The sequence below is a fragment of the Glycine max genome, chromosome 18, assembly GCF_000004515.6.
Source record: "Glycine max cultivar Williams 82 chromosome 18, Glycine_max_v4.0, whole genome shotgun sequence".
Lineage (NCBI taxonomy): Eukaryota > Viridiplantae > Streptophyta > Magnoliopsida > Fabales > Fabaceae > Glycine > Glycine max.
The window spans coordinates 38,942,971-39,087,149 of record NC_038254.2 but is presented as its reverse complement, the minus strand read 5'-3'; the positions used below and the strand labels follow the sequence as shown (position 1 = coordinate 39,087,149).

The 144,179-nt window shown below is 34.0% G+C and overlaps 11 protein-coding genes and 1 long non-coding RNA gene across 34 annotated transcripts; 7 read left to right on the top strand and 5 right to left on the bottom strand.

The window, feature by feature from the left end:
* The first annotated feature begins 4,697 nt into the window (after window positions 1–4,697).
* LOC121173952 (uncharacterized) lies at window positions 4,698–5,441 on the top strand. Its single transcript, XM_041011810.1, has one exon. It carries the CDS (start codon window positions 4,698–4,700, stop codon window positions 5,439–5,441), a length of 744 nt encoding a protein of 247 aa, XP_040867744.1.
* A 1,908-nt stretch (window positions 5,442–7,349) lies between these two features.
* Window positions 7,350–15,659, top strand: LOC121172722 (phosphatidylinositol/phosphatidylcholine transfer protein SFH9). The gene is made up of 4 exons (XM_041011922.1): window positions 7,350–7,552; window positions 14,391–14,773; window positions 14,864–14,938; window positions 15,542–15,659. Exons 1-4 carry the CDS (start codon window positions 7,471–7,473, stop codon window positions 15,590–15,592), a joined length of 591 nt encoding a protein of 196 aa, XP_040867856.1. The 5' UTR covers window positions 7,350–7,470; the 3' UTR covers window positions 15,593–15,659.
* A 6,276-nt stretch (window positions 15,660–21,935) lies between these two features.
* LOC112997633 (F-box/kelch-repeat protein At3g23880) lies at window positions 21,936–22,781 on the top strand. The gene has a single exon (XM_026126880.1). It carries the CDS (start codon window positions 21,936–21,938, stop codon window positions 22,779–22,781), a length of 846 nt encoding a protein of 281 aa, XP_025982665.1.
* A 1,398-nt stretch (window positions 22,782–24,179) lies between these two features.
* LOC112997676 (chromatin modification-related protein EAF1 B) lies at window positions 24,180–32,915 on the top strand. 2 transcript variants are annotated; one of them, XM_026126763.2, is made up of 4 exons: window positions 24,182–24,506; window positions 24,607–24,803; window positions 24,904–24,957; window positions 25,067–26,510. In XM_026126763.2, the coding sequence occupies exons 2-4, from the start codon at window positions 24,720–24,722 to the stop codon at window positions 25,175–25,177; spliced, it is 249 nt and encodes an 82-aa protein (XP_025982548.1). In that variant the 5' UTR covers window positions 24,182–24,506; window positions 24,607–24,719; the 3' UTR covers window positions 25,178–26,510. The 2 variants fall into 2 exon arrangements, 1 of the variants encoding a protein (XP_025982548.1); XR_005889657.1 differs by adding an exon at window positions 32,824–32,915 and having other exon boundaries at window positions 24,180–24,803; window positions 24,904–26,647.
* A 201-nt stretch (window positions 32,916–33,116) lies between these two features.
* LOC102664182 (chromatin modification-related protein EAF1 B-like) lies at window positions 33,117–40,145 on the top strand. 2 transcript variants are annotated; one of them, XM_026126761.2, is made up of 4 exons: window positions 33,117–33,329; window positions 33,422–33,794; window positions 36,923–36,926; window positions 39,540–40,145. In XM_026126761.2, exons 2-4 carry the CDS (start codon window positions 33,595–33,597, stop codon window positions 40,143–40,145), a joined length of 810 nt encoding a protein of 269 aa, XP_025982546.1. In that variant the 5' UTR covers window positions 33,117–33,329; window positions 33,422–33,594. The 2 variants fall into 2 exon arrangements, with proteins under 2 accessions (XP_025982546.1, XP_025982545.1); XM_026126760.2 differs by having other exon boundaries at window positions 39,483–40,145.
* A 3,458-nt stretch (window positions 40,146–43,603) lies between these two features.
* LOC102664047 (F-box/kelch-repeat protein At3g23880) lies at window positions 43,604–44,427 on the bottom strand. Its single transcript, XM_006603398.1, has 2 exons — window positions 44,180–44,427; window positions 43,604–44,063 (listed from the first exon to the last, which is right to left on the bottom strand). Exons 1-2 carry the CDS (start codon window positions 44,425–44,427, stop codon window positions 43,604–43,606), a joined length of 708 nt encoding a protein of 235 aa, XP_006603461.1.
* Window positions 44,428–47,630: 3,203 nt separating this feature from the next.
* Window positions 47,631–55,081, bottom strand: LOC102668792 (F-box/kelch-repeat protein At3g23880). Its single transcript, XM_041011809.1, has 3 exons — window positions 54,022–55,081; window positions 48,156–48,199; window positions 47,631–47,852 (listed from the first exon to the last, which is right to left on the bottom strand). The coding sequence occupies exons 1-3, from the start codon at window positions 55,079–55,081 to the stop codon at window positions 47,631–47,633; spliced, it is 1,326 nt and encodes a 441-aa protein (XP_040867743.1).
* A 1,506-nt stretch (window positions 55,082–56,587) lies between these two features.
* Window positions 56,588–69,070, bottom strand: LOC102661240 (uncharacterized). 18 transcript variants are annotated; one of them, XR_005889617.1, is made up of 10 exons: window positions 68,674–68,939; window positions 66,757–66,938; window positions 65,579–65,695; window positions 63,613–63,717; window positions 63,448–63,520; window positions 63,257–63,352; window positions 62,372–63,155; window positions 60,866–62,231; window positions 60,679–60,765; window positions 58,665–60,278 (listed from the first exon to the last, which is right to left on the bottom strand). It is a non-coding gene; the product is annotated as an uncharacterized lncRNA (long non-coding RNA). The 18 variants fall into 18 exon arrangements; XR_005889616.1 differs by lacking the exons at window positions 65,579–65,695; window positions 66,757–66,938 and adding an exon at window positions 56,588–56,926 and having other exon boundaries at window positions 57,874–60,278; XR_005889619.1 differs by lacking the exons at window positions 65,579–65,695; window positions 66,757–66,938 and adding an exon at window positions 56,589–58,454 and having other exon boundaries at window positions 60,000–60,278.
* Window positions 69,071–77,402: 8,332 nt separating this feature from the next.
* Window positions 77,403–79,486, bottom strand: LOC102663792 (uncharacterized). Its single transcript, XM_006603396.1, has 2 exons — window positions 77,996–79,486; window positions 77,403–77,900 (listed from the first exon to the last, which is right to left on the bottom strand). The coding sequence occupies exons 1-2, from the start codon at window positions 79,484–79,486 to the stop codon at window positions 77,403–77,405; spliced, it is 1,989 nt and encodes a 662-aa protein (XP_006603459.1).
* A 949-nt stretch (window positions 79,487–80,435) lies between these two features.
* Window positions 80,436–86,192, top strand: LOC100796507 (dolichol-phosphate mannose synthase subunit 3). 4 transcript variants are annotated; one of them, XR_001386314.2, is made up of 4 exons: window positions 80,436–80,773; window positions 84,118–84,223; window positions 84,469–84,576; window positions 85,951–86,192. XR_001386314.2 is itself a non-coding variant. In XM_006602446.3 (4 exons), the coding sequence occupies exons 2-4, from the start codon at window positions 84,126–84,128 to the stop codon at window positions 86,008–86,010; spliced, it is 270 nt and encodes an 89-aa protein (XP_006602509.1). In that variant the 5' UTR covers window positions 80,455–80,773; window positions 84,118–84,125; the 3' UTR covers window positions 86,011–86,192. The 4 variants fall into 4 exon arrangements, 1 of the variants encoding a protein (XP_006602509.1); XR_005889659.1 differs by having other exon boundaries at window positions 80,441–80,773; window positions 84,497–84,576; XM_006602446.3 differs by having other exon boundaries at window positions 80,455–80,773; window positions 84,118–84,227.
* Window positions 86,193–97,693: 11,501 nt separating this feature from the next.
* LOC100812315 (uncharacterized) lies at window positions 97,694–103,490 on the bottom strand. The gene is made up of 2 exons (XM_003551353.5): window positions 102,931–103,490; window positions 97,694–99,368 (listed from the first exon to the last, which is right to left on the bottom strand). Exons 1-2 carry the CDS (start codon window positions 103,197–103,199, stop codon window positions 97,985–97,987), a joined length of 1,653 nt encoding a protein of 550 aa, XP_003551401.1. The 5' UTR covers window positions 103,200–103,490; the 3' UTR covers window positions 97,694–97,984.
* An 18,081-nt stretch (window positions 103,491–121,571) lies between these two features.
* LOC100795986 (oleoyl-acyl carrier protein thioesterase 1, chloroplastic) lies at window positions 121,572–128,343 on the top strand. Its single transcript, XM_006602445.4, has 7 exons — window positions 121,572–122,153; window positions 123,002–123,135; window positions 123,210–123,323; window positions 123,945–124,040; window positions 126,134–126,221; window positions 126,382–126,450; window positions 127,674–128,343. The coding sequence occupies exons 1-7, from the start codon at window positions 121,812–121,814 to the stop codon at window positions 127,953–127,955; spliced, it is 1,125 nt and encodes a 374-aa protein (XP_006602508.1). The 5' UTR covers window positions 121,572–121,811; the 3' UTR covers window positions 127,956–128,343.
* Window positions 128,344–144,179: the final 15,836 nt, after the last annotated feature.

Below are 144,179 nucleotides of genomic sequence, written 5' to 3'. Positions count from 1 at the left end.
TGGTTGGAGAGACAACTGGATAACAAAATCTACATAGAAGGGAAGAAGTTGTTTGTCAACAAACCCAAGTTTCAGAGAAGAGGTAAAAGGGAAGTGGGAAGAACAGGGGGTGAAGTGGTTCGAGTAAGGAAGGTATCCATGAATCCTATGGAACCCAAACAAGCCAGAATCAACAGTACGACCTCCACTAGTATGAAATCGTACGCTGAAGCTGTCAAGCACGACCATAAGACGAAAGAGAAGGAGATTACGATGCCTTTGATGGGGAAGAAGGGACCAGAAGTTCCTGATGTTTCCGTAGTTATTCAAACTGGGAAGGACAAAACTAGCTGGTTGGATAATCTCTGGGTGGGCCGTTTAAAAAATAGAGGTATGTTTGAGAAGGCGGTGGATGAGGTTCAGGAGATGGTAGGTATGGATGTGAAGGTATCATACTGGGGGGACGACACCATTATCCTTTAAGATATGGACGAGGCTAAAGCAGACAAACTCAACCGCAGAGAACAATCCAACGGAGAGTCAACCATTTTTTCAATCCAGAAATGGACGCCGGAGATGAAGACTGAATTTAGGCTGATATGGATTCATATCTGGGGTGTTCCCCTGGAGATATAGGACACAGAGCACTTTCAGACCTTGCTTTCGACATTTGGAGAGATTGTTGACCTCGACGAGGAGACAGCGGACCGTTCGAGGCTTGACGTCGCGCGGATTCTGATTCGCACAAAGGAGAAACCAATCTTCTCCAAATCGATGATGGCTATGGTTAATGACAACGAGCATCACTTGTTTCTGAGGGAGGAGGTAGCTCGACCTATCGGAAAACGAGGGTGGCGGCCGGAGTTAGAGACTTTTCCGCCATCATCGTTCACGATGGTAATGGAGGATTCCAACAAAGATTCCATTACTTGCGTCCCTGACGGAGCCTCGTCGGAATACAGGAGGGACGGGCAGCGGCGAAGGTGGACCAACGACATCAATCTATGGTGTGCGGATTCCGAGGTCTCCTCTGATGGAGACGTGTCACCTCACCAGCGGGAGCCGCTTCATGCTATGAGCCTGCTACACTGCGCCACGCAACAGGAGGTCTTCAACGGTCCTCTCACAGAGCCTTTGCATGGAAGCAGAATGGAGGCTCGTAGGATCTCCTCCCTTGCTCAGAAGACATTGCCGATTAAGGAAAAAGAAGACGCTGGCCCCAAGGAAGATGACATAGTCAAAGGCGCTGACCTTAGGGTCCTTCAATATAGCCCAGAGGATATTACTCCAGTCCTATGTCCTGCGGTCAATACAAGTTTAAATTCCCCAACTAAAGTGAGTCACGGTTTGAATAATAGCATTCACAATAGGGGGCCAAAAGGGGTAATGCAGAATTTGGGCCTGAATATTAAAGGCCCAGAATCAATTGGAGAAGTAACTACCCATAACCTCAAGGTGTACTCTAAAAAAAAGGTGGGTGCAGGAAGTAGGTATTCGGGCCACACAAAGATTGCTGAGACCAGTAGGAATGACAATAAGTCATCACCTCTGGACATTGCAGATAGTGGCCTCATCTATAGGGAAGATGATGTGTCAGGGGGGGTCCACCCAGCTGATGTCGTTACACCTCAGACCCAGACCTGTCTCAGCCCTATTTCTTCAACCAGTTTCACCAATGCTCTTGCAGAGGATGAGGAGGTTTTCCACCATGAAGTAGCTAGACACCTGGGTTTGACTTTTGATGGTCACTTTAGCGAGGATGCGGTAGCTTCACCAGCTATGATGGGAAGGAATACTCTTGCCTCATGAATATTTTAACCTTTAATTCTAGAGGCTTGGGTGGGGCTGTTAAAAGGTCAGCCATTAGAAAGCTCACTTTGACTAACAATCTTGATGTTCTTTGCATCCAAGAAACAAAAATGGAGTCTATTGATAGAAAACTATGTCAGTATTTATGGGCTGACTGTGATGTTTCCTCGGAGTTTGCTCCTGCAACTAGTTCTGCTGGTGGCCTCTTATGTATATGGAACAATGACTCTTATATAGTAGACAGAAAGGAAGTAGGGAATGAGTTTATTTTTTTGGAAGGGAAGTGAATTAAGGACAACAAAAGGGTTTCCATAATCAATGTCTATGCACCCTGTGAACTTCAAAGAAAGAGGCAGCAATGGGAAGAGATCCTGCAGTTGAAGACAGCTTCACAAGCAGCCATGTGGTGTGTATTAGGTGACTTCAATTCTATAAGACACCAAGATGAGAGGGTGAGCTCAGCCCAGTCTGTAAGTGTGGATCCTAGCATTTCTGAATTCAATGCTTGGATTTCAGACATGAACTTAGAGGATGTTAGGTCTGTTGGGAGAAGATTCACTTGGTGCAGACCTAATGGCAGTGCTATGAGTAGACTGGACAGGTTCCTTATATCAGATGATTGGCTGCTGCAGTGGCCTGACTCTACACAGTATGTGCTTGACAGAGACTTTTCATACCACTGCCCCATCTTGTTGAAGTCAAAGAACATAGATTGGGGGCCAAAACCTTTCAAGGTTATGGATTGGTGGTTGAAGGACAAGGGCTTTCAGCAACTAGTTCAGCGGCAATGGGGCAATTATCATCCTCCAGGATGGGGAGGATATGTTCTGAATCATAAAATAAAACTCCTCAAATAGTGCATAAAGCAGTGGAGTTTAACAAATGGTGAAGCTAATGCTAGAAAAGTTATTATGATTAAAAAGGAGCTGAATGCTTTGGAGAATGGTATAAATGACAGACCTCTATCCCAAGTGGAAGTCACTCTTAAGAAATCTCTTCAAGTCCAATTGTGGGAGGCAGCTTATGCATATGAATCTATGTTTAGACAAAAGGCTAGAGTTAAGTGGCTAAAATAAGGGGACAGCAACTCTACTTATTTTCACAGATTGATCAACCATAGAAGAAGAAAAAATGCTATACCAGGTATTTTCATGGATGGTGTGTGGATTCATGAACCTTGCAGGGTTAAAAATGCAGCTGTCCTTTGTTTCAAAGACAGATTTCTGGAGGAATGTTCTAACAGGCCAACACTGGATGGTGTTTTCTTCTCCTCTCTAGATCTAAGAGACAAAGAAATCCTATTGTCCAGATTTAATGAATTGGAGATCAAATCTTCAGTTTGGGATTGTGGGGGGACAAAAGCCCTGGCCCGGATGGCTTGAATTTTAATTTCATTAAACACTTTTGGGAGATTTTGAAAACAGACATCATGAGATTCAAGGATGAATTCTATATCAATGGATCCTTTCCAAAAGGAACTAATGCTTCCTTTATAGCCCTCATTCCAAAGATTAATGACCCTCAATCTTTCAATGATTATAGACCCATCTCCCTTATAGGGTGTGTCTATAAAATTCTGGCAAAAGTTTTGGCCAAGAGGTTGGCTGCTGTATTACCTCACCTTATAGATGAAAGGCAAACGACTTTTATGAAGGGGAGACACATTCTTCATGGTGTCTTAATTGCCAATGAGGCTATAGCTGAGGCCAAATCTAGAAGTAAACCTTGCATGGTCTTCAAAGCGGACTTTGAAAAGGCATATGACTCGGTTTCTTGGGGTTTTCTTGACTACATGCTCATGAGGATGGGATTTTGTGAAAGGTGGAGGAAATGGATAAATGGTTGTCTAACTACTGCAACCATATCCATTTTAGTTAATGGGAGTCCATCTAAGGAGTTTACCCCTAAGAGAGGTCTAAGGCAAGGTGATCCTCTTGCACCTTTCCTCTTCAATATTGTAGCAGAAGGTCTCACAGGTTTGATGAGGTCAGTTGTGTCCAAAAATCTGTTCAGAAGCTACATAGTGGGATCCTTAAAAGAAGAAGTGAACATCCTCCAATATGCTGATGATACCCTGTTTTTTGGAGATGCTACTAAGCATAATGTTAGAACCTTAAAATGTGTTCTGAGGTGCTTTGAGGAGGCATCTGGCCTCAAGATAAATTACTCTAAAAGTCACTTTGGTTGTTTGGGTAAATCTGTAAGCTGGTGCAGGGAAGCTGCCCAATTCCTTAACTGCAGTACTATGGATTTTCCTTTTATTTACCTTGGAATTCTAGTTGGGGTGTCCTCTAAGAGCTGGATTGTGTGGCAGCCTATTGTAAGGAATTTTGAAGTCAAACTTGCAAAATGGAAGCAAGGAACTCTATCAATGGGGGGCAGAATCACCCTTATTAATTCTGTCCTCTCAGCCTTACCTATTTGCCTTTTATCCTTCTTTAGGATCCCCAAAAAAGTGGTGCAAAAAATTGTCTCCATCCAGAGAAATTTTCTGTGGGGAGGTCACCAAGAGGCCAACAAGATTCCTTGGGTGAAGTGGGACAAAGTTTGTCTTCCTAAGAACAAAGGGGGTCTAGGGATTAAAGACCTATCTTTATTTAATGAAGCTTTACTTGGCAAATGGGGGTGGCAGTTGGCTAATAATCATGACCAACCTTGGTCTAGAATTTTAATCTCTAAGTATGGTGGGTGGAAGGAGGAACTTCACTTCCCAATGGTGGCAGGATTTGAAGAGCATCTTTCAGCAGCAACACAATGACTGTTTTATTGATAATTTAAAATGGAGGGTGGGAAGGGGGTCCAGTATCAGTTTCTGGAAGGATAAATGGATGGAGGACAACTGTAATCTCTAAGGAAAATATCCCCAATTATATTTAATAAGTAAACAGCAGAATTCATCAATCAATTCTATGGGAGATTTTGTGGAGGGTAGGTGGGAATGGAAGTTATCATGGAGAAGGGACTTTTTTGATCATGAAATTCACTTGGCAGCTGATTTCCTAGCTGAGATCGATTCTACTCACATTCACCAATCCAGCAGAGATTTCCTTTGCTGGAAGCCAGATACTAATGGAATTTTTTCAACAAAATCTGCCTACAAAGTGCTGCAGGAGTCTCACCATAGTGATAGTGAAGACAATGTTCTTAAAAGTATGTGGAAATTGAAAATTCCTCCAAAAGTGAGTGCTTTTTCTTGGAGATTTTTCAAAAATAGACTTCCTACTAGGGACAATCTCAGAAAGAGACAGGTCACAATGTCGTCTTATAGCTGTCCTCTATGTGACCATGAAGAAGAATCGATTTATCATCTTATGTTCAACTATGAAAAGACTAGGAGTCTTTGGTGGGAGACAATGAGATGGGTTAATAGAGTGGGTCCTCATTCCATAGATCCAAAGAATCACTTTTTACAATTCACCCAGTGGAATAGCAAAGCTAGGACAAACAAAAGATGGGAATTTCTGTGGCTAACCCTGTCCTTCTCCATTTGGTATCATAGAAATGCCATGCTTTTCAAGAACCAGCCGTTCACTCCTGAAAAGGTCATGGATGATGCCTTGTTCCACACCTGGTCCTGGCTAAAATGTGTGGAGAAGGACTTCAATATGCATTTTACTTTCTGGTCAACCAATCTAAAGGATGTTTTTTCCTAGAGGGGATGGGTTTGTATTTTTGTGGGCTGCCTTCGGTCTCTCCTAATGGGATGCAGACTGTAATTGTCTTGCTTTTATCTTTGTATCTTCAGTACACCTAGTACTGAATTTCATATATAATATATTGATTTTTGCTGTGCAAAAAAAAACAATTAACCAATGGTATAATTAGTAATATCCTCCATTAGAGACTATGTTAATTGAATTTGGGTTAATATGATGCCAAATTTTGTGCATTTTATTTTTATTTGCATAAATTTTTTTTGTATGCATTCACGATATATATCATATATTTCAGCTGCTATGCGACTTCCTCTAGTTATCCATGATGCTATCTGTTATATGATATAGCAGATTATTGGCTTTCCACCATGTTTGTGATCTGCAGTTGATAACACTGGTATCAAGTAAATTTCCAGTAGAATCCTGTAAATGCTAGTCCATTTTTAAAAATAAAAAAAATTGTACAATTTGAAAATGAAAAATTCAATGTGCATCAAAATGTTGTCTGTGCATTTCAGTAGAGCACTTCATTGCATGTTGAAAATGGACTACTTTTAAATTCAATCAATCTAGAATACAAAGATCATTTTGATTCTTGCTAGTGGTCCTTTGTTGATACTTGAAAGTAGGTCATTTGTAAGTTACACTGTAAATCCTGAGGTTTGTAGCATGTCTCTATATTTACACTTATTTCAAGCTCACCCTCTCTAAATTTACATTCACAACAAATTGAAAAAAATCTAGAATATAGAGCATTCAATATCTCAAAATCCGAAAGAATTGCAAATGTGATTAACAACTACCATGTCTATTTGCCATGAACAAAAATTCACCAGTATTCGTTTCTTACCCATGATTGTAAGGCAAAGGAATGATGTGGTAACCCTTAGCTTATTTTAGTGAAACCAATGAAGACAGAACTGATCCAAATGAAAAGGAATTCTATTACTATAGGTGTAGTGTTATGTATATTTGTACACATGTCATCTTATTATCACACCAAGAATAATTTCATCACAGTGCTACCAAATTATGGTTGTGGATGTCAAAACTGTAGTATGAAGGTATGTATGTGATTTAGGGAACAAAATGGGGGGTGGTTGATGCTACTGTTCATCGGTTTTGAGTTTGTGTAGATACTATTTCATTTTGATATTAGCATGTGAATCTTAATGGTTTGCTTATCCAAAGCTATAGATATCTGTTAAATTCAAGAAAAACAGATTTGTTTTCTTTCTTGTTGAACATTGAGGTTCTGCATCTTACCTTTTGTCTTTCAGTTTCTTTGAATGAAGTTGGTTAGTAAAGCACTTTCTTGGTTCCCACTTCAGCTTAGTCTGTCATTTGGGATAATTTTTATGCCATTTAAAAAAGTTGAGGATAAGTTAAACCAAAAGAAATAGATTTCAAATAAAATAGAAATTAGTAGCTTAAATATTCAATTGGTTATTTTTATATTGGGTTTCTCTGAATAAATTGATGGTTAATAGGCTATTTTCTTGGGCTCCATACCAGTAAAGCCATTTGATAGAGATATGTCTATGTAATACCATAGATGCCAAATTTAAAAATTTTAGGATTTGATTGATTAAACTTTAAACTTAATTGAAATAAACAAAATGATGCAGAACAAAAGTGGAAGTCTATAACATTTACTACTTAAGATGGTTAAGGGAACTCTTAGGTAAACTATTTAATTAAGAACTTATTCTATAAGCTCTGATCAAATTAGTGCTTATTTACAAGTTTAACTTTGGAGTTTACTGAAACAAGTTAAAACGAGTTTATTTGGATTAGGTTCTCCATGAAGCTTATTTTAATAAGCTAAAGAAAACTTACAATAACTAAGGTCACACAAGTCATTTCCATAAATCCATATACGCTTGTATAAATGCTCCCTAGAAGATAAATTTGAGGAACTTGTCTATTTCTCCTTTTGTGTGATTATAGTCTTTTATCTTTGAACTTTTGCTGAACTATAGGTTATCTGCAACTCATATGATATGGAACCATATTTCAGAAAAGGATGAGAGACTCTGCACCTACCGGCAATGTACTTGAGCCTTTAAATGCTGCCAGAGAAGTTGTTGGGGATGTTGATTCAATAAGTATGTGATTCCTTATCACAACTTCTTTTTCTTCTTCTTCTAATTAGGGGTTGATCTCTATTTCATTCTTTTTGCATATATTTATTAGAGGATGAACTTGTTTTATGGCTTATAAATGATGATAATAGAACTTGCGGTGTAACCTGTGAACAATATTGGTTTAGATGCCTGACTTTAGCCATGAGAGCATGAAAGGAGAAACATGTAGTTTAAATTTGTTAGGCAAATTATTTCATTTTGTCCATGCTTAACCAAGTCACACCCACAGAATGAGAGGTCAGGATGGGATGGAAGTTCCTAGGGAAATCTGTGTTTCAAGTACGGGATTGATATTTGTTACTTTGTTTTTCTTAGTGCCAGAGACTTCAATTGAAATCTTAGTGTGTATGTGTGTAGTTTAATATTAGGCTCAAATATGTTTTTTATCCTTCTAAAATTCGTGAAGTTCGGATTTTGTCCCTGCAAAATTTTTTGTCTGTTTTTATCCTCATAAAATTATAAGGCTTAAATATGTTTTTGATCCTTAATAAATATTCGATTTTGGATTTACTCCCTAATAAATTATTGTTTAGCAATGAGTCTTTAATAAAACAATTTTACTTTTGATCCTTGACATTTATTTTTAGCCCCTCATAAATTAGCAAATTTTGTATTTGCTCCATGATAAATATTTCCCATTTGTTGTTAATACAGACTAAAACTAAATTTGCTAATTTATTAGGAAGCAAACACAAGATTTTTTTAATTTATCAGAGACACAAAATATCTAGGATAAAAATAAAAGTGTTATTTTATTAAGGACTCAACACAAAGCAAAAATTTATTAGGAAACAAAAACATAAATCGAGTATTTATTAAGGATAAAAAACATATTTAAGCCAAATTATAATATGACATTTTTTGGCAAAGAGCAATCTAAATCTATGTGTATAACTTTTTTACACTAGTTATATGCATAACTGATGTAGAAAAAGTTACATTTACATTGGTTATATGTATAATCAATGTAAAAAATCATCATCGTAGGTTTGGATACAAGCAAACTTTGCTCCAAGACAAAAAATGGCACATTATAATTTTATGAGGATGAAATCTGATGCAATCCTACCCCGCAAGGGAATTGGATAGAAAAACTCCAAGTAGATTGGGCCAGAGATACAAGAGAAGGCCCTAGGGTTCTTATGAGCCTTAGGGTAGATTTCGGGCTCATGGGCTAAGTACGAGCCCGCTTATCTTTGTAAATATTAGATTAAGGTTTCATTATTTTTGGGCCTTGTATTTAGGGCTCCATAATGTAGGTAGGGTACCCTAGAAATATAGGATTTTTCAGCCCTTGAATTTTAGGGCACTTAGACTAGTTTTTGTATTAGGGGTAGTTTTGTAATTTCACATGCACTAAGTGGATATTTGATATGTGTGGTTGGAAATAAATTTAATTGAATTGGTAGAAGCCCAATCCAATTAAATTTTAGAGGGGGAGGTGAGCATTTGCTTACTACACCCCATTGCCACATCATATAGTCACACTCTGTGCATGTCTTTCATGTTTTTCATGCCTCATGACACCTAAGCACACTTAGTGGAGAATCTTGGAATTGATCTTGGATTAGTGGGCTGAACCATAACTAAAATTCACTAATCATAATTAGTGAAATTTTGGCTCCAAAGTTTGGCTCCACAAATTCAATTTCAAATTCAAGTGAAATTTGAATTTCCCTCCAATTTTGTGTGACACTTAGGCTATAAATAGAGGTCATGTGTGTGCATTTTTTTCAACTTTGATGATTTGAATATTAAACTTCAGATTTCAAAGCTCATTTAGAGCACAAAATTTCGTACTCTTCTCTCCCTCTCCCTTCATTCATCTCCTTCTTCCTCCAAGCTCTTATCCATGGCCTCCTATGGTGATGAGCTTCTTCTAGACTCACTTCTCCTTGGAGTGGCGTCTCCTCTCTCTCTCCCTTTCTCCATTTCGCTGCCATTCATCTTCCAAGAAGCAAAGGAATCCATTGATGAAGAAGATCCTAGGCCTACAAGCTCCAATGGAGCTTGCATCATGTGGTATCAAGAGCATCTTCATCTAGGTGATGTTCTTTTGCTTCCTCTATCTTTTTGTTCGGTGAATTCTCTTTAATTCCTTGTTCTTCATCTTATTCTCCATGTATATCCTCCATTGTCTTGTGGTTTGGTTCTGTTTAGAGTATATTAAAAAAAAAAATAAACCGATTAAATCTTAGATCTACACTTGTTCTTGCATTTCTATGGTTCAAATTTTGTAGATCTACTCTTGAATCTTGTTTTTGTGTTGATTTTAGGTTCTATCATTTTTCATTCATAATATTCATGTGCTGAACCTTAGATCTAAATTTTCTTCCAAAATATTGATTAGAAAAAAAAACACAAAAATCTAAGTGTAAATCACTTAATCCATTTTGTCTTAGAGTCATGTTTAGTCATAGTAATTGTCACATTATGTTCTAAGTTTGTGTTGAATTTTTATTTTTTTGATTGAATTCTAGATACATTTGTTCATGTATTCTTGTCATTCTTAGCCTATCTTTTGAATTTTGAGTCTAATTCATGCATGTTATTTAGTTCATAACATGTTCTAAATCAATTCCTAGAAGTAGTCTTGTTGTTGAACTCTTTTTTGTTTTCTAAGATTCCTACATGATGCCTATGATGAAGTTGAGTTGTGGTGCTGAGTTGTGGCTGGATTTGTGAATAAAATAAGTCTTAAGCTCTCTTGAATTGTGTTATTCAAGATAATTGAGCATAAGCAAACACAAATTGTAACTATCCAAGCCTTAAGCAACATAAACACTACTCTTGATTTCTAGGTTGAAATCGCTGGTGCTGGCAACTTGAACATACGAACTTGTATAAATTACTGGGAATTGGTCACTACGTTTTTTGAGCTGAAACTTTTACTAAATTTTCTAGACATCTGGACCAAAATTATAAAAAAAGAACCAAGCGATTTGGATTAAAGGAAAAAATAATAAAAATCTCACAAGTTGGCAGAAAAATTAGTGTCCAGGAAAAAAAAAGAAAAGTGAAAGGAAAGTGTGCTTGTTGTTTTGGCTCAAAATTTGTTCTATAATTGGTGCCTATTTTATACAATCCTAGTTCTGAAATTTCAATTGAAAATTATTGTGAAAACAAGTGCCAAAACTAGAGGTTTCTTGAGTCTTTTTTTTTAGAGTTTTTCTACTCTACTCTAGAGCCATTCTAGGTTTCTCTTTGAGTCCTAGCTTACTTTTTTGTGCTTTTCATTGCTTTAATTGTTGAATAATCCTTGGAAATTTGTCTTGTTAAAACTCTATTGGTTTAGCTTTCATTTCATTTTTTTTTGTCTTTGGTTATTGCTTGTCTCTTTGTTTCCTTGCTTGTGAGTTGCCATATAGGGAATTGGAAAGGAGGATTGGTGCCATATCTTGAAGAATTTGAGTCAAGAAGCAAGGGGCCAACCACCTTAAGAGCTATTGGACTAAGAAGCACTCCAAATTGAGTGAAACACTAAAGAGAGAATAGCCACCACAATTGAGGACTTTTTTCTTTGTAATTTTGTAATTGGCAATTTGCTTTGCTTTCAAATTTTGTAACAAAAAGGTCTTTCATTGGAAGTAAGTTGGGAGCCTCCGCTAGGTCACCCTACTTCCATTTGTGTGTAATAATTTTAGGCAATTTCCCCTTAGGATAGTGAGTGTTTTGTTGGGAACCTTAAATGAGGTCATCCAAACACTCCTAGGATCCGCCTAGTTTGCATTTCTTGCACTTTAATTTCTTGCTTATTTTCATAGCTTATTTCCTTTACCCTCCATTGTCAAACCGCCTAGATAACTTACCTTTTACCAATTAGTTTTTACCTTATCTTTCACACCTCTTTTAGTGTTTATTTTGGCTAGTTTCAACCATAGTTTATTTTACCTTTTGTTTTCAAACCCCCAATAAGAAAGAACCATAACTTAGGAACCAACATGAGTCTTCATTCTTCATCTAGTGTTAATGGTGAGGGTTCTACTCATAAGGACCCCTTGTATAAGATATTAGATGAGTTGAGATCCCTTAAGTTGTGGAAAGAAAAACAAGAGAGAAAAGAAAAAGGTAAAAAAAGAGTGGAAGAAATAAGTCAAGATGAAAGAGAGAAAATAAGAGAGGAAGAAAGAAGAAAAATAAGGAAAGAAATGAAAAGAGAAAAACATGTCTCCTATAGTAGTCATAACTCTTGCAAGAGCCTAAGTGAAGAACTTCGTGACTATTATGAAGGAAGGCATAGGTCACATCTTAGACCTCACTCCCATAGGAGAGAAAATGAAAGAAAGCCTCAAGAGGTTAACATTAAACTCTCATACTTCCATGGGAAGGAAAATGTAGAGGCTAATTTAGATTAGGAAATAAGGGTAGAGCAACAACTTAAAAGGAAGTCTACTTCAAAATCTTATGGCTCTCACTCTTATCCAAAGAAAAACCAAGGTCAAGGAATCTTAAGGGTGAGACCTTCTAAGCCCAAAGATGATAAAGGGAAGACAATAGAAAAGCAACCCCTTAAGGCTAGTATGCAAGAGAAGACTAGCTCCATGAAGTGCTTTAAATGTCTTGGAAGAGGACACATTACTTCTCAATGCCCCACCAAGAAAACCATGATTATGAGGGGCCAAGACATTTATAGTAGCCAAGATGAGACTACTACTTCACCTTCCTCTAGTAAAAGTGAAGAAGCAAAAGGGGAAGAATCTAGTGAAGAGATCTACCCCCAAGAAGAAGGACAACCTTTAATGGTTAAGGAGGAGTGTAAGGAGGTAAATGTCTCCTCCAAGAGGTTAGCTAAGAAGGAAAGACATTTTGAAATAAAGACAAATATTAAAGAAATTTCCCTTCTTAGACAACCTCCACATTTTCTCCTTTGTAAAAAGACACTTGTTAGCATTGCCACATCTCTTAGGCTTGAGTTTATTCCTCAAGTAAAGGAGTTGTTGGATGAGGGTTTGGTTCGCAAGAGATTAAATCCTTGTGCTTTGTTGGTGCCCAAAATAGGTATTATTAGGCACCAAATCCCTAAAATAGGTGGTGTGATGAATGCTTTGGGTGGTGCAACACTCTTTTGTAAAATCACTCATGCATCCAACATCTTCATGATTTGTGTATATAGGGACTCATTAGGTAGGTTTGTTCTTATTTTTAGTTTCAATACAAACTTAGGCACTCATATGGGACACCTTAGGTTTGTCATACTTTTTGGTAGGAATAATCAACATGAAAATACAGAAAAAGGTATGTTTTATTGCTTTACTTTTCTTAATTTTTTAAATTGTGATCAAGGGGTTCCCATGAACCCTAAGAGAATAAAGGTCATTCCTGAGTGGCTCGCTCCACCAAGTGTAAGAAAAATTTGGGGCTTCCAAATCTTAACAAACTTTTACAAAAGGTTTGCCCCATATTTGTCTATTCTTGTAGCACCACTCATTGAGTTGGTGAGGAACCATGTTCCTTCATGGAAAGATGCCCAGGAAATGAGTTTTCAGACCTTACCTTACTTCAACATACTAAACACCAATAATACATATGTTTTTGTTCTTTATACAGGTGTTGAGGAAAAAAGTCCAGTTTCAAGAACCTCGGGATTTGAGGTCAAATCCTTTTCAAGGGGGAGGGAATGATACAATCCTACCCCGCAAGGGCATTGGATAGAAAAACTCCAAAGTAGATTGGGCCACAGATGCAAGAGAAGGCCCTAGCGTTCTTATGAGCCTTAGGGTAGATTGCGAGCCCATGGGCTAAGTACGAGCCCGCTTATCTTTGAAAATATTAGATTAAGGTTTCATTATTTTTGGGTTTTGTTTTTAGGACTCCATAATGTAGGTAGGGTACCCTAGAAATATAGGATTTTTCAGCCCTTGTATTTTAGGGCACCTAGACTAGTTCTTGTATTAGGGGTAGTTTTGTAATTTCACATGCACTAAGTGGATATTTGATGTTTGCGGTTGAAAATAAATTTAATTGAATTGGTAGAAGCCCAATCCAATTAAATTTTAGAGGGGGAGGTGAACATTTGTTTACTACATCTCATTGCCACATCATATAGTCACACTTTGTGCATGTCCTTCATGTTTTTCATGCCTCATGACACATAAGCACACTTAGTGGAGAATCTTGGAATTGATCTTGAATTAGTGGGCTGAACCATAACTAAAATTCACTAATCATAATTAGTGAAATTTTGGCTCCAAAGTTTGGCTCCACAAATTCAATTTCAAATTCAAGTGAAATTTGAATTTCCCTCCAATTTTGTATGATAGTTAGGCTATAAATAGAGGTCATGTGTGTGCATTTTTTTCAACTTTGATGATTTAAATATTAAACTTCAGATTTCAAAGCTCATTTAGAGCACAAAATTTCGTGCTCTTCTCTCCCTCTCCCTTCATTCATCTCCTTCTTCCTCCAAGCTCTTATCCATGGCCTCCTATGGTGGTGAGCTTCTTCTAGACTTATCTTCTCCTTGAAGTGGCGTCTCCTCTCTCTCTCCCTTTCTTCATTCTGCTGCCATTCATCTTCTAAGAAGCAAAGGAATCCATTGATGAAGAAGATCCTAAGCCTACAAGCTCCAATGGAGCTTGCATAAAAAACGGATGAAATTTTTTGTAGGGACGAAATCCAAACTTTAATAATTTTATAAGGACAAAAAACATATTTTATCCTTCATATTATTTGTTGCTGAAAGTTGTATCTCACAACTTTATCACTAGTTTGAGGCATTTGGAATCTTCATTTTGTTTCCTTTTCTAGTAAGGAGAATTTTGTATTCTATACTAAATGTAAAAATTGGTGAATCTGATAGGTGATTCAAACAACAATTATCTCAGAAGACTACAGGAGAAGCCAATTCCATATATTATAAGTATTTTGGCTCAAATCGCAGTCAAATTGTTAACTTGTATTTATGTAGTATTTGCGGCATTGGGGAAATGTTTTGTGGTTCGCTCTGTAGACAACCAACCAAGAAGCCATGAGAAAACCAAATCGGCTCAATCCAATTCCGAGGAACAATTAATGACTCCGGCGATAAAAGAGCCACTTTGGCAAAGAATTCAGAATTTAGAGGCAGTGGTAACTGAGATGGCTAATAAACCTAATACAATTCCTCCTGAAAAAGAGGATATTCTTCAAGAGTCATTGAGTCGCATAAAATGTATAGAATATGACTTGCAAAAAACAAAGAAGGTAGTGCCAATCTACCACAATTGTTCACTTTGGGTTTCATGTTTAGAGATTTTACAGTATTGTGTTGATTGAGTTTTCTGCTCATGTTAGGCCCTGCTAGCCACTGCTTCAAAGCAAGTTGAGCTTGCCGAGTCATTGGAAAGCTTAAAGGAGAGTAAATTTGACGTAAGTTGCTGTTGCCCCCCAGTTTCGGTTTGAAAAAATATATAAATTTAATGGACTGTCTTATAATGCTGCTTTGATCCAAGTGCATACCTTTCTATTCATCTGATGAAAAACAATGAATTACGTTTATTTCTACTGAGTGAGTGTTAAAATCTTTTGCCAGAGATTTCTCTTTAGAGTACACACACAATAACTCCTTTTTATATCCTATCCTTCTGGTAAAAATTGCAGAAGTCCTTCTCACATAGTTGAGCTTTCAGTATTAAGGACACATAAATGCTAATTTGTATAGGAAACTCTTCCAAGTGGATTACGATTGTAAGGATCCAAAAGTAAAGCTACATCCACCACCACCATCATATTCTCCTCACTATACCTTAAATTGAGGTCCTTGATCAATTTGAGTTGTGCACATCTCTGCATTACATTTTACTAATATATTACTCAGTTTGAGTTGTGCACACATCTTATTGTATTGTTTTAACGTGTTATTCTCAGAAGATGAGGTCGTAAATGGGTTTTGGTGATAAGCTTTTCTATTTATTTGAATGCTTGTATATAGTATATACAGATGATAAATTGATAACTTTTCCTAAAAAACAGGGAAGAAATTCATGTTGGCCTAAAAATAGAAGTTATGCCCCAGGAAGATGAGCCCGTTTTTCAGCATCAGTTTGCAGTCCATTGTTTTTGATACTTTACAGCTGAATTACTACCAGAGCTAAACTTCTATTGGCTTATATAAAAGAATTACTCTCATTATCATATAGGTGGCTTTCCTTCTATTTATATAAACACAATTTTATACTCTCTGACTCCCTGAAAGAAACACTGGTATCTTGTAATATTCATTTCTTTTCAGGCTTGAGGAATGTGGGCTATGGGGAGTGCATAGCCCCAATGTATAGAAGGCAACAAGAATTTTTTATGAAGATTCTGGACTTCAAATACTCCTTTTAAATGTATAACTGAGTGTGTTAACCACATTTATTTTCTTATTGGCTTTTCTGTACAGAGGACATATACACAAAGTATGCTACTCAAATTCAGATGTATTTTAATACCCGATGCATATATGCACAAAAGAAATATTTTCTGTAATACATTGTAACAAATAGCGAGCGCTTAACAGTAAATCTTGGATTTTACTAGAGGATGTGCTTTCCCCGGAAATTTTTAGTTTTGGATTATCTTTGTTACTCTAGTTTTTAGAGAAATTACTTTTCATGGACTTTATAATGGGTCATTTTGTTTAAAACTTAAAATAAGTAATTTTAGAATAAGTTTTTTTTTCTTTCTTTCAAAAAATGCTTATTTAATAAGTAAATAGGATTTGCTTATCCAAATAAGCAGAAAAATGTTTATTTTAAGTAAAAAGTAATTTAGACAAACACATTAAAAATAAAATAAAATAATTACTTATTTTATTAAGTTTTTCTTCAACAAATAAGTTTAAATCAATTGACACATTACGAAGTGTCAACGGGCATGTTATTAAGCCACTATATCTTTTGGTTTGCTTGTAATTACTCCCCTTCTCATGAGAACAATGCTATTGAATTTGGTAGAATTCAACTGAACTCAAGAATAAGAGTGAAATGTGGTTTGTGACTCTTAATTAATCCTGATAAAAGGATTGATCAAGTAACTGTGAGAGTAATTCTAGAAGAGTCACTCTCTATCCTCATCCTTCATATTTTAGTATAATAGTTATATATAAGTTACTTATTATAAATGAAGAATGATAATGAAAGAAAACTCTTTAAAGATTATTCTTTATAATGATAAAAACTATTGGAAATCAGCTCACTTGAACCTTTTAAAATAAATAACGGTCTTAGTTATGTGTAGCTTGGGAGTATTGGCGTTACAGGGACGAATCCAGCTCTCTTGAAAATTTTCATCGATATAAATATATTTTTTTAAAGTTAATTAGTATAAAATTATATAAAATTAGTTTTGTATGTTGTTACTCTAATACTAGTTAATGTTAATTAGTATAAAATTGTGTAAAATTAATTGTGTGCTTGTTATTATAATAACAATTAAGGTTATCATCATCTAATAAAAAAATTTAATTTCAATTTTGTATAAAAATAATTTTGTTTATAAAAATTATTATTTATTAAAAGTTAGACATATAAACAATTATAAAATTATAAAGAAAGAAAAAAAATTAATTGACATTAAGAACTTTAATTTTTATTTCCTTAATCTAAAGGTATTAACTGACATTTGCCTATAGTTTGAAACTTCTATATACACTGAAAAGACTGAAAAATTCACTTTTAAATTTTAATAAAACAAAAAATTGGCAATTAAATCCAAATTTGTAAACATTCAACTGATTCAATCTAGTTTAACTAAACATAACGTTCAAATTATGGATTTATAATTACGTTAAATATTAGATATTAGAGGAGAAATTGTGTCACACATAATAATCTTATCTAACTTAAATATGATTATAATGAAAAATATACTTGTGGTTTATAAAAAAAAATTAATCTAATTTTTATGTTAAAACTGATTTTGATTGACTTTGGGATAGTCAAAAAGAATTCAACATGTGATTTCTTTATTTAATTAATTTTATTAAATTACTTTTTCCAGGATTGATCGGACCTGATTGCCTTAACCCGTGGATTGAAAATTAGTGTTGAGAAGTCTAGAGCTTTTGCTTCTCGGAGATTGTCTGGGGACATCAGAACGGATATTTCAGATATTACTCAAATTGGTTTCGCAAACAATTTGGGAAAATGTTTGGGATTCAAAATGTTCCATGGAAGGTGGACTCTCTTGGCTGGATGGAAATGAAGGTTCCTCGCCGATGCAAACTCAGTTTTGGCAGCACTCTTGGCCCATGGAATGCACATTGTTGGAATAGTATTAAAAAAAAATTCAAGTGTCACATCAACAAAAATTAATGTGCCAAAATCACATCTTAAGTGGGGGCATGATACCCAACCAAAGAAATATGGGGGCTTTGATGTTCGTATAGCAAGACACCAAAGCTGTCATATTGGATTGAATTTGGAAGACTAAAATTCCAGCTAGCTGTATGCATTTTTTTAATGGCAGATATGCCATGTTGCTCTTCCAACTAGCTACATCAATTCTCTATCACAAGACGGGTTACTGATTCTAGCACGTGTTTGGGTTGCATTAGTGCTGCGGAGGAAACCAAAATGCTCGTGATGTTTGGAGAAATATGAAGCCGAATATAACTCCCCTGGTTGCATGAACAAGTCATGAAATATGGCTTGATCTTTATGCAACCCCGTTGGCTCTTTTTGCATTAAACATTGATGGTAGCGTGATACGCAAGGAGCATTGTGCTGGGTTCGACGGGATCATTCGTGATCATGAAAGGAAGTTTTATTGCTGGCTTCAATGGTAGTTGTGGTGCTACAGATATCTTGCATGCTGAAATCCTGGCTCTTTATCATGGGATTCACAGTTGTAATTGGAATAATTTAGAGATACCAGAGGGTGATTTGTTTTTTTTTTTTAAATAGCTGGTGCCACCTCTTAATCTCCCCAACATGGTCAATCATGATTATCCTCATGACCTTTTTTTTTACCATTAAGATAAAAAAACTAATTAACAAATTAATATTTTTCGATAGAAAAAAGAAATCATGGCCAGATCGTGAAATTTCAGTATCCAACACACGTTGCGAGAGGAAAATATGTGTGCAGAGATCTTTTGACTAAGCTTGGTACTTCTACTGAAGCTGAGTTTCTACCCTCCTCCTGTCCTGACATAGAATCTCTAGTGCAGCTGAAGGATGCTATAGGGTTCTTGATCCTTCAGATTCAGTCTTTGTTTCTTGTTTGTTCTTTTTCTTGGATTTATCTCTCATTAAAAAAATATCAATGAAAAATATGATGGATTAACTGGTTTTCCTTTTTCTGGTATCGGAGAAAAGATAATGATTTTCATTGGTCTCATTATTCAGTATTTGGATTTGTACATTTTTTATTGGTTATTATCTATTCATTCATTATATTAGTAAATTTTAGTTTTTTTTAAATAACAATATTTGATGCAAAAATAAAATAAAATGATTAGAACTAAAGGTATTAATTAATAATTATTATTTCATTTATCATTTATAATTATTTGTAGTGTACATGTATTATAATGTTTTAATATTTATTAATATGTAATTTTCGCTAATACCATATACAATACACGTCTTCTATAATAATAAAAAATTGTATAGAAGATTTCATTACATTCATGAATTATATGTAAAAAAGATGGTATGACAATTAATCAATTAAAATTGTTAATTATATAAAACATAATAGTACAATATATTTTTTATATAATTGTTGAAATTTTTAATATACAATTATCATTATTCTTCAAATAATAGTATTTGAAACTGTGCAGTTAATTAAAAAAAAAAAACACAATGAGTGGGGTTTGGAAATTAAATTTAAAATATAAACTAAAAGGTGGAGGGTATTGTATTAGAGACTTGTTCATTGTCTTATAATTTCTCTGTCTCAAAGCTGCTGCGCTTTGGTTGGCACATGGCAAGGGGAGTTGATAAATAGATTATGCCTAAGGTTGATGCTCAAGTGCCAGACTGGGTGCAACAACATACGTGGATTCATGGGATTCAAATTCCCATCACGCTGTGGGTTATTTGGAGGGCTAGGAATAAAAGCATTTTGAGGAGGAGATGGGGACAACTACTCAGTGACATGCGCAAGTGTAGTCTCTTGTGCATTATACTAAAAGTTGTGTGTTGGGGAACATGTTAATTTGCATGAGCAAAGCAGATGGATTTGCTGGGTGAGACCTCCTTTAAGGGCGGTGACATTGAAGGTAAATGGTAGCATGATGGGTAGCCCTCCTAGGGCAGGGTTTGGAGGACTTTGTAGGGTTCACCATGGAAGCTTTCTTGTGGGCTTATATGGTCATGTTGGAGGGCAAGAGATCTTATATGCTGAGATTTAAGCATTGTTGTGCTTGCACAGGTTTAAATTACAGTTTGCAACCACAATGCAATGCAATGATTTTTCGACTCACCACAATACGATCGCAACTGCAATTTAAAACCATGGTTGCGTTGTTTGAATATTTACTGGGACTCACCATAATACAACCGCAACCGCAACCACAATTTTTCGACTCACCCTCATTCATTTGAGTAATAATATGCCTTTGTGTTATAACATGCATAGCAATGAGATTGGGCTTATCAAGAAGTTGATGCCTTTGTGTGCGGTGCAGCACACTCTAGCTCCATGAGGGAAATCAGTGCGCAGACGTGTTAGCAAAACTGGGAGCTAATTCTTTGAGTCCTCTTGATGCTTTGCATGATCCCCCAGTTGCAGGCAGATGCACTGAGGGTTGTCTTCCCAAGGCTGTAATTCACTTTTAGTTTGTGCTTCCCCCTTTAACAATTAGAATTCCTATCTATGTGTTTGCATGATTGATTTTTTTTTTCTTTTCTGGAATCTGCTTTTGAGTGGATATGTCCGGTTTCAGGTATTTTTGAAAGAATACTATATCAAAGTACATATAGCATGAGTGAAATGTTGTCAAAATGTTAAACAACTAAGAAGCAAAGTGATTTAGACCTCAAATTTGCAAACGAAAGATTCGAAAGAATTGTAAGTTTTGAAGAGGCCATATGCAGCATTACCAGCAGTAATTGTTATCAGGTTTTGTTTATTTGATTTTGGTAATAAAGATAGCTACCAGGATAGGCAGGATTTTATTACAAAATATTTATCTTTTGAAGTTTTATTTATTTTTATATAAATAATTTAATTATATAAAATAATTACGCATCCACTTTCTTGTTTATTATTATTATAATAATTTTAAAACGAAACTTTTTCCTTATAGTCAGTCTCTTCTCACCTAACTAAAGATTTATTGAAGTTTTTTTTATCTATTTGTTAATAGTTTTTTTTTTTTTACTTCACTGTCATAATAGTTTAAAAACCTTTTAAAGTTTTATTTTACTGAAAAATTTCTTATTGTAAAACTTTTACTTAATTATTCATTCATTGATCATTGTTATATATTTTACTTTTATGTAATTTAGTAAAAAAAATGCGAAATTTCCTCACAGTTACCCCATTATTTCCCATTTACTCTATTAATTCCATTTTCAAACTATTTTTACGTAGTAATTATAAAATATAGCATATTCTTAAATTATTATATACTCCAATAATAGTTTTTAGTAATTATAAAAAATTATTTGTAGTTATTAAAATGGACTATGATTGGGAGAAACATATCTAATTTTTCTTTTTTCTTTTTCTTAAATATATGTCATAAAATTTTAAAATATGTCGAAGAATCTGATGATAAAAACTGTGAGAAACATATCTAATCTTTCTTCTCTTTCTTAACCCAAATGGACAAAAAATGTTATGTGTATTTAAATCAGGATTTATTGCACTAAATTTGTTAAGAAATTGTTTTTAGCTCCTGCATCTTTCGCCTGATTTATTTCCAATTTTATTACAGCAATTATTAAAAGATTAAAAACATTTGTCTCTGAAATAAAATATATTCATTTATCGAAGGGTTAAACCCTAGAAACATTGGGACATATATATATATGCACTGTTCACGAAGGTCCATGTCTTGATAGGTACAGAATTTGGATTCAGAGTGTTTAGGCGCTTCGCTGAAAGCCACAGAAACATGCGACCAGAGAAGAAACCATGGTCGTCACTCCTCTGTAACGAAATCATTGAGGAAATCTTGTCTTATCTTCCCATGAAACCTTTGATCTGATTCAAGTGTGTGCGCAAGGAATGGAACTCCTTGATGTCAGAACCCTATTTTATCAAATTGCACCTTTGCAAATCTGCTGCGAAGGACGATTTGGAACACCTTCAATTGATAAAAAATGTCTGCCTCGAATCCATCCCTGAAATCCACATGGAATCGTGTGATGTAAGTTCGTTATTCCATTTCCTACAAATTCAAACGTCCTTGTTCAATTTCGCAAACATGCCAGGTTACCATCTGGTCGGTTCATGTAATGGGTTGCACTGTGGGGTTAGCGAAATACCAGAAGGATACCATGTTTGTTTCTGGAACAAGGCGACAAGGGTGATATCCAGAGAATCGTCAGCGCTGTCTTTTTCCCCGGGCATCGGTCGTAGAACAATGTTTGGGTTTGGCAATGATCCGTCAAGTGACAAATACAAGGTTGTAGCAATTGCGTTGACTATGCTCTCACTTGATGTATCTGAAAAGACTGAGATGAAAGTTTTTGGCGTGGGTGACAATAGTTGGAGAAACCTTAAAGGTTTTCCTGTTCTTTGGACTTTACCTGAAGTTGGTGGAGTGTATCTGAGTGGAACCATTAATTGGGTTGTTATTAAGGGAAAAGAAACCATTCATTCTGAAATCGTAATTATTTCTGTTGACCTGGAGAAGGAGACTTGCAGATCACTGTTTCTTCCGGACGATTTTTGCTTTTTTGATACAAATATTGGAGTTTTTAGAGACTCGCTGTGTGTTTGGCAAGATAGCAACACTCATCTTTGCTTGTGGCAGATGAGGAAGTTTGGAGATGACAAGTCTTGGATTCAATTAATAAATTTTAGTTATTTACATCTTAATATTTGTCCTTATGAAGAAAAATCAATGATTTTACCATTGTGCATGTCTAACAATGGAGACTTCTTCATGCTGAAATTCACTAGAAATGCTGATGATGAATACCAAACAATTCTGTATAACCAGAGGGATTGTAAGTCTCAAGTTTCTGTCGCTCCCTCAGGTAGTTTCAGAACTTTGTTGTGGCGCAACCACAAGCTTTTTACCAAAAGTTTGGTCATACCTTATTGAAATTCTACAGATGTGAGTTCTTGATTACCCTATTTAATTGGCATCATCTAATTTCTGTCTTTTCAATTATATAATGATAATCTCGAACGCTTTGTCAGATGTTTAATTCTTTGTCACTTAATTATGTGAGATCTAATCTATATCATGTAGATTCCTCTTCAAATACTCTTTGCTCTGTCTGTAAAGGGACTTGGTAGCTTTGCTCCATTGATGTTTTTCTGCTGCTTTACTTTGCATTTTCTTTTGCTAAGGGAGATCAATTATCCTTCATATTCCTCATCTCCTTGTACTTTTCTTTCCATCATGATGAATTTTGTTACCCCTCTGAAATCTGATATGAAGAGGAATGGAAAGAAGGAAATTAATATAGAACTGAAAATGCAGCACTAAATGCGGAAAGAATTGATAAGCATTCTAATTCATTGTCTCCTTCCAGTTTGTAATTTATAATGGAAATTAATACTAGCCAATTTCAAAGTTCAGTGTCTGTGTGTGTGTGTGTGTATAATTTTGAGGACAACCTCATTAGTATTTGATAGATGTAAATCTTGGTTGAAAACTGAAAGCTTCCTTGTTCTCTAATATAATATGGGGATGACCGAGCAATTGCCAACAATTCTGAATTGTGATTTCATTGAGGTAAACTGAAATTGGGGGTAATGATACCTATGCTGTTTTAGATTTAGTCTCTGTTTGGATTGGTGGAAGAGGTTGGGATGGAATATAATGTTATTATGTTTCATTATTTGGATTTGATAAAATGAGGATTAAATATAATGGAAACTAGTGAAACCTATCCCAATTTGGGGGGATGAGAGGAGCTAAAGGTCTAACTTTGTATAAATTATGAAGTTATGGTTCTATTCTTACCCTCTGATTATCAATGAATGAATTGTTTCAGCAGCACATTTCTTCTATGCTCTTTACTGCTACGTTTTTTACACTTCTCACCTTGCCTGCACCATGCTGTAGTTGTCTTTTCTCTATTATTTCAATCACACAAATCAGGTAATTAAAATAAAAAATGAATATTAGACTATTAGTCCATGACTCCATGACCCTTTAGTTCTTTATATTTTGATATTTTGTTAAAATTATTTTCCTTTTCAATATAAATAAAATATTGGTATTTTTAAAGTAAAGGTAATATGGGAATAAAAAAAGTTATCACTTATTTCATCCGATCACTTTCCAAACAGTTGATCAAGAACTTTCTTCCATTCCATTATAAAATATCTAAACAATGAAATAGAACTTTTATTCTATTATGTTTTGTTTCTCTCCAATTTGTTCCATTTCATTTCCTTCCACCAATTCAAATAAAACCTTAGAGACTCTTTCTACTGTAAAAACTAGTTGAATGTTGCTTAGTTGTGGGATAAAGTGTGTTTGGTTTGTAGATGGCACAACTTTCAAGACACCTCAATGGAAAAGCTTGTGTGTTGTTGCTTTGGGTCAAACCTCAGTTTGAGCATTTGAAACATGAAAACAAACACACCTATAGAAGTCAATAATGTTTAGATGGGATATGGAGTTTTGAACTTATAATGTTTTATGTTGTTTTGAAGTAGACATTGGAGAACTTTACTTTTATGCTTTTCCTTTTCTTAGTTGTTCACAATATTTTCTTCAGCGCTTATCCTATGGTGTTTTTATGTATTTAACAGAGGGATCATGCCAAAAAGAGATTGGATAGTCATCACTTTGAACCTAATGGAAGTAGCGGTAAACTGCCCTGTTATCTGATAATATATTTAGAAAACTTTTCTGTAGTCAGTATTATATTTTTTTCATGCTTGATGTTTTTAACTGTCGTGTTTTGAAGGTTTGTATGGCCAGCATAGTGTGAAGAAGCTGAAGCCAACAAAACAATCCCTTGATAATTTTGACAATGTTGCTCCAATAGCTAATTCTATTCCCTCCCCTGCTGCTTCGCAAATGAGTAACATGTCCAGTCCAAGTAAATTTATTAGAATCATTAGTGGTGGACGAGATAGGGGGAGGAAAGCCAAAGCACTTAAGGTAATTTTGCTGGGAACTTAGATGGTTGTGTGGTAGCAAAGTGTCTGTTGTCACCGTACTGATCTTTTTATTTGCATTTTTGGTTTAATAATTCTTGTAGGTTTCTGTGGGACAGCCTGGTTCTGGAAGTCCTTGGTCACTATTTGAAGAGCAGGTTGTTTGTTGTTCGATAGTTATCTCAACTTAACTCTTGTCATGTTTTGGAGTAAATATTTGAACTTAGTGACTTGCATAAAGTTGTTATCTATTATCCAATGTTGCAGGCTCTTGTTGTCCTGGTGCATGATATGGGTCCAAACTGGGAGCTTGTTAGTGATGCTATCAACAGTACTAGAGAAGGGTTTAGGTCGTATGACTTGACCCGTATGACATGACCCATAGGCCCACAACGTTTAAAAACCCTTGGAAAAAAGAAAGGTTGAGTTTGGACCATGATCTGACCAGACCCAAAGCCCAAAATGTTTGAAAAACCCTTATAAAAGTATTGTATTCTCGAGATATAAAATTGTGACCAATTACTAAACTAAACACTGCACCCCAACAATACTGAGGTACTCTTCCAGTGACCCTGCAACAACCATCACTGGCAGCTGTGATCATCTCTGGTGGCGATGACCGTCTCCAACAAACTTGTCTCCTTTATTTCACTCTTTTTAGTTTTTGTCTATATTTTTTTTTTTTGTCCACCATTGCTTCTGCCATAGGTCCACCATATGTATATGGCAGATTTTTGGCTTACAGCCATAAGCTGTCATCCACTATTGATAACCTTGGTGTTTTTAAGAATTATGTTAATGACTTTATGTGATGAGATTTTGAGACTTTGATAATTGTTATGACATTGTTTTTTTTTTAGATTTATGATATTTACTTGAATTTTAGTTTATTATTATACTTTTTTTTTTAGATTTGTGATTTGGAAAATTGGCCTTCCGATTCTTGATTTGTATCCCGATTCAATTACCATGCTTCTGCCATAGGCCATCATGCCATCTGCCGTATGTGTATTGCGGATTTGTGGATTTTTAGCTCACCGCCATAGGCTGTTATTTGCTATTGATAAATCTTGATTGGGAAACTCAGCAGTTGTAGAAGGGGAAATCCTTGGAAGGAGTATTCTCCCTTTTCTGTTTTCCACTCAGTCAATCATGACAGAACTGTTCTTTCTTTTCTCCTTTATTTCTCAGCTATCTTTCTCATGGATCTGTAATTGAAGGAATACAATTTTGCAATATTTCCAGTGTATCTTTCGGAAACCAAAAGAGTGCAAGGAGCGTCACAAAATTTTAATGGATAGAACTTCTGGGGATGGTGCAGATAGCGCGAAAGACCCAGGGTCTTCTCAATCTTATCTGTCTACACTACCTGGAATTCCAAAGGCATGAATACTTTTATTATTTGGTTTAATTACTCATTTGGTCCCTATAGTTTCAAAAACTTTCCCTTTTTGTCCCTACACACATTTTTTAATCTTTTTTATTTCCTACACATATCCTTTTGATCCCTTTAAGTCCTGTTTGGACTAACAGAGATTAAAAATGGTATGTGTAGGGACTAAAAGGGGATGCTTTGAAGCATTGGGACTAAAAGGGAAAGTTTTTGTAACTATAGAGAGACCAAATGATTAATTAAACCTTATTATTTCTTAATTTTTATTATGCGTTCACACATACATATTAGTAGATCCTCATTGTTTGATTGGTTTTACATTTTTGTATCTTTAGCAGGGTAGTGCCCGACAGTTGTTTCAACGTTTGCAAGGACCAATGGAGGAGGATACTCTGAAGTCTCATTTTGATAAAATTATCAAGATTGGGTAGAAGCAACGTTACCACAGGAATCAGGTTTTAATCAAAATCTTATATTAGGTGGATTCTAATATACAATTGCAGTGACATTTAAAAATGGTATTTATTATATGTCAATCACTTTTATGACGAGTTAAATATGATGATGAGTTAATTCAAATATCCGACAAACTTAATTTATATACAGTTGAAACTTGAATTTAGTGATGCTTGTAGTTGTATGAATGCCATTTTAAGATTAGATCTGCTTGTATTACAATGGCCTGATTGTATTACATTGTGCGTGAAAGAGTGTATTGGTAAAAACCCAAGTCCCACATCGGCTAGAGATAAGACCAAGATAAAATATATAAGTGGGGGGCAACCCTCAGTCAATGACTTTTAGTTAGGCCCATAACCCACATTCTAAGACTAAAGAACAGAACAAAGAAGAGAGAACTCTCCTCCAAGGGTTTTCCCTTCACACGATTTCTCTTTTCACCAAAAACTAGTTGTCAACTTACAAATGTTGACAGACCTGAATGAATTCCCTCTCATTCAGTCGTATTTATTTGTCACTTACTCTAACTAGTATTCTTAACTTTTGGAATTTTGGCTTAAGACCTAACTCAACTCCCACAAAATCAGCTTGTAAGGTGAGGATTGTCCAAGGTTTATGAGCTCTATTTAAGCCATATCTCTAGTTGATGCGGGACTGAAGCACCACCCTTAGGGCTACAGTTAAGGCAACCCCCAAAGAAGCTGCAACTAAGGCAGGTTGGGGATAACTGTAATTAAGGTGGCTTTCCAACCAGTGTTTTCAAATAGAGCGCATCATGATGCTATAAAGCTATCACGCTGCGGTTTTCAGGGAAAACACAATTGCGATGGTGTCGTGTTGCATAAGCCGCAAAAAAAGGCAATCGTGGCTGCTTTGCTCCTCTCGGCTGTCATGCGTGTTGCGGATCTTGCGAAGGGGAGAAGTTTCTCCGTCCACAATCGTGGAGGCAGTTTCAAATTAGGGTTATGAAGGAGATGTTTGGTTTGGGCTTGCGGGTCAAATGGAAATTGGGCTCACTGCTTTGTTAAACTGAGTAGGTTGGGCTCACGTGCCTTTTTAAAACATAATATAAGGATTCAGATTTGCTTTTGTTTTATTCATACTACTACTAAAACTCAAGTGCCTTAACTTGGGCTCAAGTTCCTTTTGAGTTTTTATTTCTATTGCATTAAATCCTTCCTTCCTCCCAAAACTTCTCTACGTTAACCCTTCCTCCCAAAACTAAGAATCGCCAAGCCTTCATCTCAAATCCAGTCTCCAGTCTTCCCAGAACATTTCTTCACTCCTCAATAGCTTGTGCAGCCTGTGTTTCAACTCTGAAACCTTGCAAGAATATAAAAGATTGTATTTTGTTGGTTTTGAGGAGGAAATTATAAAAAACAAAGGAGAGAAGAGAGACAATACGTATGCAGAGGAAATAGAATTATTCTATTCTAATTCAAATTGTTCTCAGCAGCGATACAATAAATAGTAAAAGATAAACTAATTAGATAACAAGATATTAGCAAAACAGAATATTAAAACTAACTTGCTCCTTAAAGATAAGAGGAACCACTTATTAACTAGGCTAATCCATTAAAACTGACTTATTCCTAAAATATAGGAAATCAACTTATTTACTAAATCCTATTTTAAAAACTGAAAAATAAAATATTATGCAGTTACAAAAGTATATCTCCAACACTCCTCCTTGCTTTTGGAACTGCAAACTCCAATTCTTTGAGTTCAAGTTTGTTGATAGGTAGTGACTTTGTAAACATGTCAGCCAGTTGATCTTTAGACTTACAATAAATTAAGTTCACTTCACCACTTTGTTGCATCTTTATCAAATAATAGAACTTGTTGTTGAAATGTTTAGTCTTCCCATGACACACGAGATTGTTTGCAATAGCAATGACTACTTGATTGTCAATAAAAATTCCAGTTTTGTTCTTTTGAGCAAATAGAATGTTTGGCCTTGTTGTATTTTTAATTCAAATATTAATTAAAAGTATTTTTAAAAAAAATTTAAATACAAGCTTTTCAAATGGGTAAAAGGCTCACATTCACTTTCTTCTACATCATATTCAAACTTGTCCAAATAAATAATAAAGTCATCTCGACTCAAAGTAGGTCATCTAAGTTTCATACAATTAATATAGAACCTATATCCTAATGTCACATCCTATCAGAGCGTGGTGTTCCTGTGTCCTCTAGCATGAGGTTCTTCATAGTCATCCACATATTCATCTGCTCCCCCGAACACAAAGTTCAATATCATCACAGGATCCAAACACAAATAGCAAACCGGGAGTGAGTTATCACATTTCTAACTACTAAAGAGAAACAACACAACATATAGTAGCCAAATACAATTTACTTAGCATATCTCACATTATTTCATCACTTTGCCATTCATCAATCACACTTTTCATCCATCAATCACACCTTTCAATCATCAATCACAATACACAGGAATCACACACTCCGATCAAGACATAATAACACATCAATTTCATAATAAACAATTAGCAAGTGTATGCAACAGTTATGCTAAGACTCAAGCTTATATGCAATGTGGTACCATGTCAGTGAAAAACCTCGTCGGGCGCCTAGGAGTACTTGACAAGACAAATCACACAATAGTAAGTCAAGTCACTCTTACTAGGTAATATCATAGGGAGACTAGTCAGGGTCATAGTGTTTTGCGAGAATGCTCCAACCATATGGGATCAACATAGGCTTAAAGGAGCACTCAAACCGTGTGACCCCCAAGGCCTACACTCCGAAGAGTCCGTCAGAGCCTCTCCCTCCTGATTCAGGTCCAACCCAGAAAATATTTTAGCACACAGACTCTATCTATGAACTGTACAAAACACATGACTCCTCAATTGTTCTCAAAATAATTTTAACTCGTCGCCCTTTAAGGGTCTTATCATTAACTCGTCGCCCTTAAAGGGACTTAACATTAACTCGTCGCCCTAAAAGGGACTTAACATCAACTCGTCGCCCTAAAAGGGACTTAACATCAACTCGTCGCCCTAAAAGGGACTTAGCATTAATTCGTCGCCCTTGAAGGGACTTATGATCGTGTGATTGTACAATTCATAGTTCACAACTCAATGCACATATATATATCTCAATCATATACATACTCAATTTATCACATACACTTAATCTCAATCACAATGGTATAATCTCAATTTAACATGTTATCACACCTCATGAATCATATACACTTTACCTATGAACTATGCAATACACACATCTACTCAATTGTTTTCAAAATCATTTTAACTCGTCGGGTTCCCAGAGTGGATCCCATCACAATACTCGTCGCCCTTAAAGGGTCTCATAATTGTGTGATTGCACAGTTCATAATTCACAACTCAATACACACATCTCATCTCAATACACATGTATTTCATTATCCGTCACATGTTCAATTTTTCACATACTCACAGTTTGAATCATCATTTCATAACCTCAACGTAACAATTTATACAAAAGATTTTATCACAACATGGAATGTAAAACCTCAAAAATTGTTCCTCACAATTGTATCAAAATCAATTAATCAAAATCATGGGTTAACACAAAGACATCAAGATCACTCAAGTTTATCAATCAATTCTCATCAGGACATCAACTGGTACATAGAACACAATAATATTGTATTCATAATCATAAAGAAAAATTATAATTCAATAAACATCCCAAAATAAACCCAAATTTAGTTCTCTAAAGATCCCTACACATGTTCATTCTAACCCCCAATTGCGATAAACTCATCCCTTACCTCTGAGCGGACTCATGTGTCTTCAGCTAGCGATAGTAACATTTCTAGCGGTTCCTTGAGATTCCTTCACTAATTCCTCTGACTGCTCCGATAGAATTCCCAAACGTCAGAGAGACGGAGAAGAGATTGAAACCTCCACTTGTACTGTCTTCATGCGATTCCTTTTTCTCCCTCCACGAATATTAACTCGAAAGTCCCAACGGTGGAAGTGTGCGCAATTGACTTTCGAACAACATATCCAAATTTCATGTAAATCCAACGGTTAACGAATTCGGGATCATAGTTTTACCGAGACATTTTTGGGTTTCTGTAGGAAAATAAAAGGCTACAATGCGAAGGGTTTTCCTCTCAGCTCAGACATAATATCGAAATTCCCAACGGTGAGAATGCTCATAATTGGGTTGCGAACGTGGTGTTCAAATTTCACAATGATCCAACGGTGAATGAGCCCGAGATCGTTGTTTTTCTAAGACAGGTTTGGTGGGCTACAGGAAAAAGAAAGGGTTTTGAGAGGAGAATAGGAAAAACGAAAATGAGGCCAAAAAGAGGCATCTGACTTAACATAACTATTTATACCTATATATTTATTTATTTATTTATTTTATAAAAACAAACTCTATTTTATTTTCTATCAAACAAATAAATGAAATACCCTTTTTATTTTCTCTCAAATCATTATTTTAATTAATAATTATATCTTCTTATTTATTTATTTATAAAATCTCATCATTTTTCCAAAACTTTATTTATTTATAAATAACAATCCATTTTTAATCTAGATTACAAAAATTGAGATGTTACAAAGCACATTCGACAACACAATCTTGCCTCATCAACCTTCGCTGCTCTTGAGCTTGTAGGGCATGTAGCACTTCTGTCAATGTGATTTTTGACAGATCCTTTGTGTTCTCCAATGAAGCTATATATGCTTCATACCTCTCCGGCACCGTTACCAAAATTTTCTCTACAATTCTCGAATCAGCAAAATCACTTCCCAACAACTTTATCTTGTTAGCAATACCCAATAATTTGTTTGAGTATTCTTTGATTGTCTCTGACTCTTGCATCCTTTGAAGCTCAAATTCCCTCCTTAAATTCAGCACTTGCATGCTTCGTATTCTATCATCTCCAGCGTATTCCTCTTTCAGATAATCCCAAATTGCTTTGGGTGATTTAAGAGTCATGATTCTGATGAATATCATTTGTGAAACACCAGTGAACAAACATGACCTCGCCTTTGCCTTCTTCATCTTTCTTTCCTTGTGATTTTTAATTTGGGTCATGGTGGGATTTTCAGGCAGCGGATATATTTCATAATCCTCTTCCACAACATCCCACAAATCCAAAGACTCCATGTAGGATTGCATTTTCACTTCCCAAAGATCATAATTCTCTCCATCAAAGATTGGAAGAGTTATGTGGGTAAAACTTGCTTCACCTTCCATGATACAGGATCCCGTAAGAATAAGGCTCTCGATACCAATTGTTGGTTTTGAGGAGGAAAGTATAAAAAACAGAGGAGAGAAGAGAGACAATACGTATGCAAAGGAAATAGAATTATTCTATTCTAATTCAAATTGTTCTCAGCAGCGATACAATAAATAGTAAAAGATAAACTAATTAGATAACAAGATATTAGCAAAACAGAATATTAAAACTAACTTGCTCCTTAAAGATAAGGGGAACCACTTATTGACTAGACTAATCCATTAAAACTGACTTATTCCTAAAATATAGGAAATCAACTTATATACTAAATCGTATTTTAAAAATTGAAAAATAAAATATTATGCAGTTAAAAAAGTATATCTCCAACATATTTCTTGATTGATGGGAAAAGAACAGAACAAAGTCCTCCAAAGGTTTCTCCCTCACGAAGGATTTTTCCTTCACAGCAAACAAATGTTCAATTTACGAATGGTAACTGGCAGATCTGAATGAATTTCCTTACCTTAAGTCTTCCTATTTTTTTGTCACTAACTAACTCTAAAACTAATATTCTAATTATCCTTAATTAACTCCCCCTTCCTGCGGTCCTAATGGTAACCTTTTTAGAATTGGACTTTTCTGTATCTATTGGTTTATTTCCTGGTTGATTTCTAGAGTGCAGTTACCTCTGGAGAAGTCGGACATTTAATCATAATTTTTGTCATTTTTTTAATTCTGATTTTAATGTGATTATGCAGCAAACAGCATAACTTTTTTATATCCTGTTGGCACTTTTCCTGCTGATTTTGTATGGTAATATCTTACCGATATGGGACATACACTGCTGGTTGGTTTAATTATTTTTGAAGAATATTATTGATGTGTATCTATGAGCAGGGTGGTAGCTGTAAGAATTTTAAAACCTTTTAATAACAGCTGATTTGAAATTCTTTTGTTTAAATGCAGAATGATAACCAACCATTAGTACCTGTCCATAATTCACACGGGATTGCTCTTTCCCAAATCTGCCCGAACAACTTGAATGGAAATGTTTTGACATAAGTTCTATTTGATTTGATTTGATTTTTTTGTTGGGTGGTGGTGGTGGTTAGCATTGAAGTTTTAAAGTTATGAATACTATTGTATTATTGTCTATGCCACAACTAGGGTTACCTTGAATTTTTCACATTCTGGTTGTACATTATTGTTTTGTTTGGCACAATCACAAGTATCTTAACCATTTTTGAGTTCTGGTGAAGGCCACTTGATCTTTGTGATACAAATCAAACAAGCCCAGATGTCCTGTCTCTTGGGTATCAAGGCTCTCTTGCTGGTGGTTTACCAATGTCAAATCATAGTTCTGTTTCATCTGTGCATCCTTCAGCTGGGCTAAATTCATCACTTCCATCATCTTCTGGTATTGGTCTTAGCAATAACTTAACATCATCTGGTCCATTGGCAGCCCCTGCCAGGTTAGCACATTTTATAACTGGAGATTCTTGCCATGCAATTATTAAATACACATAATTAGTTATTCAATGCTAGGGACTGCATGTGTTTTCAGGGATAGTAGATATGGAGTTTCACGAACTCCACCTTTATCAGTTGACGAACAGAAGAGAATACAACAATATAATCAGATGATATCTAGCAGAAACATGCCGCAATCTACCATGTCTGTTCCTGGATCTCTTTCAGGAAGTGATCTTGGTGGTGTGCGAATGTTGCCTGGTGGAAATGGTATGGGCATGTTGGGGTGGGATTAACAGAAGCATTAGACCAGGGTTTCAGAGAGTGCCATCATCATCTATGCTTAGTTCTGGAGGCATGCCTTCTTCTAGTATGGTGGGGATTCCAAGCCCTGTAAATATGCATGCTGGAGTTGGTGCTGGACAAGGAAACTCAATGCTGAGACCTCGGGAGACTGTACATATGATGTTGGACATTTTAGTGTAATTGATCTCTTTATTGTGTTAAAATAAGAGTGCACGCTTGTTTTAATGTAATAACGAGATGTTCGGTTTAGGCAAAGGTTGGAAGTTACATGGAAGTTATTAAAACTTCCATCAACGGTTGGAAGTTACATGGAAGTTACTAAAACTTCCATCAACGGCAATTTTTAAAAATAAATAACTTCCATCAACCGCCAATAACCACCTGTTCTTTGATTATAAATAATCATCCTGGTTCAGAAAGCATAACATGTGAAAAACTCACAAGACCAAAACAAAACTCTTGAATTATAATCTTCTGATTTTATCCGATTGAACAATTTTGGTTGAACCCCGAAATTTGATTCAATCTGAAAGTGTTTATACACGACTTCAGATTTATCCAAGTATTATCTCGATTTTCAAATTAACCAACAAAAGATTGAATCAAATCTTTCGAGATGACGAACGATAGTTCGAAGATGACAAGCAAGTTTGCGAAGTTGGACAAGTTTGAAGGGCAGGATTTCAGAAGATGGCAGAAGAAGATGCACTTTCTCTTGACAACATTGAATGTGGTGTATGTGCTGAGTACACCGATGCCGGTGTATATGGAAGGCGAAACTCTGGATCAAACAAGGAAGCGTTCGAAATGGGAGAACGACGATTACATTTGTCGTGGACACATTCTGAACGGTATGTCTGACTCTCTCTTTGATATTTATCAAAATGTTGAGTCTGCTAAGGAATTATGGGACTCTCTTGAATCCAAGTATATGGCAGAAGATGCCTCAAGTAACAAATTCTTAGTTAGTAATTTCTTTAATTACAAAATGATTGATTCGAGGCCTGTTATGGAGCAATATAATGAACTGCTGCGGATTTTGGGTCAGTTTACTCAACATGATTTGAAAATGGATGAATCCATTGCAGTTTCATCTATAATTGATAAACTGCCTTCTTCTTGGAAAGACTTCAAGCATACCTTGAAACATATGAAGGAAGAGTTGACTCTGGTTCAACTCGGCAGTCATTTCATGATTGAGGAGTCGCTGAGGGCTCAGGAAATTGACAAAGTCAATGATAAAACCGTAGCAGGTTCCTTTTCCGTTAATATGGTAGAGGAAAGTGGAACAGTTAAGCAAAATTACAATGCTAAAGGTAACAAACGAAAATTTCAAGGAAATAAGAACAAAGGTCCAAACAAACAGACAAAATTATCATGTTGGAAGTGTGGGAAACCTGGTCATTTAAAGATGGATTGCCGGGTGTTCAAAGGAAAGAACAAGGCTGGTCCAAGTGGGTCTAATGATCCTGAAAAGCAACAAGGTCAGATTGTAGTGAATAATTTTAATTCGAATACGAATTCGAATTATGTATCACTAATATCTGATGCATTCTATGTGCAGGATGATGACGTTGCTTGGTGGTTTGATTCGGGAGCAACAAGCCATGTGTGCAAAGATCGTCGTTGGTTCAAGGAATTTAGACCAATCGATGATGGCTCTATTGTGAAGATGGGCAATGTTGCAACTGAACCAATCCTAGGATTAGGTTGTGTTAATTTAGTTTTTACTTCCGGAAAAAGTTTGTATTTGGATAATGTCTTATTTGTACCTGGTATTCGTAAGAACTTATTGTCTGGTATGGTTTTAAATAATTGTGGTTTCAAGCAAGTACTTGAAAGTGACAAGTACATCTTGTCAAGACATGGTTCGTTTGTTGGATTTGGTTATCGTTGTAATGGAATGTTTAAATTAAACATTGATGTTCCTTTTGTTCATGAATCTGTTTGTATGGCCTCGTGTAGTTCTATAACTAATATGACAAAATCAGAAATTTGGCATCCTAGATTAGGACATGTTCATTACAAAAGATTAAAAGATATGTCAAAAACAAGTATGATTCCTCCTTTTGATATGAACATTGAAAAATGCAAAACTTGCATGTTGACCAAGATCACTAGGAAACCTTTTAAGGATGTTAAAAGTGAGACTAAAGTCTTAGACCTTATTCATAGTGATTTGTGTGATTTGCATGCTACTCCATCATTAGGTCATAAAAAATATCTTGTTACTTTTATTGATGATGCATCAAGGTATTGTTATGTATATTTATTAAATACAAAAGATGAAGCTCTTGATAAATTTAAAATTTATAAGAAAGAGGTAGAACTTCATCAAAATGGGCTAATCAAAACTCTTCGTACGGATAGGGGAGGTGAGTATTATGATCCGGTTTATTTTCAATCTACTGGAATAATACATCAAACTACAGCTCCCTATACACCACAACAAAATGGTGTAGCCGAAAGGAAGAATAGAACCTTGAAAGAAATGGTGAATTCCATGTTATCCTATTCGGGTTTAAGTGAAGGATTTTGGGGTGAGGCTATGTTGACAGCCTGTTACTTGTTGAACCGAATTCCTAACAAAAGGAATAAGGTTACCCCATATGAACTTTGGCACAAAAAGACACCAAATTTGAGTTATCTCAAAATTTGGGGATGTAGGGCTGTAGTCAGGCTTACAGAACCTAAAAGGAAAACCATAGGTGAAAGAGGTATAGATTGCATATTTATTGGATATGCTGAACATTCTAAAGCATATAGATTCTATGTGCTAGAATCTAATGATTATGTTGCTGTGAACTCGGTTATAGAGTCACGAGATGCTATCTTTGATGAACAAAGGTTTACATCTATACCTAGGCCAAAGGACATGAATTCCATGTCGAAAGTCTCAGTTAATATTGAGGATATACCTTCAACTAGTACTGAAACTAGAAAGAGTACGAGAGTAAGAAAGGCTAAGTCATTTGGTGATGACTTTCAACTCTATTTGGTTGAAGGGTCAAGGAATGATATTGAATTTCAATATCAATATTGCCTTAATGTTGAGGAAGACCCAAAGACTTTTAGTGAAGCAATGGCTTCAAGGGATGCTGTATTCTGGAAAGAAGCAATCCAAAGTGAGATGGATTCCATCATGCAAAATAATACCTGGAAATTGGTTGACTTACCTCCTGGATGTAAGCCATTAGGATGTAAGATGATCTTTAGGAGAAAGATGAAAGTGGATGGTACTGTTGACAAGTACAAAGCCAGATTGGTTATCCAAGGCTTTAGGCAAAAGGAGGGTATTGATTTTTTCGATACATATGCTCCTGTTGCTAGGATATCCACTATTAGACTGTTGTTAGCACTTGCTGCTATCCACAATCTGATGATTCACCAAATGGATGTGAAAACTGCATTCTTAAATGGTGAATTGGATGAAGAGATATACATGAAACAACCTGAAGGGTTTGTTATGCCAGGAAATGAAAATAAGGTGTGTAAACTGATGAAATCTCTTTATGGCTTGAAACAAGCGCCTAAGCAATGGCATCAAAAATTTGATGAGGTTGTGTTGTCTAGTGGTTTTGTTATAAACCAAGCAGATAAATGTCTATACAGCAAGTTTGATACTCATGGCAAAGGAGTTATCATTTGTCTGTATGTAGACGACATGTTGATCTTTGGTACCGACCAAGATCAAGTTGATGAAACTAAGGCATTTTTGTCTTCTAAGTTTGATATGAAAGATATGGGGGAGGCGGATGTGATCTTAGGAATAAAGATCAAACGTGGAAATAATGGTATTTCCATCTCTCAATCACATTATATTGAGAAGATATTGGAGAAATTTAATTTTAAAGATTGTTCTCCGGTAAGTACTCCCATTGATCCTAACCTGAAGCTATTACCTAATAAAGGTGTAGCAGTGTCTCAACTTGAATACTCAAGGGCGATAGGATCACTCATGTATGCAATGATTAGTACTAGGCCTGATATAGCTTATGCTGTTGCTAAACTCAGTAGGTTTACAAGTAATCCTAGTTCTCATCATTGGCAAGCTATGAATAGAGTATTCAAATACTTAAAGGGAACCATTGATTATGGTTTGACATATACTGGATTTCCTTCGGTTATTGAAGGTTACTCTGATGCAAGTTGGATAACCAATATGGAGGATTATTCATCCACAAGTGGTTGGGTATTCCTCCTTGGAGGAGGTGCTATCTCTTGGGCATCCAAGAAACAGACCTGCATTACAAATTCAACAATGGAATCTGAATTTGTAGCTTTAGCAGCAGCTGGTAAAGAAGCTGAGTGGCTAAGAAATCTAATCTATGAGATTCCATTGTGGCCCAAACCTATACCTCCCATGTCTATCAGGTGTGATAGTCAGGCAACTTTGGCTAAGGCATATAGTCAAGTGTATAATGGGAAGTCTAGACACTTGGGTGTTAGACACAACATGGTTCGGGAGTTAATCATGCATGGTGTGATATCAGTGGAGTTTGTGAGAACTCAACATAATTTGGCCGATCATTTAACCAAAGGGTTAAGTAGAGATCTCGTAAAAAGGTCGGCTGTGGGATTAGGATTAAAGTCCATCTGAAATCTCTTATGTTAAGATACCCAATTCCCATCTAATATGACATTAGGTGCTGAATTCAATGTGGAAAGCTTAACATGTAGAGATTGGAACACATCATCGAAAGTATCCCAAAAGGTATGTGTTCGGTTCTGCAAGTTAAGGAGGTTGAAGTATAACTTCTTAATGGTTCTTTTGAAAAATTGCATTTGCAGGTGCAAGAAAGAAAAGGACTACCTATATAAGCATGAAGTTTAGCCGCTTCAAGAAGCTGGGACTTGGCTTTGATATGCTTATGAAGGATAGGGACACAGGCTAGTAAAACTAGTGTCGAGCAAGAGTAATGTTATAAACTATTGTGCAGATTATCTTCATGTATTCATTATGAATAGAAAGGGTTCAATCCTTAGTGACACCCTGATATTCAAATATTTGAAACGTATAATTTGCTAAGATGAAATTCAATCGTCACGATATTTCATCTATGCAGTAGTTTGTGGTATGTTATGACTTTGGTGATTTGATCGGTAATTACACTAAAATGGGGGAGGTTTGTTGGACATTTTAGTGTAATTGATCTCTTTATTGTGTTAAAATAAGAGTGCACGCTTGTTTTAATGTAATAACGAGATGTTCGGTTTAGGCAAAGGTTGGAAGTTACATGGAAGTTATTAAAACTTCCATCAACGGTTGGAAGTTACATGGAAGTTACTAAAACTTCCATCAACGGCAATTTTTAAAAATAAATAACTTCCATCAACCGCCAATAACCACCTGTTCTTTGATTATAAATAATCATCCTGGTTCAGAAAGCATAACATGTGAAAAACTCACAAGACCAAAACAAAACTCTTGAATTATAATCTTCTGATTTTATCCGATTGAACAATTTTGGTTGAACCCCAAAATTTGATTCAATCTGAAAGTGTTTATACACGACTTCAGATTTATCCAAGTATTATCTCGATTTTCAAATTAACCAACATATGATGAGGGTGAGAAGTGCTCTGGTTCTCTCTTCGAATTTAATTGGTTCTATTGGTGATAATTAACATTTTGGGGTTGGAATTTCTGCTTTTGGCTATGAAACTTAATATCCATCCAATTTAGCATCCCAGTTATTACAATGTTTCCAATAGTTTCTCAACTTGGTTGGGCAATAAGTTCATAGCAAGTCAGTTCTATTTTGATTGATCTTGCCTTTGTGCATCAATTAACATTTATGGTGATCCTGTTTATTTTAACCAATGATTTTTCTTCTCATTTTCTTTAGCCTGGCCATAACCAAGAACACCAAAGACAAATGATGGTTCCCGAACTTCCGATGCAGGTCACACAAGGGAACAGCCAAGGCATTCCTGCTTTTAGTGGGATGAGTTCTTCCTTTAATAATCAGACAACACCACCTGTTCAGTCAAACCCAGGACATGCCCAGCAGCCACATCAACTATCTCAACAACAGTCCCATCTCAGCAATCCCCATTCTCTTCAAGGTCCAAATCATGCTACTAATTCACAACAGGCCTATGCAATTCGATTGGCAAAGGAACGGCACCTGCAGCACCAACAGCAGCGATATCTGCAGCACCAACAACAGCAACAGCTTGCTGCATCGAGTTCTTTGAGTCCACATGCTCAGCCACAGTCCCAGCTTCCTGTATCATCACCTCTGCAAAATAGTTCACAAGCACAACCTCAAAATTCATCGCAGCAAGTATCTCTTTCCCCTGTAACACCAACATCCCCATTGACTCCCATGTCTTCTCAGCACCAACAGCAAAAACATCACCTACTACATGGTTTCAGCAGGAATCCTGGTGCTAGTGTGTTGCCTAATCAGACAGCAAAACAACGGCAGCGACAGTATCCACAGCCTGGTAGCAGCATCCTAATCAGCCACAGCATGCACGGTCTCAACAGCAGGCAAAACTTCTGAAAGGACTAGGACGAGGAAACATGTTGATCCATCAGAACAACTCTGTGGATCCATCTCATCTAAATGGATTATCTGTATCTCCAGGAAGCCAAACTGTTGAGAAAGTGGACCAAATCATGCCCGTGATGCAAGGTCAAAATTTATATCCTGGATCTGGTAATCGAAATCAACCATCCAAGCCATTGGTTCCTGCCCATTCTTCAAATCATTCCCAGTTGCAGCAAAAGCTACATTCTGGACCAGCAAACACTACATTGAAACAACCTCAGCCAGTGGTATCTCCTTCTGATAATAGCATTGAAGGACATGTTTTGTCTGTTACTGCAGGCCATATGGCATCACCTCCACAGCCAGCTGTTGCTTCTAATCATCATCAACTGCCGCTACAATCTCAGCCACCATATAAGCAAAGTAATCAGACTCAATCAAATGTTCAGAGAATGCTGCAACAAAACTGTCAGGTGCAGTCTGAGTCGTCAAGCATGTCTCAATCTGATTCACCTAAAGTTGATCAACATCCTGCAAACCGTGCTTCACAAGTCAGTACAAACACTGCAATGTCTCCTGTTTGTATGGATGCAGCTAGTGTAACTGTTGTTCCTCCCAGTGGAAAACGTCAGAATCACCATTTGATTCCAATGTGCCCAATCCAGTTACTCAAGCGAGCTCTCTGGGGAGCACACCTGTTGGAAATTCTGCTGGAAATGAGCTACCAACTATTACTCAAGAGCTGGGCCCACAACAGTTATCAACTAGCTTACCTTCTCATGCACATAATTCTGGGGGGCAGTGGCAGCAGCAGCAGTCACCGACTCTTCAAAAACAAACTTCATCTCAACCCATCCAATCTCAACAATCATGTCAGCCTTCAGAACATCAGCAGCAGCAACAGGAGCAGGAGCAACATTCTCCCACAGATTTAGCTGTGCAACATCAATCACAGCAACAAGTGCAACATATGCAACCAGGGCAGAGCAGTTTGCTTATCCATCCACCCAATTCTAAAGTGGAATGATGACTTGTAATGGATGAAGCAGCTGAGTGTGCTTGGTTCTGTCAGGGTTGGAATCTGTATGCCCTGTTGTCACCATTGTACAGGTATTTTTATGTTCTATGGCCTTGTTTCAAAAGTTTAGTCATTATTGAAGTACATATTTTATTAAATCTTTTTCATTGAGGGGTGGGGTCAAATTGTGAGCTTTTCACTAGTGGTATATGAAACATTTTGTACTTTGAAATTTCTTGATCGGTGTTGATTTTTGTGAAAAGCTTTTTCCTCAATGGTAATCTCAGTAGTATATATTAACTTGGTATTGCGATAGAAACCTGGTATTTTATTAAAACAAATAGGGAAAATTTCCTGTGAATACCTGTTAAATAAATAGGGGATGGCTTCAGATTCGGGTATTTAGTCCCCTGTCCCCCGCCCGCATATGCCGTGTTATACATATACATATATTTATGATCATTAGTTTAATTGTTTAGTTAAAATTTGTATATAATATTATTATTATATATATTATATATAAATATTAAAATTTGATTATGTAATTATGTTCATACTTTATTTTTATAATTATTCAAAATATAAATGGATTATTTTTAATAGTTAAATAAATAATTTTTAATAATAATAAAAAATTTAAAATTATACATTTAACTTAAATTATAATTCAATTCTTAAATATTTTTTAAGTTCTTTATTTTTTATTAAATTATATATACTTAATTTATATATAAAATTTTAAATGACAATTAAGGAAAAATTATAAACTATATTCATTTTGGCACTTTAAATTCAAATGTTAGAGAAATAGTATTTGTTACTAATAATTTTCTTATATTTTCAGTACGGAGTTTTCTTATATTTTTAACGTAAACAAAATATTATAATTGTATCATATTTTAAAAGATGCCATGGTACATATTGTAAACAGATAGCATAAGTGATTAAAAATTTAAAGAACTAGCGACATAAATACTACAGTATATTAGCCATAGTGCTAATAATTGTCACAGTTACAACAACGCATCAGTATCTGTTTCTCAATGATGATATTCCAATTTAAAGAACTAGCGACATAAATACTACAGTATAATGTACCATTCTTTCTGTCTCCGTACCTGCAAAAAAAAAACTTTGTTAGTTGAAAGTCTTAGAAAGTTGGTTAAGCAAAGTTTAACAGATGTAGCATGCCGATGCAAGAAATATATATCAGAAAGTATAAAACCTGTGACCAATGATCTGTAGAATGAAATTGTAGAAGTAAGAATCAATGAAATATGAAATGACCAAGGATCTGTAGAATGATCTAACTTCTATTTCACTAAAATCCTGTAATTACGATTCAAAACTTACAAAGCAATGAAAGAGGTGAATGACCGAGAATAAATCACAAAAAAGATTGCTTTGATCGAATGCCTATGCAAAATGGAAACCGACATATATATCAAAAAGTATAAAACCTGTGATTATAGGTTGAAATCGTTCAAAGCTAAAGTCATACAGTAAAAATAGCACAAATATTCAGATCTAGTGTCGCAGAGATTGATGAAGCTCGCATTTGGAGAAAGAGAGGGAGCGAAAACATGTCAAAGAAAGACAGAGAGAGAGAGCATAGGTCGGAGAGATCAGACAAAGAAAGCACAAATTAAGATTGAGATGCTGATGAATGAATCCTTGAATTCACAAGCAGTGGTTTCATTACTTCTTTTCTTAAATTTTCTTATAAATGAAATTAATATCTAATTTTATCTAAGAATGTAATATGATGCCCAACACAGCTGTATCAGCTTACTAATTTGATAATGGTAGTGATAACAAAAGAGAAGCAGGCAACAGTAACAATTTATAGTATAAATGTTAACAAATGACATTTTATTAGAATCCACAATATTTCTTTACATGCTAATAAATTGGTTACCAGATGCTACATTTCTAGTAGTAATTCACAACCCAAGAGAAGAATATATGTTAATACATGATATAGATTAGATCTCACATAATTAAGTGAAAGAATTAAACATCTGACAAAGCGTTCGAGATTATCATTATATAATTGAAAAGACAAAAATTAGATGATGCCAATTAAATAGGGTAATCAAGAACTTACATCTGTAGAATTTCAATAAGGTATGACCAAACTTTTGGTAAAAATCTTGAGGTTGCACCACAACAACGTTCTGAAACTATCTGAGGAAATGACAGAAACTTGAGACTTACCATCCCCCTGGTTATACAGAATTGTTTGGTATTCATCATTAGCATTTCTAGTGAATTTCTGCATGAAGAAGTCTCCGTTGTTAGACATGCACAATGGTAAAATCATGGATTTTTCTTCATAAGGACGAATATTAAGATGTAAATAACTAAAATTTATTAATTGAATCCAAGACTTGTCATCTCCAAACTTCCTCATCTGCCACAAGCCAAGATGGGTGTTGCTATCTTGCCAAACTCACAGCGAGTCTCTAAAAACTCCAATATTTGTATCAACAAAGCAAAAATCGTCGGGAAGAAACAGTGATCTGCAAGTCTCCTTCTCCAGGTCAACAGAAATAATTACGATTTCCGAATGAATGGTTTCTTTTCCCTTAATAACAACGCAATTAAGGGTTCCACTCAGATACACTCCACCAACTTTAGGTAAAGTCCAAAGAACAGGAAAACCTTTAAGGTTTCTCCAACTACTGTCACCCGCACTATAAACTTTCATCTCGGTCTTTTGAGATACGTCAAGTGAAAGCATAGTCAATGCAATTGCTACAACCTTGTATTTGTCACTTGACGGATCATAGCCAAACCCAAGCATTGTTCTACGACCAATGCCCGGGGAAAAAGACAGCGTTGGCAATTGTCTGGATATCACCCTTGTCTCCTTGTTCCAGAAACAAACACGGTATCCTTCTGGTATTTCGCTAACCCCACAGTGCAACCCATTACATGAACCGACCAGATGGTAACTTGGTATATTTGCGAAATTGAACAAGGACGTTTTAATTGTAGGGAATGGAATAATGAACTTACATCACACGATTCCATGTGGATTTCAGGGATGGATCCGAGGCAGACATTTTTCATCAGTTGAAGGTGTTCCAAATCGTCCTTCGTAGCAGATTTGTTAAGGTGCAATTTGATGAAATAGGGATCTGACATCAGGGAGTTCCATCCCTTGTACACACACTTGAATTGGATCAAAGTTTTCACGGGAAGACGAGACAAGATTTCCTTGATGAGTTCGTCATAGAGGAGTGGCGAACATGATTTCTTCTCTGATCGCATGTTTCTGTGGTTTTCAGTGAACAGTCCACATATATATGTCCCAATGTTGCTAGGGTTTAACATTTTTTTGTCCATTAGGATTAATAAAAATAAGAAAAATTAGATATGTTTCTTACAATTTTTGTCATCAGACTCTTCAACAAATTTTAAAATTTTACAAGATATATTTAAGAAAAAGAAAAAAGAAAAGTTAGATATGTTTCTCAATATTTATGTGCCTGTGCTCTGCACAGTATTTAGTTTGGGAAAATAATTATATTTATTTTATATCATATCCATTTTAATAACTAAAGAATAATGTTTTTTTATAATTACTGAAAACTATTATTTGAGTATATAATAATTTAAGAATATAATATATTTTATAATTACTACGTAAAAATGGTTTTGTAAATTGAATTAATAGAGTAGATGGAAAAAATTGTGTAACTCTGAGGAAATTTTGCAATTTTTTTACTAAATTACATAAAAGTTTTACAATAAGAAATTTTTCAGTAAAAAAAAATTATGAAGTTTTTAAACTATTATGCCAATGAAGTAAAAAAACTATAAACAAATAATAAATAAAATGCTCTCCAAATTTAATTGGAATGAAAAAAATAGAAACAAGAATTTAAATTTGCTGATAAAAAAATCTTCAATAAATCTTTGGTTAGGCGAGAAGAGACAGAGTTAGGGAAAAATTTTCATATTAAAATTATTATGATAATAAACTAGAGAAAGGTTCGACAATTAAAATGAAATATATATATATATATATATATATATATATATATATATATATATATATATATATATATATATATCTTAGCAATTCAAATATCAATATACTTTAACGCAAAAAGTTCATACATGTGTACATGTTTAACAATTCAGATGTTAATATGTTTTCTCATAACAATACTGCTATATGGTATGAAATTCTAAAGTACGAAAAACAAGAAAGATGATGCGTAATTATTTTATATAAATTAAATTATTTATAGAAAAATAAATAAAACTTCAATAGATAAATCTTTTGTAATAAAATCCTGCTTATCCTTGTAGCTATCTATATTACCCAAATCAAATAAACAAAAGCTAATAACAATTACTGCTGGTAAATGCTAAATTTTTCTTGTTTTGGTAGTGCCGCATATTGCCTCTTCAAAACTTTCAATTCTTTCGAATCTTTCTTTTGCAAATTTGAGGTCTGAGTCTAACTTTAATTTGCTTCTTAGTTGTTTAACATTTTGACAACATTTCACAAATGAAAGTTAGAACAATAATGATTTGATTCATTTTAGAATTTAAAGCTTTCTCTAGTTTATTATCATAAGACCCCACAAGAAAGCTTCCATGGTGATCCCTACAAATTTCTCTAAACCCTGCCTAAGATGGTTTTTCCAAAAGTCGACTTAGAATCTATAGAATTTAAGATAATTTTTCTAATTACAATCTTAGAATTTAAAAAAAATTAAAAAAACCTACAGTACTATTTTTAAAAACTCACCATAATTGACTATAGAATTTACAAATCATATTTGATAAAAATTGTCTCTCTTCCCAACATGATGATATTTTGTTACTCAATAAAATTAATTTTAAATTCATGATTGATTTGGTGAAAAAAATCTTAAAACTTAAAAGAAAGTCACATTTTTTCCCTAATTATACCATGCAATAATATTAAAAAATTCAAATGAAATTTTAAATTAAATTATATATGAAGATTATTTTAATTTCTGATGATACGCTAATCTTAATTATTTTACTTTACCAGAACTTCTTAATATCAAATATAGATAATATTTCTATAAAAAAAAATTAACATCGAATAAATATATATACATATAAGCTTAATTTATCAACTTACGTTGCATGTAAATATAAAAACAATTATCAAAATTTAAATATTACTTTAACTATATGCACAAAAAATTGGTGAACAAAAATCATTCAAAATTATTATATATGTACTTGTCATAATTGAGAAAGAATTGTAATAAATGCATAGAAAGAAAAAAGAGCTTTTAATTTCATTTAGACATAGTTTGCAAGAAGGCGGAAAATAAATGATGCAAACTTAAGGATATTCATCATTTAGTTACTGGCTTTTCTTGTATAAAATCCAACCTTGGAAAAGAATACCATACATTACACGCATAGGAATTTAATTAATACAGTACAAAATGAACATAACAACATAATAAATTGACATGCTAACAAGAAAACTATGAAAATATTGGTGGCAACAGTATATAAGTATGACATACTACATATAAGACCTTCTATTTTATAGTTAAGCCTTATCCCTAAACATAGATACTAACCATTTATTTAAGTTTTAAAAATTGCAAGTATTCACTATTAATTTTTTGAAAATCAACACAAACATTCCACCAATCACCAAATATAAAATACAGCACGTACAGTTACCTTCTAAATGAGCACCAAGACCCTCCAAAACAGTAAGATTAGCCCTTCAAATTAATACAATTTTAATTTTCTTATCTATCAGTAGAACCACACTTCAAAAGTATATATATACAATAAGTATATTCTTTAAAGAAATCTTGTGGAGGAAACTTCAACTTATCCTTCATGAAGGAATATATTCTTCAGTTTTTATTATTGAAAACCTGAATTTAGTGTGTCTTATATAGTAAAGGAAAGAAAACAAAAATGAAAAGAGAAAAAAAAATCACATAAGTGAGGTTAATTAGGAATTAAAAAACAATAAAATGGTTTTTAAATTAACAAATCATTATTTTTAATCATAAGGAATCAGCGTAAATATAACAATTACTTGTTAGACAAGAAATAAGGAACAAGTATTCATTCAAGGGTATTTTGAGGATAAAAAAATTGTTAGAGCAGCGGGACTAGTGGGAGTGCCAAGAGGCACACCCATAAAGCACTAGTGTATTTACAAAATGGAACGGAATATTTGATTTATTACTTGTTTTATTATCGTTGAATATCACACATAACAGATTTATACTTTTCTTTAATTTCCCACCATAAAACAAGATCAATGAATTCTAAAATAAGATATTCCAAAGTCCACACCTAAAAATAAAAAAATAAAAACTGAAATTAACCAATTTTGGTCACAAGTCATTAAACCAGGAGTCTGATAACCAGAGCCTGTATGAACTACAAATCATCAATCAGAGTATTTGAGAATAATTATAGTTCAATAGTGTGACAAATCCAAAAATTCAAGCAGACAAGTAACTTGGTCCAAGCATCATCCACATATCTGCAATGGCATTGACATATTTAATGGCCAAAATAGAGCATTTTCCATGGTTTACCTCAACATGTGGCTGTCCAGCAAGAAGGTTTGCTACTGCAGTACCTACTACAGCATGACTAGCTTCATGCCGTGCAACTAGAGCCTTCTCACTTCCTTTCAACTTGGCAGTCTTCTCTTCTATTCCCTGAAGCAAGTAACTTGGTACATTTATCCATAATAGATAAACTAGACTCAAATTTACATAACTAAAATTTTCAATTTAACATTTGTGATCGACACTCCAAAGCTACACCTACCTTTAAGCAAGGCCTGGTCATAATTTTTAAGACATTTCCCCCAACATAAGGTGTTGGCAGTATTTTTCCATAATGTACACATACAAGCATGCAGTATTTTTATATACAGACTTCATCATGAACCATGAGGACTTAGCATGTAATGATAATGATATGAGTATGACCACTAAAATCAGGTTTTGAGTAATAACCTGTAAGCTGATCAAGGATCGAGCATAAGGGCAATCAATATCATCTGGAGTCACACAAAATGTAATGGAAAGATCAGGCCCCTTACATATTTTTTACGTAGCTCTTCAAATTGTTTCTGCCAAGAAACATAAGATGAAAACATCAATGTGAGTATAAAACAGCACAAGCCATCATTTCACTCACAGCAACTGATGAGCAAAACATCAAAGGTCCAGTATGAACAAAATTGTGAAACTCTAGCATGCAAATGACACCAAAGTGGAATTTTTCCACGGGATAAGATATATCTGATGAAGAAAGGGGATAAAACAAGGTACTTGCATATCATGCTACCATCAATGTTTAATGCAAAAAGAGCCAACGGGGTTGCCATAAAGATCAAGCCATATTTCATGACTTGCTAATGCTACCAGGAAGCTATATATTAGAATCAGAGAGGAGGAGTTATATTCAGCTTAATATTTCTCCAAACATCACGGGCATTTTGGTTTCCTCCGTAGCATTAATGCAACCCAAACAAGTGCTAGAATCAATAACCTGTCTGTCATAGAGAATTGATCTAGCTAGTTGGAAGAACAACATGGCATATCTGCCATAAAAAAAAATGCATACAGCTAGCTGGCATTTTAGTCTTCCAAATCCAATCCAATATGACAGCTTTGGTGTGTTGCTATACGAACACCAAAGCCGCCATATTTCTCTGGTTGGGTAACATGCCCCTCTTAGGATTTGATTTTGACACACTATCTTTTATTAATGTGAGACTTGAATTTTTTTTAATACTATTCCAACAATGTGCATTCCATGGGCAAGGAGAAAACTGAGTTTGCAATGGCGAGTCCACCTTATCAATGATCTCCAAATAATCGTCTCTTCTCGGCCTTCCTTGGAACATTTTGAATCCCAAACATTTTCCCAAATTGTTTGTGAAACCAATTTGAGTAATATCCGAAATATCCTTTCTGATGTTCCCAGACAATCTCCGGGAAGCAAAAGCTCTAGAATTCTCAACACTAATTTTCAATCCACGGGTTAAGGGAATCAAGTCCGAATTTAGCATCCCTACAACTCCCTAGCCTCCAATATTCTACGTTAATAAAGTTGAATCCTCACCACCACATACCTTTGCCAAATCTCTCCACCAAAGGGAGACTTTCTTCACAACATCTGAATTTCCGAATCCCCTTCAACCCCATACTTTGATTCAACAACATTGCACCAAAGACTCCTGTCATGATTTTTAATTGCGGTTGTGGTTTTACATTGCGAGCAATAGCAAAAAAATGCGATTGATGTGGCCCCAATTAGGGTTGTTGACCTCTATTTAAAACCATGACTCCCGTCATCCTTAATTATTTTCCTTATTTTCATTTTGCAAGCAATTTATGCCATGAGCAATGCAACATCCTTTACTCCTAGCCCTCCCTTCTCTTTCTCAAGACAATTTCTTTTTTTCCCAATTGATCCAAGAGATATGCTTTTCCCCCTCCACACCTTTCCGCAGAAACAAATTTCAAAAGTTGATAGGTTAAAAGTGCCCAGTAGCTTTCAACTAAGAGAAGTAACTCCAAGGACATGAATACGAGTGATTAACAACTATTTTGAAACTTACATACAAATTGGATTAAAATTAAACAGCTGTGAAAAGAGAGAACAAATTTTTAAATTTGTCATTAATTAGCACATATATTTATAAATTTTTATAATTTTCATTTTTTATTGAAGAAAATATGAGATGCAATTTTACTAAAATAGAGACTAAAACAAGGAAGGAAAATTGATTTTACAAAAATGCCCGCACATGTACTTTATATATACAAAGATATTCACATGAAGCCAATATTTGTACTGATAAAAATGTTGAAAGATTTGATCATCTACTGGATATTAATTTCATTGTCAACAATGGCTTGAAGACTTTGTAAAATGTTAAAGCCAACTCTGCTCCAGTGAACCCAGTGAATCAAAGATAATGAAGTTCTCTAGCAACAAATGGTTCAACTGTTTACAATGAACTTTTTTATTCAAGTTACATTCTAGGACTCTGATCTGATCCTCAAAGATCAAAAGTTTTAAAAATGCTTGAAGCTTTCAAATAAACGAAGTGTCTCCAAGGATGTGAATACAAGTTATTAGAGCCTTCTTTTAGGAAATTACACGACATAAGAAATACCTCCATTATTATGAATTAACGGTACAAAAGAGTCTTCAAGTCAAGTGCACATGCAGTGCATACAATAATCAAAATCAAGCCAAGCATAAAACATGCAAAAAGTGCACAAGCATATACAATGAGAAACAAGAACATTAAAAAACCCAAAAATAGCCTGTACCGCGAACAGGTGTTCTCGCTCTCCCAACCTCAAAACAACTATTCAAGCAGGCAATTGATTGGTATTGGCGGACGAACTTGATTGGGCTAAGAATGGCTATGCGGAACATGTTGAGTTAAATTTGGTTGGACTTGCAAAGCCTGCTTTGCCTGAGCATAACAAACCTGAATTGTTGTTTGCCTTACTTGAATTATATGGGCTGAACCATCCAAGGAGGTCCTGCTTGCACTGAATTCGGCTGAATTAATTGAACTGCCTTCAGCAGAAATAACAGACCCGAATTCAGTTGAATTAACTGAATTGAAATCGATTGAACTAGCTTAACTGAATTTAGCTAAACTGGTTGACCTGAATTCGGCTGAACTAGTGGAATCAATCTTGCCTGAATTGAATTTGACAGGCTAGGTTGTACCAAATCTGCCAAAAAGCCAATTGGTTGAAACTGTGGTAAAGATCATGCCTGAGTGTTTGCTGATACCTATGAGTTTCCTACCAAAATCATTTGGCCTTGGTTTAGTAGGTCTGTATACCCATGCAAGTACTGATTAACTACCAGAATTTTCTCCAAATTTCCCACGTCTAGCTATTCTCAAATTCTTTAACATGCTGAAATTCGTTGTGAACCATATGATTAATGATATATGCCAATTGTTTAGGCAGCTGAGACATGAGATCGTCTATCACGATGTTGATATGCTATTTTTCAAAGGAGGTCGTCATGGCAACATTTTGTCTATTAGTGGTTCATTTGCCATGACAAAAGAAATTGCCAAGTAAGCATGGTAATTCACTCGGTCTATTAGTGGTTCATTTGCCATGACAAAAGAAATTGCCAAGTAAGCATGGTAATTCACTCGGTCTCCATATGAGAGTCACTTTTCTTTTGACCAGATTCTAGCGATGTTTGTGAATCCATTCAATCCAATGAAAATAAAAATAATCGATCCCCAAACAAAAAACAGAGAAAACATAAAACCAAATGGATAAAAATCTTGAAAAACTGAATTTTTTTATTGGATTGAATTTCCAATTTAATTTTTCAAACCTATCCAATCCCAATCAAACTTGTACATATGAATATATTTTTATTTCTTATATATTTATAAAATTATCATATTACTTACTATTTGAGTTAAGATGCATAAATATAGTTATATAAATAAAATATTTATTATTTTAAATTAATTTTTATTATATATATTACATTAATATTTAATATTTTCTAATAAAAATAATAGTACGATTAAAAAAGAAAATCAATTCAATCCAAATCGCATCAAATTAGATCCAATTATATCCAATTAAAGTTTTGAACAAAACTGGCTAGATGATAAAGTAAAAATCTAAAGCGAATAAATTAGATGATTTTTCCTTCAAAAATGATCAAATCAAATCCACGAACACCCCAAATAGATTCCATGTTTTTTCCGTCAAATTTCTGAACTTGTTCAGCTATTTGGTCTCACGGGGCATGCAAATTTTGTTGACACACGAATCTGTCAATTGGATCAACCAAAGGCTTCAGCACGGTTCCAAAATAATGTCAAGCAGATTGTCTTGAGAAGGGAAATTTTACACTGATTTAGATAATTTTGGAAGCCATTTCCGCAGACAGCAACTGAAATTTGGTTGACAACAACTAAAATTTGCCTGACCGGTGAAAATTGTAACTGCTTCTATAACTGGATCGGATCAAGATTTAAAATACTGGAAATTACTATTTACATCATTTTAGCAAATGAGATTCATCAGAAAACTTCTTATATATAGGCTTGAGTAATCTTGAATCCATTTCATTCAGCATGCTTTTATGAAAGTTGCTAGTGTATAATTGTATTGTACTGGTGTCACATAAATTCCAATCTTTTCAATATATTTAGTAGCATTGCTCTAATAAAAAAGATAATATACTAATTAGTATATCATATGAGTAAAGTAAAATTTAATAGAAAATATTTGATATATTAGAAAATTAAATAACCCTAACAATACATCGATGTGTATAACCACCTGCAAAGTGTGTGGAGAATTTCAGCTTAATTGGTATTGAGACATTGTGTCAACTATCAGTTTTTGATACAACCTCTAAGAAACTCGAGGTTGCACTCGACAAGCAAGATCACATTGCATCTAAGGGATTCAGCTATAACAGAAATCTCTTAAGAGTTTAGACTATGTGTATTATAGCCAGGTATCGTTTCCAAGGAACAGTTGCAACCTGATAAATTGACAACTGAATTGAACATATATATAAAGTCAATTATGTCTGAAACATATTAGCCATAGTGCTGATATAATTGTCACAGTTACAACAACACATCAGTATGTATTCTCAATGATGATATACTTATTTAAAGAACTAATGACATAAATACTACAGTTTAATGTACCATTCTTGTTCTGTCCTCGTACCTGCAAAAAAAAATTGATGTTAATTGAAAGTCTGAGAACGTTGGTTAAGCAAAGTATAACAAAATGTAGCATACTGATGCAAGACAAAAACAACCATAACATTGATAAAATTATTAAAATTGAAGTAGCACCATGAATCAATAAAATTGTAGAATTAAGAATCAATGAAATATGAAATGACCAAGGATTTGTAGAATGATCTAACTTCTATTTCACTTAATTCCAGTAATCACGATTCAAAATTTGCAAAGCAATGAAAGAGGTGAATGACCGAGAATGAATCACAAAAAAGATTGGTTAGACCGAATGCCTATGCAAAATGGAAACCGACGTATATATCAAAAAGTATAAAACCTGTGATTATAGGTTGAAATCGTTCAAAGCTACAGTCATATAGTAAAAAAAGCACTAATATATATTCAGATCTACTGTTGCAGAAATTGATGAAGCTCGCATTCGGAGAGAGGGAGGGAGAGAAAACATGTCAACGAAAGACAGAGAGGGAGAGCATAGGTTGGAGAGATCAGACAAAGATAGCACAGATTAAGATTGAGATGCTGATGAATGAATCCTTGAATTCACATGCAGTGGTTTCATTACTTCTTTTCTTAGATTTAATTATAAATGAAATTAATATCTAATTTTATCTAGGAATGTAATATGATGCCCAACACAGATATATCAGCTTACTAATTTGATAATGGTAGTGATAACAAAAGACAAGCAGGCAATAGTAACAATTTGTAGTATAAATGTTAACAAATGACATTTTATTAGAATCCACAATATTTCTATACATGCTAATAAAATAAATTGGTTACCAGATGCTACATTTCTAGTAGTAATTCACAACCCAAGAGAAGAATATATGTTAATACATGATATAGATTAGATCTCACATAATTAAGTGACAGAATTAAACATCTCACAAAGCGTTCGAGATTATCATTATATAATTGAAAAGACAGAAATTAGATGATGCCAATTAAATAGGGTAATCAAGAACTCACATCTGTAGAATTTCAATAAGGTATGACCAAACTTTTGGTAAAAATCTTGAGGTTGCGCCACAACAAAGTTATGAAACTACCTGAGGGAACGACAGAAACTTGAGACTTACCATCCCCCTGGTTATACAGAATTGTTTGGTATTCATCATCAGCATTTCTAGTGAATTTCAGCATGAAGAAGTCTCCATTGTTAGACATGCACAATGGTAAAATCATCGATTTTTCTTCATTAGGACGAATATTAAGATGTAAATAACTAAAATTTATTAATTGAATCCAAGACTTGTCATTTCCAAACTTCCTCATCTGCCACAAGCCAAGATGGGTGTTGCTATCTTGCCAAACGCACAGCGAGTCTCTAAAAACTCCAATATTTGTATCAAAAAAGCAAAAATCATCGGGAAGAAACAGTGATCTGCAAGTCTCCTTCTCCAGGTCAACAGAAATAACTACGATTTCAGAATGAATGGTTTCTTTTCCCTTAATAACTACCCAATTAAGGGTTCCACTCAGATACACTCCACCAACTTTAGGTAAAGTCCAAAGAACAGGAAAACCTTTAAGGTTTCTCCAACTACTGTCACCCGCGCCATAAACTTTCATCTCAGTCTTTTCAGATACGTCAAGTGAGAGCATAGTCAATGCAATTGCTACAACCTTGTATTTGTCACTTGACGGATCATAGCCAAACCCAAACATTGTTCTACGACCAATGCCCGGGGAAAAAGACAGCGTTGGCGATTCTCTGGATATCACCCTTGTCGCCTTGTTCCAGAAACAAACACGGTATCCTTCTGGTATTTCGCTAACCCCACAGTGCAACCCATTACATGAACCGACCAGATGGTAACCTGGCATGTTTGCGAAATTGAACAAGAACGTTTCAATTTGTAGGGAATGGAATAACGAACTTACATCACACGATTCCATGTGGATTTCAGGGATGGATCCGAGGCAGACATTTTTCATCAGTTGAAGGTGTTCCAAATCGTCCTTCGCAGCAAATTTGCTAAGGTGCAATTTGATGAAATAGGGATCTGACATCAGGGAGTTCCATCCCTTGCACACACACTTGAATTGGATCAAAGGTTTCACGGGAAGACGAGACAAGATTTTCTCGATGAGTTCGTCACAGAGGAGTGGCGACCATGGTTTCTTCTCTGATCGCATGTTTCTGTGGTTTTCAGTGAAGAGTCCACATATATATGTCCCAATGTTGCTAGGGTTTAACCCTTCAATAAATGAATATATTTTATTTCAGAGATAAATTTATTTAATCTTTTAATAAAAGCTATAATAAAATTGGAAATAAATCAGGCGAAAGATGCAGGAGATAAAAACAACGCAGATTTCTGGACAAATTTAGTGGAATAAATCCTGTGTTAAATACACATAACATTTTTTTGTCCATTTGGATTAAGAAAAATAAGATAAATTAGATATGTTTCTTACAATTTTTGTCATCAGACTCTTCAACATATTTTAAAATTTTACGAGATATATTTAAGAAAAAGAAAAAAGAAAAGTTAGATATGTTTCTCACTATTTATGGGCCTGTGCTCTGCACAGTATTTAGTTTGGGAAAATAATTATATTTATTTTATATCATATCCATTTTAATAACTAAAGAATAATGTTTTTTTATAATTTTTAAAAACTATTATTTGAGTATATAATAATTTAAGAATATAATATATTTTATAATTACTACGTAAAAATAGTTTTGTAAATTGATTTAATAGAGTAGATGGAAAAAATTGTGTAACAGTGAGGAAATTTTGCAATTTTTTTACTAAATTACATAAAAGTTTTACAATAAGAAATTTTTCAGTAAAAAAAAATTACAAAGTTTTTAAACTATTATGACAATGAAGTAAAAAAACTATAAACAAATAATAAATAAAATGCTCTCCAAATTTAATTAGAATGAAAAAAATAGAAACAAGAATTTAAATTTGCTGATAAAAAAATGTTCAATAAATCTTTAGTTAGGCGAGAAGAGACACAATATAGGGAAACCTTTTCATATTAAAATTATTATGATAATAAACTAGAGAAAGGTTTGACAATTAAAATGAAATATATATATATAGGGGCATGCAAATTTTGTTGACACATGAATCTGTCAATTGGATCAACTAAATGCTTCATCACGCTTTGAAAATAATGTCAAGAAAATTGTCTTCAGAAGGGAAATTTTACACTGATTTAGCTAATTTTGGAAGCCATTTCAGCAGACAGCAACTGAAATTTGGCTGACAACAACTAAAATTTGCCTGACCGGTGAAAATTGTAACTGCTTCTATAACTGGATCGGATCAGGATTTAAAATACTGGAAATTACTATTTACATCATTTTAGCAAATGAGATTCATTAGAAAACTTCTTATATATAGGCTTGAGTCTTCTTGAATCCATTTCATTCAGCATGCTTTTATGAAAATCGCTAGTGTATAATTGTATTCTAGTGGTGTCACATAAATTCCAATCTTTTCAATATATTTAGTAGCATTGCTCTAATAAAAAAGTAATATACTAATTAATATATAATATGAGTAAAGTAAAATTTAATAGAAAATTAAATAACCCTAACAATACATCTATGTGTATAACCACAAAGTGTGTGGAGAATTTCAGCTTAATTGGTATTGAGGCATTGTGTCAAGTATCAGTTTTTGATACAACCTCTAAGAAACTTGAGGTTGCACTCGACAAGCAAGATCACATTGCATCTAAGGGATTCAGCTATAACAGAAATCTCTTAAGAGTTTAGACTATGTGTATTATAGCCAGGTAGCGTTTCCAAGGAACAGTTGCAACATGATAAATTGACAACTGACTTGAACATATATATAAAGTCAATTATGCCTGAAACATATTAGCCATAGTGCTGATATAATTGTCACAGTTACAACAACACATCAGTATGTATTTCTCAATGATGATATACTAATTTAAAGAACTAATGACATAAATACTACAGTTTAATGTACCATTCTTGTTCTGTCCTCGTGTCTGCAAAAAAAAAAAAATTGATGTTAATTGGAAGTCTGAGAAGTTGGTTAAGCAAAGTATAACACAATGTAGCATGCTGATGCAAGACAAAAACAACCATAACATTGAGAAAATTATTAAAATTGTAGTAGCATCATGAATCAATAAAATTGTAGAATTAAGAATCAATGAAATATGAAATGACCAAGGATATGTAGAATGATCTAACTTCTATTTCACTTAATTCCAGTAATCACGATTCAATGCCTATGCAAAATGGAAACCGACGTATATATCAAAAAGTATAAAAAAACCTGTGATTATAAGTTGAAATCGTTCAAAGCTACAGTCATACAGTAAAAAAAGCACAAATATTCAGATCTAGTGTTGCAGAAATTGATGAAGCTCGCATTCGGAGAGAGGGAGGGAGAGAAAAAATTTCAAAGAAAGACAAAGAGGGAGAGCATAGTTTGAAGAGATCAGACAAAGATAACACAGACTAAGATTGAGATGCTGATGAATGAATCCTTGAATTCACATGCAGTGGTTTCATTACTTCTTTTCTTTGATTTTCTTATAAATGATATTAATATCTAATTTTATCAAGGAATGCAATATGATGCCCAACACAGATATATCAGCTTACTAATTTGATAATGGTAGTGATAACAAAAGACAAGCAGGCAACAATAACAATTTGTAGCATAAATGTTAACAAATGACATTTTATTAGAATCCACAATATTTCTATACATGCTAATAAAATAAATTGGTTACCAGATTCTACATTTCTAGTAGTAATTCACAACCCAAGAGAAGAATATATGTTAATACATGATATAGATTAGATCTCACATAATTAAGTGACAAAGAATTAAACATCTGACAAAGCGTTCGAGATTATCAATATATAATTGAAAAGACAGAAATTAGATGATATCAATTAAATAGGGTAATCAAGAACTCACATCTGTAGAATTTCAATAAGGTATGACCAAACTTTTGGTAAAAATCTTGAGGTTGCGCCACAACAAAGTTCTGAAACTACCTGAGGGAACGACAAAAACTTGAGACTTACCATCCCTCTGGTTATACAGAATTGTTTGGTATTCATCATCAGCATTTCTAGTGAATTTCAGCATGAAGAAGTCTCCATTGTTAGACATGCACAATGGTAAAATCATGGATTTTTCTTCATAAGGATGAATATTAAGATGTAAATAACTAAAATTTATTAATTGAATCCAAGACTTGTCATCTCCAAACTTCCTCATCTGCCACAAGCCAAGATGGGTGTTGCTATCTTGCCAAACGCACAGCGAGTCTCTAAAAACTCCAATATTTGTATCAAAAAAGCAAAAATCGTCGGGAAGAAATAGTGATCTGCAAGTCTCCTTCTCCAGGTGAACAGAAATAATTACGATTTCAGAATGAATGATTCCTTCTCCTTCAGTTTTTCCTCCAACTGCTCTGATAGAGTTCCCAAAAGGCATAAGTTAATAACTTTTACCTATAGTTGGAGGTTGTAGGTACAAGTTAATGTCTTTACCTACATTTAGAAGTTATAGATATAAGTGACTAACTTTTACCTACGCACATTATGAATTGTAGGAATCATGTATACTGACAATCAAATGTAATTATATATGAAAGTAAATTTGTAAGTAAAACCTCTACTGTAAAACTATAATTCATTACTGTACTCTCACACCAATCAATGAAATGGTAAGCACAAATCAGGATTGTTAAGTTTGGTTAGATGAAGCACTACTACAAAAGTAGCATTCTAAGTCAGTTATAAACGGTTTTCTACGTCGATTAACAACCGTCATCGTCTCCAACGTAGTGAAAAGTACTAATGATTTCAACGACGGTCATGAGGAACCGTCGTAGACGTCCTCGAATTCTAAGATGGGTAGTTGGACAAGCCCGTCTTAGACTGTACCAAAGACTACGACGATGACCGGGACAGCACCATCATAGAGTTCATCGTATTCTACGACGAGCCTGTCTAGGTGCCCGTCTTAGACATTGGTGAATTTTACAACGGTCTACTCCCCACGACCGTCATAGACAACCCTTTCTTCTATGACGGTGTCGTCCAAACGACCGTCGTTGACTACGATAAATTTACGACGGTCTCGTCCTGATAACCGTGGTAGGAATTGGTGGATTCTACGACGGGCCTGCCTAGGTGATCGTCGTAGAGTTGGCTGAATTTTACGACGGTCTCGTCCCATGACCGTCATTGACAAGGCTGAATGCTACTATGGTCTCGTCCAATGATCATCGTAGTCAAGTGTTTATTCTACGACGGTCGTGTCATCAGAACCGTCGTAAAATGGTTTTTTTTTAACATCATTTTAGGTAATACAAAGGACTATATTTTCTATCCAAGCCTTGTTGATGGCTGTTGAAGGACTAAGTGCACATTTGTCCTTGAGTAATGAACATGACCCTAAAAATGGGAAGAAATACACATTAGTCAAATTTAATCATAAGATTGCATAAGTTGAAAGCATGACAACCTAATTTTGTAAGTCAAACAATATAACTAAGGCAGCAGTGTATAAAGATTAATTAATCACAAATCAGAAAATCATGATAAACCTAATGCTTTGTCCCAATTTTTTATTTTCTGGATGAATTGCACATTCTCAATGTCATCATGATCTTTAGGGACATTAGTAATTAACTTTCCCTGACCAATAAAATGAAACACTTTCTGAGTTGTATCCCAAAAAAAAAAATTGGTCTCTTGACATACAAATCAACATTTTATCTATAACAACTGGACAAAATAGTAGTTGAAAATTGAAATGATCAATTTTCCCTACCTACAAATGATTTTGCATGAAATTTGGGAATTTAAAAGGGGCAATGTGTCAAATGAGAAAAAGTAACCAGGAAGACAAAGTTCTCGGATTATATATATAACAAACAATGGATATTGCAACTAGCAAGAAGATCAAGGTTCCAAAAATACCGTTAAATTTATTGTTTATTATACTAATCACCAAAGACTCGAGCAAATTACCCTTGAATTTGGAGCTATTCATAAGCTAGGTAAAAAGGATTATTATAATTTACCAACCTCTATTGCATCTATGTTTTTCTACTTAATGTCAGCAAGAGAATGCAGGGAGGTAAACTTTGCTAATGAAGTCACAAAGGCATCTCTAGCTGTGAGTCTTCATGGACATTACAGAAGTAACATGAATAGCATAAGGGAAGCCTTTTTGGACACAATGCTATTACAATTTCATCATCACTTTGAGCAAGAGGAACATTGAAGGCAGCTAACATTGGTGCGCAGCACACCTCAATCATGAATCAGAGGATTACAACATCAGTTGTTGCATAATAGACTGACCTACAAATTGCATGAGAATAAATATCAACAACACACTTAAGAACATTCCACCCAAAATGTTTGAAAAAAACCAGTAAGAAAAAGAAGTATAAAAAGACGAATTAATCAACTTCAAAATTTAGCATAAGTGATCTAATTGGCATAATAGATCCAAAAGAAAACATAAAAACACCCAATCACCCGTATGGCATAATAGATCCAAAAGAAAACATAAAAACACCCAATCTCCCATATTTAATGTTCACACTTGAATTCAACATGGACCATGTAAAGCAACAAATATATAGTAGTAAAACTGGTATGTGATTATGTTAGAAGGATTCAAAAGCAAAGAAACTAGTGGTTCCAACAATTACATTAGTTCAGCAATAACTAATAAGGATCAAAACACAATGCATACCTCATGATTATTCTGATATATGTCAGCTTTATTCAAGACAAAAACTGCTTTCTTTTTCCACTGTTGAGAATAACGAAGAAAAGCAATCTGAAAACAGCATAAAACATGTCATAGCCCTGCCTGGCCAATGATAACCAATACAAATCAAAACAAGAGAGTATGCCCCATCCACAATGACTGACCATACCTCACTTCCAGTTAAAGGGCGATCAACAAAAATGACAAAAAGAAGTAAATCTGCACGGGGTACAAATTCCTCTGTAAGACGTTGCTGCCTCTAAAGAATCACATTAGTTCCAGGTGTATCAACAATGGTCATTTGTTTTCAGAAGAACAAAAAAACTGCTGAGAGCATTCTAATTACGAATAGAAAATGGTAGTTAGAGGGGATAACATATAAAACTGAGTCTTGAATCTTGATACACATAAAGGACAGGAAGGAACCATAAGGAATTGACTTACCTCCTTAAGAATTGGAGCAGGAATGTAGCAAATATATTGACCATCTGGATGCCTTTCACAATGTTGTTGTTCAATATCTAAGTCAGTATATCGTAAAAATGTGATCTCTTTGAGATATCTTTCTCCAAGAAGCGCATTAATCACAGTAGATTTACCAGAGTTGAATTCCCCCTAGTAATATCAAGATTTAATTTAAAATAAAAAGGATAAAAGGCATGATATCATGTCAATTAACTTCAGCACTTTGGCATTTGTATGAAGTCTATATAGAAAGCAGGTGATTTTGGAATTTCACCCAATTAATTCCCTATTTGAGTTAGAATTGAAATGTTAGAATAAAAATTAAAGGGGAGCAGGAGATACAGAAAAAACCAACATATAGCATTGTTCCAAGTAGAATAATAAGAACAAAGAACATAGACCACATACTATATGAAAAAAGACTATTGAGGACAATAGAGTTTCTGAAGTTTGTAAAGACAGAAGAAATAACTAGTCCCTATAAGTAAACCATGGTTCAACACTATAGAAATGCTTACATATGGAGGTAATCAGACGTTCAGGTGAATTAAAAGCAGAAATTTTTTACGACAAATATCACTTATTAGTTAAGTAGTTTCTAACTAAAAGAAGATTTGTTTTTGAAATTTAGAGCTAATACCAATGTATATTCCAGGAACCAGAATTTGTTGAGATTCAACACACAATTACCACTATAACCAGTAAGAATGGCTCATCAATTTGAGAAACCGCATCATTAAGAAGTGAAACCTCCTCCAATATCTTTTAAAATGAATCCCAATTCAACACAGAGTAAAAAATATGCTGGTCAAAAAACAAAATAACAAAATAAAGAATTACTTCAAATACCAAATATTTTAATTAAAAGATCACCAGAGGTGCAGCCCTCTTCATAACTTCAATAGCTTCATTCAACACTGGAGGGAAAGGTGACAGAGAGCAAAGAATCTTCCCTCAACCTGCACTTATAAGTTAGAAGTAATGCATGGTTCTAAATGTATACTCACAATGTCATAAGATTGGTCCAGTTCCCAATAAAACTGGTATTGGTCCACATAAACTGCTTCCATCTATCCTACGGCAGATAATGCAATGAATAATTTTACAATTTAACAGAGATATAAAATAAAAGAAAAGAAAATAAAAACTGAAAGGAACATTTGCATTAGTTTATGTCAGTCACAAGTCAATGAGATACCTCATTGGTTACCTGAAGTTTATGTGACTCACAACTCAGTTTATGTCAGTCTTGTTCAACCCAGATGCATCTTTAAGGAAAGTAGTTATTTCCTCTGGTGAATTACCCACTTTGCTACCATTGATGAGGAATTGAATTCCTTTCTTTGCCTTCCTGTATTTAGTCATATACATTGCTTCCATAAACTTAGCATTAGCTTCCTACATGTCAAACAGTTGAACAAATAACAGAGATGTGGTTGCAATTCCAAAATTTCTGCACTTGGTTACCTGAAGTTTGAGTTGATAATGTCAGTGTTGTTCAATACTTGAAACATGACATACCTTATTGGACATTCCAGAATGAGTGTCTTCTCCTTCACTGCAGTGACCATATGCATTGTATCTGTAAAAAGCATAAGTAGACTACAGGAACATTTGTATACCCATTGGTTAGTTGTTCGTGGAGTGAATTGAAATGCAGGTTACATAGAGCCACTGAGTAGGTTAAAAATGAATTTGGATATAGAAATAAAATAAACACTGAAACAATGTATTGTTCAAGGAACACGCCCACAACGAAGGGCTGGATTGAAAATCAGTTCCATCATCTGAATTGAACTTTAATCATAAAATACATATGAAAAAGGAAGATGTCAAAATCAGTTTAAAAAAATGTCTTCCTTTAACGAAAAATGTTCCTAAGTTTTCTAAATTTTTCTAAGTTCTGATTTCTTCATTTGGAGAAAATATGTCGCCCATTTATGCTGGAGTGTGGTCATGGTCTCTTTTGTTACCGCTGTTCCATCAGAAAATCACTGCACATATGTAAATATGAATTTAGTAAATGACATTCAAGGAGGTCAAAACTAGTGAGGTCTAATTACATTAACAACTAAATGAATAATAACAAACATACGCTAATCCATTCATCCTTCAATCTGGCACTTACGATGCACCATATCCAGTGCATAACATAGTATCCACACTCGTAGTTTCCTGTTTGAACATGACTCTACAGGCAACATGTGTACACAAAAGGTTTTTAATTCAGTCAATGCAACCACACATGACATTCACATGGCATTTGGAATTTAAAAAAAGACGTACCTTTACTTCAATCCACTGAGGCCCATGTTAGGGTGGCTTTCCCTCTGCATTTTTGCTTACTGATTTCATTGCACTATTTTAAATATAGAAACAAAGCATTACGATCATTGGTGGTGTGATGTACGATTGCATTATGTCCTTAAATATGCCAAAGGCAACACTAACCTATTTACTGCATTCTTGATAGCAGCATCAGGCTTCTTCCGCAAAGGACAAAACCAAACCACTAGATTGTCACCTGGGCACAAAATGAGCAGCTGCCAATGGGCACTGAACAGATAAAGGAACTTCATTCAGTCAATATGTGCAACCTAATACACATGTGGAACAACAATAACTCAACTTACTGATTTAAATAAGGTGCTATGTAAATTTGTTTTCCTACTTCCTTTAACCATCTTCCAATGTAATTTTCACACTCTTGACGTCTGGTGTTTGCATTGTGGATACACTGAGGTTCAAGGATACACTCCTGTTTTATAATCAATTAGATATGCTTTAACTATTAAAATTTTATAAATACCCCTATGTGTTTTCTTTATGAGAAACTCTTGATTCGTTCAGTTTTTTAGGAAAAAAAACATTTAAAGAGAGTCTTCTAAAAGAATAACACTACAAATAGTCTGAAGATTGACGTTAATCAAAGAATCATTTATTTTACATTCATGAATTGATCATCTTGTGAAGAAATATTGAAGATTAAAGATCTACACATTTCAAGTGTATTCAATCCTTTATCTTTTATTCTTTTAGATTGTGATTCTTAGTTACGGTTACTAAGGATGTTAAAGAATTGATGGAGCTTTAATTCTAGATCTTTTCTCATAGGGTTTAAGAGAAATATTTGATTTCAATTAGAAAATTATGTGTGCATAGTGTTTGTACTTATGTTCTCTATATAGTAGAAGTTCTAAGAGGACTAAGAACAACTAGATGTAGGTCCAGATTAGACTAAACCAGTATAAACTCCTGTGTGTTTCTCATATTCTTTATAACTCTAAGTATTGTAATCATCTTGGTAGTCAAATTGATCTCAAGAGCCATCATAATAGATTATGCTTTTATACATGTTTTAATCACTGAAGTTTCTGTTTTCTAAATATCTTTTGAAAAAAACTTTGATTGATTTAAAGGAGTTTTTTAATCAGTGTTAAGAACGAATTCATAAAGATTTTGAAAGAATTTATTCACCCCCCCCCCCCTTCTAGATTCTTGGCTTGATCCAGCAATCCTCACTTTTATGGATGGCCATTCTAGTTATAATCAAATTTTTATGGTTGTTAAAAATGTACACAAAACAGTACTCAGATGTCCTAGAGCTCTGGGGATATATGAATGGCTAGTAATGTCATTTGGATTGAAGAATGCAGGTTCTACATACCAAAGGGCAATGAACCTCATCTTTCATGACTCCATCGGCAAGAGCATGGAAGTATACATTGATGATGTGGTGCTCAAGTCAATCGATGTGGGTCAACATTTGGCCGATTTAGAACAAGCCTTGTAGAAAATGAGGTTTCATGGGTTAAAAATGAATCTAGTCAAATATGCATTTGGGGTATCAACTAGGAATTCCTTTGGATTCTTAGTACCCCAGAAGAGGATTGAATTTGATAAGAATAAAGCTAAAGTAGTATTGGAGGTTGGACCACCTCAAAATAAGAAAGAGCTACATAACTTATTTGGTAAGATTAATTTCTTACATAGATTCATAGCCAATTCGGCTCATAAAATGAAGGATTTATCACCCTTGCTAAAAGTGAAGGATAAAGAAGAATTCATTTGGGGTGACGAACAACGACAAACATTTGAGCAAATTTAGCAAGTGTTAGCCAAACCACTAATGCTAGTGTCACCTATACCAGGGAAGCCTTTGAAGTTGTACATATCAACTGCAAATAAATCTATCAAATGCCTTCTAGCACAAAATGCAGAAGATGGAATCAAAAAAGCAATTTATTATCTTAGCCAATTATTAAACAATGTTGAATGTAATTACACTTCTGTTGTGAAATTATATTTATCATTATTTTACCCATCATCCATGTATTAGTTGAGTTTGTCACCCAACATCCATGTATACAAATAGATGAGGTGTCCAAACTGACCAGCAATTACGTTAGCCTCTAACCTTGGATTTTGAGTTTTGATGGTTCACGAACACAAGAAGGGGTAGGAATTGGAGTAACCACCATTAGCCCAACAAGAAGAGTATGGAGATATTCTAGGCCAATTGATCTTGAATATTCTAACAATCAAGCAGAGTATAAAGCATTAATATGGGGTGTATAGCTATTATTACAAAAGGATATGAAATGCACACAGATTTATGGGCATTCCCAATTGGTGATTCAACATATGAAGGGAGACTATAAATCTAACCCAATCGCCTTAGCAGAGTTCTATAATCGGCTAAACGATTACTTAATTGTTTTGTGGATATAACCATAGAACATGTTTCTGGAGGGGAAAATGATGAGGCTAATCATCTAGCCTAACACGCCTCTAGATACAAGAAGCTAAAAGATGGGGCATTTGAATCAACCATTAACGAATATTGCACAATGGAAATTGGATCAGTAGACCTATGGCATCAGGAAATGATGGACTATTTACAAAATCCATCTAACAAAGATGAGTTCAAATTGAAGTAGAAAGCTTTGAAATACACCATGATAAGAGATGAGTTGTATAGGAGAAGTTTCAATGGGGTCTTGCTGAAATGCGTAAACTAAGTGGAATCAATGTGATTGATGGGAGAAGTTCCAATGGGGTCTTGCTGAATTACGTAAACTAAGTGGAATCAATGTGATTGATGGGAGAAATGCATGAAGGATTATGTAGGGCTCATAGACCAGGACTTGTAATGAATTGGTTGATGGTTCGACATGGATATTATTGGCAAACAATTATGACTGATTGTAATCAATATGCCAAGGGGTGTGAGGAGTTCCAAAGGTTTGGGCCTTTACAAAAGATTCCATTAGAATAAATGCATGCAGTAGTTAAGCCTTGGCCACTCAGAGGATGGGCTATGGATGCTATCAGCAAGATACACCCAGCCTCATCCAAAAGACATAGCTTTATTCTGGTAGCAACTAATTATTTTACAAAATGGGTTGAAGTTGAACCATTGGTCAGTGTAACTCAGGAAGCCATAATCAAGTTCACTAAACAAAATATCATTTACAGATTTGGCATACCTGAGTCAATCACTACTGACCAAGGAACTATGTTCACTGGAGACAAAGTAAGCTTGTTCATACGACAATTTGACATTAAGATGATACATTAAACACCATACTATACCCAAGCAAATGAACAAGCGGAAGCCACTAACAAGATCTTGGTAGATCTTCAAGAAGAGTTTAGAGAAAAATCTGAAAAGATGGCACAAAACATTGCAAGAAGCATTGTGGGTTTGCCGAAATACTCCAACCAAAGCTACTAGTTGTACACCATTTCAGCTGACTTATGGACATGATGCAATCCTGCCATTAGAAATTAATGTGTGATCATTAGGACTAGTAAAAAAGTACATGCTAAGTTAAGTTTGGATGAGTATCAATAAGCCATGCTTGATGAATTGGACGAGTTAAACGAAGACCGGCTCGTGGCATTTGATTAGGTTCAGCTTAACAAGAGAAGAGTAGAAAGGACATATAATAAGCATGTTAGACTGAAGAGGTTTAGTGAAGGAGATATCATTTGGAAGTCAATTTTGCCTCTAGGGGAAAAAGACTTAGAACTTGGCAAGTGGTCCTTAAACTGGGAATGGCCATTTATAATTAGTCATACCTTGCAAAATAAAGCATATCAACTAGTTAATTCAGATGGAAAAGAGTTGGAACGAAGTCTAAATGCTAAGTACTTGAAAAAATTATATCCTTCCATATGGGAATAAGGACAAAAGCAAAAAACAAATTGTCAATGGAAACTACAAGTCGGTTACCTAGCTAGTCTAAAAGGGTGCTTGAAATCAAACTTATTCAAAGCAAGAAAGGCATAAGGTCAAAAGGACAGTCAAGGATTTGCAACTGAATCAGTTACCATATCAGTTGGCTCAATTAAAGAGGTGTCGACATTGCCTCCATCTCCTTTAGCTTGGTCTAAAGGCCCAACATTTGTAGTTGGGGTAGCAATAGAAGCATTTTTAGCAACAACGATGACAGGAGCGCTAAACACTTTGACAACAAGTTCTGCTATGCGATCCATAATGCCTACTAAAGGAATGGGTATAGATGGGGCAACCAAAGTGGATGGAACTGAAGGTAGGACAAATAAAGTTTGTTTGGCTTGCTCAAATTTGTCATAAATAATCCCATATCCTACGATCCTTAGCAATACCTGTTTCACATGTGCTCGGATATTTCTCCAAGCCATCTTTTTTATGTAGCAAATGAAGGATGTTGGGGTCAAGTGAATTGGCCAAGATGTAAAGCTGAACACGCTAGTCAGAATTGCCCTTAAGCTTGGCATTTAGAAGAGTGATATTGGGATTTAATTCAACCAATTCTTTCTTGATTCTCCCAAGTTCAGTAGTTAGGTTGACAATCCTCTTATTGAGACGCTCTTATTCTACCAAATCACTTGTCATTTTCCTTCGATAGTTTGAAAATTGGCAGTATGAGTAGATTTTTGAGTTTCCATTTGCCTTAGTTGTTCCAAGTCAGCTACAGCAGAACAATAACAAAATTGATGCATATTGTGATTAAAGATTAAATCATCAATTGCCATGTTGTTATGGTTGAGGAGTTGGCAACTAGCATAAAAAATTGTAGGAGCCTTGACCAATTTTGAAAAAGAGAACTGAATTGACTTCAACATAGCTGGATTAGAAGGGATGTCCCCTTAGATAAATTGCTTTACATGAGAAAAGTGATCAGCAATTGGGGACCCATCCGACATCGCTGGAATAAAGGAAGCTGAGGATTTGAGGTATTCAGTTAAAGCTTCTATGGCAGTGAAATAGGGCAATCGTTGGAGCAGTGGGTATAAGGAATGGATATTAATACCTAAGCCAAAGGAGGGTTAAGAATAACCGATTTTTGAGCAGCAACAAACCTAGTAGTCCTTTTGAAAATCAAAGGGGGGCAGAGTATAAAGTGGTGGCCTCCTTCATATTTTCCAAATCAATGGTTTCAATTTTTTGTTTGGATGTAATAGGAAAATTTTAGTCGAATAAATAGAAAAGAGAAACTAAATGGAAAAGATGCAAAATAGTACCTTTTTGCGGAGCTGCTCAAGGATTAATGGTGGTTCTTGTCAATGAGCTCTTTTTCATCTTAGCCTAAATAGAAACTTGATGAGGAAAAGGATAGGGTTGGCTTGGAGTTTGAGCAATGTGATCTGGTTGAACACGATCATTGGCTTGCAAAAGGTAAAAAGGAAAACCTTTTGAAAAAAAAGGCATCTTTCACAACAGGTCACCAATTAAGAAAACTAGTTGTTTTCTACTCCAGCTCCCGCAAGGTTGCAGATTCTAAACTACTTCCCCTATACTCAATCGCTTGGACATACCGACACAAGCAATCAACATTAATGGACGAGAATCAGCGAGGCTTAACCAAGATTATTCTATCCCTAGAGATAATCTCAATTAAGTACTTGATTCATGTTCAGGTTTCAACAAGGCTCGCTAAAGCGCAAGTCAATTCCTGAATTCCTCTATATGATGGTCAATCAAATAAAAGCATTAATTATAGAAAAAAAATAAAGAATTCAAGATGAATTATTGAATTGATAGAATTAAAGCGAAAAAAGGTTCATCTTTTCCTTTCCTAGGTGGAAGAAATTACACTCATAAAAATAATATAATGAAAACTAGAGTGTCTAATGGAATTATGAAAGTGTATAGTAGGTGGAAGTCTAAAATATAATTCTAAGAACTGCTCAGGACTTCTACACCATTACAACGAATGTCTAGCCTCCTATTTATTGAATTGTAGTTGGGTTTAATTAAGGAGATAATCACAAGAAATTACAAATAAATAATATCTCTAATTAATTCAAGTAATCATCTTCTTCTTTAGTTGATTTATCCTTGAAAAATATCTTACTCTTGATTTCCCTAGTTTTTATCTTCAATTTCCACAATTTCTTCTTCTAGAACCTTCTGCTGATTTTGGGTCTCTAGAGCTTTTGCCAGAATGATCTGTTTTGGCTGGAAAACTATCAAAAATTCATTAAAATAACTAAAACATAAAATTCTACCTTATACAAGATAAAAAATGAATTTAAAGCTAATTTGATTCAAAACAAGGCCTAAAGTTAACTAAAATGTCAAATAAACGTCACAAAATGCACATGAAAAATCAGTAAATTTGACGTTTATCACACCCACGTCATCCAGGAAGCCAAAGATAGCTTCTATGAAGAAGTGAGCCAAACCAGAGGTGGTGGACTTGATCTAAAAAAACTAACTTAGAGTAGGATCTTTGGCATAATGATATAGTGTTTTAGTCGATTGTTGTTGTTTGGTCACAAACATTGGGAAATACATAGTAATCCAAAGTTGTAGGAACCAAAGAGGACTAGAGGCACTAGATATATTCTATTTTGTTTTCATCCTCTTCAAAAGTAGAAAGATATTTGTACAGGGAGGACAAGAACAAAACTTCTATTGTCGTAGGCTTATTTGATTTGAGAAAAGAAACGTGGTGGGCATGTTCAGAGACAATGGTTTTTGAAGAAGAACGGATAAAATACTTACAAAACCAAAACAAGAGAAAGCATTGTGTTTTGCGTCAAAAGCAATATTTGTTTTCTTCATGTGAGCCATGATGAAGTGAAGGTATCCGTTGGTGGATATATCAAAAAACACCTAGGTCTATAAAGGGTTGGTTGAATAAGGAAGGAATCTCATCACTGACGATGGGAGACCCAAGACAGCAGCTACATCTTGCAGTGTGATGGTCATGAAGCCACAAAGGAACACAAAAGTGTTTGTTGTAGTGGATCAAAAGCTTAAGAAGCTAAAGATCAAGGGGTAATTTAGCTCCACATCGTGGCAGGTTAGATTGATGGAATCAGATGCCCTATAGTTTTCATTCATCTTATTTTGTAGTGTTGGACAAGTGGCCTCAATAATTTAAGAGATGGGTGAATTAAGTTTCAAAATTTCCCACTAATAAACTTTTAACCCCCTTCTAAATGATAGACTCATAATGCAGAAGAAGAAGCAACAATCAATTTAATAATGTTCTTTAAACATGCAAGACAAAATTGATTGCAATAACATAACTGAGATAAGGGAAGAGAAAAATGCAAACTCAATTTATACCGGTTCGACCACTTTTCGTGCCTACGTCCAGTCCTCAAGCAACCCACTTGAGATTTTTCACTATCTCTGTAAATCCTTTACATACTTTGAACACACCTTAGGATCCCTCACCCTTGTGTTCAAAGATTCTCCAAGAGACAACCCGTCTCTTGATTACAATTCTCACAATCCAAGAGATAACCAGTCTCTTGATTACAACTGACTTTCTGAGATGAAAAGAAAGATTTTTCTCCTTTAGAGTGGATGATACAAATTAAAGTTCCTAGAGGAATTTCTCTCTTTTAGAGATGATAATACAATTTGAAGTTCCTGGATGAATTCTCAATAGATTTATAAGTGCTTTCCCAAGAGTTGTTGAGAGAGCATTTGACAATTAAGTTCTCTTAGAATATCTTTTTCTTGCTTTTCGAAGTCAGACACTCATATATATAGGCCCATTGTGTCTTTTCAAAATGGTTTGAAGAGATGTGTCTTTTCAAAAAACTTTTCTGAAATTTTCTCACTGGTAATCGATTAGAAGTTTCCGATAATTGATTACACAATTATATTTTGAAGGGTCATGACTTTTCAAAGTGTTTTCTGAAGTGTCGTTGTGGGTAATTGATTTCAAACATCTGGTAATCGATTACATGATTCAAAATTCAAATTCAAAACCCTTTTAAAAAGCTGATTTTCAAAATTATCTTCTGGTAATCGATTATACTGCCTGGTAATCGATTACAAGAGCCTTTGCTCTCTTGGAAACATTTTGTTTTAAGGCAAAAATAATCAACCAGTGAGATTGTTTGAGGCCTTATCTTTTTCTTGATCTTGTTAGCTTGACCTTGAATTAATCTTGAAGCAATGATTAACCTTTGAATGTTTGTTAAAGCAATGCTTAACTGTTGAATGTTTGTTAAAGCAACCTTGTTTGATTCTACTTTGGCATCATCAAAATCATGTATTCATACATTCACATGTAGTAGTGACTTTTTTGAGCCACCTATAGTAACGGTCAAAACCCCTAGGCCAAGTTCCTAAATTAGAGGGAATAGAACTTATCCAACTAAGAAGTGATGGGAATCAGATAGGTATCATGATAAAGGTAATGCTCGAGGAAGGTAACAACATTGGTTACATAATCAATACAAGGGCAAAGGTAGAAGTATCCTTCGTGGGCCTTGAGAGGATTGACAGAGCCACTAGGGGCTATGGGTTGTTCTTGATCCTCTTGACTGCTCAAAAAGCTAGACGAGGAATATGATGACTCATCATTAGAGCCATCACCATATTCGTAGGGCCTAGATTGAGAGTTGTTGATGGTAGACATGGTGAAATCGAAAGTGAAATTACCAGAGATGAAGAAAGAAGAAAACAAATAATAAGTTAAATCAGATGGTTAGCAACAATGAGGAAAGGTTATTTAAATAAGACTTACACATACATAACAACTAGAGATATTAAATGCAAAGCCAGTTACAAAGATTAAAAGAAGAGGGAAAGATTGAAACAAATATATCTTAACCCTTCATGTGACCAATCAGTGTTAAGATATAGGGAGGCATTTGTTACCAGGCAAAATATTTTCAGTTAGCCGAGTGAATCAAGATGGAAACTTAGCCAAAAAGAGTTTGTTGTGATTTCAGATAAAGTGGTGAGATTCAATTGTTATAGAAGATAATTTAGCTAATATTTTGAAAATTTAGATAAAGCTCAAAAGATAAGCACATCAGATTTTGAGTTGTGGCTAAAATCATGAGATTCTAGATAAAATCAGTTGAAAACGTGAAAATCCCATGATTTAGGAAATGATTCCTAAAAATTCGGAATAAGGGGAACACACCTTGTTGTCGTCTATCCGAAATCAATTGAAAATGAAGGAATCATGTGCGAACATGGGTAAACACGATTTAGGTTTACTTAAGTTAGATTTTACAATATAAATAGTTGTTTATGAAACGTTTGTAAGAACCTTCAATAAAAAACAAGCAATCAATGCAATTAATTTCTAGTTGTCTTTTAAGTCTATTGTTATTCTTTCAAATTCAATCTTTATATTATTTCATTCGTATTTCTGTTCAAAATCACCCAAGTCAAGTACTATTTGTAGTAACTTAAGAGCCCACAGAAGCTTAAGGGACAAATGTATCCTCCTCTTGACAACCAAATCATTTGAGTCATTATTTAAATTTTGGAATCGTGTTGAAGTAGTTATAACCAAATTCATTTCGGTTAATTGTTAAGTTTTATCGCGAACAGAAAAATATGTTCTTTTATCATATTAGTTCTTTCTCCCTTACATAATGCTTGTGTGTTTTGTTTGTTTGATGGGTGGTTTTAGTTATTCTATTATGCTTTTGTCTTCATGACCTTATGAGACCATATTTATGTTTTTTTTTTGTACCATAGACCATATCTATGTTATGTTAACTCAAGGGATGTGTCTCTGCATATTTTTAATAAATAAAAAAGGGAAAAAAGATATAGAAGTTAAAAAATAAAAAAATAACTAATATAAGAGTAGTGAATAATTATTAAAATAGAGTAATAAAATTTTAAAAATTAAAAAATGATAAAAATTGTCTAAAACTTGAGGGAAAAAAATATTCATTTTATTAGTAGTATAGATAATAACATCAGTTAGTGTTATTTAACTTCACGTTTAAACTAATAAGTATTTTGTTCATACATGTGTATCTAAATTAAGAGAAACTGAAAAAAATACTTAAAAGACAATATTATTTACGCAAAGATATTTATTATGAATGGGAAATGCATAATTAATTCAAGTAAAATATAAAAACAATAGATTAAATAAGAAAATATTTAAAAATCTCTTAAGAGGCAAAACCTGCAGCAAAAATGTTGATATGCATTGGAAATTAAAAGAATAAAACCTCTATACGTTTTTTTTTATAAGAAATATGAATTTATATTATAATGAAGGGAGCACTAGGAGTACTCCAACCCATTACAAGAATGTCTCAGATGAGATAGTTTCAAACTTTACTACATAGAAAAGGTGAATTCCACCAATCTAAAATATTCGATTCACCTACCCCTCCTACCTTTCCCATGAACCAGGCCCAACATATGTGCTTAATTTGATTGATAGTCTTGGGAATGTCTTTTTCCTCCTCCTTGAAGATGCTATTATTGTGCACCTGCCAAATGATCCACAAAGTAGCCAACCAAAACATAAAGGGCACCTTGTTTCTGCTAGTGTTGTATTTGAGGAGCCTATCATATTCCCAAAAATGTTGAACTCCCCCCACTGCTATAACATTGACAATCCCAATCCAGCTCAAAATTTCTTTCCAAATACATTTAGAAAAATCACAGTGAAAGAATAAGTGTACAACATTTTCATCACAAGAATCACATAGAGAGCACCTACTATTATTAATGACCACATTCCTTCTAATTAAATTATCCTTGGTTGGCAATCGATCCAATAGTAACCGCCAACAAAACAAAGCTACTTTGGATGGCACAGGAACTTTCCAAACTATAGATAGTATATCCAGTATATCGCTATTCATTTGTGTTTGATTTACCAAAGACATGGCAAAAGAATAGCAAGAACTTACAGTGAATAATTTGGAGTTGTGTAAGGACCACTTCCACCTGTCATGAGATTCTGCCACTAGATGCACATCAACCAGAATGGTCTCCAAAGAGTGAAGTGACTCTTCCTCCTTCGGATTTAACTGTCTCTTCCAAGTCAAGCCCCACGTCCATTGGTCTCTCCTCCATGAACCTGCGTTTCCTATAGACACCAACTGCTGAGATGAAATTGCAAATAGCTCCGGAAAAGCATCCTTCAACGGCTCAGACCCTAACCATTTATTATACCAAAATAGAATTGATTGTCCATCTCCTACATCACAACTCACTGCTCTTTGAAAGAAATTCTAGTTTTGTGACAAATCTTTCTCCAACAACATCAAATCCCGCCACCATATTGAATCTTTTGTGCCCCATGATCGATCAAGACTACAAGTTTGCTTTGCTATTAAATTACCATATCTAAAAGCTAGCAAATCCCTCCAAAGTGCTTTATGATCATGAATACACCTCCACTTCCATTTAGCCAGCAAAGATATGTTGAAAACCTCTAAATTCTTCACACCCAACCCTCCCTCTTTCTTCGGTTTGCAAATGTCTTCCCATGACACCCAACAAATCTTCCTTTCCTCCTCATGTGATCCCCACAAAAAATCTCTTTGAATTTGTGTTAGTTCCTTAATAACCACTTTAGGAGCTTTGAAAAAGGAGAAAAAATATAGAGGTAAACTCGAGAGAACTGAATTAATAAGTGTTACCTTTCCTCCGATGGATAGATTACGTCCCCTCCAACAAGACAATTTAGCCCTCATAGAATCCACCACCGGTTTCCAAGTCGATCTTCGCCGCGGGTTGGCACCAATTGGAACACCCAAGAACTTAAAAGGTATTAAAGTCATACAACAAGAGAGAAAGATTGATGCTGACTCTAGAAAACCTTCATTGATATTCAAACCAATCAACTTACTTTTGTGGAAATTGACCCGAAGACCAGATACTAACTCAAAGCTTCTGAAAGTAGTTTTGATGCTCCACAAATTCTTCCAAGACCCCTTACCCAATAAAATTGTGTCATCAGCAAATTGTAATAGAGACAAGTTCAAACCATCTGCCACCTGATAACCATCAAAATTTCCAACCTGACTTGCCTTTTGTACCAAACCAGAAAGTCCCTGTGCCACAATGAGAAATAAAAATGGAGATAGTGGATCTCCTTGTCTTAAACCTTTATGAGCTGTGAATTCATCCGTGGGGCTCCCATTAACCAAGACTGACATAGAACTAGAAAAAACACACGCCTGTATCCACCCAATCCATCTCTTATCAAAACCCATTCTGTTCAACATGTAAGTCAAAAAACTCCAGGAAACCGAGTCATATGCCTTCTCAAAGTCTACCTTAAACAACAAACATTCATCCTTTCTACGTTTGGAAAGATCAACTACCTCATTAATCATCAAGACACCATCTAAAATTTGTCTTCCTGAAATGAAAGCTGACTGACAAGGAGATATAAGTTAGCTATTACCTTCTTTAATCTAGACGCCAACACCTTGGAGAGAATTTTATATAGGCACCCAATCAGACAAATGGGCCTATATTCCTTTAGATCCTGGGGATTATTTACCTTTGGAATCAAAGCCAAGAAGGAAGCCGTAATAGCTTTAGGAAGCACACCTGTGATATGAAATTCTTGTAAAAATTCAACAATATCATCCTTGACAAACTCCCAACATTCTTTTATAAAGCGCAAGTTGAAACCATCCGGACCAGGGCATTTATTACCATCACAACTCCACACTACATCCTTTATCTCCTCCTCTGAAAATGGTGCCACTAAGAAAGAATTTTCTTCCGACCCCAAAGTCTAAAACTCTATCCCCCCCCAACACCGGTCTAGAAAAAGAAGCTTCCTTGAATCCTTCCTCAAAAAATCGACGCACTTCCATCTTCACTTCCCCAACCTGTTCCACACAACGCCCCTCCACTTGTAAGGATAAAATTTGATTCTTTCTCCTCCTATCTTGAAGACAAGAATGAAAGAATTTTGTGTTAGAATCTCCTTCTTTAATCCAATGCAACCTAGATTTCTGTTTCAACAAGCTCTCCTTCATCATTAGTTGTTGCCAAAATAATGCATTTGCTTCTTTCTTCTTCACCACCACATTAAGATTACACCCCTCCTCTATGCCTCTGTCCAACTCATTCATATCAGCCACTATATTTTCTATATTAAGGTCTAGCCACCCAAACACCTCCTTATTCCACTTTTTCAAACTCTCTCTAATAATTTTCAGCTTCTCCTTTATGACATATGCCTTTCTTCCAGTAATCTGAATCTTCTTCCACTCCTCAACAATAAAAGACTTGAAACCATCATGTTCAAGCCAGCAGTTATTAAAACGAAAAGGCTTAGGACCCCAATTGGGATTAGAACATTCCAACCATATGGGGCAATGATCAGAAATGTCTCGTTTACCAACCCTCTGCCCCTTTACTTGCCATAGATTCATGATGCCATCTGAAACAAGAAACCTGTCCAATCTACTAGCAGCAATACCATCAGAGCAAAAATAAGTAAATTTATTCCCATGCAAAGGAGGATCAATAAGATTCATTTCATTCACAAAAGCATTAAAATCCACCATATCAATATGCCCCCAATTTTCGCTTCTGCCTGTCCTTTCCTCCCTATTAGATACCGCATTGAAATCCCCCACCAGACACCACTCTCCCGCAGAGCTACCATATTTGAGATTATATAAAGTCTCCCACAATAATCTTCTACCAGCAGTATTACATGGAGCATAAACATTAACGAAGAAGAATAATTTCGACTTAAACTCAACACAAACACCTATGAAGCCATGACCAGAAAAATTAGACTTAACCACCCATAATCCCCTTTTCCACATCATTAACAAACCACCCGACAAACCAGACGAAGGCAAAGCTATCCAATCAATTAACTGGTTACCCCACATATTTTCAATAACATAATCTTCAATAAATTCTCTCTTAGTTTCTTGGAGACAAACAAGATCAAAATTACCTGAATTGATAATTTTGGCCAACCTCCTTCTCTTTGAATTGTCTCCCAACCCTCTCATGTTCAAAGACATAATATTCATGAGACACCATTGTTGTTCACCCTCTGCTGCTTTGCAACTGCATCTCTGCTCTCACATAAATTAATCTGCTGAATGTACACCTCGTCCTTCTCCGTGCCTTCCACCCCTATGTGACGTGCCTCTTCCCAAACCCTCTGCGCCACTGATTTGCTCTGTAAAACCCAGAACTTGTTGTTACATAAACGCATATCAGCGCTTGACAACGACCCACCGCACAAGACCGAGCCACCAGAGAAATGCGTTGAGGCTTGCTCTATTGCTGTGCACGACTTTACAGGAGCTTCGTTCATGGAGGATTGCTGAGAAATTGATTTCAAATCATGATTGACCTTGTTGGAACGTGATGCCCAACCCGGTTTTGAGAGCAAGCCACGTTTGGAAAGTTTTCTCTGTTTCACGCGTGGGATCTGAGAAGAGAGATTGTTTCTTTGGATTGAAGAGAGTCTTTCCAATAATGGGCCTGAGTTATTATTAAAAACTGGACCCAAATGATTCTGAGACACAATTGGGCCAAACGAACTTAATGAATTTCCTGGGCTTTCTTCACAAAACCCTCTTTACACCCCCCTGATCCACGTGTTGCACTCACATGCGAATTTGCTGAATATTCCCCCACTTGTTGACTCTCTAATCGTTTCATAAAATCTCCAGCAGAGTTCCAACACAATGAATTATCCTTTGAGTGGTCTTTTATCTCCTCCACGTAATCCTCCCCTAATTCCTGATTACCACTTTTACTTACCAACTCATTATTGCCTACATTTGAATTTGAAATTGATATTCCAATTAATGCCTCATTTAATGTTGAATTATTTCCATAACTGCCAGCTTCATCATCCTCCTCCACCAAATCATCTTCCGGCGAACTCTCCGGCCACACTTCATCGTCACTAGAAGAATTTTCATCATTATATAACTCGCGCTTACTTTGATCCTGTAAACTACTCCATTGTATTGGACCAAACCAATCCTCCACCATCTTAATGGAAAAAGAGACGCCATTGATACACACCTTGCGGATCATATTAATTGCCTCTTTTTTGACTGTGCGCACCATTAATCGAGCTACATCCATTGTCTTTCTCTTCATGGTGTTGTCATCAGAATGTACAAAAACGCCAATATCCTTCGTTAAAAAAGAGAAGAAATCGGAGTCCCATACGTGGCTTGGAACCCCGTAACATCTCACCCAAACCAATCTCTCCTCGTCTACGATCGACGCATTCCACGGCTTGATTTCTTTGAACCATTGTTGTAGCCACCCTTTCGCTTCCTCTATGTAGCCTTGGAAGTCCTCGTCATCTACACTACCTTCTAAGAGAACCATGTTAGCTCCTAAGGGAGTAACTAAAATTGTAGACACCCCTTGCATAGCAAAATGTTCTTGTATAAGATAAGATTGGCCCGGATGTATCACAACGCCGACCATAGCTTTACTTAGACGCTTCATATCATCCACCTTTGCCTCATACTTCAGCTCGCCACCCATTTGGTCATGCATGGATCCGTTTGTAATTTTACAAGCTTGGCCAATGACTTTCGGTTTCCACACCTGAGTTGACTTCCGTACCACCGGCTCACTCTCCTTAGATATTGGCCCCCCGGGCATCTTCTTCGCTTGATCTCTTTGATATCGAGGAAGATTTGCAAAAAGCTTATCCCTTCCAATGAAAATATTGTCTAGCTTCATGGCGAATCGTTCCGGCTCTTGAATCCGGCAAAAACGAGCAAAACCGAATCTTTTACCCATCCTATTTCTCCTTGTCGGAATCACCACCTCTTGCAAGTCACCATAGCTCCTGAGACTGTTGAACAAGTGCTTCGCATTCATCTCCTCCGCAAAATTGGTAATGTAAATCGTTGTTGATTGTAGTTGCTCCTTACTCCTTTGGTCCCTGGATTGATAAATATCTGGTTTGGTATAACCAGAGCCTCTCCCACCATCCCACCTCTTACGATATTGCACAAGATTCCACCCATCATCATATTGCACCTTTGTGTGAAAAGCACCACCTCCATTCTCCCACCGCCAAGAATCCCCTCTCCCACCGTCCACTCCCCTTCTCGCCCCACCTCTCATTGAGTATACATACCTATTAATAGTGAATACACGTACACAGACCCACCATGAGTACGTAATCTTTGCAAGTCCACCTCTATACGTTTGATTATTATTGAATTGTTAGTGAACTGTCCAAATAAATTATTGGACTGTTATTTGGTGCTTTCCTGATTCAATTCTGTGTTCAATTTTCAATTCTGTGTTCAATTTTCTGTTATGACTTGAAGTGGTTTTATATAAAATATGTTTGATCCTAGTTCTATGTAATGTCGCATTGAAATCAAGTAGTGTCTCTGTCCCATAATAATCATTTAGTAAGAAAGAAAATTTTATCTTAAAATAATTATTATTTTCAATTTTTAATATATCATTAATTATTTATATTCTTCGAATATTATATGAGTTACAAAAATAAATAAATTAATAATAAGATTAATTTTATAAAATTATTATTCTTTTTTATTTATTTATTGGTTTTTTTCAATCTTTATAAAATAATCTAGGAGGATAGTTATAATACGAAGGAAGAAATACATGTTTGCATGATTATCAAAATGGTGAGCCAACTCCTATAACTCCATAGGCATCATAAGGATTAACTCATAAATATACACGTTTTTGGATAAATTGGCAGCAAATTTGGTGGACTCAAGAGTAAATTTTAAACTGCCAGAAATTATTTTTAAAAAAATATGAGAGGATTTTTTTTTTTTACAAATTACATACTATTAACTTATGATACTGTTAACACGATGAAAAAAAGACAAAAAATAATTTTTCAAAAATTTAAATAATTGATAAAAATAAGATTTAATTATTCATTTAATTCTTATAGATTTTAACTTTATTCATTTTAGTCTTATAGTTAATAAATGAAAACTATAGGATGAATAATTAAACCTATAAATAATTATTCAAATTTGAATTACTAAAAGATATATAAGCACCCAAGGATCTCGGTCGTTGAATCGTTGGTTTTAATAAACGATCTGGATTTCCTCAACTAGACTCTCGAGGATGGATCCGTGTCTCAAAAACGCACGTTTAGTGGCGAACTGAACAAACAAACCCTTGATCCGTCATTGTATTTGTAACCTCGAATCGAAGGAGAAGACGTCCCTTTTGTTTCTGCGACTACTCTCCAAGTCCGGTTTTGGTCTTCTCTCCTCTCCTATCTCACTCGCGATTGCGTTTATTCTTGTTTGGTGGAGGATTTCGCCCACTGTTCTGGTGAAGGGGAAGACCTCGCTCACTTGGACTTAAACGGTGCCTGGATCCTCAGAGTTCAGAATACGTTTTCAAGCTGTAACAGTTCTTAGTCCTATCCTTTCTTTATGTTCCAATTTGGTTTAGAATATCAGGATTTCTATATATTGTTTTTCTTTTATTGTTGCCATTTTAGTTGGCTGTGGATTGTGGTTGATTTTTTATTATTTTTAATCGTTGACATCTTGCTTTATTTTTTTGCTTTATTATGTTGTCGAAATGTTGAATTGGTTTATTATTTATAGGTATTTTTAGTAGACTCTTACGAGTTTACAGGGCTCCCACGAGTCTAGGCTGACTCTCGAGTTTTTGATAACCTTGCATGCTTGAAATGAGTTTTAGGATATGCTGTCATAACCATCAAAAATGCTTTCTTTGTTTAGAAATTGGTGTCATTCTGAATATGATGCAAATTGGAAACCCCTGTTTTGAATTGATTCATTTGATGTGCTATGACTTTTGTGTTCTTGCCTTCTTGGTTTCCATCATTTTGTGTCATGGGTTTTTAGTTGATAGGGTTTGTACCTGATACTTCCAAGTGATGCTGGGAGATTGCGCATGGGCTTTGAGTTGCATTAAACTATGAAATGAATTTCATGGAGATCCCACCTGATGGAAGTGGCAAATAGCTTTTAATTCAATAACCATCATAAATGCTTTCTTTGTTTAGGAATTGGTGCCATTCTGAATATAATGGAAACCTCTGTTTTGAATTGATTCATTTGATGTGTGATGATTTTTGTGTTCTTGGTTTCCTTGATTTAGTGACACGGGTTTTTAGTTGATAGGGTTTGTATCCGATACTTCCAAGTGATGCTGGGAGATTGCGCATGGGCTTTGAGTTGCATTAAACTATGACATGAATTTCATGGAGATCCCACCTGATGGAAGTGGCAAATAGCTTTTAATTCAATAACCATCATAAATGCTTTCTTTGTTTAGGAATTGGTGCCATTCTGAATATAATGGAAATCTCTGTTTTGAATTGATTCATTTGATGTGTGATGATTTTTGTGTTCTTGGTTTCCTTGATTTAGTGACACGGGTTTTTAGTTGATAGGGTTTGTATCTGATACTTCCAAGTGATGCTGGGAGATTGCGCAAGGGCTTTGAGTTGCATTAAACTATGAAATGATTTTCATGGAGATCCCATCTGATGGAAGTGGAAAATAGTTTTTAATTCAATTAAGTAGTCATGGAGAATTTGGTTTCTTCATGAATGCGGTTCCAGTTGATTATTTATTTTGATCCTTCCCTGGAGGTAGGAAATGATTTGAAATTCTGTATGTACTTACGTTTTTAGCAGTGGTTGCATTGATATTGATATAATGGTTGTTAATTAGTTTTAACTTTTAAGGCTATATTAGCATTTTGAAAACATTTGATGTGTGATGGTTGAATGTAATGAATTGAATTCCTTCATCTAATTCAATGAGTTTGTCTGTTTTCTTTTGATATTTGTTTTTCCATTTAGGTCTGGACTTGTTGGTCTTGATTTTTAGGAAGTTTCTTCGTTTCTTTTGGTCCAGTAATACAATGCCTTTTTAATATGTTTTTTTATTCTTGGAATCAAAGCAGGTTCAGATGTAAAATCTTCTACATCTTTGATTACTCTTGTACTTCTTGGATTAGTTGAGAAATATGAATTTAACTGGCCGGAATTTCTTCTTGTAACTGCCAAATGATGCTGGGAGATTGTGCAAGGGCTTTGAGTCATTTAACTATCATATTTGTTGTTAACAATGAAATGAATTTCATGGAAATCCCATCTGATGGCTGTAGCTACACAAGTTTTTTACTATGTAATAGTTTGTTCAAGGGTTGGGTTCCTTTGATCTTAATTCTCTTACTCTTTGGTTCATTGATGAAGGTACGAAAGATTTGTGAGATATTATTAAATTTTGAGAGTATTAAAAATATATAAGAAATTCCCGAATGTATAACATGCAGACAATTCCTCTTAAATCATGTTTAAAGCTATATGAGCATTCTGAATATGTCTGATGTATTTGAAACTACTATATTATCACTAAGAATCTAGACATCTGTGATAATGCTCAATGGGTTTGCCTGTTTGAGATATTTTTCTTATGTCTAAGTGTTTGAGTGTACCTTTTAAGGTCCTGATTGTTTAAAGCTCTATTTTAAATATTATGTTTGAATATTTTATGCATATAGCTATGTGGATTTAATTGGTGGGGGTTTTCATCCACTTCTTCCTAATGATGCTGGATGATTGAGCAATGGCTTTATTTTTTACTGGACTTCCATTTTTTCATGGGTAACTTGTTGGTGGTAGTGGCAGCAATTATAGTTTTCTTAATTTAAGGAGTCAAGGAGGATTCTTGTACTAGTAGATTTGTATTACGGTTATTGTGTCTTGTACTCTTGTCTGAAGGTTTGAAAGAATTAGGCTAAAATTTTAACAGTAATTGCATGCTGTAAACATACCAGGATGTTGTACAATAATTCAACACTATTGCTACCTATGAAGCACAAACTTATACATAGGAACACACACTAAATTTTATAAATTGTGAACATGCGTATGTGTTTAACAATTAAGATTCATAATTCATGATATCATTCTTCAAGATTTATAATATCTTGACATATGCCATGTGCCAAAATGAAATGAAAAAACTGGGAGAGTTAAAGTGGTATGCTACAAAAGCATTGCTGTCGTATTTTCTGTTATTAAAAATTGCATAAAAAATTAAATAGACCTAGCCACTTTGTGTGTGTATTTGGAATTTTAAATGATTATATCCATGCTGTTCGTGGTATGTATTAGTCATTTTGGAGCCCTTTTCTTGGGGGGATTGGATGCATGTGTTGTATCAATGCTTTATATAGATTGCAACTATTTTTATAGCAAGCATGAATAGATGTTTTACATTCTTTTCCTATCGTGTCTCTCATACTAATTATAGGCTTAATGCCGTCACCTTCAAACTTTAAAGTGATTCATGAGTCATGCTCATGACACTGGGGTTGTGGTTGTATTTTGATTTCTGATATTTTGTTAGGGAAGGGAGTTTCTAAACAGAACTCTTATTGCTCAAATTTTTTTGCATCTTTAGATAGTTAAGGTGCACTTCACATCAAGAATTATTAACATAGATCTTACTTTCTCATAAATATTAGTGAAAATTATTGGGTTTTTTTTGGCAATTTGCTTCAACTTTCGAGACTTGTCTTGTCTTTGTTTCTTTCCTTTATCATTTTCTTCTGATTCGTCACCCTCCCCACTTTTTTATTCACATGCATACACCCATACCAATGTATGTTGTTTTGTCATGAAGCATTTACAATTGTAAGTTGTAACCACTTTTTGTTTTAATGAATTTATACACACATTTATATAATTGATCTAATTTCAGATTGATAAATGAAGCATATTGTGAAGATTTTGACATTGGTAATGGCCATTACTGCATTATGGGTTGGCCTTCTACAAACTTCTATGATTCCACGCAGCCATACTTGGTTGGTAGTCTTAATGTTATTAATGCTTGGTTTTTATTTTTTATTTGTTTTTGGTACAAAATAGTTTTTGGGAAGGGTTGCTTTCTCTTTCCAAGGCTAGGGCATGCAACAGGCCTCAATGAGTACTGGCAGCTGGATTCAAACCTAAGCCTTCTTTTCCACCTGAATCAATCCTGTTGTAACTCTATTTTGTTGGATTTTATTCTGCATAATGCTGACTATGCCTTGTTCTGTACCCTGTGCAGTTACCCATATATTTTGTTGTGTCTTTAGGATGTTATGGTCTTTTAATGGTTGGAATTGGTTTGATGAATTTTCCAACCTGTCCTCAAGAAGCTCTATTGTTGCAGAAGGTATTCTTCTACACCTTCTGTTCATTAGATATGGTAGTGTTAGCCAATTAAATCCATGGTTTGTGCTTTTATAGTGCCTTTGAAATATGGATGTTACTAGATGTGCATGCATTTGTAGTTTACTCTCATTTCACAATTGTGTAAATATACGTATAAATTATAAATGATTTCTGGACTGAAAAGATGATTATGTTTAATTTCCACATACTTATTTTGGATGGAAAATTAGCTATTATTGAGATTCATCAAAATTAGATGTTGTTGAGGTTAAAAAAAGTTATTAGGATAAGATGTCCTCTTATAATATTACAAAGGAGAAGTAAAAAAAAAAATGAATAGTCTTAAAGATGAAGACCACAAAAAACAAGCCAGTCACAACTCACAAGTCTCATAAAAGCATACTTGTTTTTCCCCCTGCCACCTACTATTTGGCCCTTTATAATTCAGTGGTTTCTAACTGGTATGAATATTTAAACATATAAAGACTCCACTCTTTAGTTTAATGCATGGGGTGCATGTCTCAGTTGTTCTAATTACGTAGGGAGTTAATTAATGACTGTGTCATTTACCACTGGAGTTGGTTGGATTATATCACCAAGATCCTTCCCTCATATTTATCATTTTGATTGGGAAAAAAATGTAGGTGCAGAAGCTGGACTGGACATAGAACTGATAGAAGGATAATTTTGTAAATCCAATGTAATCACAAGGATATTTTAATATTTCATATCTGACATACTGCAGGCCTAGATTATGATTCATATTCCTCTTGCTTTGTTGTATAACAATGTCCATCATGCTGTAATGGATCATCCTCACTGAACATATAGTATGCCACTTGTTCCATGTCAAGCTCCAATTATTCTATTAGGTAGATTTAAATGAATGTTTTTGTATCTCCAACACATACTTTCATCAATGAAGGTTCTTTTCTTGTTCTCATACGTTTGTGAATTTTAGTTGGTCCTCTTTCCATATGCTGGCGGAAAGTAAATTCCATCAGCTAAATAGAAACCTAATTTTGCCAACATTAGGAATCTCAACACCAATTTGAGTGCTTTACTGCTCTAACTCTTCCAAAATTGCACTGCATCTACTATAAGAAAATGATTTTGCTCCCCCAAATCTTAACTCTGTTCAAATAGTTCAATTGTTATGGTTATTATGCACTTACTAGTTTTATCCTCCTAATTTTCCTTTAAGCAATTCAGTAGAGCTGATCATTATGACCAGATTATAATGGAGATTATAATGGACTAGTGCTGGATTCATGATGTGGCAAAATTGAAGCCATTTTTCTTAGATAGAACTCAAATATGGTTTGCTGATTGTGGCATGTCGCCAAAGAAAGTTGCTTATTTTGGTTCTTTTCAGGACATTGTTGAGGCCAAGGAATATCTGCAACAAAAAGGAGTTGATGTTAGTTCCAGCTGATGCGGTCTCAAATCTCGCATGATGTTCTGAATTAGCTTATGACAATTACCTGATTGGGAGTTGCGAAAGATTTTTGGCTTTTAACTTCATACACAAAATACTGATATGGGAATTGCTTTCGATTTTGGCTTAATGTACATGAACTCTTTACTATAATCAATGGATAACTTTTTCTGTTGGTAGTTATTTTTTATTTTTTATTCATTTTTAAAATTTTGATTGCAAATTTGTAGTCTTAGAGTACACTGGAACCGGATATTAAACTATGATAACTCAGCCACTAGGATTGGATTAGTGGAAAGGGGGTCTGGGTAGTTTGGATGAAGTCATAAATTCAAATTTCATTGTCACCATCGTATCAAGGAAAAGATGATAGCTCAATTTGGTTAGATAGGCATGTTGGATTGAATGGTTTCAACAGAACAAACTCAAGTTGTTCACATATAGTGCGTTTTGGAAATGATTTGAGGATGCAATTTTTCACGTCCAACAAAAAGCAGCTTCAGGAAAAACGTGATTTTTCACGTCAAATATGTCCCACGAATAGTTTCCATAGTATGATGTCGAATATTACACTTTAGTTTAAGATAAGAATGAGTTTTAAATTTCTCACATTCAATCGACACAAACAAATTCACAATTCTAATTTTGGCAGTAACTGTTTCTTCACAAACAAATATATTTAACATTCAATTCATATTTCTTTTTTCCAAAATAAATGTTATTTCATTGTGATTTCTTTCAATTAGGAAACAATTAGTCATGACTTATTCATGGTAGTGACTGAGGTATCTGATGTTGATTCTGACAAGGGTTCGAGTTTGATTCCGGAATGTTAAATTATTAGCATTTTTTTTATTTCTGTTTTATAATTTATATATATATATATATATATATATATATATATATATATATATATATATATATATATATATATATATTTGTTAGTTAATAATGGATTAATGGATTATTTGTTTAATTAGGTATAATGGTATATATTGTGGACATTAAAATTTATAACAATAAAATTCATTTAATAATTTTTTTGTTTTATAATGGTATATATATATATATATATATATATATATATATATATATATATATATATATATTTCTGTTTTATAATTTTTTTTATTTCTGTTTTATATATGTTGTGGATTATTGATTTAATTAGGTATAATGGTATAATATTAAATGATTTAGGTAACTTAAATGTATAATGGTACAAAAATGTTTTATTAGTTGTTTATTATAGTGATAAGTTTAGTTTAAGTAAATAATGTAGTTATAAATTTAGAATATATTTGTATTAGTTGTTAGTTAATAAGTAGTCAATTTATCGATGTGGTTATATGATAATTTTAATATAGTCGTGTATGATGCATATGTGCTATTAATATGTTTGTTATTTAAGGTGTAGTAAATTTTTGGATGTGGTTATATGATAATTTGAATGTACTTGTGTATGATGCATATGTCCTTAAGATGGACGAAGATCAATGGAGGTATGACTTTGCAATGTCACAAGAAGTTCATATGGATTATGATTATGATAATCAAGACGAATGTGGAGTGAATGAACCACATGTCGATTGTTCAAATGCTTTTAATACATCTCAGGTAATCATAGATAATTTGAGTCATTGGTTGAATTGATGGTTTGTATGAAAATTAATATGTTAGGGTTGCGTTGTAGGTATTCGCTACTCGAGATGATGTTTTGCAATGGGCTCGAACAGTTGCCCATGAAAATGGATTTGTTGCAGTGATTATGAGATCTGACACAGAGACCGGTAGCAGAGGAAGAAGTTCATTTGTGTTAATTGGGTGTGAAAGGAGTGGTACGTACAAGTGTAGAAATAAAGAATTCGTTAGAAAAGACACCGGGAGTAGGAAATGTGGTTGTCCCTTCAGGCTTCGTGGGAAACCAGTGCGTGGAGGGGAAGGTTGTATGGTGAAGTTGATCTGTGGGATTCATAATCATGAATTGGCGAAGTCCTTAGTTGGACATCCATACGCCGGGCGATTGACTAAGGAAGAAAAGAAAATTATTGTTGATATGACAAAGTCGATGGTGAAACCGAAAAACATCTTGCTAACGTTGAAGGAACACAATGTCGACAGTTACACCACGATAAAGCAAATTTACAATGCAAGAAGTGCATATCGTTCTTCAATAAGAGGAGCTGATACCGAAATACAGCATCTGATGAAGCTTCTCGAACGTGATCAATACATTCATTGGCATAGATTGAAAGATGAAGTTGTGGTGCGTGATCTGTTTTGGTGTCACCCAGATGCAGTAAAGTTATGCAATGCATGTCATCTGGTGTTTTTTATAGACAGTACCTACAAAACAAACAGGTACAGACTCCCACTACTTGACTTTGTTGGAGTGACACCAACGGCGATGACATTCTCTGCTGGGTTTGCATATCTGGAGGCTGAGCGTGTTAATAATATTGTATGGGCTTTGGAACGATTTCGAGGCCTATTTTTAAGACACGATCGCCTCCCTCTTGTTATTGTCACTGACAGAGACCTAGCACTGATGAATGCAGTGAAAACTGTGTTTCCCGAGTCTACTAATTTGTTGTGCAGGTTTCATATCGATAAGAATGTGAAGGCGAAGTGCAAATCTTTAATCGGGGAAAAAAATGTGTGGGACTATGTAATGGATAGCTGGGGTACTTTGGTTGATTGTCTGTCCGAATACGAGTTCCATGAGTCACATCAGAAGTTTCAAGTTGCTTGTTCGCCTTGGCCGATGTTCGTTGACTATGTTAATGACACATGGATTATCCCCCACAAGGAAAAATTTATTACAGCATGGACGAATAAGGTCATGCACCTAGGCAACACAACAACAAACAGGTATTAACAACTGATTTTATTTGTTAGTAACGATTAATATTAAATGGTATTTAATTGTTGTATATTTTCATGTTTGTTGTGTATTTTAAATGTAGGGTTGAATCAGCTCATTGGGCTCTCAAAAGAGTACTACAAAATAGCGTTGGAGACCTATGTAGTGTTTGGGATGCCATGAACAACATGATCACGCTGCAACACGTCGAAATTAAAGCATCCTTTGAAACCAGTACGCATGTGGTTGGCCATGTATATAAAAAAACCTTATACAAGAGGCTTCTTGGGATGGTTTCGAGGGATGCTTTAAATCAGATTGCTTCTGAGATTGACCGTCTACGTTATCTTGGCAATAATCTCTCTTCTTGTGGTTGTGTGATGAGAAGCACGCACGGGCTTCCTTGTGCATGTGAGCTTTTTAGGTATACTGCTAGCAGCATCCCATTGGAGTCAGTCCATCTTTTTTGGAGGAGACTTTGCTTTTCAGACCAAGGGTTATGTGAGACGGAAGTCACCATCAAGGAAGAAATAGAGGTCATATCTAAAAGGTTTGATGAACTTGATGTGGCTGGCAAAGTAAATCTGAAGAGTAAACTTCGAGAAATCGCATACCCTGATCATAACTCTATAAGCCCTCCTCCGTCAAAGGTGAACACTAAAGGTGCACCGAAGAAACCGATGAAAAGAAGTCAAACATCCACAAAGCGTGATCCGTCTTACTGGGAGTATGTTGATGCTTTTCATTTTGTTCAAAGCAGCAACTCTCCAGTGAAACGAAGTGCATCATGTTCTCAACCGCGTCAGCCAACAAGGATCATCCCGATGTTGGATCAATTTGCGTCATTCTTTCAAGGTTTCATTCGTGACGTTGTGGATGTGAAAGCGGATGGTAACTGTGGATATCGGTCCATTGGCGCTTTATTAGGTATGGGGGAAGATTCGTGGCCGTTAGTGCGTAATGAATTGCTTAAAGAACTTGGCAGGTGGTCGCATGAGTACATGAACCTCTTCGGTGGCACAGAGAGATTTGAACAATTAAAGTTGTCCCTACTTGTTGATGGCTTTTCAAAGGTATGTTTTTAGGTTAATTTTTTTTAATAACAATGTTTAAATTACTTACATGTGTATGTTTGGTTCATTCAGGTTAGTGTGAACAAGTGGATGGATATAACAGACATGGGATATGTGATTGCTTCACGGTATAACGTAATCCTTGTATCGTTGTCCCAACAACAAAGCATGACATTTTTCCCTCTTAAAAGTCAACCACCACCTGACTCTTCTGGCCACCGCATCATATGTGTCGGTCACGTGTTTGGAAATCATTTTGTTCAGGTACATTGAATATAGTTAGTGTAACAATTATGCAATGACTTCGCTGGTTCGTTTGGCACGGTCAGTGCATGATATAATGTTTGTTCATGTACAACAGGTTTATTTGAAAGACCATTGTCCGTTACCGCCTCCAGCGCTGTTGTGGTCAACCAATTGTTATTCTCAGGCAAAGCAATGGGCAATTCCATATATTAGTAGAATGCAGCAATACACAAGCTTGATGTCATTCAAAACACACTATGTAGACCTAAATGAAGACTAAACATGCATTGTTTATTTAATTGTATTCATTATGCGATATAATTTGTTGTAACCCGTTACTAACCAATTAATATTATCAACTACTCGTTTGGTTAAGCAAGGAAATTGTTGGTCCAACAAAAATCATTTACGCGTGCAGCATACATCATTGTCATAATTGACAACACATAATGACATGCATGCGTATTACAGTTTGAGCGTGACAACACATTGGCTGACTTCAGTACACATTTTGAAACTAGCAGTCGCTCGACAACACATTGGTTGACTTGACTACACATTAGCGACAACACATTGGCTGACTTGACTACACATTTATGCGTGTCTATTTTTTTGTAAACAAAGTTAAACAAAGGCTCGGTCACAACCATCTATATATATGGCAGACTATGCTACTAAATCACACATTATCTTGCTTTCAAATAATCTCCCAACTGATACACAAACTATGGCATTTCTAGGAGAAACTAGCAGTCAGACGATTGTTAACTAAAGGTTGGCTTTCATTTATCCAAATGGATCGATTATTCACAATGATACTGGGGTTTACTTCCAAACTTCAACTCCGGTGCCCATTCAAGTACCAAATAGGTGTGATTTTGCAAGCCTAAAAACCAGAATACACAATACCCTTCAGCTATCCGACAAACAATTTTTGGATGAAATTCACTACCGAAAGCCATTCACCGATACAGGTAACCAAATTCGCTTTGAGTGTATCAAATTGATAAATGATGACGATGTCAACACAATGTTAATGTGTAATGATCAATTTTCTTGTGTTGGTCCGATTGAGTTATTATGCACCGTTGGAAGAACACCAGATGGAATAATAAACTTACTTGAACGCACTATGTCTCGTATTCATGACGCGATCCTGTATTACAACGACAAATGGAACATGCCACCGCAGAACAAATTTGTTGGATGCGCGTTCACAGGAAAAAATCCTAAGAAATTTCAAATTCCTTCAACATGTACCATCGATGAACTGAAGAATTTAATCAAGCAAGTTGCACCTAAAGGGATTCCCCCTCTTGGAATTCACGAATCACAAACGGTAAGACGATTGTTTTTCCGCCAACCAGCTCGGTTTGAGTATTCAGATACGGTTATAAAATATGAAATAAATGAGCTGATCACCAACGAAGAACTGCTGAAGGTGTTAGTACAATCTAACTACTGGAAAAAATATGGACCAATAGAAATTTTAGCTGTCTTTACTAAATATGTTGAAGACGAGGTTAGTGGGACGTCGCTAAACAACTGAATGTGATGTTTAATTTTTTGTTTTTTCGTTGATGTAACCTTTATATGTTTACGGCGTGTTTAATTCCCATAATAAAGTTGAATGTGTTGTTTCAGTGGTCCAAAAAATTAATTGTTAAAAGGGTTCATTTCGTATTTTTTTGGATTTTGAGGCTTTGTTTTGACGTGTTAGTTGACGGAACCGGGGAACAGGACTATTTTTTTTGGGTTCTTTGACGTCCAAACATGAGAAATGGCCGCCCTCCATTGTCTCAGGGCACAGGCACACCCACGCAAAAAAATCCCAAACATGGGTACTTGAACATGGAAAAAGGGTTCATTTCGTATTTTTTTGGATTTTGAGGCTTTGTTTTGACGTGTTAGTTGACGGAACCGGGGAACAAGACTATTTTTTTTGGGTTCTTTGACGTCCAAACATGAGAAATGGCCGCCCTCCATTGTCTCAGGGCACTGGCACACCCACGCAAAAAAATCTCAAACATAGGTACTTGAACATGGAAAAAGGGTTCATTTCGTATTTTTTTGGATTTTGAGGCTTTGTTTTGACGTGTTAGTTGACGGAACCGGGGAACGGGACTATTTTTTTTGGGTTCTTTGACGTCCAAACATGAGAAATGGCCGCCCTCCATTGTCTCAGGGCACAGGCACACCCACGCAAAAAAATCCCAAACATGGGTACTTGAACATGGAAAAAGGGTTCATTTATGTAATTCTTACAAACAAAACTCATGATTCTAAAAACTTATGTTTTTTATGTAATTCTTACAAACATGGAAAAATGGTTCATTTATGTAATTCTTACAAACATGGGTACTTGAACATGGAAAAAGGGTTCACTTATGAATTATTAATCATTTTAAAAACTTTTATTTTTTATGTAATTCTTACAAACAAAATTCATGATTCTAGGTTCCCTTTTTTCAAAAATAAATTTAAAACAACCGTAAACTTCGCTTAAGGACCACAAACAATCGGAATAACAAACTATATTATAAAATAATAAACTGTGCAAAACACGTCAACTATATTAAACAAAAACTGTAATAATTACAAATATTCATGTCAACTACAACATAACAAAATAAATACAATGATCAATGGTCCGTGCGGCGTCTCTGACGAGCCCTGACCGTCCCATCAGCACTGGGTCCCCCTCTCGCGATCGTCAGGCATTCCTGCATAATGTCATATAACTCTGTGCCTGCAGTGACTATCCTAAGGTTGAGCACACGCTCCAACCTCTGTGCAATCGCCTCATATCCCTCGTAATCATCTTGTCAAAGTCAGTAAAAACATTTATTATGAAAATCAAAATAAACAACAACTCATAAAACATTAAACGCGCAAATAATCTTACCACATATGGAGGGGGGTCAAATGCCACTGGAACCTGGGGGCTGGGCGGCTGTATGTAGTCCTCAGGGTCTGCAGCTGGTGCATCCCTCTGCTGGTCAGCTGCCTGGGTCGGTGTCATGAAAGGGTGAGATATGCGGAAAAACCACTCAATGTAATTCGCAGATACCTGCCCAGGCACTAGACAAGGCTGATCCGCAGGTAGTAAGTGATCCGCAAACTCCATCCACCTGTCATCTATCTGATCGTGTGACAATCGTGCACTAACAGGCGGCGGAGGGATGCTCTGGATGTAATCGAACTGGCGTACCACCCTCTCCGGTCGAACTGTGACGATCATAGGACCCCATCTTAGCTGACCCTGGAACGATGAAATCTCCTGAAACGCCCTAACACCCCGATGCTCCGTGTACGGCAACCAGGACACATCTGTGACGGTCAAACCATCACAACGTGCCCTGTAGGGTGCTCCTATGATGCCCTTCATGTGCGCCTTCGACGTCAACCACCGGGAAGCACGTGGGGACGTCTCCTGGTATGTATCGTCAGTCACGCACTGATGCACATTAGGGAAGTGCTCATAGATCCAGCACTACACAATAATTGAGGTTAACATAACATAAAAACATGTTTAAATCATAATCGAACCTAAAATATTAATAAACACAAAATTTACCTGAAGTAGCGTCAAGTACCCCGCAAGCTGTCGGGTGGTGGTCCTACAAGCCTCATCTAACTGGTCATACATATGAACCAGCGCGGCAACCTCCCAAGCGTAACCACCACTATGAGCGAGGTCCTGGAAAGCGTCAAGGTGGACCACATGCACGTATGTTGCACTCTTATTAGCAAAAAGAGTGCAACCGACAAGGTGCAGCAGATAAGCGCGAGCTGCGACAATCCACCGCCGGGCCTGACATCTGGTCTCATAAATGTCACGAACCCATCCTAATCGTACATATGCTCCACGTGTGAGTGCTGTCTCGGCTCTGGCCTCCTCCGCAGACACTTCCAGCAACTCCGTAAGCAAGAATCTGGCCTCCTCCGTAGAAAGAGCGTGGAAACTGTGAAAGGCGCCAGTGATGGGCAAATGTAGGATGGACGACACATCATCCAATGTGATCGTCAGCTCTCCTACAGGAAGGTGGAAGGTGCTAGTCTCACTGTGCCACCTCTCCACAAATGCGGATATAAGTCCAGGATCGCCAGTAATAACTGAACAATCTATCAGTGGACTTAATCCTGTGGCAGCCACCATGCCTTCAATCTCAGGCACTGGCCTCCCAATCAGTGTCACCTTCCTCCCATGTGACACTAACTTCAAATCAGGACGTTCCTGATTTGAAGTACAAATTATACAATTATTAAAAAAAATTAATCATAAACAAATAAATAAACAATGACAAATAATTAACAAATTAAAATACCTGTCCACTCCACACAGCATGTGCAACATGCTTGGCAAATGATGTCAGCACTGACGGGTCACGTGGACCACCAGGGAATCCCTCTGCAGCATCATCACCATCTGACCCCTCACCACTATCAGCACCCTGTGCGTCCGCACGCATCTCAGGTGCCTCCGTAGGCTGCTCAGGGACATCATCAGTCATGTCAGCAATGTCTTCAGCCATATCACGTCCCTCCGTAGTCATCTGATGAACGCGTAGCCTACGGGCTGAGGCAGTAGGCCTACGTCTCTCGGGAACATCGCCAGCATCCTCGTCAGCAGCTCTATCTCTGCCTACAACTCTACCTATGGCACGACCTAAACCTCGTGTTCTGGCCATGATCTGTAAATCATGTCGAACACGTATTTTTTTCGGTCAAAATATACACAATTTTCTTTATAAAAAATCAACTTTATTTATAAACAAATAAGACTAACTTAAATCAAATTATTTTCACACATACACAACCTAATTTTAAAAAAAAAATTAAACAACTTCATTTATATAAAAAAAACAACTAATGTAAAAAAATTTATTAATAAACATGCACAACTTAATTTTTAAAAAAAAATTAAACAACTTCATTTATATAAAAAAAAAACAACTAATGTAAAAAAAATTTATTAATAAACATGCACAACTTAATTTTAAAAAAAAAAATTAAACAACTTCATTTATAAAAAAAAAACACAACTAATATAAAAATAATTCATTACTAAACATCCACAACTTAATTTTTAAAAAAAAATTAAACAACTTCATTTATAAAAAAAAAAAACACAACTAATGTAAAAAAAATTAATTAGTAAACATCCAACTCTTAATTTAAAAAAAAATAAGAAACTTCATTTCTAAAAAAAACACAACTAAATTACTTAGTAAACATCCACAAGTTAATTTTTTTAAAAAAAAAAATAAGCAACTTCATTTATAAAAACAAAACACAACTAATATAAAAATAATTCATTACTAAACATCCACAACTTAATTTTAAAAAAAAATTAAACAACTAATGTAAAAAAAATTATTTAGTAAACATCCACAATTTTTTTAGAAAATAAAATACTTCATTTATAATAAAAAAAACTAATTAATTATAAAAAATTAGTATTTTTATAAAACTTCCAAAACACACAACTTTAATTATAAAAATAGACAACTTCATTTTTAAAGAAAAAACACTAATTTAAAAAAATAAACAATAAACAAAAACAAACACAACTACTTTTATAAAAAAAATAATTTACAAATTAATATTTAGTAAAAATACACAATATAAATTATAAAAAAAAACATGACATCAAAAACCCAAACTTCATTTTTCATAAAATCTAAAAAACAAAATAACCAAAATAAATAAAATAATTCATTTAAAAAAAAACAAAACAATTTCTGTTTAAAAAAATTTTAAAAAAAAAAAACAAAAAAACCACTTCCGGAAGAAGTGGTTCTTCCGGAAACATTCCGGAAGAAGGGGTTCTTCCGGAAAGGTCTTCCGGAAATTTGAAAGTTCTTCCGGAAGAGCGCGTCTTCCGGAATTCTTCCGGATGAACCACTTCTTCCGAAAAGTTCCCGGAAGAGGTTTTCCGGGAATCTTCCGGAAGAAGTGTTCTTCCGGAAGACGTTTGGTTACTTCCGGAAGAACACTTCTTCCGGAAACTTTCCGGAAAATGTTCTTCCGGAACTTCCGGAAGAATCCCTAACGGGTCTTCCGGAAGACTTCTCCGTCAGCCTTTTCCGCCATTTTTTCCGGCGTACTCTCGTCTTCTCCCCTCTCGTCTTCTACCCTAAGGTTACTATCCTAAGGTTCCATTGCTATGCTAAGGTTCCATTGCTATCCTAACAGTGATGCACATTACAAGATAAGGGGAAGGGGAAGGGGAACTAACCTGTTCGCGGAAAAGAAGAAGAAAGCCTTGGCGCGCCTCGCGGAGAAGAAGCTTCACGGAGAAGAGAAGAAGAAGTAGGTTCCGGAAGAAGAAGAAGCTGTTCCGGGAGAGAAGAAGAAGCTGTTCCGGGAGAGAAGAAGAAGCTGTTCGAAAAAAAGTCTTCCAGAAATTACATTCGCGCTTTTTATAATTTTATTTTAAAGGGCAAAATGGTAGTTTCAATAAATTGCTGGGTGCACCAGCAATATTGCTGGGTGCACCTAGCAACTCCCTTAAATCTAGTGTTTTAGATGGATTGGATCACTTAGCATAGAGTCCAAGGTCTTGAGGAGTAATATTAGTCTGTTTCAGAGTAGAACACTGGCAATTTACACTTTTTTTTTTATGCTTACATTATCAATTTACTCTGAGTCAAGGTGAGTTCTTCTGTACTTGGGTGCAGAGAAGCAATCTGTGTTTGGGTTGTACTGTGGTTGACTTGGGTCTATACTTCAGTTATTAGTTTAGGCCGAGGATGGCATCTAGGTTGGAGTAGTCCGTTTTAACATATTGGGCTTGTAGAGCTCGGTTCAGAACAATTCACAGGGTACATTGTACCTTTCATAAATATTAAATATGAAAAAAAAAATCATTTGATTTTTAAAAGCTCGTTTAAAAAATAAATTTCTTTAAAATAAAACTAAACTTACACCAACATTATGCTGGTTTGAGTAGAATTAGACTTAGATTTCTTAAATAAAGTTTCGAATTGAAACCTTATAAATATAAAAAAAAAAAATGATTGAAAAAAGATTTTTTTTTTTAAAGATGTTTTCTTAAATTCCTCGCTAGAAATTAGTCACTCATAAAATAGGTAAATCTTTATACCAAAATTAGAAGAAAAGAAAATATACTCACGTGTCATGGGAGATGTGATTGAGTCAAATCTTAATGCATTTTTTTGGATGCGCCACAAATACATTAAAGACACAACGCACAGGTGATAACCTTCAACACAAATAGTACGTGTTTGGAAAAAAAATTAATCTTATATTTTTGTTTATTTGATTGCAACTGTTAATGAGGATTGACTAAATTGAGTTGAATAATCAAATATTTAAATTTAAATTCATCCGTAACTTAAAAACAGCTCTTAGTAGTATAAAATATTCTTGGTTACAGCACGGATAGATAGAGCACTATTTTTTTAATATTAATTTCGATTTATAATTACATACCCAAGAACGTGTGAACTTAAGTGAAGTAAGGAGTTTTCAATTCAAGGCTTTCTGTTGACTTCAATAACTAGATAATCCATGGTGAAATACTGTACTCAACATGGAACTATAGTAATCACCTTCAGTCATTTTGAAAGAAATCTACATCTTGGCTTAAATTTCTTATTCACCATAACTAGTCTTTGCACATGTTCCATAAAAAATAAAGAGCATATAAATATGGAGAACAAAAAAAATATAAACATAAAGCCACTATACTCTTTTTCTTTAATTTTTTTTTTTTTAATTTTACTTTATGAAGTAGAAACATCATATATAAAGTATCAATCAATCAAAACATCCATCTGGGTGAAGGAGAATGAACAGCACTCTGCCGGGGTGGTGGCTTGCTTGAACTGCTGTTACGTTTCATGATTGAGGAGACAGTGGGGCTGAAATAGTCATTGCTTCTCTGAGAAGTTGTTGCACCTTGTGAATACATTCTCTTCACATGCATGAAGCTTCTCTGATTTTCCACCATCATCCCACGTGCAACTTGGCTTCTTGGTGCAGCACCCCACCTATTGTAACTCACACAACTCTGGCTCCTTCCCACTTGTTGAAACTTCAACTCTCTAGGGCTTGTGTAGTTGCGAGACTCTGCGGTTTCTGCTGAGTACATGGTCTCGCCTTCGCTGCTGTATCCATTTTGCATCTCGTGTACTTCCACGGGAGACGAACTAGACTGAACCTCGCTTTGAGCTGCTCCATTGACAGAACCTGTTGAGGAAACATCTGGAATAGGAGTTGTTGGCCTTGTGTGCTTGTTTTGTTCTCCTTCTACTTGGTTTTCGGGCAAAGGTTCTTTGGCAAGATTTTCAGCACACTTTGGTTTGGATAATTGTGGAAAAACTGCATGTTTGGCAGTCCTTGGAGGAAAATTGATGTCCAAAAGCTGCAATGGTATGTTTTCTTTCCTTCTGAGTGGGCCAGCGGTTACTCTAGGCGATTCATATATTTCTGGAGTGGGAATTCCCTGTACATGTGCAGCATTGGGATTAGTGATCAAGCTTTCTTCTTCAACTGTGTTGGTAGCAGCAGAAGAGCTTGGTCCCTGATCCCTTGCCTTCAAGGCGTTGTTTGATGAAGAAGGGGTGCCATCATCATCACCCTCAGTTGACTTGAAAACTTGCCTCAGGGTGAAGGAAGCACATGAATGGTCGCTCTTTTGGCCGGTAGACATCAATCGCATGATTGGTAATTTTGGCTTGTTAAGCTCATCAAGGTTGCCTTCCCAATGCTGGTTTAACCAATCACATATGACAGAAATTGGTATGCCAAATTGCATGGGGTGGTCTTTCTTCCAAGAGGATGATGATGATGAAGTTGAAGTTGAAGAAGATTTGGTATTAGGTGATGTGGCTAATTTCATAGGATCGCATATCATAAAAGCTAGATTGCCGTGCACATCAAAACCTGCAGAACCAGGACTCCATTGAATTCCATCAGTTGACAGTTTTATGAGATTGTCAGTGGCTATGACCACCTTTCCTTCACCAACAGTGAGCTCCTGTTTCTCTGTGTAGCCTAAAAGGTACACTGCACTTCCCAGATCCAGATTGGCTTTACAACTGGTCTTCAAGTAGTGAGGGCACTGACCCTGTGCATTTGAGTCTCCATCCCCGTCATCTAAACCCACAATCGTAAGATCTAATACAGAACTTGTAATGAAAAACCTGAAACCAAGTAAAAAAATGATGCACTGGTTTACAAGTAATCACTCTAAGGACTGCTGTAAGTGGTGATTTTCATAATAAGATAATAAATTAATTGGAGAAGACAATGAGATATATCCTCTAAAAGTAGCTACCCACCCCCAAAATAAAAAATAAAAACGAATAGCTGAGTAGAAAACACTAAAGTTCTCTTTGAATGTTCCCAAAAGGAACTTTTTTGAAGGAGTGATCTCAATGAGGCAAGAAGCAATATGAGATTTGAAAAACCCAAATTCACATTCTTTTTTTTTTAAAAAAAAGAGAGAGAAATAATATATATGAATAACATCATCATTAAGAAATGTAAGACCACAATGTAAATTAAGTCATTAAACGCAACAGTATACAAGCATAATCTAATTCAATATATGTTCACAAAGTAAACAGAAACATTAAATTTCAAAATCTGCATAATTGAATGAAAAACAACATAAGATAAATGGTGCTGCTCTACAAAATAAAACGTCATTTGTATCTACATGCCAAAAGGAGTACTAGGAGAAACTTCAAACATACTACTAGAAAGTGTTGACTGAAGTTTCAGAATGCAGAGTCTGAATTGAGATGCTAAAGTATTGGATACATAATGCCAGAAAAAATGTACTCAAACTAAAGCAAACTTCTATTGCACGTTGACATATTCTGGTCTTCATCAGAATCAGTTACTGCAGAACCATGTTTTCTATTATGAATTTCAGCTAAAAGAGTAATATGAAATAGAGAAATACTAAAATAAAATCAGCAGAAACTTGCTTGAAAGGAAGAATAGTAAATAAAGTTACTCAAGTATATTAATAAGATGCCGATAAATCCATAAGATTCTCAGTTTAAGGATGCAAGATTCAAACTTAGTGGGGAGATTAGACATATTAAAATGTATGACTGTATAATAAACGAGCCCAAACTCTTTTTGGGTTCATTTTATATGAAGGTCTTACTAAGGAAAAGTGTGTTCTATGTCTACTTTTCTTTTGGAACATGTCAAAAAGTGAGTATAGGCCTAACTCAACCAACTTGTAAGGTGTGGTTGCAACCCACTTATATCCTCGATCTCAGCACTATATCTAGTCAATGTGGGACTTCAGCATACCCCCTTTTATCCACGACTACCCACCACAATGTGGGACTTCAACACAACCTTCTTTGTCCACAGCTACCTAAGGGTGATCACAATTAAGGTGGCTTTCCAACAATTTCCTATGAAGAAAACTCTACCAAAGTAATAAGAATTATATTATTAATTAGACAAAATGCTAAAACATCAAAACCAAAATTTTGACATTCAATTTGTTTTAGATTGATTTGATTCCATTCCATGTATCATGAATTGTTCGTTTGTTAAATATTATGCATAAAATTTAGATGACTTTTTCACATTTCAGATAACAGTGCATCTTCTATATGCAACCACTCAACATTTTCCATTATAATCAACTAAAAGTTTACATCTTGAAATACCTTTTCCAGCTTTTAGAATTTGGGCTTAGGGCCCAACTCAACCCCATGAAACCAGTTAGTCTATGCAGGACTAAACACCCCCCCGCCCCCTCCGAGGCTGCAATTAAGGCAGCCTCCAAAGGAACCGCAACTAAAGTGGGCTAGGTGTGACCACAATTATGATAACTTTCCAAAAAAAAAGATTATACACCAGTTTCTATATATTCAAGGTGTGTTAAGTTAATAATGACAATAATTTCTGAAATGTGAGGCAAATTATGTAAATGCCAAGCACATAGTCATATATACGAACTGAATGAGAAGGGAAAAAACTATTTAGTGTGTGTTTGTTTTCTTGTTTCACCATGTGGCACACATTCCAAAGCTCAGTTTTGTGAGAAGCTACAAATTCCAGCTTCTGGCTGAACATCCGTTTGAGGGTTTTAAACAGAAAAACATACTATTAATGTTCAATGGTATTAAGGAAAAATTGAAAATGAGATAGCCTTTCTAAAAGATTCTCAAACCTTCTGTTTATATATTTTTGCCTTTGCTGAATAAAAGATAAGACTGTAATTTGATTTCTTGGTATTTAACTCTTACTATTCCATATACACGAGTTCATAAGAGATATAAAGTACTTTTAAAGAACAAGACTGGAACTACCATACACTACTGAATACCTCACATGAAAATGCTAACAACTAGTTACCGACTATAGAATCATACCAGTCTGTAGTTTGATGAATGCGTGCCAGAACGTCATGAATTATATATAAGGAGAATAAATTTTGGCATCTTGAAGGAATACATATTCACACATTTACATAATTGATTCTACGAAGGATCATAATTAGTCTAGAACCAACTATAATAACTATTGGGTTATTGACATCAATGCACACAACACAAGCCAACATTTACAGTTATCTTTAATTACTATTTTGGTCTGCTATGCCTAGAAATAGCTAGCTCTGACCATAAATTAAATAAATTCATTGGTTCAAAATAAATGAGACTTCATACTTTGCAGTTGGTAGTTCTTTCTATCTGCTAGTAGGCCAAGTTGGTAAGGATTGGCCAGACAGTCATGAAAACTAAGTAGTTAAGCTGAAAGATATGTGAATAAGCAACAACAATGTCATCTACATCAACACATGAAATCGTATCACATGATACTGGTTAATACGTGCAGAAGTTACCTTTCTAAAAGTAATTAACTAATTTTTTAATAAGCAAGCAATTAACTAAATTAGCAACCACCATTATTTTTCTACATGAATATCCTTGATAAAGCGAACTAATGTTAGGTACAACTGCTATAAAAAGAAACAAGCAGCAAAAAATTTCAAACTTTACAAAATTGCAGGTATACAGAAAGTCAAGGAAAAATAAATCATCAAATGAAACGTAAAAAATAGAGACAAGAAGGATGTGCGGTGGAATGTGTCACTGTGTTGTACAGTGATACAGTCAGCAAGAAGTATATTGGGCATCCAGAAATAGTTCAAAAAAAGAATAAGATGCGCTAATATTTCATTTCAAATGTTTGCTGGTCCCAGTCTCAAAGAGTTTGGTTCCCCTCAAGCAATGTATTAAGTTCAAGTCTTGTAAATAGAAAAATCAAGCAACGGGAGCTTTTGCCTCCACAAGGGAATCTACCCGATCCAACCCGAAGTAGCTTTCAAATACTAGGATCTCTAACAAAAAAAACAAACTGAACTCTTCTCAATTCTAACAATAATGTGTTTCCAACATTTAGAACTGAATTCCTATCCAACTTGACCACATTAACTGCATTGGTAACCATCTTCTAGAAACAAATCTCAACTCAAAAGCCAACCACCCTCAATCCCAATAATCCTATACTTGCATACCTATCTCCCTCTCCTACCTAGCAAACACACAAAATCTCAAGCACCACCACCACCACCCCAAAAAAAAAAAATCTTAAAAAAAGAAAAACTAACCAGAAGAAAAAGATAATGACAGTTTGGCAACATTTTCTTCCAATTTTGACAAACACACGACACCAACTACAGCAAGCAAAACGAAATCACAGCATTATCCTCAAATGGGGGGTTACCTCTGAGGAGCAAGAGTGGCAGCCACCCCATTGTGCAGCCGGATCTCGGCGGTGTCAGCGGCGACCACCGACGGAAGATTGGCGTGAGTGGTCAATAGAAGGTTCCTGTGGATCAAAAACCCGGTGCCGGAAGCCCCATTAGGCGCGGCGGTGGCGGCGATTGTGGCCATGGCCTGAGCCTTCCCTGTAAAAATAGCAGCTTTCATTCTCTCAGACTTACTCACCCCTTTGCAGAAACACCATGATTCCCTCAGACTCACACCCCCCATAATGGGTGTCTCCAAACAAAGACTCCAACTTGAGATCTAATGTTGTTATTGTTGTTGTTGTTAATCAATGTGGCATCTCGTCACAGTTCCAAGATCATGGGTAGGGTAGCAAGCAACAATGTAGAACAGACACACACAAACAAGTAGTAATAATAATAATGTGAAAACAAGAAAGTGCAAGAGATTGGAGTTCTTAACTTATCCTAGGACTTTGTTTTTGGATGTTGGAAAATGCTGGTGTGTGTGTGGATTGTGTCAAGACACAAAGTACATTGCTGCTGATGAAATGTAACAAACAACACCCCTTACCATAGCTTTATTAAAGCTTGATAAAAAAATAAAAAATAAAATTATGCCAGAATATTGGTTCACAGTCACCACAAGGATAGCTAAGCCAAAAGTTGCACAAATTATAATTATGGCTTAAATTATTTGTTTTTATTATTTTAGGAAGTTTACTTTTGTTCCGTCAAATTTAAAATGTGATTTTTTCGTAAATTAAAAATAATTCAATTTTGATGCTTATCAGAGACTTAAAAATTACAAATTGGGAATCGAAAGTGGATTATTTTTAAATTACGAGACTAAATTTTTTAAAGAAAATTTAAGGAACTAAAGCAAATTTGAGTCAAATTTAAGGGAAAATATTATTATTATTTTTCGATAACTTTATTATTATTATTATTATGTAATGTTGTTTTGCTTTTTTTAGTAGAAACGACTAACGAGTAAGGAATGAGAAATGGATAATAAAATAAAACGAAATGTTGAAAGTGAAACCGACGGACTCTTGATTTAATTTCATTGACTTTTATAGCTTTATTCTGTGTAATCATATATTGCCCGTAGGATTCCACCTCAAAAATAATTATTTGAAAAGGTTAAAGTTACATTCTTTTAATAATTATAATTCGGTTCAGTCAATTTACTCAGGTTGAAATTATACTGTCAGTGATTGATAATAATTGGTTGGTTGATGATACTTTTCACTTCATAACAAGTTTAAATTCATCAGGCAACTTAACCAAACTACTTTCAAGGGTTGGTAAATGAAATTTTATATATTTTTATACTTTTATAAAACCGCATTATTTTTAAATAATGTAATCGATTTTTTTTATTCTAATCAAATAATTTAAGAAAATTTTAAAATATACATGATTCATTTACACACTTTATTAGAAGATTATCATTATTTGTGAGATTGCTTTATAAGAATATAATATAATTAAAAAATCATAGGACCCATTAAAAGTAAAAATGATGGAATTATTATTTCCTTATTTATTGTCGAATATATATATATATATATATATATATATAGACTCCAATATTCTGAAATTGTTATTAGAGTTACTTTAGTATTTAATGGTCTATCACGATTTTATCTTTTATTAAATGACACTTTGATTAATTAAGAAAAAATTGATATTTATAAATTTTTTTTTTTTACTCTTAAGTAATGTGAGATTTTTTACATACCTAAAAAGGTCTCCTAATTGAGATTAAAGGACAAGAATGACTTAAACCCTTCTTCTAATACCAATGTTGTGAGTTTAAGTTTATTATAATCGAGGTGGTGTTCACTTTATTCCATGAGTCAATTTTACTTATTTTTATTATAAATAGAAAAGTGGAAGTCTCAATGGGTTTTTTTTTTGTTCAACTAGATAGTTGCCCGTGCCGATTCACGGGCTAATAAAAATATTTGAGATTTGATAAATGTCAAATATTACTACATGTATTCAGTTCTATAATCTTGTTAATTGGGATGATAATAATGATGAAGTATCGATAGAATCAAAACATTAAATACAATATGAATATGAAACTAACCTCATGCAATTGTAGTTAGTTTAGGATGGTATTGTTGTGATTATCATGAGATACATCTTGTTGTAGTGAATGAGAGTCTGTACAATCAACATAAATGAATCTATTGATTTGCATATATAGTTAAGATTGTTGAAAATCTAAAAATCCCAAATAGGATGTTGCTAATATATACAGTACTAACCTAAAAAGGGGTAAATTGATATGAAAATGCTTGAGTGGTTGTGACCTAATAACAAATTTGGCAACATTTCCCTCTTTTTTCTTCCCCTACAACATAAAGAAATAAAGCTAATATAACAAATTTATTTGAGATTTGATGATAATCAAATTGCAAAAGAGTGTGCATGTTGAAACCTATATAAGTACTGGTAAAGTTAAATACGTAGTGTATTGTAATACTCTGATTATAAATTGATATGTTGAAAATCAAGTCAATCAACAATGTTGTAGGTAGGAAACGTAGGATGTGTTACTGTATAGTTTGATAGAAAATGAATTTGATTAATCATAATACATATGTAACAATAAGAATTTGGGAAGCATACCTTGTTTATAAGTTTGCAAATAATTTTTTGTATACTACATTAATAGTAGTATTTTTTGGAGTGTCTTGTTTATCATGAATAAGAATATGCAGTCCTTTTTTACTTTGCACTCGTGAAAGTGCAACATATAGCTGGCCATGGGAAAATACTGGATTTGGTAAATACAATCTTACATGTCCTAAGGACTGTCCCTAAGACTTGTTTATGGTCATTGCAAACGAAACCATGAATGGAAATTGCCTTCTAATTAGTTTGAATGGTCATGGAGAATTAGAAAGAGACATATGCATTCTTGATATGTATGTCCTATGACCTATATTGGATCCAGTAATAATCTTTGCTTCAACCACATTTGAACTAAGTCTTGTGACAATAAGCCTAGTTCCATTGCATAACCCATTTGTCTGGTCCAAATTTCGTAATAATATGATGGGAGTGCCAACCTTGATTTTTAACTTGTGATTAGGTATTCCTGATGTTTTCAATGAGTTCAGAAATTCAAGTGTTAGAACTCCAAATGCAGGATTGAGTAGTTCATCAGATTTATCAATACTATCAGCACTACAATACTTTTTCTCCTCACTGGGTATCAAAGATAGGACATAGTCATTTATGAATAACTTGTTTGAGGTCATCACTGTTGGTATGGGCAGCATGATTGGTTTGCAAACACATGTTTTTTGTCAATTTAAGAATTTGACAATGATCCCAAATGTATGATGCATTTAGAGTTGCATGGACAATATCAGAGTGATTACCACTTGGCACAGCAGGTAGTATTTGACGGAAATTACGACCAAAAACAATGATCTTTCCTCTAAAAGGTCTATAGTTGTGCATGATGTCTTTTAAGCTTTTATCAAGTGCTTCAAAATTGAACTTGTGACACATTGGAGCTTCATCCCAAATTATTAGTTTTGTCATCTATAGCAATTCAGCCTAGTCACTCCCTTGATGAATATTGCATGTTGAATTTTGTGTTGCAAGCATTGGTATAGCAAACTTAGAATGTGTTGTTCTACCTCCGGGCAGTAGTAATGAAGCAATCCCACTTGAAGTTATTGTTAAAACAATTTCTCCATTAGACTGTATAGCAGATGATAAAGCTTTCCAGATAAATGTCTTCCTAGTGCCACCATATCCATAGAGAAAATAAATTCCACCTGATTGAGTTGCAACAACATGCATAATCTTATAAAAAAAATAGAAGTATGCTCATCTGCATTTAGTAGTGTATCCAAGATGAATTAGTAGTATGGATTGTTGGCAATGAATATTGTATTAAGAAAAACTGAAATATGTTGTGCATACCTGTTAGTGAGTGATAGCATTTGTTGAACTCAACGTACAAAATTTCATTATCATAAGCCATTTCATTGTAGACGAGTTATTTCCATGTGGGTTGGCAGCATATCCTATTGGGTATGGCATTAAAGGAATATCTCGTAGACTTTTCCTGTTGGCTTGCATCAGATTTTCAATTTCAGTCAAACAAAGATGCATTGTTTCTTTGTCAGTTAGTTGAATGCCTATGAACAGTACAAAAATTAGTTCGTTAGTATTTGACTTGTTTCATATGAATGATATGCAATTATTTAGGTTGTTTGAAATTACCTTATCTTCTATGATTAAATAGAATATCATCTGTCATACATTGTCATGTTTGTTCCCACACATATTATGGTCTATCCATGGTATTCATAAATAACACTTCACAAATAAATTTCTAAGGAATTGTGCAGATCCCCAAGTGTTAGCTTCTCGTAAAGCACCAACAAATTCTTGATCATTTCCTAAAAAAACCTTTTGCAAAGCATGTTTCTCTAAATGTATTGCAGACCACATTTCCTACTGTTCTAATATCTTTGTGAGATTGTGACCCTTTAGCAGAAGTTAGCATCATCCTTATGTAGAACAACTCTCTACTTGAAGGGGTACCCATATGAGCCTGCCAATTGTATATCCTTGTTTTCTTGGTTGCCAGCATCTTTTGTGTACAACATAAATGAATTTTGACAAATATTCAACATAAGTAAGATCCCGGCCATGAGGGTATATTTTATTAGAATCCATCCAAGCTGTAAACATTGATTCTTTGATTGTACTCTTAGATAATACGGAACTTATTTGTTGACTATCTTTCCAGTAAACAGACTATTGATTTTTAAGGTGGAAATATAGACGTTCAACTGCTGATGCACGTCCATGCATTGGGAATGCAAAAATCTTCCAACATGCCTTAGGGGGTGACACATACCTGGTGAATGAAATAATAAAGCATATACACATAATATGTAATAAATGAATATAAACAAGAAGGGTGATTTGTGTATAGATATTATGCATTTAATGCTCAGATGATTGACACATACCGACAATCAAGATGAACCTTAGTTTGTGTGTCATCCTGGTTTTGCACATTAACAATAGCTACTGTAATCCGATCGAATCCTTTGCTGATGTACTTAAACAGGTATTTGATTGATGCATTATGATTGCACCATTCCACATTTAGGTGTGATCTATATTTAAGTAGGAGATGTGGACTATATGGTACAACAAATCGATTATCAAGTTCAATATCATTCTTTTGAATCGTATGCCCGTTGTTTCTTCTTCTATAAACTGGAAATCCATCTTGGTCAACAATTGTTGCTTGGTGAAACTTCTTAGGGAAAAATCTAATACACTTCCCATCAACCATACATGGTGCCCTCGTATTTGGTAGTCCACATGGTCCATGAATCATATTGTTGGTGACTATTTCGTACAATTCTGGATGTGTATCCTTATTTGGTATCTCGAAAAAAATGATGTTATCAATGTCTTATGGATTTGGATACTTGTTTGAAGGATATAGAAATATTAAAATATGAGCATGAGGCAATCCTCTTTTTTGCCACTCAATGGTGTAAACAACTGCAGTCCAATTGAAAAATTAGTAGCATGATTAATAATGTATATTTGAAAATATAATTGTAAATTTAAAGTGTAGAAAATGATTGGTAGAGGTGGTAATTACTTACATCCAACAATGGCACCAAAGACATGTCCACTTGTGAGGTCATTCATCAATTGATTTAGCTTCATTTTGAATATCCGTGAGACAACATCAGGGCAATCATGAGGTCTAAGATTGCATTTCCTAACTTTTCATTGAATTTCTAACCATGTTGGATTACATGTTAATGTCAAGAATAGGTCTGAAAATCCAATATGGCCACAAATTGTCATACCATCAAAATATAGTTGTTCCATATACTTTTGACTACCAACAAAGGAGCTCGGTAGTATAATTCTCTTACCTTTTTTATTGCCAAGTGTTCGGGACTCATTATTATAGGCATTCAAATTCATGTAATTGTCAACTCTGAGTTTCTGTTGATGTTGTCTAACATAGTTTAGTTTTTGAGACTCAATCATACTGTAGCCATCTACAATCCATTATTGAAATAATCTCCTTGAATGTAGTATAGTTTGAGCTTCATTGTCCCTTGATTGCATTCTGAAACAAAAATATTCACACATGGTAACTTTTTTCCTCTTTGCAACATGGATATTTGGATGATCCTTATGAAGAATATTTGGTCTATAGTCATCTTCTCCTTTTGGGTACAAAAGGGGATATTGCAAAGGCAAATATGCATGATGTAGTTCATTTATTCTTTTTGAGCACTCCTATTTGCTTTTCAATGATGATATCTCTTTTATTGTCTATATGCTCGTCACCAACAATCAAAATAACAACTTTAGTAGTATTTGGCAAGTTATATAATCTTTCATATGATTGCCTATCACTAATAAGTTTTAGTTTGAGGTCATAAACAGCTAAAGATTGTAGTTTGTCCCTTGCCATTTTGAACTTATGTGCATATCGATTGTGCTTATCAGCATATTCTTGATTCCAATGATAATGTCTTCATCAATAATATTTTTGTTCCTAAACATTGTTGAAGGTGCATAACCAAGTGTTCATGGTATACATTATTAAAAAGACATTTATAAAACTATAATGTAACATGCAATTTGTCGAATGTTAACCCTTACGGGTTTTGGGCAAGCCTGTTCTTAACTTCATTGTTTATATCATAAATATATAGCTGTGCAAATTTGGATGAGTTATTAGCCATAGGTAGGAGATGCGAAATGTAGGAGGACCTCTTCCAGTATTATAGGTTATGTCAACTTTGGTACCAGGTGATGTGAATGCAAACATTAGATTATATGAACGAATGTTTTGCTGGAAGTTCTTAGCTTGGGTACTGTTGGTGTCAAATAGTAGTTGCCTCAATAGTTATGGAGCATGTTGTAGTAAAGGTAGTTGTATTTTTTCATCACCACAACATAATGCAAACCTTGAGTTTTTCAACTGCTTGTCTTTGTTAATCCTTTCATCATACCACATCATAGCATTACAGTGCTTGCATTGCCAAACTGGATCTCCAATATCATTGTAAGTTGGACCTACACATTAATTTGGAAGTTTAGATTCTCCCGACGTGCAAAAGAAATGAAAAGACAGCAAAATGTAAGTTGAAAGTTGAACGTCAATACCAGTATTTTGATAACCATATGGTGTATCTTGATTGCTATAATGATCAGTATCAGCATCATCCTCCATTGGTGGGTCGTCAAATGAATATTCTACATGACACAAATTTGTGTAATCTAAAATGAGGTGTTTTGTATTTAATTAAGTAAGTCAGATACGTAGGAAGTTAAATATACATGGTGATCAATTTGACATGATGTAATTATTATCCACATGGATATAGTCATTTTAGATGTAATAACAATAACCACATATTACATGTATCAATGTTTGTCTGGTTTATATTGATTTCCTCATCACTATCATCTGAGATGTGCGATATTAGTATTGATTTTTGTATTGTATATCTACCTGAATGTATATGTTGAGACGTGCTGGCAGATTGAATTGGAGTAGCACCTATGGTTGTATGTTCTGTAGAAGTTGATGGTCGTTTGAGGTTTAATGAAGTTAAATTTACTTTCCCAAACTTGTACAACAAATTTTTCTGGATTGAAGAAGCGTTAATGGTACGTACATTGACTGTATGCTTCGATCGAATTTGAAATTCCCCAATATAATGTTGCTGACACTGATTCGAAGACGAAGTGATGCTTGACAAAGGTGTGCACTGTGTATGTAGTGTAGGACTGTCATCAATAAAGTGTGGGTCGCATGCTGAGATACGCTTACGCTTTTCAACAATAACAGTGATTATATCTGAATTAGTATTTATAAAATATGTGCAACTCAATTGGAGGTTTGTGGTCATTGTTACCATTAGCTAAATGTTGATTTGGAGTGTCAGAACCTTGTATTGTTTCTTGCAAAATGTGTTTTCTATTTTTCCTTCATTGGGCAAAATTTTTCATTTGAACTTTCAGTTGTCAAAGTATTCTGCAGCATTGTGTAATACTTTGAAAATCATAATTTAGGTTCAACATATAATCGAGCAACATGTAGTATTATTCCCGTATATATAGCAATGTACGAATAGTAGTGACTTAATATTGTTTAACAATAAATAATGTACATGAATGGGTGTTAGAATATTGAGTATAACATATAATAAATTGTATAAAGATAGAAACTTTACTTCAGAGTTAGGAGTAAAAGATATATCTTTTGTTGTTCATGATGGAGGTAAGTTGTGATGTTGTGGAAATATTGTTTTTCGGCTTCCCATTTTGTTCATCATTTATCATCATCTGTCTTTTACTTGATGTTGAATGTGAATTAATGTTGATGAAGTTGGGTGAAGAACATTTTGATATTGTTCACCATTAATATTCATCAGAAGCTAGTAAAGAAAAAAGAAGAAGGGCCCCTTGTGCATTCCCTCGCATTTTTGTTTTCCCACCAAGTCTATGATTAGACATTTCTATGGATTAGCCTAAGACTTCTATCAAAGCTAATAAATATATTATTTGATATATTTTATCGAATTTGTGATTGATTGAAATATATGGTTAAATATTTGGAACCTTCCCCTCCTCATTATTTCACAAAAAGCTATTTTCAATTTATTAGTCTGATTTGTGTTAAAAAGGTATTATTAAAAATCTTTTTTAATTTGAAAATACAAAGTTTTATAAACACTGTCTATAGCAAAATCTTCTTATGTATTAGATTTCAAACTTTTTGGATAGCATGTATATATGTAATAACCATTGACAGGGTTCAGTGTCCTTCCAAGTCTTCACAAATTTATACTATATACCAATATATGAATATATAAAAAAAGCAAGTTATATATTTCATCAAATATGATAAAAGCATGTAGTTCTGTAACGTTGTTCAGATAGACGTAAATCCCAAAAGGAAACATTATCGAGTAGCAGTAGGTAATTAAATTACAACATAAAACTACTTAACCATAGATACATAAAAATTTCAACAACAAACATTTCTAAAATAGGGTACTGCACTGCCATCTTCAATTAGAGTCATCGTCATTCCATGTCAACTGCTTTCTGAATATGAGCTCCCATACTTGTTAATTAGGCCTGAAATAGAATCCTACCTCATCTCCGACGCTCAAGTCATTTTCTCTCAAGTATTGGTACCATGGTTCAGCAACACATTATAGGCCATCATGCATGATCAACTTCCATAGCAAAGGATGGTCATCATTACCTAGAACAATGATATTTTTTGTTGTGTCATCAACAAACTTGAGAACATCCGTTGCCAGTACCTACATTAGAACTTGGAAGTGAGTAAATATTTTAAGGTCAACAATAAAGACAACAGTGGTTAAATATATGAATGCAATCCTACCAATGGATGAGCGGCTAAGATCATAGGTTGGGTAAGATCTATAGTCCACACATGAGTTCTTGAGGTTGCAGGTGACCTTCCACATGTTTATTTATCCAGTGGTGGCATGAAGTGAAGATTGAATATCCAATCTTTCTCAGGAGCAGAAAAAGTGATCGTCACACCTTCATGAATGTCCAAAGCTTTTCTGAACTCCTTCAAGCCATTAGCAAAATAGTATCTGCTGTAATATTTTCTAACCTTTATATTGTGGATACATTCATTGTATCAGAACAACACATTTGGTGGATAGTGTGGAGTCCATTGTCTATGATAGATTGATGGTATCTCAATCAAGTTCTATAAGTACAACATTTAAACATATCAAATATATATGTTGAATCATTTGATAAGTACAGTAAACATCATTGGTTTTGGATGAACAGAAATCAATAAAATTGTATAGGTGGGGAAGTACTTACTCTATCAGTATGCAATGTCGTTACAAATTGGTATGTCAGTGTACATCCCAATAAGTTAGGTGGGTCCTATATGACAATAATTTATGTAATTAGTCACTTTTAATTTGTACCCATTTCATAAAGAAAAAATATGTACACGCATCATGGGGAAGTGGTGGGGAAGTGGGAAACACATAATGTGGAACGGGCACTAATGATATGTTATGGGGCCCAAAAAAATTATTTGAATGTGTTATACAATCGACATTGTATGCGAAAAAAAAACAAAATAAGCAACAAAAATAGTTGAGTGTATTGCAATCAAATATGGTAATCAACAACTTTTTTTATTATTAACATAAAAGTTGTGATTTATTGTTCATTTACATGCAAAGGTCAATTTACGCATGCGTGAAGTATGCAGATGTTATTATGCTAGTCAAATGCATAGTAGTATTTCAAAGGGAATGAGTTGGAAAATTATCATCTTCAATATTAGACTATTTATTGACGAAAATCCAGTAAGTGAAGTAAATCATTATCGTATATTTCTACTGACATAATACATTACTATTATCAAACAACAAAGTAATTAGATGCACAATATGGTCCTAAAAAGAATGACAAGCATGAGGACATATGAGGAAACTATAACGAACATATACACATTGGAAGCAAAAGAGGAAGGATTGTAAAGTGAAAGAAACTTACAACATTGGAAGCTGTTGATGACTGTGTACTCATGGTGATAACGCTTGACAGATGTTGTTGGGCAGAATGAGTTGATACTTGGTGAAAATTTTTGCTTTTGGTTTCCACGGACAAATAGAACAATGAAGGTTTTCCTAATTAGTTATTCCAATGTGTATAATACCAATGTGTATAATTAGATGGTTTTTACACAGTGAATAAAATGTGCATGATGTAACTGTCATAGCAATTAATGCGTATTGGAAAACTGTTTTTCATGGCATGTTTATTCGAATAATGTAATATTTTGATAACTTAATAGCAATTCATGATGACTATAATAATTGCATGCCTATTAGACTTCTGATAATTTAGAATCATAATTGCATGGCTTATAGACTCCCAAAAATTTAATTAATTATCATATCCTATATTATGTATATTAATTACATGGATTTTAGTGCCCAATAATAATTGCATTATGTATAATAATTGCATGACTTTTACACAGGTTAATTTTTCTTATTGAATATTTATTAATTTATATTCATTAACAATAATAATTGCATGTCTATCAAACTTTTGATAATTTGAATTCATAATTGCATGGCGTTTAGACTCCCGATAATTAATTAATTAATTAACATCTACTACATTAATTAATATATAGTAATCTTACTTCGTAATAATAAATACATTATGTTTAATAATTACATGGGTTTTAGTTTCATGATATTAATTGCACTATGTATAATAATTGCAAGGCTTTTACTCTTCCCCGTAATACTTTTTATTTATTATTTATTAATTAATATTCATTCTTTAATCATTTAATACGTATAATTACCTGCCTTTTAGACTCCCGATATTTTACTTAATGTAACTGCCCAACAGTTATTTGTAACTTGGTAATAATAATTACAATAAGTACATTAATTGCATTGCTTTTAGTCTCCCAATATTAATAACATTAATTACAATTTGTTGTAATATGTATCTTAATTGAATAACTTTTACTTTCCTGATAAATTTGATTGATTTATTATTTATATTAATTATTTATTATACATTGGTTAATATTTATTTGTATAACTGCACATCTTTTAGACTGCCAATATGACCCTTGATGTAACTGCTGCATAGTTATTGGGCATTGCGATATATTGGGCATTGGAAAATTCTTGTTCATGTGACGTCTAGTCTATTAATTACATATCTCCTAATATCTAATGTAATATGTAACATCTAGTAAGATTATAACCTAATAATAATAACACAAATAATATAGTATAAAATAATAATAATAATAATAATGGTAACTGTCTTGGCACAAATTTCAATGAACATCATTTGTAGAGATGGTAGATGAATATACATTACCGTAATAAGAAGGACAATTTTTCTGAAGATTGGATCTGACTTTTCAGCCTACAAGTAAATGCTACTAAATTTTATATTAATATTAGTATAGTATTTACAAATATAAAATGAAAAAATTGTATCGAACAATTGACCCCACAAAGTTGAAATGACTACAAAAATGTAATAGAATGCATTTCAAATTTTTTGGTCCAATTTTATGCAGGTTGTTTTGTGTGTGTTTGGATTTCAAATTAAAACACATTAAACTTTGCCCATATGTTGTAATTTTTTTGGTCATGTTATATTTGGTCAATTCTAAACCAAAGTTTGTATGTTTATTATATTCACCAATAAAAAATTAATTATATGAATTGTAGTTATTTGCTGGAAATATTTATGATATCAAATTTAATGATACATATTACTCTCGATACATATTAGTGTTCATACATGGGTATTTGTAATTGTTCCATATCACAAAACACAGGTTAATTTGGACCTATTTGCTAGTATCAAAAGGATATACCACATGTAAAACAGGACATGCATATTAAAATGAGTTACAATATTTATATCAAATAGCAACTAATTACTGAACTTTGATATGCTTATTCCTCGATAGTTGATATGGTGTGTATTCGTCATACTCAAATTCACTACTGCCTTGCTGATCAGACATTCTTTTGGCAGGAGTGACAAACGCAGTCTTTCCAGGATCGTAATCAGCTGGCTGTGACAATGAAGGTTGTGTGTGACAATTAAAAATAATATTAATAAATAGGAATACATTATTTAAAATTATTTTTTGATGGCTTAGTAAATAAGATGTGTTCAAAAAAATTCCACCGTAGGATGGTAATCCTGTGATAAAGTTTCAGCACCAACATTTGGTAATTTCCCTATACTTGGTTCATCCTGCATGTAGTACATTGATAATAAACATCAATTACAGGCATAAAATTAGCAAATAAACTGATTTAGTAAATTGTTTAGTACCTATAGAGAAAGTGTGGATGTCATTGTGTGGATAAGATGTTCCTCTTCCCTAACATCCAAGACAGATGATTGGTGCATTTGAAAACCTTGATCTCATCACCACTCTATGAATGAATAAACAATTTAAATGAAATATGAATATAAGTATGGATGATTGTAATTTAGAGAACATACTGCAATCAACTCTTGACGACATTCATCGGCCATTTTACCAAAGATTTTGATACATGTCGCATCCTAGAAATGGAAGTTAGCCTTCTCCCCATTTTGTTCCATTTTCAGAACTAACTTATACCTTACACAACAATATCCTTTCAGTAAAGACTGAAATAATATACATAATAAGTCGTTGGAATTGATTTTGTTGGATATTTGGGGAGAAATATAAGTTACCTTAGAAGGGTGTGAGTAACTTGGTTCTGGCATGAACGACAGGCTGCACCAATTTTTAATGGATCAAATGTTGTAGTACAGTAGGGACAACTATCATAACTCCACGGTGTATCAATGATCACTTCATCCACCATACCAACAGTCAAACAGTAACAATCCTAAATGAATAAAAATAAAATAGAAAATAATTAAGTGGTAATGTTGATAAATGTTATCCAAATAACATTCATTAATTAAAAACTTAAACTTGTTACCTGTCTCAGTCTACTTATTTCACCTAAGTTGACCATTCGAGCATTATGCAAGAACTTTTCCACTGAGTTTTGTTGGGAATATTGGCTATATTGTTATTGACAAACACTTCCTTCATCTGATACTCCGCCAACATAAAATGGCATACGTACATCTAAACTGCATTCCTCAGCATCATAAAATTTGAGTTTTATTATGACTGTGCAACAACAGATGAAAAAAATAATGCATCCATTGTACCTATTACGGAATTGTTGGATTTCTGCTATATCAGTGTTGACATACAACTTCGACCCATGCTTGATGTTTTGGACACTGAGTGGATACTTGTTGCAAAAAATATTATAGTTACATGTATAATGCATTGATATATTAAATTGCAGCTAATATGTAAAAAATAAAAAATTACATTACAATGACCTTTAGGATCTTTGATCTTAGCAAGTGTTAACATAACCACCAATGGCTTCCTAATAAAATGGTTTTTCTCGATAGAATCATCAAGCTGAAGAGCATATTCCTCCCACACGGTCATGATGATCTCAGCATCACTATAACAGAACAAAACATATAGAGTGGAACATTAAATTAAAAATTAAAAATATTACAAAAGAAGACTACTTCTAATGGTACACATCTAAATAGGCCTTAAAAAATAATGGCATGAACAATACCTGTTATCTCTCAACTTGACTGTAACTCTATATGTAGGATTAACTATTTTACGTTCAATGACTTCGGTCACAACACCGACAACATCTATTTAAAAACCACGACAAAACACAATTGCAAGTTTTGTTGACAAATTATCATACTATCCATAGTAGAAATTGGTTAATGCACTTACCAACTAAAGTATCACGCGAAGCTACATTATCAACAAATTCAGTAATAACATGGATATTAGGAGAAATCTTAGGACGTTCAACCTCCTTCACAGAAGTAGTTTTGACCAAATAAACCAAAAATGGAATTGTACTCACTTTGTATTCAGAAGGATTGTCAAAAACTTTGATGTTCTGAATCAAATATGCACAACCACAACGCAACTTTGACTCAAATTCAGGAAACAATTTTTACCATAGAGTGGCGTCAATCTTTGCACCCTGCAACAGTTACGAATGAAAGTTGTGAATATATGAAATTTCCAAAACCAATGAAAGTGGAGAATATAAAAATCACTGTTTGGTCCATCAACACCATCTCATTTGCTTGTCTACCATTGTGCTTGTTAACATGCCACATATCAGTGATTCAGACCGCTATCTTCCAAGTCCCTTTCTTGGTATGCAATTCAGAGATGAAGTTTTCCTTCCGAGACATCACTACAAATAAATGACAATATTTTTTTTTGTAAATACATAAGAATAATTTATGAAACACAATACAGTATGGAGAAACAATGTTTGAAGTAGACAGTGGGGAATAAGAAAAGTCCGCAATGTGTGTTGCAAAAATTAGAGACAGCCAGAGGACTTGGAACACCTACTAAGCCACTACTACGACACAAAGGCCTAAGACAGAACACTTTGCAAACAACATAGGACATGTAAAAAAAAAAGGAACTGAGGCACTACTACGACACAAAGATCTAAGCATAAACGTTTCGAAAGGCATACAAATAACAAAAATGTAGCAAAAAATTTCCCATATAAATCTAAACAACATAGACAGGCAGAGCACTTTGCAAACAACATAAGCAGATAGAACACTTTGCAAACAACATAGGACATGCGATGAGACACCTATTGAGCCACTACTACGACACAAAGATATAAGCATAAACGTTTCAGAAAGGCATCAACAAAAAAATGTACCTAAATGGTCCCGCTTCAAGTAAGGGAATCAAAACAAAAAGTAGATAAACCACGTAAAGTAAACAAACCTAGACACCACAAAGTTGTACTCATGCAGATTTGACTTCAATATGCCAACATAATAAAAGAAACACAACATAACAAGTAACAAAAAAGGAAATTGCGAAGTATATATACATGAAGAAGATAAAAATCATAAAATAACAAATAAAGCAACACATGACGAACCTGTACTAATGCAGATCTGACCTTAAATTGCAGCAAAACAAAAATATCGCAGCATATAACAAATAAATTACGAAATATCGAACTTTGGTATAGAAAACGAACCTGTACTTAGGGATGGGGGTTACTTATTTCACCTTTTTGTTTTTCCTGCAAAGAAAATGAAGCTTTACTGAGGTAGTTGGTAATAAATAACGAAATCGCAAACTTTGGATATGCAAAGCAAATCAACCTGTACCTACAGTTGGGGGTTACTTATTTGACTTTGTTCTTTCAGTTGCAAAGAAAACGAACTTATACCCGGCTTGCTAGATTCTTCGTTCAGTATCCAACAACTTTCATTCCGCCTTCTTTCTCGTTCTCGACCAAAAACAAATGGGAGGTCCAGTTAGGGTTAGTTGTCACTTAGCGGTCCTGTTTCTGCAAATGGCGCTCTAACCCCACACTTAGTTGGTCAGAGGAGGGCATTGGAAATTGAACCTTCTTGGGAACAAAAAGGCATTGGTAACAGAAGCGTAATAAAAACAAAAGACAAAAAATAACATATACATAGTGTGATGTTGACGTTTTTGGGTGGGAATTACGTTGGTTAATATCGCGGCACATAAGCAAAATTGGTACACATAAGCAAAGTTAAGGCCTTGTTTGTATAAAGATAGATGAAAATATGAAGTCTTAAGGGAAAACGTGTTTGCACAAAAGACCTCTTTATTATTCAATCAATTGAATCTCTTCTCTTTTGTTATTCTAGTTAATTATTTGTCATGATCATCTACTTGTAATTAATCAAATATGAAGCAATTGAATTCATATGACTTTGTATGATCAAATTTGTTGTATAATTTCCAATTAGATTAATAGCCTTTAATCAACCTCTATGTAATTTATCCTTTATCCTAATTTAAGGCTCATATGCACAACTGAGAATTAGTATTATTAGACCTTGAGAAAATATTGATTAATGAGTTTTGTAGGCAATTGGCAATTGAAGTATAATTTAGGGTTCAATTAAAATAAGAATTAAGGTAGTTTAGGGTACACATGAGGTCATAATATGAGGTTTTCTTATTTGAAAGTTACCTTCAATAGCATTACTTTCTTGTTTTTGTTTTGTTTTTTGCGGAATATTATATTAAAACTCCTTTTTTTCAAATTGTCTATTAAAATCAAATTGTTTGATTTTATTTCATAATTGAATTATTTTGAAACTACAACTGATCCTTCGAGTATGATATCTAGACTTAGGTTCATTGTTACTCCCACATATGTTACGTTTGCCCTTAGTACAACTAACATCTAATGTGTTAGTACCCATTAATAAGTGTTCCCACATTAGCTACAAGTGCTAAGAAAACACTTTCATCATAAAATATATGATTAAGTTATAGAAACTTAATCCAAACAAGAATGCCATCAATTTTTGCTTCCAGTGAGATGGATGAAGGGGACCATGTTTGCACTCATAGATAATCATCAAAGATCATGCATTGTCCTTGCTGCATGACCTTACTTTAGTCATACTCCTCATCAATTAACCATACAAAAATCTAATATGTTCATTTAAAAATCAAATATACCCAAAGGTTCAAAATTGTTTCTCACGGTGAAAGGTTTTTTTTTCGGTTTTTTTATTGATTTTGATAGTTTTTAATTGTCTTAAATTATAATTTTAAATTTAAAATAAATAGTATTAATTTTTGAGCCACAATTAAAATTTGTAACTATCATATCATCATTTGTCATATCATCACTTAAATGACAATAAAAATCTAAAAGAAATTTTTTTATCATAACTCAATGCAATTTTTTTTATCAAGAATTCAAAGCAAAATTCAAAATTTTATAAGGGATCTAAAAGTTATTTAAGTTTTTTTTTTTCAATTTTTTTCCTAAATCCCTCTCTATATGATATATTATCTTATACTTGTAATATCAACTAAACACATTAATAACTTCTCGTCTCTTTTAATTTATCATGTTCAATATTTTTTATTTTAACTTGAATTTCATTTTTTTAAATTTTAATAATTAAAATAACAATATAAATTATTGATCATAAATTTTAAATATAATTTACTTGTTTAGAAATATTTATTTATTACATATTTTAATTATAATATAATTTATATATTTTGAAATATTTTTCATTATAAATTTTAGATCTTAAATGTATTAAAGAATGATTTACTTTATATGATACAAAGACTAAAACTCTACTATTTATAATTTTATAAAGTAACTAATATTTTAGCCAATGCATTGCAAACCATAAAATATTTATTTTATATAACTAAAAATTATAGTTTATTATAAATAATAATTTTAAATATATAAATTATATTATAATTGTAATTTGTAATAAATCAATATTTTTAATATACTACATAAGTTATATTTTAGATTATCATAATTTTTCTTAAAAAATGTTTTAAATTAAATCTTTCGAAACATTTAAATTAAAGTTAAAATAAAATATTTTGAGTAATAGATTAAAAAAGATAAAATAATTAAGTTAAATTGTTTAGTTGATATTTTTTTAAAAGGAATCATTTAGTTGGTATTGTAAATAAAGGAAAGTAGCTATGCAGGAGGAAAAAGTAAAACAAGTAATTTAATTACAATTTATTATGTTTGATAAATTTATTTAAAATAATTCAAACAATAATTTATAATTAAATAATAATATAAAATTATTTTACACATATTAATACATATACATTAAACTCTTAAAAGTTTAAAAAGAATATATCATGGACAAGAAGAGTAAAGTTGCTCCTCATAAAACAAGAGTATTCAAAATTTGAAATGAGACTTAAGAAGCAGTATATATATATATATATATATATATATATATATATATATATATATATATATATATATATATATATATATATATATATATATATATTTTCTTTTTTTTTTATTTTATTTATTTATTTATTTATTTTTTAAAACAAACATCGATTTAATCGTTGGACGGTTAAAAAGTTGAAGAAGACAAGGGAGGTTTGGTTTGGTGGAAAACAGAAATAAAAAAAGAAAAAGAGCACCATCGAGAACACGTGCTTCATTCACCACTTCAGTGTCGCTTCCCATCTCTATCTCTTCGACAACGTCGTTCGATTCAAAACCACTTGTTTGTTGCACTCCGCCTCTTCCCCTTCTTTCTCATTCTCATACGCACCCAGTCACCCAGCTTTCCCTTTTTCCTATTTTTTTTCTCTTTTTTTATTAAAAAAATAAAAATGTTGAAGCTTTCGTGCAATGGCTTGGACCGGGCTCACTCCCTGGCCCAATGCGGCTTCGCGGGCCGGCCCGCCTGCGCCGTCCCTCGCCGGAGGAGGAGCGGCGTCTCCGGATTCCGGTTGCCGGAAGGCAGGTCGATCCGGGTGTCCGCGGCGGTGTCGGCAAAGGACGGCGCGGTGGCGACCCGGGTAGAGGCGGATCCCGGTACGCTGGCGGACCGGCTGAGGGTGGGGAGCTTGACGGAGGATGGGTTGTCTTATAAGGAGAAGTTCATTGTGAGGAGCTACGAAGTTGGGATCAATAAGACTGCCACTGTTGAAACCATTGCCAATCTCTTGCAGGTCCTGATTTTTTGTTTGTTTGTTTAAATTGGGTGATTTCATTTGATTTGATTGCTTCATCTTGTTTAATTGGGTGATTGATTGGGATTTTGAGCATCTTGGTGTTTCTGGAATGGGAAATGGGATTTCTTTTTTCTGTTTCTTAAGTGAAAAATGAATTTTTTTTTTTGGCAACTGGGGTTGTTTTGCTTTGACTAAAACTGTTTTGAAGTTTACAAATTGAAGATTTGTACCATTCGAGGTTGTTTTGTGTACTATGTTTTTATAGCTTTATGGTTTTGCTGTTTTGTGCCAATTTTAGTAGTCCAGATTTGGAGGCACTGAGTTCCATGCATGGAGTGTTGGAGTTTGTAGTATAAGATTTTGGAGAAGTGTGCTTTGTTTTCTTCTTCGTGCTTCTTTTTTGTATTAGTACTAAATTTGTTTCCTTGATTTTAACTCTCTGATTCAGAATAATTGTCATATTAAAAATTCGTACTCTTATTTCTAGTCTTGATCTTGTGAAAATGCTATAAACTTCTTTTTATTATATTATCTTCTTGGTATTTCTTTAATGCTCTCTTAATGATTTGCTCATTGTAATACCATTGTTGCATCCCAGGTTTGAGACAAGGCAGTCCCTTGACTCATCAAAACCAAAAGATGAAAATCAGTAGGAAAATATAATTGATTTTTTTTATTTTCTAAAGTATCAAATAAATTTGGATGTCTTTTAGAGACTGTTGAATAAACAAAAAAGAAGATAGATCTCACCTTAGGAACTGAATTTATCTAATGTGAAGAGCATGTGCTATTGTATTCTTCAAACTCAAATGAATTTTGAAATGTTTGGCGACTTTGTGTTATAGGAGGTTGGATGTAATCATGCTCAGAGTGTTGGATATTCTACTGATGGTTTTGCAACCACCCCTACGATGAGAAAATTGCGTCTCATATGGGTTACTGCTCGCATGCACATTGAAATCTACAAATACCCTGCTTGGTTGGTTTTTGTTCTTTATAACACTCGGTTTATAAACTCTAATTTGAAAAGTCTAACTTAAATGATTCCAACAGGAGTGACATTGTTGAGATAGAGACATGGTGCCAAGGGGAAGGAAGGGTTGGGACAAGGCGTGATTTTATACTGAAAGACTATGCAACTGATGAAGTTATTGGAAGGGCAACAAGGTAAAGATTTTCCATTATGCACTATAATCTATCGAGTTTTTTCTGGCGTGGCTCCTTTCGGGTCTTAAATGGCAGATCAATTGTTAACAATCAGATATATATGCTTACTTTGTGTAGGACTAGGATGATATTTGACCATTCTTTGATTTCTGGGCAACCTTGTAGAGGACCCATCACGAGCTTTTCCTTTTGATCTCTTTTGTTCTTGTAAAATCTCTTTCCTCATTTGAGCTCATGATAGTTTCTTTTGGTACCAACCAACCATTAATGATAAGCCTATATAATATAACCTATGCTATTTAGTGGCAAAAAGGATAGGAAGGATAGGAGACTAAACTACTGGTTATTACAATTAATCCTCAAGTCACATTACAAGGATGCTCGGGATTTTATAAAAGCATAAAGCTCAGAAGCAATACTGTCCCAAAATCTAAATTTGACAGAAAATTATCCATTGATGCAAATCAAGATACATTAACAATTAGTTCATTTGCATCATAAATTGGTGCATCTGTAAATTTTGACATGTTTATGTTTTGTTGCATACAATAGCTATACTGTCTGAAATAATTTGTTTTAGATACTTTCTTATAGTTGACTATTTATATTTAATTGTTTCAGCAAATGGGTAATGATGAATCAGGACACCAGACGACTCCAGAAGGTTTCTGATGATGTTAAAGAAGAGTATTTGGTTTTCTGTCCTCGAGAGCCCAGGTAGTCACTTTTCTTTATCATTTGCTGCCAATGCATTACAACTTACTCAAACTTTGTTAGACGATTTGTTTTATTTAGGTGTTCTTAATCATTGTAGTAATAACAAGACTTGATAAGCAGAAGAGATCAAACTTTCTGGGATTTCTTAGCTCACTAGTGCAAAGAGGGTTACACTACTTGATCAATATTCTATATTTTTATGGATTCTGGAATAAACTAAATTATAGCATATGATCTTGCATGCATCAATAGTACATTTTGAAATGACTTCTTACAACTTTTATTTGGTAGGAGGGAGGAGCCTACCAGCTTGATATAATTTGTGATAAACTGCAGTGCAGGTTGTTAATTGCCATTTACTAGGTAGTAAGTGAGGCATCACTAATGAGGATGTCATTAGATGGTCAAGTAAAATCTGGGACACGTGTTCGCATATTTATGTAGCCTATATATTTGAAATCACTTTTGCCAGTTTCAAGATTCAAGCTTTATTAATTGGGTGAGAATGGTCTTTTGGGGGGAGGGGTATAGGTTGAGGGAGGATGAAAGGTGGAGAACTATTACCAAAAGAACAAAAGTTGAGCACCCCTCCAACCCAACTATATTAATGTGTTATGTTATGCTGCCCAATTGTTTTTGTTGGAATTGTGGGAGTTAATGTATCATTGCAAAGATCAGAGTCGAAGTGAATAGTTTAATTCCTTATTATTGTTTTTGTAATTGTAAAATGTATTTATTCTTTTATGCATGTAAATATCAAGGATGCTGAGTACTCCCTCTCAAGTAATTCATGAGACTTCTATCTAATTTCTACAATAAAGTATCTCAAGTTTATTGTATGTGTGTGTAGGATAAATTAATCTCACCTCCCTTGAGGTATAATGATACACCAATATCGCTCTCTTTTTTGACATTGCATACACTGCCTCAATACATATAACAATATAAAATATAACAGAAGGCCTGTGTTAAGGTTAAGGGTACATGGCGTTATGTTATATAAATTGAGGGAGGTTTGTGTTGGATCATGGATGAAAAGAAAACAAGGGATATTGCGTATAATATTGATAAACTTCTGGTTGTGTGAGTGTAATTTGTCACACACACACATATTTAAAGAAATATTATTTCTTGATTGGTACTTAAACATTTCCAGAAGGAAGTTTCACCATTAAAATAAATCAAAATGTAGGTATACAAGTATCATTTTTTCATACCCTCCCTCTCTGTGTTATAGATTTCTTGAAATAATGATTTAGCCTAGGATTATAGTTTATGTGTATTTAAATGAGGGAAAATAAGGAGACAGGATTTGGAGTCCATCTCGTTGGACAGAAACCTAGATAGATCAGTGATCAGAATTCCTGTTCTAAACTGAAAACAACTCTGTAGATGTTATCTTAATTTACCTCACTAAAACATATGGAGAACCACTATTTGAAGAGCATCCCACATAATTCTAGAACTGACTGAACTCTTTCTGAACTTAATGACCTTTTGGTTTTTTATCAACTGCCCTTGATTACGGACTCCTAGCAGTGAAAATAGCTGTTTTCATCACTTCATAATTAAGAATCACTATTGCTAATCTGTAGAATTCTTAATTGACAAATAAAGGAGAATTAACAGCATCACCATCATTGTTATTCATATCTAATTGTTGAAATTGTGATATCATTTCCATCAACAACACAAACTTAGATTCTATTACTTTCAGCGGCTTCTGCCACTTCCCTCTTTTAGGAAAGGATGTGAGGAAGTTTCATAGTGATTTCTGATAAAATTGTGGGAACTTACTACAAACACTATCTTCCATTATTTTAGAAATGAGTCTTCCTATAAAAGATTCATAGTTTTTCTTTGGTAATTGCCAATTGGTACAAAAATTGACTTGAACAATTTTTTTCTGGCTTAGTTAGCATGCTACAAGTAGCTTGGTTGAATTATTAGGGCTGAATGATCATACCGCATTGCTTGTCTTGTTACTGTTACTGTTAGTGACTTGGTGGGTTTCAAATTTCAATACCCTGGCTGGATTGCGGCTTAACTTGTGATTTTATTTTCTTTGTCCAAATCTTCTTCTGTGGTTTTAGGTTAGCTATTCCAGAGGCAGATAGTAATAGCTTGAAGAAAATACCAAAATTGGAAGACCCTGCTCAGTATTCCAGACTTGGACTTGTGGTATGATCATTTGCCTCAGTGAACCTTTTTCTGTTATTTTCTTTTTCCCTTTTTAACAGGCACAAAGGAAGGAATTTTATTGGTGATAAAATAGTTGGCAAATCCAGCATATTTCAATTTTCAAGAGCCTGGCCTTCTCATTGTGCTTTTTATTTTGCAGCCAAGAAGAGCGGATCTGGACATGAATCAGCATGTTAACAATGTCACCTATATTGGATGGGTGCTTGAGGTTGTTGGATTGTCTTTTTAATTAATTGAAATACTATCTATTTCATGTTTTAGCTAGTTTATTTGTCACAAAATCATCTTTTGGATAAACAGTTTATATCATGTTCTCATTTAATTTTACATTCATGAAATCTTTATATCTCAAGGTGCAATGTTTTCAAAATTAAGAAAATATCAATTACTTGATTGCATACTTCATACTTGATATGTTCAATTTTTCTGATGTTTGGCATCTTAGATCAAAAGCACAATTATTAATAATTCAATGGTCGGACTGACAAAATTTACATTAGATGTTCTTACTTGATATGTTTCCTATATACTTTTATGCATTTAATCCTTTTTTTTTCAATATTTTTGGATACTTGTATGTGTGTTATTTCTTCCAAATGGCATGTACTGTCACTTGCATTTCATAATTCACTAATATTGGTTCTACTTTTCACTAGAATATTTGCCATTTCTTAGATATGCTAGTGTTGCTTTGAATTTGTTAGTTATAATTTTTCTTTCATGTTCAACACCCAGAAAAAACATGGTTTTGACACATTTCTAAAATCAAGATTGGCTTTTGCAAACAAGTAATAAAAATGTGTATTAATTTAGATCTAAATGAAAAAGAAAATGAGGCTATATGTTTAATGTATAAGCTGATAATTTAAGCAGTTTAAATAAACTGTTTTAAAAAACAATCAATTGAAATTTTTCATCAAGAAGTGGTCTGTGTACCATTCTTTTGACAAAAATCCATGGTTTTGAATATTTTTGGAGCAACCTATCTAATATATATCTGTTGCTGGATTACTGGAAACTAATTTAATTGAGGTCATGCTGGGTCAACTTTTTTTATCTTTAATTTTTTAGCCTTGGCTAAAGTTGACATTAATGATAGTCAGCTGTTTAGACCTTAGATGTACAATTAGAAATACAATGGTGTTGATATAATGATATTATTATCATATCTACATGATGTTAAAATAACCAGTGAATTAGAATTGGAAATAATGACAGACAGGAAGATGCTTTAAATACTGTTTTGTATAAATGAATTTTCATGCACTTCATTTGATTTGGAATTTTTTTTTTTTCTCCTCTTCTGGTTTGTTGCTTATTCTATAATCACCCTTGTCATAAATAACATACATGTGACCTATATTATCAATTTTTATGTAGAAAAATGTCTTATCATGTTGATGTCACTAACATACTGTCTTACTTTATCAGAGCATGCCTCAAGAAATCATTGATAGCCATGAGTTGCAGAGTATTACCTTGGATTACAGACGAGAGTGCGGACAACATGACATAGTCGATTCCCTCACTAGTGTGGAAGCGATACAGGGTGGTGCCGAGGCAGTTCCAGAACTGAAAGGTACAAATGGATCTGCCACGGCAAGGGAAGACAAACATGAACACCAGCAGTTTCTGCATCTACTTAGGTTGTCTACTGAAGGACTTGAGATAAACCGGGGACGAACAGAATGGAGAAAGAAAGCTCCAAGATGAGAACCATTATGTGTGCTTCCACCCGAATCCATGATTCTGTTTTTGTCTTGTGTTGTTTCATGTTACCAGGGTTGTCTTATCAATTTTCCCTTGATATTTTGCTTAGAGTTTGTGCGCTTAATAGGGATTGAAGAGTTAAAATATTGCTTCTGTTTTCTTGTCATGCTCAAAAATTTAAGTTGTCCAAATCCCGTAGTTAGGCTATATAGGTTGACATCAATCTCTGATCCATTAGTATCAGATTCCATGAATGTCATTGTACCTTAAGGGAGCATAGAAATCCAGGAAGTTGGTATGGATCTGCCATCTACTGCATGACTTGAACAATGTGTGTTAAAATAATCATTTTGAAATAATTCAATTAGCTAATTATTAATGTTCTTACTAATCTTGTTGTCTCCATTTATCAAAAGTAACTTTTGCTTATTATCATTACGTACTGCAGTGCATGTTTATCCGAAGAATGTGGCATTTGAGATAGTGGCTATGCTTGCCATTGCAATAGGCTATTAAAAAGTACAAATTTTTATTTAAATATTTTAGAATCTTTAATTACAAACTGTGTTGTTCTAAAGTGTTACTTTTATGAAATAAACTGTAAGGTGTGTCATTATTTCACTGTATTTTCCGGTGGTGGTAGCACTTTGTTCTATGCATATATGTGGCCGTGTACTGTAGTATATACCCTGAGCAGAATAGTACAATACAAATAGCCAAGTCATAATGTATATTTTTTTGTTTGTTATGGTAGTAGATGCATTATGCAAGCAGTTTTGAAGGAAAGGAAAAGAACAGATAAAAGAGGAGGGTTGAGAGCAGGGTGTTTGTAAAGGATTATTGAGTATAGGATGAAAGATTGCATATTTTTACTTTAAGATGATATTATGTGTGGGTTAAATATTTATTTCTTAGTTTCTTAATTTATTGAGTAACTAGTTTTTAAGACTTATGCTAACGAAGTTTTCTTCAGTCCCATAACCTTTTTTCTGAAATTAAAATAATTATTTATGTACTGTTCATTTTTTCAGCAAATCAAATACAACTCAAGGTTAGGCCAAATGGCACATCCGCACATGCCTTAATGAGGTACTTTTGTATTGCATAATGGGAAGCATTACTTACATGTAGAATCAAACATTACTTACCAGCAAAATGTACCCGTTGATTCAGTTATCACTTGCCCAAAATTTATACGTTGCTCAAGATTTCTACATTTCTCTATTTTTAAAATATTAATAGAACTTGCATAAATGTAGAAGAGTAATGATGCTTATACATACTTTGTCGGGAAAATATCGTCAATTTTAATTTGGATTATTCATTGAAAGATTACACAGTATGATCAAGGTGCTGTTATCTTGATGTTTTTGAGGAATTTTATAGTATTTTTCATTTTATGATCTTTATATGAATTTCTGCCAGGATTGAGAATTCCTTATAACTGAAAGGAAAAGGAAAAGTATGGCAGATTTACCGACAAGAACTTTCTCTGCAAATTGATTCACTATCATTAATGCTAAATCCTCCTGTTATATCCTCTTATAAATCCTCTTACTACCTTTATGTTAAGTATTGAATGAAAAGTAAAAATATTTATTAACTTAGAAATATAAAACACATTTAAAACTTAGGGAGGAGAAGGATTTGTAAGAAGATTAAAAATTATTCTTATTTTATTAGATTTAAATAATATTTTAGTTTTACTTAAAAAAAAGACTTAAATATATTTTTGTTCTATGCAAGTTAGTGCTTTTCTATTTTTAGATTCAATAAGTTCATTCTTTTAATTTTAGTCTTTAGAAGTTAACATTTTTTAAATTTTGGTTTTGGTTCCTGTAAGTCTTTTTTTTTTTTTTTTAATTTTAGTACATTTAAGATTTTTTTTTCATTTATTTCACACTGACAGGAACCAAACTTAAAGATAACCCAAACTTATAAAGACTAAAAATGAACAAATTATCTTATGAGAATCAAAATTAAAAAAAGTCAAAACTTACATGAACTAAAATTAGAAAAATAAACTTATAAGGACCAAAGATAAAAAAATATTAACTTATCAAGACAAAAAAACATATTTAAGAAAAAAAAATCATATTTCAGTTTGTGAAATATACATTCTTTTTTTTTTTTCTTAATTCCTTAAAAATATGAATGCTTACCTTTTGATTATCATTGTTTGACTCTAATCCCTATAATATTTAATACCAAAAAAATTATATAATATTTGATACATGCAGAATTAGTTTGTTTAGTATGTTGACTATATTGATTTTGATGGTTGTAATACATTAACTTTTTTTAGAGCAATATAATACATTCTAAGGACTAATATAGTGTGAATGAAATATTATTGGGCAAATGATAACTTAAAAGTAAAAATAATTTTATTGGGAAGTAAAAAATTACCGTGTTTATAATATTTTGTGTTTTTCTATAATTTCTACAATAAATATATATTTTTTTCATTTAGTTTCTTCCGGTGTCTTTAAGAACACTGATTAGCAAGATCCAATATTATTGTAGGGACTAAAATCAAACAATAAGACTCGAAAGCTAAAATTGTTTTTTCAAGAATTAAGATGAACAGTTTTTTTCTTAAGGTAAATAAAAAAGTATGTATATTACAGGTACTAAAATTATTTTATCCTTTTATTATATATATATATATATATATATATATATATATTATAATTCAAAGTAAATTTTTTATAATCTTATAAAGTATTTTCCTCTAATTATATATACTATATGTATATGAAAAAATTATTATTATTCTAGTATATTCAAATTTTTTAAACTATTGTAAATCACACTTGAAAACAAATCAAGGCCCGTGTACTATTTTATTCAATAATTGGCAAACACAATACACAAAATAATAATATAACATTCCATATAATTTTACTTTGTCTCATTTTGTTCTGAGTGCGTGAAAGGCTACCAAAGTCTTTTTCAACATATAATAAATTAAGAAAAGTATTCACTATTACTTAAAATTTATAAATTTTTTATAACTTCAGTCCTTGATTATTTAATGATTTTTATTTATGATTATAATCTATAATAATTAATAACTCTAATAAAAGAGTAGTCCAATGAAAAACCTATTGTACCCATACCTATAATATTGACATGTGGCACTTTTTTCAATTTTTTGGTCTTTTTACCCCTCCAATTTTTTAACCTGTTTTCTTCTGTGGGCAATGCCACGTGTCTCGCTCTCCAGTCGTCTGCTGTCATGTTTGCACTCTGTAGCGCACTTGCATCCTCTGGTCTCAATCGAAATGTCCCATCGAGAAAACCCGTTTTTTCTTTTGTATTGTCGTTTAGCTCTTCCTTCTTCAGTTTTCTTCAGCTTGGTGGTCATGCAACGTGACCGTGAAGAAACATCCAGCAGGCAAGGTTTTTTTTTTTTTTGCTTTGCTGATATGCATGTTTGCTTCCTTTTGGTAGTAACACTGATCTTGCCTGCCTAATACGGTATTCTTTGCCTATTGAATGTTCTTTTCTTCGTTATTTTGTTGGTTTTGTTGTTCCAAGTTAAAACAGTTTTCGTTGCTCCGTGGTTTTGCAACGTCACCCGCGAGGAAGTATCCAGCATGCAACGGTTTTTTTTTTTGCTGTTATGCATGTTTGCTTCGTTACTAATTGTTTCCATTTGCAAGGTCATCCAGGAAGAAGCATTCAACAGCCAAGGTTTATTTTTTTTTGCTGTTATGCATGTTTGCTTCGATACTAATTGTTTCCATTTGCAAGGTCATCCAGGAAGAAGCATCCAACAACCAAGGTTTTTCTTTTGTTTGTTGTTATGCATGTTTGCTTCCTTACTAATAGTGTTTACTTTCTTTGTTTCCAGTAGTAACACTTTTCCACTGACATTAACTCATATTTCTACACAGTAGCCAAGGTTTGTAACTTTCAATCTTCATGGGTATTTGAGATTCAACATTTTTACCTCTAAAGTTTCAATTTTTTTTTACCAAGCACAGAAAATAAACTGAAATAGATTCATGGGTACATGAAATTCAACATTTTTACCCCTAAATTTCAATTTTTTCAAAGCAAGCGCATAAAATAAATTATTGCTTTGTTGAGTGGGGCAAAAAAAAAATGAAGTTTTGAACAAGCGCATGTCTTCTTTCTACTCTCTCTTAATTTGTGTTATTTTTTGGTTTTGTTTAATTATTGTTGTTGTTATTATTATTATTATTATTATTATTATTATTATTATTATTATTATTATTATTATTATTATTATGTAGGCTCTAGCTGAGGGCCCTTATTTTATGTTGTGATGACAGGAGTTAACGTTGATATTTCCTATGTTTTATGTCTTAGAAGATGTGTAGGTGAGCTTTATGCTTCAAATATGATTTTTAAAAAGTTTTACCCTTTTTTGAGGTTATTCTGTACAATGATGCGTTTGGGGATGAATGAATACTTAATGTCAGGTTTTGAAGGCTTTACTCAGAAGCTAAGACACTGGCTACTTGGTTCATATATTCACTTAATGTTTTTTACTTTTATTTTTGGGATGTTGACACATAAGCTTGCTTGCCTGGGTTTGTTTTTCCCTTCAATGTTATTATATTTTGTGGTATGAAATTTCGGGTATTATTAGTTTACTTTCTTATCTATTGTCTTTATTTTCATCTTACTTCATGATGTTAGAAGTTAGAGAATTCTTAAAAGATACCAGTGTTTCAATCCTGATGATAAAAACTGCTAGAAAACCACCCAATTATTTACCTATACTAATTAAATTCATATTGTGTTCTATGTAGGTTTGATTTATTTTGCAATTCTACGAATCAGTATCAAAAGATGATTACTTCACTCTACGAAATGGTTTCATTGCAGTAAGTGAATCATCTATAATTCTATACAAACTCCCTTAGTAGGAATTCATGGTACTCATTGAGCTTGAGCATCAAGAATTTGGACCAAATTTATTCTTTATAGGTTTTGGCTTTTCTGGACCGAGCCTCATTACAATAAAGTAAGTTGTCAAACATACTCATTCCATTGTGACACCAAACAAAGCTATTCTTTCTTGAAATATGTATCTCCTTTTGATTTACCATTTGCTTTTATTTCTAGCCCGTCACACTTTTAGGTGTTTTATTTTATCCCTTCGGAACATTAGTGAACCCCAAGTATTTATCAAAGGAGAATGTAACTAACTTATATTGTTTGTCTCAGTTGAAAGTAGCATATTTCTCATTCAGTTTTTTAGCTGCTAGCATACCCAAATGCTTCAAGTATATTCCAAGGTACTTATGATATCCCGGGATATCTTGGCATTCTACTCCTACACTATATTTAGTAAACATATACTATGTCTTCTACACAATGTGGAATGTATTGGCCTTACCTTTCAAGAATCCAAAATTGAAAATAAAAAACTGAATAGATCAAAAATTTTAATTTGGTTGGATTAGATTTGATTAAAAAAATTGGTCTGATTCAATCTAAACCGAAATTGTTTATATATATATATATATATATATATATATATATATATATATATATATATATATATATATATATATATATATATGTTTTTTTTACACAACTTTATGTCACTCACATTTATATTATTCTTATATATTTGTAAAATTATCTCATAACTTATACCTATTTATGAAAAATATATTTAAAGATAAATTCTTAATAACTATGAGTTAAGATGCATAATTTAGTTGTCAAGTTGTGTAAATTTATTTTTAATAATGTGTATATTTAGAAATTTATATTATAAGTTATATAATAATATATAAATGAAATATTTAATGTTTTAAATCATCTTTTATTATATATTTTATTATTTATTTAGTATTTTCCAAAAAAAATAAAGTAAGATTAGAGCTGAAAATTGATCCAATTCAAATCCAATTATTAGATCATATTAAAATTTCAAAATTTTATTATATTATTATTATTCAATTTTATACAAATAGGGTAAGTAGTAGATAACCATAATTCAAGTACTTTATGTGCTACATAATGTTGTTTTAGCTGCTAGCATACCCAAATGCTTCAGGTATATTCCAAGGTACTTCTGATATCCCTGGATATGTTGACATTCTACTCCTACACTATATTTAGTAAACATATGCTATGTCTTCTATACAATGTGGTATGTATTGGCCTTACTATGTCTTCTATAATAAATCTTGGTTGCTCTTCATTTTCAGGTCTCGCCTTTCAAATAGGTAATTTTTAATATACAAACTTTCTATGCTAATTCCTATAAGAACAATAACTAGATTTGGATTTAATTATTATTACCCTTCTATTTGACCAACTAATTCCAACCCGTGTGAACTCCTATATAGATTGTATTACTCGATCTGAATCCGAATTACCCTATGACACCTTACTGTATTACTCAAAAAGTTGTTTTGGAAAATAGTTTTATCAAAAAAACTGTTAACTGTGGCCTCATAAGAAAAAAAACTCCCTCCCGGACTAAATTTGGTGAACTTAAATATAATTATAAATTGAGAAGTGCAATTTATATCTTGATATGAATCTAGAGGGAGTATTACTTCTATACATTTTTACCAGTCCACTTTGGAAGATAGAACACAAATTAAATTGAGAAGTGCAATTTATATCCTGATATGACTTCCAAGTCCACTATCATTTCTATATCATTTGTGAGGTGCAAAATATTTAAGAATTAGAATAATGTCATAATTGAAAAGATAGTAATTAGTAATTAATATTTTGTTGAACTTTAAAACCGAAAGATAAAATAGGAACTATTTTATAAAATTTATTTCATGTAAATTTTCTCCTCCGCAGTACATGTCAGACAAACTTAGCCTTCATTTTATTTTCTTTACTTGGCTTTAGAGTGTTTTTGTTGTGCTGAGAGGTTAGCTTAGTGTTTCTTTGTCCATCTATATTTTACATGTGTTTATTGTAACAATTTGTAGTTTTGACCGTTTTAAAGAGGCAAAAGAGAGGTAAGAATGAAAAGTCAATTGGTGTGCTTTAAAAGGTTATACCATTTTCAGTTGAAATATGAAGTTTGATGTTACACATGAAATGTGTGCTTCAATTTCTTTCAAGACAAAGCATAGGTAAGAAGTCTACATGTTACTTGGAGAGAAGCTTTGATAAGTACATCTAACTCTAAACTCACATGGAAGGTATTCATGTTTTCTTAATTCTTTTATATTTTTTCTATTTATTTATGCTCTACTTACATTAGCATGTTCTCTGCTCATATATTATTTTTGTAATTTCTGATTCTAATTTGTGGTTCCCAATATAATATAAAATTCCATGATATGTGTTGAATTGAAGATGAACTTACTGTTGTAGCCCTATGGAAGAAGCTTGAAGACTCACCCTTTCCTTCATTGAAATCCCAATATAATATGAATCTTTTGGCATTCATTGGAAGAGATAAGGACCCTATCTTCTACTCCAAGGAGGCAACAATCAACGAGCACACAAACATAACTCTTTTTTATTATGATAATCTGTAATACACTATTGTTCATGCATAACCAAAAGAATCATATGATGCTATTACAAATTTGAGACTAATTAATTTCTGTTTTTAATCAACAAATAAAAGGGCTATATTGATATAAAGTATGTTGCAAGGGGTACCATCCCATTTACATCAATTCTGAATTTTGCTAACTATTATCTAAACTTCAATTCAGTATAATATTTTATTTTATAGTTTCAAGGCCTTAATTTTGTTTTTAGAGCTCATTGCTGCTAAGTTATTCATTCAATGCACTACAAACATTATACAACTATCACAAATTACAATCATTAGGGAAAATTCAATTTCAATGTCCAGGGGGGTTATTTTCTTCATGTCACTCTTAGGTACTACTACATGTTTTGAAATGTGTTTGTGGAAGTAGTCATAATAGAAAATGTGTGCAAGGTTCATTGCAATTAACAAATAGTTAATGGGATGAAGTCTACTTTTAGAAATGGGGGTGAGGCATGAAACGACCAAAGACATTTGAATGTTGTTATAAAGCTTTTCTATTGGTTAATGAATGCATAGGTAAAGTAACTATAGACAAACTAATAGGTTTTGATTGGAATTATAGGCAAGAGCAATTTAAGAATTCTGCAGCAGGCCGAGCTGCTCTTGCACAACAACAAGCAATGGCAAAGCAATCTGCAAACACCAACAAAGGCGATCATTTTAACGTCCAGTGTTGCTCTATGAGCTGATCATTTTAATTTCATTTTTTGCAAGGTCAACAGTGAAGAAGAATCCAGCAGACACAATATTATTCTGTTACCCATTTTTTCTTCCTTAATAATTTCCTTCGTTTTGTTCATTTTTAGTAAGGACACTTCTCCATCGACATCTACAAAGCTTTGTCTACATCATCAACCTCAAAGAGCCCAATATTGACCTCTGATACGATATTCTTCTGCTATTTAATATGTTTTCCTCTTGATTATTTTGTTGTTTTTGTTGTTTGTTGAAACTTTTTGACCTGTTTACTCAACATTGAAAATGTGTTTCGATGGATAATTACTGGCATGAGTTTGGACCCTAACTTGAAAATTGTTTCATAATGTACTGTTGATTCTGTTCGGTATTATATTGTCTTTTTTTTAAGCATACCTATTTGAGGTTTTCATATGGTTTGATTATGGATTTTTAACAACTGCTTCTCATGTACCTACTTTTACTATGATTTTCCTGTCCTGGATACAGATAGACTTGATTAGATCCTCAATAAATATGGCTCCCATAGCTAAAACATAAAGGTCTATCTCAGAAAATGGTAAAAAAAATAATTATATCCTGCTTTTAAGCTTGATCCAGTCTGCTCTTTAGAGTGTCCAATTTTCCCCTTTTCCTTTTTGGCCTATATAGAGGTCCAGGAAGTAGCATGCGAGAGGATACTAAAATTCAATATCAGCTATGATTGAGTATCCATTCATGGGTGGCAATGATGTTTTGCTTATCCACCTGGCGGACAAAAATTAGTTTCTCCCTTGACTTAGTTCCTGATGCAATCCTACCCCCAAGAGCATTGGATAGAAGACTCCAAGAAGATTGGGCCAAAGATGCAAGAGAAGGCCCTAGGATTCTCATGAGCCTTAGGGTAGATTTTGGGCCCAAGAGCTAAGTATGAGCCCACTTATCTTTGTACATATTAGATTAAGGTTTCATTAATTTTGGGTCTTGTATTTAGGGCTCCATAATGTAGGTAGGGTACCCTAGAAATATAGGATTTTTCAGCCCTTGTATTTTAGGGCACCTAGACTAGTTTTTGTATTAGGGGTAGTTTTGTAATTTCACATGCACTAAGTGAATATTTGATGTGTGTGGTTGGAAATAAATTTAATTGAATTGGTAGAAGCCCAATCCAATTAAATTTTAGAGGGGAGGTGAGCATTTGCTTACTATACCCATTGCCACATCATATAGTCACACTTTGTGCATGTCCTTCATGCTTTACATGCCTCATGACACCTAAGCACACTTAGTGGAGAATCTTGGAATTGATCTTGGATTAGTGGGCTGAACCATAACTAAAATTCACTAATCATAATTAGTGAAATTTTGGCTCCACAAATTCAATTTCAAATTCAAGTGAAATTTGAATTGAAATTCAAATTTCCCTCCAATTTTGTGTGACACTTAGGTTATAAATAGAGGTCATGTGTGTGCATTTTTTTCAACTTTGATCATTTGAATATTAAACTTCAGATTTCAGAGCTCTTTTAGAGCATAAAATTTCGTGCTCTTCTCCCTCTCCCTTCATTCATCTCTTTCTTCCTCCAAGCTCTTATTCATGGCCTCCTATGGTGGTGAGCTTCTTCTAGACTCATCTTCTCCTTGAAGTGGTGTCTCCTCTCTCTCTTCCTTCTCCATTTTGCTGCCATTCATCTTCCAAGAAGCAAAGGAATCCATTGATGAAGAAGATCCTAGGCCTACAAGCTCCAATGGAGCTTACATTATGTGGTATTAGAGCATCTTCATCTAGGTGATGTTCTTTTGCTTCCTCTATCTTTTTGTTCGGTGAATTCTCTTTAATTCCTTGTTCTTCATCTTATTCTCCATGTATATCCTCCATTGTCTTGTGGTTTGGTGCTGTTTAGAGTAGATTCAAAAAAATAAACCGATTAAATCTTAGATCTACACTTGTTCTTGCATTTATATGGTTCAAATTTTGTAGTTCTACTCTTGAATCATGTTTTTGTGTTGATTTTAGGTTCTATCATTTTTCATTCATAATATTCTTGTGCTGAACCTTAGATCTAAATTTTCTTCCAAAATATTGATTAGAAAAAAAACACAAAAATCTAAGTGTAAATCACTTAATCCATGTTGTCTTAGAGTCATGTTTAGTCATAGTAATTGTCACATTATGTTCTAAGTTTGTGTTGAATTTTTATTTTGTTGATTGAATTCTAGATACATTTGTTCATGTATTCTTGTCATTCTTAGCCTATCTTTTGAATTTTGAGTCTAATTCATGCATGTTATTTAGTTCATAACATGTTCTAAATCAATTCCTAGAAGTAGTCTTGTTGTTGAACTTTTTTTTTTCTAAGTTTCCTACATGATGCCTATGATGAAGTTGAGTTGTGGTGCTGAGTTGTGGCTGGATTTGTGAATCAAAATAAGTCTTAAGCTCTCTTGAATTGTTTTATTCAAGATAATTGAGCATAAGCAAATACAAATTGTAACTATCCAAGCCTTAAGCAACATAAACACTACTCTTGATTTCTAGGTTGAAATCGCTGGTGCTGGCAGCTTGAACATACGAACTTGTATAAATTACTGGGAATTGGTCACTACGTTTTTTGAGCTGAAATGTTTACTGAATTTTCTAGACATCTAGATAAAAATTATTATGAAAAAAGAACCAAGCGATTTGGATTAAAGGAAAAAATAAGAAAAATCACACAATTTGGCAGAAAAATCAGTGTCCAGGAAAAAAAAAGTGAAAGGGAAGTGTGCTTGTTGTTTTGGCTCAAAATTTATTCATAAAAAATTGTTTAAAAAAATAAAAATAATTTTTTATACTGAACATAAAAAATTGTAGAGCGAAGTGGAGTAACCCGTGCGTATGCACGAGTGGTTTATCATAAAGTATGAGAATTGATTATCAGAAGAGAACAACAATGGGATGATACAACCTCTGATTAGAATTCCTTTCATCAACCTTGCTTTACATTTGGTTATTATTATTTTTTAATTTACAAACAACGTTTACTATGCTTTTGTCATCTTAAATCTTATGCTCCAATATTATTGTAATTATTCAGTTGTTACTCTGTGGACATACTGCATGTTATAATAGCTGCCTTAATCCCTATATTTCTTTTTTTTCCCCTATCATCCAATGAAAACTTTTTAAAATTGCTAAATCAACAACAAAAAAAAAAAAACCGTGCATATGCACGGGTCAGTGACTAGTTTTCAATAAATTTGAACAATAGTTTATCCAACCAACAAATTCATTGGAGTTTCTTTTTTACTTTTTTAATAGTATTTCAAACTTTCTTATAATGTCACATAATATATTTTTTACTTTAAATAACCCAATTAACTTTTTACTCTAACCAAAAATATCACTTAAGTTTTTAAAATGGACTCCACAATATATCTTAATTTTTATATTTTATTATTCATGTTAGTTTTAAGGTAATATGTTTAAATGACAATTTTTAATAATAAATAAAAATACAATACATTTTAATTAAATAAAATTTAACTTCCAAAATTAAAATACATAAAATATGCACGACCACACAAGCTTACATCTTCATTGATTGCACATTTTCCAAGTTAATCTGAGAGTATAGTGAAGGAAGTAGAGACTTAGGTATGGATCCCGTTGGTGTTTGCACTTGTCGATCAGAATAATCTCCATATACTCATTGTTGAGTCACCATCAAACATGATGGAACGAAAAATTCATTCCACTTTGACCTTACATTACATATAGATTACCATATATGACATGTTTAGTGGAAAGTAATTAGGGAATAGAAATTGGAAAAAAATTCTCATGTTTGGGTTTTGAAAATTGAAGAGGATTTTGAACAATTTTAGCATTTGGGGGTTGCCAATTTGGCATCCAATTGAAGAAAAATTGAGATGATTGGGATCCATTTATGTGTAAAGAGAATGAAATATGAACAATAAAATTTAAGAAAGTAAATAGATAAATGAGAGAATTGTTATAACTTTTTTTTGGACCTATATGCATTAATTATACCCCCACTAACTATAACTTAAACATTGTATAACGCTAAAAATAAATGACCGTTAACACAAAATTGTTGTATAATGATTGAATAAGTTTTCAAATGCTTTTTTTTATATAAAAGTTTTATTATCGTTAACAAATTTTATTCTTATTATGACAATTTTGAGTAATTGTTTGTTTGAGTAATTCGTATCATTGAAGAACAAAAATGGTTCTTTTCTCACTTTTTTTAAGGCCGTCTTCCTACTTTATTTTTCAATATTATTTTGCTATGGTCTGGTCCGCTTTGCATGAAAATTGTTATGTGCTGCAATGCTCTCCAATGGTTACAATTTCACTTTGAAATGCTCTTACAATTAGAAGTAGTAACTCTATTCGAGTTACTCTAAGTGTTGGAAGATGTGTGTTACAGAACTGGTATGTTATAGTACTCCTTGTAAATATATTACTAAAAAATCATGATTTAATATCGTTGTATCTAGGTTGGTTTTCAAAAAACCAATGTAGAAAAACAAACAGTAACATTATTCAAATTAATTTCAACTTTTTTAGGTCAGTTTTATAAAAATTGTCTTTGGTAGAAGTCATTAATGACAATTTTTATAAAACCATCTTTGATTTGAAGGTTACGATTATAACATCCTCTACCCCACACATATATGTACTAATAATAAAAGAAATATGAAAGTAAAATTAATTAAAAGTTTTAAAACACATTTAAATAAAAACATTTCAAAGGATAAAAGGCTCACATTCACTTTTTTAACATCATAATAGAATTTGTCCAAATAAATAACAAAATTATCTCGGCTCAAAACAAGGTTGTCTAAGACTTTATGCAATTAATATAAAAACTTATACTCCAATGTCACATCTTATCAGAGCATTGTGCTCCAATGTCCTCTAGCATGAGGTTCTCTATAGTCATCCATCTAACCATTTGCTCCAATGAACACAAAGTTTGAGATCATTACAAGATCAAAACAAAAATAACACACGAGGAGTGAGTTATCACATTCTTAACTAATAGAGAGAAATGGGACAACATAGATATACATATCATATAAATGAAATACAACTTACTTAAACACAGTTCATGTCATTCCACCACCTATCGCGTAACACCACACCTCATTTATTTTCACATCATTCACATACTCAAGGGTCAAACACAATATCACTCGACCAATCAATATCAATCAATACGCAAGCGTTATGCGACATATATACTAAGACTTAATCCTATATGCAATGTGGTACCATATCAGTGAAAAACCTCGTCGGGCGTCCAAGAGTACATGACAAGACAAATCACACACTAGTAAGTCAGATCACTCTCACTAGGTAAAATCATAGGGAGACCAGTCAGGGTCGCTCTGTTTTGTGAGAACGCTCCAACCATATGGGATCAACATAGGATTCAAGAAACATTCAAACCGAGTGTATTTACCCCCAAGGCCTACACTCCAAAGAGTCTGTCAGGGTCTCTCCCTCCTGATTCAGGTCTAATCCAGAAAATATTTTAGCACGCGGACTCTATCTATGAACTGTGCTAAATACACGACTCCTCAATTGATCTCAAAATAATTTTATCTTGTTGTGCTTGTGATTAAACTCATCAGGACCCCATATGGTTCCCATCATAATACTCGTCGCGCATTAACTCATTGCCCTTAAAGGGTCTTACAATTATGTGATTGTATAGTTCATAGCTAATAACTCAATGCACACAACATCTCAATACACATGTATATTACAATTCAATACATACTCAATTTATCACATACATTCAATCTCAATCACAATGGTATAATTCCAAATCAACATGTTATCACATATCATGAATCATATACGCATCACACAATATTAATATATACATAACACACACATAGACTTCTGGGTCTTCTGTCTAGAGCTTCTTCTCTTCCTCTACATAATAAAACCATAGAATTTCCCCCTCTACACTCCCAAAACAGATCACAACTTGTCTTCTCTAACAACAATGCCTGTCATCTTATGGAATCTATGAAATACTCCCAAAATCTGCTCCCTCACCTTGCTTCTCTTATTAAACTATCTTTTGTTTCCATGTTGTTACTCTGTTAATGAGCAAGGCTAGACTCTATTAGAATGGGCGCACAGTGTAAACAGTACTTCAGATGCACTAGCATCTTCAAATCCTGCCAAGTCAAGCCCCTGCAATTGGTTTAGGGTGCACTGCAACCTAGAAGGAGAGGTGATTGAGATAAACATCAAGTCAGTGAACTTGCAAGGTTCACTATACCTTCAAATTTTCAATGACAATTGGTCCTTCAAGACTCTTGTCCTCTCAACAACCATCATCACAAACAGAGTGGTGAAATTCCAAAGAGTATTAGCTCACAAAGTCACCAACACAACATAACACAACACAAAGAGCCTCAATTACATGTTCAAAATTCAAATTCAAAACCCTTTTCAAAAGCTCTTTTTCATTCTTCCCTTCTAGTAATCGATTACCAGAGCCTTGCATGACTTTGAAACCCTTTGTTTTGAGGCAAGGCTTGATCTTTAGTGAATCTTGAAACAAGGCTTTGTTTGTTGAAGTAATCTTGAAGCAAATGCTTATCCTTTGAAGCGGCCTTGTTTGATTCTTCTTTGACATCATCAAAATTCATGTATTCATACATTCACATTCTCCCCCTTTTTGATGATGACAATCAAGTGATTTCTTTTCGACATCATCAAAACAATGCATAATCCACATTCTTCCCCTTTTTGATGATGACGCTCATTATCAAGCAAATTCTTTTGGACATCATCAAAACCTGCATGATTTACATGTTTGTCTTGAGAACTCACACCAAGAAAGAACATCCAAGTTTCTTGATTTTCTTCTCTCCATCAATTGGTTTAATTTTCTTTTTCTCATTCCTGATCTACAATGAAGGACAATACTTGCATTTGACATCATCAAAACCTGCATGATTTACATGTTTGGCTTGAGAATTCACACCAAGAAAGAACATCCAAGTTTCTTGATTTTCTTCTCTCCATCAATTGGTTTAATTTTCTTTTTCTCATTCCTGATCTACAATGAAGGACAATACTTGCAATCTCTAGAACACTACCATCTTTATGATGTGGAACCTTTTTCTCCAAAGCATCACACAAAATCTTATGATTCTCACCATTAGGTTCCTTGAACATTTGAGTGATTTGCAAACCATCCACTACTTCACTTGAAGAAGCTGGGTTGGGGCTAGAGTTTGGATTTGACAAAAGATTTGGTTTAGGGATATCTGTATCTGGCATGAACATTATAAAGTTTCTATCATAGCCATCATCATCACCAGTTTCAGTGTTTAACTCACATTCTTTTGGTGACTTTTCTGATTAAAAAATGATTGGCCAAATTAGGTGGTTGTGATGAAAGTTGAACTTTCTTTCATGTAAGGAAACAGAAGTGGGAGATGAAGGGGATGATGAAACAATGAAAAACAACTGGTTTTTGTGGAAGCAATGTTTTCCAAGATTATTTTGATGATGCCAAAGACTCAAGTCAAGAATCAAGAGTCAAACAAGTTTCAAGAATCAAAGAGTCGTTCAATCAAAGCAAGTTTCAATAATCAAGATTAAAGTGAAGATTCAAGAGAAGACTCAATTAAGATAAGTATTAAAAGAGTTTTTCAAAATATTGAATAGCACAATTTTGTTCAAGAGAATTTTTCAAAGAAAAATCTTTTACCAAGAGTTTTACTCTCTGGTAATCGATTACCAGAAGGCAGTAATCGATTACCAGTAGCCAACATTCTTTTCAAACTGATTTTCAAAGCTATAATCGATTACCATAATCATGTAATCGATTACCAATGTTTTAAAACGTTAGATTTCAAATTTCAAGAGTCACAACTTGTGATAAAACATTTTCAAATCATTTCAAACTTGTGTAATCGATTACACAATACTTGTAATCGATTACCAATGTTTCTAACCATTTTGATTTTCAAATTTAAAC

Bases quoted from the DNA above. Each gene is read 5' to 3' on its own strand.
- LOC121173952 (XM_041011810.1), top strand. From the start codon at position 4,698: ATGGGAGATTTTGTGGAGGGTAGGTGGGAATGGAAGTTATCATGGAGA.
- LOC121172722 (XM_041011922.1), top strand. From the start codon at position 7,471: ATGAGAGACTCTGCACCTACCGGCAATGTACTTGAGCCTTTAAATGCT. The intron at 14,774-14,863 runs GTAGTGCCAATC...TGCTCATGTTAG, and splicing joins ACTTGCAAAAAACAAAGAAG to GCCCTGCTAGCCACTGCTTC. The intron at 14,939-15,541 runs GTAAGTTGCTGT...CCTAAAAAACAG, and splicing joins TAAAGGAGAGTAAATTTGAC to GGAAGAAATTCATGTTGGCC.
- LOC112997633 (XM_026126880.1), top strand. From the start codon at position 21,936: ATGCCAGGTTACCATCTGGTCGGTTCATGTAATGGGTTGCACTGTGGG.
- LOC112997676 (XM_026126763.2), top strand. From the start codon at position 24,720: ATGAGTAACATGTCCAGTCCAAGTAAATTTATTAGAATCATTAGTGGT. The intron at 24,804-24,903 runs GTAATTTTGCTG...TAATTCTTGTAG, and splicing joins GGAAAGCCAAAGCACTTAAG to GTTTCTGTGGGACAGCCTGG. The intron at 24,958-25,066 runs GTTGTTTGTTGT...CCAATGTTGCAG, and splicing joins GGTCACTATTTGAAGAGCAG to GCTCTTGTTGTCCTGGTGCA.
- LOC102664182 (XM_026126760.2), top strand. From the start codon at position 33,595: ATGGTATGGGCATGTTGGGGTGGGATTAACAGAAGCATTAGACCAGGG.
- LOC102664047 (XM_006603398.1), bottom strand. From the start codon at position 44,427: ATGCGATCAGAGAAGAAATCATGTTCGCCACTCCTCTATGACGAACTC. The intron at 44,064-44,179 runs GTGTGATGTAAG...CTGTGGGGTTAG, and splicing joins CCTGAAATCCACATGGAATC to CGAAATACCAGAAGGATACC.
- LOC102668792 (XM_041011809.1), bottom strand. From the start codon at position 55,081: ATGCGATCAGAGAAGAAACCATGGTCGCCACTCCTCTGTGACGAACTC. The intron at 48,200-54,021 runs GTAAGTCTCAAG...GTGTGACTCCAG, and splicing joins TCTGTATAACCAGGGGGATG to ATGATATTGATTGCCCTTAT. The intron at 47,853-48,155 runs GTTATTACTCAA...TACTTGCTTCAG, and splicing joins GATCCTTGATCAGCTTACAG to GGAATAGAAGAGAAGACTGC.
- LOC102663792 (XM_006603396.1), bottom strand. From the start codon at position 79,486: ATGAGAGGTGGGGCGAGAAGGGGAGTGGACGGTGGGAGAGGGGATTCT. The intron at 77,901-77,995 runs GTGAGTGCAACA...ATTGTGTCTCAG, and splicing joins AATATTCAGCAAATTCGCAT to AATCATTTGGGTCCAGTTTT.
- LOC100796507 (XM_006602446.3), top strand. From the start codon at position 84,126: ATGAAGCATATTGTGAAGATTTTGACATTGGTAATGGCCATTACTGCA. The intron at 84,228-84,468 runs GTAGTCTTAATG...TACCCTGTGCAG, and splicing joins CACGCAGCCATACTTGGTTG to TTACCCATATATTTTGTTGT. The intron at 84,577-85,950 runs GTATTCTTCTAC...GGTTCTTTTCAG, and splicing joins AAGCTCTATTGTTGCAGAAG to GACATTGTTGAGGCCAAGGA.
- LOC100812315 (XM_003551353.5), bottom strand. From the start codon at position 103,199: ATGGGGGGTGTGAGTCTGAGGGAATCATGGTGTTTCTGCAAAGGGGTG. The intron at 99,369-102,930 runs GTAACCCCCCAT...ACTTGGTTTCAG, and splicing joins GCCACTCTTGCTCCTCAGAG to GTTTTTCATTACAAGTTCTG.
- LOC100795986 (XM_006602445.4), top strand. From the start codon at position 121,812: ATGTTGAAGCTTTCGTGCAATGGCTTGGACCGGGCTCACTCCCTGGCC. The intron at 122,154-123,001 runs GTCCTGATTTTT...TTTGTGTTATAG, and splicing joins CCATTGCCAATCTCTTGCAG to GAGGTTGGATGTAATCATGC. The intron at 126,451-127,673 runs GTTGTTGGATTG...TTACTTTATCAG, and splicing joins ATATTGGATGGGTGCTTGAG to AGCATGCCTCAAGAAATCAT.